Source organism: Sinohyriopsis cumingii, chromosome 5 (genome assembly GCF_028554795.1).
Source record: "Sinohyriopsis cumingii isolate HCF-2022 chromosome 5, ASM2855479v2, whole genome shotgun sequence".
Taxonomy (NCBI): Eukaryota; Metazoa; Mollusca; class Bivalvia; order Unionida; family Unionidae; genus Sinohyriopsis; species Sinohyriopsis cumingii.
Window position 1 is genome coordinate 7401090 of NC_142965.1, and position 110685 is coordinate 7511774.

General features: G+C 35.6%; 1 protein-coding gene across 4 annotated transcripts; it reads left to right on the plus strand.

The window, feature by feature from the left end:
• Window positions 1-15224: 15224 nt before the first annotated feature.
• LOC149798585 (monocarboxylate transporter 13-like) lies at window positions 15225-99599 on the plus strand. 4 transcript variants are annotated; one of them, XR_016420993.1, is made up of 7 exons: window positions 15361-15753; window positions 52162-52423; window positions 56870-57013; window positions 59294-59437; window positions 68205-69230; window positions 78341-90815; window positions 94690-99599. XR_016420993.1 is itself a non-coding variant. In XM_089957403.1 (6 exons), exons 2-6 carry the CDS (start codon window positions 52360-52362, stop codon window positions 78592-78594), a joined length of 1632 nt encoding a protein of 543 aa, XP_089813529.1. In that variant the 5' UTR covers window positions 15225-15335; window positions 52162-52359; the 3' UTR covers window positions 78595-99599. The 4 variants fall into 4 exon arrangements, 3 of the variants coding, with proteins under 3 accessions (XP_089813529.1, XP_089813528.1, XP_089813530.1); XM_089957403.1 differs by lacking the exon at window positions 15361-15753 and adding an exon at window positions 15225-15335 and having other exon boundaries at window positions 78341-99599; XM_089957402.1 differs by having other exon boundaries at window positions 78341-99599.
• The last annotated feature ends 11086 nt before the right edge of the window (window positions 99600-110685 follow it).

A 110685-nucleotide genomic window follows, 5' to 3' on the forward strand; every position in this document is an offset into this window, starting at 1 on the left:
GGCACGTTTCAAATTGATGAGTAAATAGGCATGTGTTATGTTCATGAGCATAATTTATCGGTAGCCAAGAGTTTCTTTACTGTTTCTAAAAATGTATGCAATGTAAATAATACCAGTATTACAATGATATCATTTTCATGAAACCTAAGTTTAATTTCCACTTTGTCATCTCCAAGTATGTCTTCGAACATGACAGGATATATTTGACTAACGTCAGACACAATCCCATCGACTTCACGAGAAATTCCTTCCCCAGATGAAATGGATTCTCTTTACGTTTCTTTGAGTAACCTGTAAGACGTCTGCCACTCTCTGTAACATTCCATGATACGTTGAAGAGGACGATTTAACAATATTGAGTTGTGATTGATCGCAGGTTTGACAAATTCGGTTTTACCTAAACCATTAGATCCAGCAATAAACACATGAAAGGGGTTGCGAAGACACAGTACCTCTCAACAGTGATGATTCAACTTTTTGTCAATCACTTAGAGAACGGAGGATGTAGCCATAACCTTAAAATTTTGTTCATAATTCTGAGATTCCATCAACAACACAATACATTTTATACATTCTATTCCTGTTTAGGTTAGTATGGTGTAACAAGAAAAGTTCACATTTCAAATGCACAAAGTTTAATTCATCGGTCCCACACGATCTCGTTTGCATAGTCAGCTACATTGTTTCCAAGTGTCGAATTCAAGTCCTTTCCAGTCACATTTATCCTTCCAGTCACAAATCTGTTGATGTATCCAAAGTGCTATATATAGGTAAGCATGAAGAGCTGACAAAGTAGGATGAATGTCTTCTTTACACGGGGTACACAAGTTGTATTCATCACTTTTTGCAACATTTCCAGCATACTGAGTTTTCTGTGCACGGATAACATTTTCGTGTTCATATCTTTGTATGTACTGCTCATATACTGGCCACAAAGAATCTACAGGTAAACGAAATCCAATAAATATGGCCCCTAAAACGTAACAGACGTCATCCAAATTTTTTTAAAAAATCGTCTTATCTTGTGAAATCCATTCTTGTAAATGTGCTCAGTAATGCAATAAATGTTGAACACTGCCAATTAATTCTTCCCACGGAATTTGGTTTCACATTGACGACAGAAATTTTATCAATGTAAGCGCTAAAATGCCTTTGCAATTATCAATGCCTGACCATATGACCATTTTCAAAATAATTAGTCTTCTTATAAGATTCAGATGCAAATGATTACAAAATCTATGTCATTTCAGATACGATTGTTCTTTACTTGAATCTGTACAGATTTTTAATGAGCTCTTCAATACTCTCCATTCATGGAAATGTCCTTTTTGAGGAAATATTCACGTGTTTGCCAAACGACATCTGGTAAAGGATATCGAACTAATTCAGTAATCATCAGAACACACTTCACAGGTCATGACGGACTTTAGTCTTGGGGTGTGTCACGGAATTGTATAAATCCTTTTATTTATTAAATACTTGTACTTGGGGGTTTCGTTTTTGTGTACAACGATACCCGAGGGTGATTTATGTATATTGTACAAATATTTCGAAATAGTGAGTATGGTTCATCCTATGCCACAAGTGCGAAGTGCTTTCGATGGGAAGAACCGAATACTTCCAGCACACAGACATGTATTGTGGCATCGTCTGTGTATAAATGCCTCGCCGTAAGAAAAACTCTTTACATTACGGAATGTCTTGTCAGTGAGCGGTCTACTCTAAGGACTTGCATATCTTCAGCTGTAGAGCTGACCAGAGTTATCGGAGTCGCAGCTGTATAGCTGATCAGAGTGGTCGGAGTGATCGGAGCTATCGTGGTACAAGCAGTAGAGCTAACCATAGAAATTGATCGGAGTAGCAGCTGTGAAGCTGAACCATAGCAGCCGTAGCGCTGAGTAAAGTGTTGCTGGTGAGTAGCAGGTGATCGGGCGTTGTTGACCGAGATTGATGGGTGCTGATTGCTTGATTGACCAAGCTGGAATTGTCTGCTTGATTGACCAGTGTGACTGGCTGCCAAGTGTACTGGTGATGGAGTGTGTAACTCCATACACGTAATCTTTTAGCCATGGGCTAATCTTTGGGGTTTGTAATACCGAGTGTGTTTTGGGGACTGTAAAGATATTTTTTACATCTGTCCTTTGTTTTCATCATTTTCACTATTTGAGTGCACACATTTTTACTATATGGATAAAATATGAGGTTTTACAATTTGAGTAAAACATTCTTTCATTGTGAAATCACTGTGAATTATTCATCCCTTGTGCTTGTACTGTGTAAAGTCATTTATTTGTATTTCCATTATTTAGTTCATGCGGATTATGTTAATTGGTCCAATATTTGGATATTATAATTAATCGTAATTCTTTTCTCATTCATCATTAAACATTGTATTTGTATCACCATCAAAAGTGTTCTGTTGTAAATCCGAAATCCCACCCGATTATCTTGTTACAGGGTGATACTTCTCTTAAAGTTTTTTGTGTTCCTTTATGGTGTAACCCAGTGCTGTCCAACCCATGGCCCGCGGGCTGATTTTAAACGGCCCGCTAGCGCTCGAGCAGCTATATAGTCGTTGCTTTTCAGTTTTATGCTGCGGCCCTCGGTTTCAAGAAAAACATTTTTCAGTGGCCCATGGTGTCAAAAAGGTTGGACAGCACTGGTGTAACCTTTTCCATCCCATCACATGCAGATTACAGACAGAGAACCTAAATACCTTAGCCGAAACTACCGGCCTGATAATAAATGCCAGCGAGTTAATGCAAACCAGGATTCACCTATTCTTGATGGAGAAGCCATTGAGAGTGTGGACAGGTTCACATACCTTGAAGCACTGTGAACAAGTCGGGAGGAACAAATAAAGACATCAGGGCCAAGATTGCCAAAGCACGCCAGGCCTTCACACTCCCAAACCTGTCTGGAGGAATGTTAACATGGACCTGAAAACAAAGCATAGATTGTTCAGCTCCAACGTCAAATCAGTGTAGTTTTATGGGACAGAGACCTGGAGACCAATCAGTGTTGTTTTATTGGACAGAGACCTGGAGACAAATCAGTGTTGTTTTATGGGACAGACCTGGAGACAAATCAGTGTTGTTTTATGGGACAGAGACCTGGAGACAAATCAGTGTTGTTTTATGGAACAGAGACCTGGAGACAACCAAAGAACTTGGAATATAAGCTGCAGGTCTTCGTCAATACTTGCCTATGACAGATCATGTGCATCAGTCACAAAAGAAACCCAAACATGACAGACTTGACACCATTAAGGAACGCAAGTGGAGATGGATTGGACATAATACGCTGAGAGACCAACCCAACAATGTTCGCCTTGTCCTAGATTAGGACCCTAAAGGCAAACGAAGAAAAGGACGACTAGCCATGACTTGGCGAAGAATCCTTGACAACAAACTTAAGACCATCAATATGTCCAGGGTGGAGGCAAAACAAATAGCTCAAGACCGTGACAAATGGAGAGCTGCAATTGCAATGAAGGCCCTATGCTCCAGATGTGTGTGTGTGTGTGTGTGTGTCCAGATGTGTGTGTGTGTGTGTGTGTGTGTGTGTGTTTGTGTGTGTGATTTAGATTTTTAACGTAGCTTTAACAATTCTCCAGTCTTATTGCTACGATGTCTGCATTGTGCAGTTTACAGTGATGTCTAGCACCGGGGCATGCCGCAGACATTCAGCATGACGTCCTACCCAGTCACATTATCCTGACACCAGGCCGACCAGTCCAAACACTAACCTCTTAATGCTGAGTGCCTTTACAGTTGTTATTAAGTTGTCCTTTTCGTCTCTAAACTATTACTTGTACTTTTAATGTCCACCACTGGTAAAACGTAAAAGAGTATCTTCGGGATGTTCATCAGTCTAAGGACCTAAATGTTCGCCTTGGATGTGTGTGTAACAATTTCCAGGGAGATTTATGAATATGCAGCTATCGGTGTCAAAGTAAAGGACTAGATCTCCTAAAGGTTCCAAGCCAGAATACAATTTCAGACGGGTATTGGCTGTCACGTAAACAGGCACCATGACATTGTCAAACTCGTCAAATAGTTGACCATCTGGACGCTAATGACTTTGGCAGTGGGAAATTTGTACATTGCCTCATTGAGATGAAACATTTCTCATGTACAAAGTAACGTTTCCACCGGTCAAGTCAAACTCGTCCTGTTGTTGTTAGACATGTCGAATTTTATCCACGAGTTTGAAAGGAATTAGTTTTGCAGATGTACTAAGCTCGATCCACACGAGCTTATGATAAAAATGTCATAAGTGATGGATAGTCTTAAACGATCGTGATCTAGAGATTGGCATTGTCTTTTCAGTTTCTAACAGCTGGAACTTGAACTCTTTAAATTTCACGGTGCAGGTGCAAGCCGTCGTTCAAAGGTTTCTGTGAGTAACTTTTTGGATAGGTTGAATGTGTCATTACTCTTTAGTGGCTACTTAATGACTTTCTTTCTTGTCTGATATTGACTCTCTAGGTCTTGTTGTGGAGGTAGATGTAGATTGTATTGGCTTAGGTTTACTAATGGCTTCTTCAAAAACGCTATCGTGAACTTTTGCCGACACTTCCTAGAGGCTGTTGAATGACCCTGGACGTCATCATCCCTTGGTTTCCATGTTTGTATGACTTCGTAAATCAGAAATCAAGTTTGTGATATGCTGTGATAATATGCAGTAATCTTATCGCGTGTTTCTTTGACAATTTGGTTTTGCTAATGTGAAATCCATGACAACCATCATCTTATATAATATTCTCTCTATTGCTCAGGTTGTAAAACATCTGTTGCAGGCGTTTCTGCTTCATGTTGTATTCATCCGATCATTGGTTGTCTGGATTAGGCCCAGATTGGGAAGATTTGAATGTGCGTGAATACGTATTCAGCATCTTTATCTTTGTATCATTTTCATTATGTTTTATCTCGGAAATGAAATACGGTTTCTAAATTATCAGCAGTGAACTTGGTTAGTGTGTTTTCAAGGTGTACTATTATGTTTATATCAGTGCTGGCTGACTGCTTGTCACTGCAGAACTTTTTAAGGCTCGTCCGATAGCTGTGGCTCCTTCGTGTGAGTTGCCGAAAGAAAGAAGAAGCATGGGATCATCCATTATTATGCCTTCTGTATCCGCCACACAGTTTTTATAGAGTTGTTTCTTGTCCCCAGTTTTGTCATAATTCGTCACAGCTTTCACATCAAAAGCCATGCTCTCATGTTTTTCTTTAAATAGCAGTGTTTTTTTTTTATTTATTTTTTTACTCGTGCACAATTTTTGCGAACCCTGTCATATTATATTCTTGTTTAAATAAGATCATCTAGTGTAATAATCTGAAAATGAATAAGACCGGGAATGATTGTCATCTCAGAAACGAATTATATTCTGTAGAGGTAATATTTTGTCGTGCCAGAGAGATGGCCCTAATGTAGATGTACTTGTATAAAGCGTGGTCCAGTTGGTGCTGTCCAGTAGTCGCTTCTAGATGCCAACTATTGATGTATTCATTTGCAACTTGTCTAAGATGAAAGCGCAGAACAGCAACGATCTATTCTGATCCAAATTTGTAGTCTTTAATCTCCTAGTATATTAAACCTAATACCCCAAACATAACTTTTTATGTTTTATGAATATCTAGTTTAATTGAATCAGGTAGTTAAATAATTTCATTCTTCAACACTTTTCCACTTACGTATTACAAATGTTGTGTCTACATATATTTTACCAAAAAAAAGAAGATATAATTTTTATAGTCATATACGATTTGTGTAAAGTTTCTTAAATCTAATCATTGGATTCATGACAAGAAAAAATAGTGAAGACAACAAATATTTTGCAAAATTACAGACACGTGATGCCGGGGATAATACAGACAAGCATGATCTGCAATCGTATTTTTTTTTTTTGTCATAAAATATTCCATGCAACGGTTTATTATTAATTTCTTTCGAAATCTATGACTAAGCACCACACACCCCACCACACACACACACACCTCTCCACAACCGCAATTGTTAATACGTTTGTAATGGAGTGTGGGATGCACATATTCAGAAGATTCAATTTTAACTTACATTTGCATAAAACATATTTAAAACATCAACGTCATGTTTCTTTTTAGTTTGTTAAAATGAAAGGGAACTATGAGAAAAGAAATGAGATTGCTGCGGCATTTGGATACATTTGATAGTTATTTAAAATCACATTTCATACTTATGGGATGTCCCCAATTTTCTTGTATTGTGCCTGACACTATGTACATATTTGTGATTCCCCGTTGTGGTGGTAAAACATTCTGATACATTGTTTCTTGGAATCACAGATACATTGCAAATGACATATATATACATTGCAAATGACATATATATATATATATATATATATATATATATATATATATATATATATATATATATATATATATATATGGCATTGTAAAACAGATCTTTATTGCCAACAAATTGTTAATATAATAATGTCCCTGTTTTATGGTAAAACTGTCCCTGTTTTGTAGTTTTTACAAGAATGTGTCTATATGCAATTAACTTAATTTGAGTGTGACTTGGGTTTCATTAAATAAGAAATTTACTGTTTATGTTAATTTGGACATCTCATATCATAAATAGGAAACCAATGTCACGTGTTTTTTTTTTAAATCTTCAGTTGTTTGTTAGTCTGCATTAGACGATAAAATATCTTTGGTATATAGGTATACCGTTAGAACAGGGGACGTCCATTAATTATGTCAACAATTTTTAGGCAATTTTTTTACCCCCCCCCCCTTGTCAACAACTGTCAAACTTTCAGTGACCCCCCTAATAAAATTTTACACCCCCCCCCCCACAAACTAACAATATTTTATACGGCTGACTTTTTTGCTAAAAATAGAATTATGGAAATTAAAAAGTCTACAAATAAATTTTAGTACATTTTTTTAAACTTGTTTAACAGATTTCAAATTGACTATAACACCTTGAATTCATGAAAAAATCGAGAGTTTATATTCTAGCTTCTATCATCTTCCCATGGGGAAGCCAAATGTTCCTCAATTGTTATAATGGGCATAGTGGCTGATTCATTAATTTCTTGTGGAACCGATACACCCGACAAGTCAACATCATCTTCATCTAACCATTCTGCGCTTAACATCTCTCCATGAGCAATAATTGCCATCAGCTCTCTCTGCCTTTTGGCAGCCACTCGTATTGCCGAATTCTTTGCGGTTGAGGAGCATGTGGTAATTGCCTAGGCCCAAGATCGCGTTGTCGGTGCCGTTGAACATGCTTCTTCAACATGACTTGTGAAGCAACATAGAGGTGACAGATTGTGCAGATCCGTTCAAGCAACGACAACTGAATGGAAGGACAATATAGATCATATGGAAGAATTTTGAATGCCTTTGCCGATCGAGGTAGCATGTGTTCAACTTTCAAAGACTGATTGAAGAAAAGAGATGGAAATCTGTGCAAGTCGCTCTCAGATGCATCTGGTGCTTTAAGGCTAATTTCCTATTTTTTGATTTATTAAATTTATTGTAAAAAAACAACATTGTTTGACGTCAATTTACCTTGAACTCCCCCTCCCCCATGTCAATAATTGTCAAACTTCTTCAAACCCCCTCCCCCCATTTTGTTGACATAATTAATGGACGATCCACAGTTGTTAAAATGATGGCATAGAAAACGGGTTTATTTCATAAGGTTTTGTGTCTACTATGTCAGAGTTTCTAAAACTGTCATCTATTCCTTTATTTAAATGCACATCCTTTGAAATTAAAAAATATAGGTACATCATTCGATGAGACCAACAAATTAGAAACTTGTAGGGATACCAACATTTTTAAAGACTGTTCATAAAGCCATTTAAAATGTTCATTTGTGGCTGGTAAATACATGAAGTAAGAAGGCCTTTTTTAGCAGCATTATATGCATAGCAACAATCATTATTACGTCACTGACGCATGCATCAAAATTGTGTAGCAAGGTCACAAAAATCTCAACCGAATGTTGAACATACTTCTCTAGATTATAAATGTGGGCGTGCTGACACCACACTCCATGGTTAACAGCGTCCCCTGTGTATGTTTGGATTTACACTAGCTGATTTGTAGTTTGGCCTTACAATGTCGTGCCGTTCCCAGTCAGAGCGTTTACTTTCAACACATTTCATTTAATACCGCGTCGTTTGGAATCGGAATCCATTATTCCATTCAGTTCTTCAGACCGTTTGATTCAATACCAAATCATTTGGACTCCAAACGCATCATTTCATATCTTGAATTAAACCATTTCCTGTTAGACTACATCATTTTATCTAATACCACCGTCATCTGGAAACAGATTTCATCATTCCATTTTCTTCTTTAAATCATTTTATTTAATATTACGGCATTTGGAATCTGAATTCATCATTTTATTTATATGTTTCAATCATTTGATTTTATGCTATGTAAATTTAGTTAATAAAACGTCATTTGCAATCAGAATTCAACATTTCGTTTTGTTGTTTAAATCATTTTATTTAATACCAGATCATTTGGAATTTAAATCCATGATTTGATTTGTTGAGTTAAGTCGTTTCATTTTAGACTACATCATTTTATTTAATACCATGTCATTTGGAATCTGAATTCATTATTTCACTTTTGGGTTTCAGTCATTTCATTTCATGTTACATCAAATTCATATCACACATCATTTGGAATCTGAATTCATCATTCCTTTTGTTGGTTTAAATCATTTCATTTCACACTACGTCATTTTATTTAATACCATGTCATTTAGAATCTGAATTCCTTATTTCATTTTTGGGCTCAGTCATTTCATTTCATGTTACATCATTTCATATCACACAACATCATTTGGAATCTGAATTCATCATTCCGTTTGTTGGGTTAAATCATTCAATTTCACACACTGCATCATTTAATTTAATACCACGTCGTTTGGAATATAAATTCATCATTCGGTTTTGTTCGTTAAAACATTACATGTGACACCACATCGTATGGAATCTGGATTTATCATTTCATTTGCTGGTTAAATCATTTGATTTAATACTGTATCATTCGATTAATGCAATTTTGGCGGTGACGGATGCTTATAAGGCTACAACATGCTGCAGGTTTTATATTTTAAAAAAATCCTATAAAAAATATGGGTCAAGGCCGCACAAGTCAAAGATGATATTAAAATAAATTGGAAATACGAAAAAAGGTGAGTGCGTAATGACTGCAGCAGCCAAAATCTATTATCGAAGCGATGCCAAGAAATTATAAATCAGCTTGACTAACATTACAGTCCTCATCATTGCCAAACGTTTCAAATATTATGATGGGCTCTGGTGATACAGCATCCGCAATTGGTTATGAAATCAGATTTGCAATGTCCAGCTGAAGCAAGATTAATTATAGTATCGGCTTTGCCAAGAGACGCGCTCTGGCTGATGGTCATAATAAAGTTTGCATGATGCTTTCTCTGAGTTCTGTATTGGAATTTTGTTATGATATCGATAATGTATTCCGTGGCGTTGAACATCTTGTGGTCATGGAACGAGCTGGTGCTATCACTTACACGCATATTCCTGCAGGCGTAGACGTCAGACAATATATTCTTACTAAGTTGTCTCTCTGGATACCAAATGCGACGCCTTCTATTTAGAATTGTACAACCTTATGCTAAGAGTAAGCAATAAACTTACTATTAAGCAAAGACGTACTTACAAAAGCATCATGTATCTGAATGCGCATTATTCTGTAAACTGGAGAATAGCCTCGTTGCCTGGCAGCGAATTGCCAAGACACATGTTGGTTGCATTTCAAGTTGCCGCCCGAGACGAAGGACAAGAGACAAGCAGTCGGGTATTTGACAACATGGATATGGCTCGAACTGAGTCAACATGGGTATTGCTCGAACTGAGTCAACATGGGTATGGCTCGAACTGAGTCAACAGCAGACAAAATCAGATCTTGAACTAGAGTGTAATTTTATGGCGCTAAATAACAATTATTCCCGAGAGTACTTTATGCTTCACGAGACTATGGAAAAATATGAGAACATCAACACAGGCACTCAAATATCATCGAAAGAACTTGCCAGCTTGTATTATATATTTCACTTTGATGTTTCTAAGCTCATGGGACGCAGAAAAGATTAAACGCCAGATATTGAAATGAAGTGGATTGCAGCACCTTTTGCCAGCAAATTATCATGCTTATGCCGTAGTCACGGCAGAAAGATTTTTTTTTTTGTACGCTTGATGCTATTTGTGAAAAATGACTCTCAATGTGTAACACAATCATTTCATACATTTTTCCATGGATATCATATAATGAACTATATCCCACTCAGCGTTATATTGACACCAGCACAGCAGCTATCGATTAAGAAGGCGCAACACATTCGGCATATCAATCAAACGTGGCAGCAGCCAACTGCGCCACAAACATATTCTAATGTTAACAAAAGAAAATCACACAACACAAAAACAGCCTAGCTTGGACTACTAGCAACGGTCTAACTTTGAATTAGTAGCAAAACAATTATCTGACTTTGGCAGCGTTTTACCAGATATTTTACCCCTGCAGGCCTTGAGTCCAAAAAATGTTGGTGTTTCCACTTACCCTTGTCACTCCAGTTTTGATATTTGGATATTTATGTTGGGGTGTAGGGTCAGAGTCCATTCCATATCGTAAAGTTGGAATTCACCGACACCATTTGGTGTCGACATGGGGTAGCCGCTTACTAGCCGGCTCAGCAAACTTGAGCGACCTTTCATCGAGATATACCTGCATGAAATCGATAGGAATTTGATTTATTTTCTCAAAAATCGTGAGCATAGCGTCCATGTCTTTAATCCGCTGACAGACGAGACGAAAGTACATCGTTGCTGAATTCGACCTGGATCTGGCCATTTGAATTCCGAGTCACATGACTATACAACGCTCGCAAGCTATATGTCAATGGCATTGGAGGCGCTCACCAGTTATTATGTACTTTTGAGAGAGTGACGTATGTAAGGTGAAGTTGTTTGCGTTTAAAACATGCACAATGGAGAGAATGTTGGCATACCTATATGCTACATTAATGTAATGTGGATGATATTTCTTTGGATATTGTACTTTTGGAAATTGCACATGCTCAAAGCACAAAATGACTGCTCCCTTGTGCTACAAAATCAGTCTGAATAAGTCTAAAGTACACTTTCCATAGCAGCTATTGAAATAGGGAAAATGAATTTTGCCAGACTAGACAATACCAGTTTCTAAAAGTGCAATGAATGAATTACCAAATATATAAAATGTAAAATAAGTTATTGGCTTTTTTTTAAATACAATTTTCCTTCGAAGTTCAGGAAGTGAAAATGACCAAGTGGAGCAAGCACTTTTTTTTAAAGGTGCACATCTGGAGTAAGGCCCAGCTGTATACCCTATAACCCATATTGCACCGACCAATCATACACCAAAATAAAGGGAATTAAAGGTTCTTTGAATTCTACCTAAGATATACAAGGTCTTTTTTAAATAGCCAGTACAACCAGTGAGGAAAGCCGGAGAAATTCCTTTTCTTTAAAATTCTAACCCTATGCAAATTGCGAAACTGTGAAGCGCCACCTTAAGAGTTCATATAGTCACGTGATATCAACAATAAGCAAATTTCCAAAGTTGTTGTACATATAACTTGGACATAGTATGTATTAGTCACTTAATGTTTGTAAATGAACATAATGAACACTTAATTCTCAACATATTTATTCCGAGAACAACGAACAGAAACCTGTCGATATCTCAGCAGGGTAGAGAAAACCATTTTCAAGATGTACCGAGCACGTGTCAGCGATGTGTTTGCTGGTGTCACGTGACTACCACATGGACATGTGCTCTCGGCGTAGTGAATCTGGTTTTGTTCAAATTGCTGCAACATTTACAGATTTTCGGTGTTTGCTTTCAAAATAAATTTTTTGAGAAGTTTATGTGGGTTTTTTCTTCATTTTTCTATAAGAATTAGGCAACTTTCATTTATATGTTCGATTTGTTTTCCTACAGGGACACAAACAAATGGTGTATTGCTGATATCACGTGACTATATGACGTCTGATGTCATTGACACGTAGGTTGCGAGAGTTGTGTTGTCACGTGACTAGGAATGCAACGATGTACTTTGATCTCGTCTGTCAGCGGATTAAATCCTTAACGAATATTATGATCGCAATTTACGAGAAAATAAATCATGTTCCTATCGATTTCATGCAGGTATATTTTGATGAAAGGTCGTTCAAGTTTCCTGGGCCGGCTAGTAAGCGGCAGCCCATTCCCGACACCAAATGGTGTCGGCGAATTCCAACTTTTCGATTTTAAATGGACTCTGACCCTACACCCCAACATAAATGTCAAAATATAAAAAATGGGGTGACAAGGGTAAGAGGAAACTCGGACTAGTGTTTTTCTAGAAATAGCAGCGGCCACAGGTGCCATATCAGACGCCACGCAAAAGGTAGCAAGTGACAGCAGACTTAGACGAACAAGAAAACAAAATATTTTTCCATATAGGTTTTCTTCTAAACAATCTAAACAGAGATGCTGTGTCAATAAGTTATTCTCTCTCTTTCTCTGTCTCGCTGTCTCTCTCTCTCTCTCTCTCTCTCTCCCTCAACTGCTCCGGTGGCCTAGTGTTTAGAGCGTCCGTCTCAGATTCGGGAGGTCGTGAGTTTGATCCATGACCGAGTCATACCAAAGACTTACAATAATGGTACTAACAGCTGCCTCGTTTGGTACTCAGCATTAAGAGGTTAGTGTTAGGACTGGTCGGCCTGGTGTCAGGATAATGTGACTGGGTGGGGACATCATGCTACATGTTTGCCGCATGATGCCCCAGTGCTAGACATCACTATAAACTGCCACACTGCAGACATCGTAGCGATATGACTAAAATATTGTTAAAGCTACGTTAAAAATCCAAATCACACACACGCTCTCTCTCTCTAAATAAACGTAAGAACATTACGCTATTAGCCTCTACAAAAATCCGTTATCAATAAAATTTGCAGCACAACAGCTGTCTTCTCTTATGTTGACAGAACCAGCATGATAAAGTGAGAAAACAAACTGCAGCGGGCAATGGCATTACATTTATTTTTATCTGTAGCGCAGCTTAAAAAACCAAGTGGCGTCTTGCCACTGCTGATGGTAGTGCAGGCGCGCTGTTGTCTGTGCTATTTGAGAAGCTTTTTGGCCATGACGTATGTAAACATAAAGCGAGCTCGAGGTCTAACATTGCCAGGAGCATAACGCCGATAGGTATCTATGATACTGAGAAAGCGCTCAAAGACCTAAACACATTTCGTAGTGTATTTTCAAAGGACACGCTGCAAAACAAAAATCAGGCGTGGTGATACCTGTGTAGTCAGGATATAAAATTATTTTGATGGTTATGGAACACATTGGGTCGTAATCGTTAAACAAGACGGATGCTAGCGACGCATAATTTTTTGATTCGTTTGGTCTGCCTCCCTCTGACACTATCAAAAATATACATCAGGCCACATGCGCTTGATTCGTGGGGAAACCAATGATGACACACTCCCAGTTCATTGGGAGTGTGTCATCATTGGGAGTGTGTCATCATTGCTTTCCCCATGAATCAAGTGCCTGTGTATCAGGCGACAAGAAAACTTGCACATATAGCGTATCACAAATTCAGCATGAAGAGCTATCTTTGATAGTTCACGTCAGAAATAGTGTGTGTGTGTGTGTGTGTGTGTGTGTGTGTACTTTCATAGCCCACATCTACTATACTACTCAGAGTATGTAAGCAAAAACGGAACACAAGAAAAAGGAGCGGTTAGGCCCCCTCAAAAAAAAATGCCAAAACAGAAGAGCTCATTCCAGTGAGAACATTGCAATCTCCGCTATGACAGTATTAAATTTTAGTATTAATTTTTGTTTCAGCCAAACGTTTTACATTTTTCCAGTTCTTTCTTTTTAATTCACCTCTCAAGTTCCGTGACAGTTTCCGAATTTTAGTGCTGCTTTTATCAACGCGATTATAATCTAATGCTCCGAATTTTTCTAGTCTCTGCTAAATTCTGCGACTGTTTGGGAATTTTAGCACCAATTTTTGTCCAGGCCAGAACTTTTAATTTTCCGAATTTTGTCAGTCTTTCCTAAATTCTGTGATAGTTTGTGAATTGTTGTACTGTGTTTTAGTGTTATTATGAGTTGGTTTCCTGGATTAAATCTATTTCCAGTATCAGCACAATACTGGCCAAATTACGGACACATATTTGCCAAATTAATTACACATCCAACATGATCTATGTATTGGTAATGCATATTATACAAATCTCGGATATATGCATATAGCAACTTGGCATGCTGGTGGCATAATGTGGGTGTTCCTTAGTAGATGATTGGGTGTTGGTTACTACGCATAGCGTGTTGATTGTATTGTGTGCGATGTTGGTCACTATACGCTTTGAGTTGGATAGTAAGTATGTCGTATTTGTCACAAAACACGGCTTGTTGACTGTATAACTTGAGGTGTTGAATAGTAGGGGATTGGGAGTTGGTCACTACATATATTGTTCGTCTATTATGTGAAATTGGTCACTACACACGTCATGTACCATAGTTCATGGTGTAATGTGGGGTGTTAGAGTATACGATTGGGTGTTGGTTTTTTCACACAACATGTTGATGGTATAATGTCGGGTACTAGTTAGTGGATGACTACAGTCTTCGTGTTGGATAGTATGTGTGGGGTTTTTGGCAACTACAAATATTACTATTGGGATCTCGACAATACCCCATTGTAAACCTACAGTATAACATTAATTCCCATTTGGGTCTCAAGTATTGAAGACAAATGCTGCTAACGATGTGAAGATATATACGATACTAACTTTATAGCCTCCTTGATAAATCATGTAAACCTACGCCTTAATATATATATATATATATATATATATATATATATATATATATATATATATATATATATATATATATATATATATATATATAACGAAGAACATTCTCCGATAAATATGTAAGTGTGGTGTATATGTGACGGAATCCTATGCCCTTAAGCCCCCAGAAACTTTTTAAGGCGTTACAAGCGCCCCAACTAATTCCAGTCGTTCCGCGTCAGGAAAGGAACAATATTATTCTTGTTAACTTTTTATTGCCGAATTTGAAAGCATAAGTGGCGCAGATTGATAACTTAAAACGAGACCGAGTCTGATGATATGTGCGTGCTATTGCTTTGTTTATTATCGTCTCTGCTGAGAATGTTAGTGCTTGGTTAACCTGTAATTCGTTTCCGGTTTCAGACAGGTAACTATGTATTATTTTCTTCTCGGTTGTGGTTGTTGTTGTTATTGCTTTGCAGCTTATCGTGTTGCAAGTCTGAACGTTTTAATCGGTCCGCAGATCAGTCAAAAAGTTTAGATTTTGTTTAATCCAGCCATCTTTCCGGATAATATTTGTTAACAGTATGTCGGCTGGCTACGAAGGCGGTAGCAGTGGTAATATTAGCACTACACCATGCCCTAAAAGCAAGACGGAACTTCATTGTAGACCGGGTATCTGTGGTGATGACCGAATTTGTGTGACTCTCACTGCTGTCATTTAACTAGGACAGAAGCCGATTTATAACGACCAGCCTTGGTAAACGTGTTGGGTCCTTAGTAAGATTGGCAGCGTGGTATCTCATGACCTTAAATGGACTGTTGTATTGGTGGGCCACATAAAGGTAAGTCAAGCATTCAGACACCACTTAGGCCATAGTTAATTGACCACGTGCCTTATTTTCGTCATAGTAGTGGGGGCCTGGAATTAGAGGGGATGGGGAATCGTGAGGAAAAAAATATATATTGCTTGCTAAAAAAGTTATTCTTTTTTAAATCACCCAATTTGGGATTATATATGAGGAATATATATTGCTTGCTAAAAAAGTTATTCTTTTTTAAATCACCCAGTTTGGGATTATGTCCTAATTTTATTGAATTTGTAAATAAATCAATAATAAAATGATTAAAAATGCAAAACGTAATCTCGTATGATAATGCAAAAAAAAAGTATGTGTGCTTCTGGTGTTCCAACCTATCGTATTTTAATGACATTTACCCTATAACATTTTATCTCATTTCAAAAAAAAAAAAAGTCAGTACAGACCATGTCCCCATTTTTCACCTAACTGAACTTTAAATTGGAAACTGCCTTGAACACAAGCTGGATAACAGCATTTTAATAACTTTGTACAAGCGTCTCTACACACATGTTGTTCTGGTAATGGTGTGAACAAAATACATTAGAGATGCTTGTACAAATTGGGTGATTTAAAAAAGAATAATTATTTTTATAAGGTCTGTAAGAAGAAACATTTGAATTGACCCATGTAGATCCTGAAATGTAATGTCTACTTGCTATTTACCTGCTATGGCAAATTACTTTAACTAAAATTGCTGATATTTAGATAAGTAAATCTCCTGAAAATTTATTATTATCTACCTGCAAGATGTAAGGATTTACTGTTAAATCTGGCCTAAACTTTTTAATCAGAAAACACTATTTTCCGTGCAGATTTTATAAAGATATTTGGAAATAACAGCAGAATGTTCTGATTCCAGACACACTACCTTTTAAGGAAAAAGTAGTAAAAACTTTCTCACAAACTGTCTGAACACAAAGAACATCCAGACATGACCCTCAATAACCTGACCAGGTCGCAACACACGTACTGACAAGTACTTACAAGGTGGGGTCCAGAGTGGCCGAGTTGTCTAAAGCACTCTCCATTATGGATCACTGCCATCTCACCTCTGTCTGCGTGGGTTCGAGTCTCAGATTCAGCCAATGTGGGTATGTGAGAAAGCTTGCCAGTAGCTTCTTGTGGGTCGGTGGTTCTTTCTGGGGTTTTCCCGGGTTCTTCCTCCACCATTAATACTGGCCGCCATGTATAGCCTATCGAGTGCTGAAAAATGGCGTTAAACCCTACAACAACAACAACAACAACAACTTACAAGGTATATAACCACCTAAGGTACTTGGCACCTTGCAGGGAAAATTATAGCATTCGCTGCATAACGGCCACATGGAACATTCTGAATCTGTATTGACAGGCATAACTTTCTACTGATATCAATGAAGCTACACCTTAATTAACAATTGTGATTGAAAACTTGATTACTAAGATTGTACATCTACATTGAATGCAGGTCTAAAAGGTTACAATTTGAGATCTCAGTAAAGTTTAGTATTGCTATAGTATATACCGTATGTGATCACTAAGTGGAATGACTACCAAAGCAAGGCAGTAATGATGAAAGGAGAAACATCATTGATTTGTGAAATAAAATAGTGAATTTCAGTTCAAGTTTAAAGAATTATCAGCATATATATTAACATGAAATATAATAGGAATCGTATCCACCATCGCTTGGCACAGAATAGCAGATGTCGGCCGATTTTGATGCATTCACACCATGCTTTAACACTGAACTTTGTGTGATTATCAAAGTTCATTCAGTGAAATTTTACATGGCTAAATTGCCTGTCCATTACAGTGCTTTTGTTTAATAAATTATATAGTCTATGTAGTTTGATTAAGATCGTATAGTTTCAATTAATAATCTTATAAGCAGTCCAGACTGTAGCTGTCCATGCATATGTGTATATATAGGGTTCAATGTTACATAACAATAATAATAATAATAATAATAATAATAATAAAAATAATGTCTTCATTTAAAAATGGTAACTCAGTTAGTAGTTAAATACAACTAATCTACCTTGAGGCACTCAAAAAAAGTATCTTCATGCAAGTGTCTCTCATGAAAATGACTATTTACAAGTAAGTACACACTATAATACATTATGAAAGTAGGAGAATTAAACTGCAAATGTTAATGTTTGTTTCTTCTCCAATAAACGTTTTGATAATGACTTTCAACATCTTCATGTGTACATAGTAGTTAATAAATGATGATAACTTCTGATTAGCTATACCTTGTTGTTCATCTGTCGAGTCAGTGAGGACAACTCTAGTCATCTGATGGTTGGAGGGGAAGGTTCTGTTCCGTGTGTGCGTAGGTGGTTGATGAGGTCAATCCTTGCACGGAATATTTGTTTGCATAAGGGACAACTTTGAGTCTTTGTTCATGCAGGAATGCCAAGTGACTCGATCGCTTGCTTGCAGGAATCAGGGTTTATGTTTTCAATGCAACTTTCATATTTTTAGCTATACCTATACCCACCATGTCAGCTAATTCTGCGTGTTGGCTAATTCTGCGCAACGATACATCATTTCTGTAAACATTGGATCATGTGTTCTTTTTGGACAAAAGTCCCTTTTGTATCAAGAAAGAACGATCATACTTTAGTAAAGAAAAGTGATATTCATAAAATGTACAAAAAATATCCAACATTTCGACTCAAAATGCATATGAAAATGTGATTTCCAAATGCCAACATGAAGACCTACTCCATTATCTTCTTGAACCTGTAACCCAGAAAATGCTATTTACTATGTATCTTTTAGAATTATACAAATAAATACATTATATAAAAGATTAAAATGTATACCTTAAAAAAATTCAGCATATTAATCCAAGTTTCCAATTTTGTCCCACACGTACAAAATCGTCTGCTACCCAAAGTGTCAACTTGCCGCTAGAACGTGATTCTCAAGAAATTCCCCGGTATATAGTCTGTTTCTAAATTCTTTAGTAGTTTTTCCCAATAAACAAGATGTTGTAAACACATTACATCCAATTCATTGTTGTTTCTCTTCCACATACTGGTAATAGCTTATTTTTTTTATAAAATGTTGAACTTCACTAATGAGGCAGCTGCTTGTTTTTATAAGTCTTTGGTATGGCCCCACCAGGGTTTGAACCCGTGACCTCCTGCATCTGAGGCAGATGCTCTAACCACTAGGCCATGGTCATGGTGGCAAAATAATGGCAAGCAAGAGTAAAAATCCATAAAGTACAAAGTGAAACTTTTGTTTAAGGCAAAATAAAATGTGTTTATGGTTGGCCGACCATCCTTTTTTATTGCCGACACTAGCACCTTTTTCCCCCCTCAGCTTAAAATAAAAATTAAAAAAAAATGCCCAGAATCAATTTATGCATCTAATTTAGTTGGTTTAGTCTTAGTACTTAAAGTTCGAAGTTAATTATTATTAATTATTTATTATTATGTTATATAAATTGAAAAAACAACACAAGTTCCCAAATTGATTTATGCATCTAACTCAGCTGGTTTAGCCCAGTACTTGAAGTGCTCAATACAGTATATATATATATATATATATATATATATATATATATAATATATATATATATATATATATATATATCTAAAAGGAATACAAAATCATACGTTGAATAACAATTCTTTCAAGTGCACTGGATCCAGCAAGGGATCACATGTGTCAGGGATTGATTGAAATAAATGCATTAAACTGAAACAAACAGTGCGAAACTAGTATCCAGCTTGCCTAGTGCTTTCGACTCTTTAACGAGTCTTTTTCAAAGGCAAATACAAAACATAGACAAGACAAACAAATAAAACAGAAAAATGGTTATGTTTGCGAAACATTTTATGGCTGTTTCTACAGGAATTCTACCTTCTAACTTTATTATGCTTCAACTAGTTTATTTCAGCTTGTTGCTGATACTGAAAAATATTTGTATTGACCTAGAAATTGATGAGCCATAACAACATCTGTTATTTTATGTAAATTTATGTAAGTGCAAATTATATCCCGGATATTTCATTGTTATAGTAGTCATAGGCTATTAAGCAAATTTAGAGAATTATTTAAAAGTAAATATGTCGGCTGCAAAAGATAAATTGTTGTGTATGGTTGTCTTTTTCTAGTCTTCTTGATTTAAACCGCTTGGTTTTAATCTTCTTCGGCAACGTATCCAGTAAGGTTCCTTTTCTTTCCTTATTTGGGAACTCCAGTTGGGGTTGTGAGCAATTGCAATAAGTGTTATATCACTGAAAGTGTGGCCAGGGGAGGAGAAGTGTTCTGCCACCGGGCTTCTGTACACCTTCTTTGTCATCTAATTAGATCTATGAAGGTTGAACCTTTTGTGTAGCTTTTCAGTTTCTCCAACATACTGAAGGCTACGGATCTTACATGTGATGAGATAAATGACATTCTCTGTTTTGTACGTTTTGTTTGGATCATGTATGTTTAATTTTTCTCTAGTCACTGTGCTAGAAAATGTCCTGGTCTCTATCATATGTTGACTGGTTTTGCACCTTTTATCGCCACAGGGGCCAGATTGACTAGGGTGGTCTTTGTTAGTGATTGGCATTAGCTTCGCTCTGACTAAGATGTCCTTGAGGTTTTTTGGTCTCTGGTAGGTGACTACAGGTTTGTTAGGGAGGACTAACTTTAGTGCATCCGACGATTCCACAATGGGCCAGTGTTTCCCGATGATTTTACCTACTTTGGGGTTGTCTGGATGGTAGGTCAGGATAAATGGTATACTATCAGCCTTTTCCTTCTTTCTATATTTTGGTAGGTCATCACGGTTTGTTTGTTTAGCCCTTTGGGTTGCCTCCGTAATCAGATCTTTGTCGTAGCCTTCGTAAATTAAATGTGTAGATAGCTCTTCAGACCTCTTTAGGAATGTTTCATCATCAGAGCAAATTCTGTGTATTCTCAGTTTAATATACATATTGTTTAAAAAACAAAAACAAAAATACTCTCTTCAGACCTTTTTAGAATGTATATATCATTAAGATATACATGGTGCTTAAACCCCCCCCCAAAAAAAAAAATACCCCCCCACCAACCCTAGTTTTAAAGCCAGTGCAGTAGAACACATTTATAAAAAAAAAACTCTACTCTTTTAAAAAGTCCAGTAGGATGTAAACAGGGGCATCATGATGTGATGCATCTTAGGGCAAATAGCTTTCCACCATTTGGTGTCCAAAGACTTCTCCCCTCTGCCCACATAGGTCTGAGCCATTTGCATGACCAATGTGAGTACATGAGAAGGCTTGCCTATAGCTTCCTGTAGGCTTGTGGTTCTTCCCAGGCTGCAACAATATATGGCCTATCATGGCCACCATATATGGCCTATTATGTACTGCAAATGGTATTAAAATACAAATCTCCATAACAAAATCACAAATCTCCATAACTTGGGATGCCCGTGTGTTGCTTAGGCAGTCCACGTAGATTGATACTTAAAAGTATAAGAACATTGTTACTTGTCTGCGGTATGATGCCTCATTGCTAGACATCACTATAAACTGCCACACTGCAGACATTGTAGCGATATGACTGAAAATTTGTTAAAGCTACGTTAAGAAATCCAAATCATGCACACATACAGAGACACACACATCATCACTATTAGTTGTGTTGCACACATCATGAAAGTGGTGTGGTTTTTTTCTATCTTTAAGGTCAAGGTCATTGCCTAGTATTTTCAGTTTCTGTTCTGCTGTATAACTTTGAAACAGTCCTCTTATTTAATGCTTATATTCTTACAAGTGTGGGCTTATTGTGGAAAATAAAATCTGACATCATTGTTCACTCTCCTTATTTTATGGAAATGCAGCAAAGTATACATTGTTACGACTCTGTGGTCTTAAACTAAGTTACAGAGAAGTGTGAAAACCAACAAGTTTTGTAAAATTCAATAAATAATTTTTTCCCTGTCCTAAAAAAGTGAAAATTTAAAAAGAACATACAGTATTGTGAATTAATCCCAAGTAGTCCTAAAAGTTCTTTCCAAGTCCAAACATAAGTTCCAATTGAATTCCACTGGTATTCCAAGTAAATTCCTATATTGAATGTGTTGATGTGCCTGTAGTCTTGAATGTGCTGATATGCCAATTGCCTGGAGTGTGGTGATGTGCTAACAGTCTTTTGATGTATTATAGTGTTATATACCAAATTCTTCTTTGCCTGAATATTATTGAGCACTTTGTAATTCCAGTGAATAATAATTCGAATACATAAATCCAACCAGAGAAAAAACTGAACACAGCAATAAAACCGATTCTGCTTCAAATGTTAAGGCAAGACTGAGTAATATTCCAAGTAAACAACAATATTTAAAAAGTTAAGACACAATAATAGAGCAAGGATGCAGATCAGTCTGTTCTATAAAATATTCCAAGTTATCAACAAGTTTAAGAATTTCTAAGTGGAAAACTGACACCCATGACTCAGATTCAAATAAAAATGTTGACCTCCATTGATATTTAATCCATAGTGATAGAGATATATTAGCTATATGTTATGTTGTTTTCAAAATAAATGTCACTGGTCATACACACCATTAACTTGACTTCGGACAAGATAAAGTACAAAATACATGTACATGGCATATAACCTGTAAGAAAAGCAAAAAAAAAACTAATGAAATTTACATAACATGCGTAATTCTAAAACATAAAGAAAACTTGATTTTATTATTTATCAATAAGGCTGCAATGTTTACTAAAATGATGCCGTTTAATTGAAATGATTAGAAGCTTGGCCTTTCCCCTGACTGTAATAAAAATATGCATGTAGTGCCTAGCTTATCTTGTGATTGTTTCATTGCTGTACACCTTTTACCTTGTATTATGACAGGACTGTGTGTAAGATACCTGACAATTTACCTTGTATTATGACAGGACTGTGTGTAAGATACCTGACAATTTACCGTGTATTATGACAGGACTGTGTGTAAGATACCTGACAATTTACCTTGTATTATGACAGGACTGTGTGTAAGATACCTGACAATTTACCTTTTATTATGACATGACTGTGTGTAAGATACCTGACAATTTACCTTGTATTATGACAGATACCTGACAATTTAGGATCATCATGATATTGCTTCCTAATGCTTCATACATGGACAGGAAGACAGATTGGAGAAACAAGTGCATCCAAATATGCACTGGGCTTTTTGAGTTTTTTTTTGTTTTGTTTCCGTGGTGCTAATCAAAGGTTATGTTAACAAACCAGCTTTTTCAAAGGTAAATAATAGAGTTTAAAAAAAACAGTATTTAAAAATGTATCAGTTTGATTTTACAAAGATTCAACAGTTATAATAATAACAGTTAATGTTCAAGTTTTCAGTGGTTATAGGTGAAAAAACAAAATTAAAAAAAGGTGTTACTATGTTTTCTGACATTCACTGGTTTGAAGGGCTTCAGGACAGTTAACAATTAATAGTTAATGTTCCAGTTTTCAGTAGTTACTGGTGAAAAAACTAAATTTTAAAAAAAAGTGTTACTATGTTTTCTGACATTCACTGGTTTGAAAGGCTTCAAAGATAGCTTTCTCAGTATTGACATCATGGTGCGAAGTCATATTTAAATGTAATGCATCTGGTTGTTTATAAACAGAGCTAAACGTTTTAATGCTAATTCTTACACATTTTAGGCCTAAAGTATGATATACATGTACCTTGCTGCATATTTTCTGACATGAGGGTTCCATTTGACATTACTAGTAAATAGAATGCCTAAATAATTTCTTTTTAGCCCTTCCGTTCATCCTTTCTATTGTCTATCTATCCACGCAGATTTCTTATTGCCACTCCTTCTAAACTATTTGTGGATTCAAGAAAAATATGATTCTGGTCGACCAGCCATCCATTTTTTTTATGCCAACCATATCACTTTTTTTCCCCCAAAATAAAAAAAACCAATTTAAATTTTATAGAAAAAAATTCCTGAAATTTATTTGTGCATCCAATTGAGCTGGGTTTGCCCAGTACTTGACGTGCTTAGCACATAATATAGATAATGTTACAAAAATAACCTACCTACTTAATTTTAATAACACTGCATAGGACAGACTTTTTTTGGCCTTGGCATGAAGGTTTCATCCCATGCTCTAGTTGGTCCTAAATGAAAATGGTGCCACTCAGATACCCGGTATGGCGGAATTGGCATTCATTTTGAAAATCTAGTTTTTGTTGCTTTTCCTGAACAGATGATCATAACCATCATGGGATTGTCAATTTCAGACTTTTTATGATGTCTAGTTGGTCCTAAATGAAAGTGGCAGTGATTCGTGTGTTCAGTATAGTGTGGTGGGAAGTCTTCTTCATAATATTGTTACCACCAGTTCTCCTCGATGGAAATTTATATCAACTTTTTATGATGTTAGTTGGTCCGATATAACTTGGTACCATTCTGAATCTTGAAAATCATGTTATTGCTACTGCTCATGTACTGTATATACTGGTTTATAAGTTGAGATCTTCATCCTATGTATATGCATGCAGGGATGTCATGTTATTGCTACCGCTCATGTACTGTATATACTGGTTTATAAGTTGAGATCTTGATCCTATGTATATGCATGCAGGGATGTCATGGGGGGGGGGGGCAGGGGGATTTGCCCCCCCCCCCCCAATTTGCATGTGCTGTAAAATTGCTGTAGCCTAAATATGAAAATTAACAAACCCGTCAAGGTTCCCCCCCCCATTGAAGTTTTGCTCCCCCCATTCAAGTTTTGCTCCCCCCACTGAAGTTTTGCTCCCCCCATTCAAGTTTTGCTCCCCCCATTCAAGTTTTGCCCCACAATCAAGTTTTGCTCCCCACAATCAAGTTTTTGCCACCAACCCCTTGAAAAAAAAGTTGAAAAGACGTCCCAGTATGTACGCATGCATGGAGTTGACATTGAAATGAGTATGTATGGTACCCGTGTACTGGAAAATTCAACAAAAGAGCCATGAGGTAGTTTCCCAGTTGATGCTGGTTTAGCTAGGTATGAATTTGCCCTTTCAGATGGTAGACTTTTTAAGGGGGGATTCTCCGCATAGAACACTATCCATACACAAAAAAGTATGCTGGTTGGATAGTGCCACGGATTTTTAAATATATCTCATTTAAATAAGATGATATTTCATTTAAACAAAATATCTTGTTTACACAAGATAATATTTTGTTTATCTTGTTTAAGCAAATATTTATATTTAATAAAATCATGGCATTATCCAGCTGCTGCAGATAAGGAATATTGCTCTGGTAGATTAATCTAGTCAACATACAACCAGAAGGATGTCTTTTGAGGATTTTGATTTCAGTAGAGACCAAATGGTGTGGTTCAGGAAAAAACAGATGGATATTTCAGTATAGGGTCAGTAATAAATTGCAGCATTTTCATCCCCCCACCTGCAGTGAAATCCTGGCTGCATTTCTGAACATTGTGTTTTAAGCGTAAGTTGTTCCTAAATGAAAATGGTGCAGATTTCACATGTGATACAGACACAGTGACAGCTATTGTTATCTAATCCTTTTAAATCAAAAGTCATATTAACGTGAACTATTCACCAGAAATATAATTAAGTCTGTTTGATCCTAGATGAAAATTGAGCCAGTCTGTCCTCCAGTATGGTGTGAGTTAGGTCATTAATATGTAAAAGAGAAACTTTGTACGAAACATGGACTGAAACAAAGTTTGTACATCTTTTCAGGAGAATCCAAGCTCATTTTTTGCAAAATATCCTTGCTTTTGTCTCCAGTTCAGGAATAAAATATGCATTTAATGGACAACTGTATAAATAGTACAGAATTTAGATTATCCATCACTTTAATGGTATTCTTTAATTTATTTCTCCTGCTAGAGACATTTTTAAGAAAAAAAATTCTGTGAATAAAATTTAGCATTAGTGTAGTTACTTTTCACCACATAAGTTGGCCATTTCGATAGGTATTCCCTTATTGAGAATGGGATCGTCCAATTAGGAATCGACTCGTCAAGTAACGTGATCGGTCACAAGATACCATTGACTTGTTAGCAAGATACCATTGACTCGTTAGCAAGATACCATTGACTCGTTAGCAATATCAGCTGCTGATACAAATCTCTGAGTGCAGAGTACGAACAGCAAGGGGGAGGTTCTTTACCAATGTTGTAAATATTTTCTATGCATGCCGCCTAACACATAACAACAGAATTTGAAAATTAAAAAAGAAATGGTTAGTTTTACAAAGTAGATTTTGATTGTAAATATTTGACTGTTCATAATTTTTGATCACAAACTCATTCATAGCTGTTATAAATAAAACAACAACAAAGATCCTGATCTGGCATAGCATAATGTGCCTGCAGATTTGGGTCTGTGTTGTTTGTTCTACTGATTACTCATAACAAACTACACAGACCCAGATCTTCCAGTGCATAATGCTAATTTATTGTTAATGGACCCCCCCCCCCCCCCATGCTGCTTGTTATATCTGAGCCTGCTTTACATTGGCACCACCTACACAATTTTAGTATAACTTGACAGACTTGGTGCAATTGGCATGGCTTTTTTAAAAATATTTATTTCTGGTTTTGTATCATAATCCTTTTTAGTGGTAGATATTAGGAACATAACTGTACTAATATATAATTAAAGACAAATGTTTAGTACATGTTTAAAATAATTTAAATGGATAAAATGTAAACGTTTTATCTACAATATTTTACCAGCACAGGTATCTTAACACATTGTGAATGAATTTGTCTTATACACTTGCAAAAGATAGCGCGTCAAATTTTGTGAGAAAAATGTGGACCATGCATTTTGCATGTGTAATTTGTACATTTATTATGTATTTACTGAAGAGAATAAAAACAATAATGAACAAGTACTTTAAGACAGATAGAAGTTGGGAGTTAGTGGCTATAATTACCTTAGACCAATTTATACATGAATTGCAAATGGCAAATGTCACTTGTCTTGTGCTGAATCACGGCATTATAAAAATGTCGTTTGTCCTTTTGAAAAGGATTTATCTGTATTTATTATAGCTCTTGTAATGACTGCTTGCACACAGCAGTTCAAACATGAGCCAGATTTTTTAATTTTGGATTGCTGCAGAATAAAAACATCGTTAAATGTCATCTCTGCTCAAGGAAATATCATAGCTTTAAAAAAGTAATGAAGCACGCTTTATCACATTTTTAAGTTTACAGCAGCAACAAGTAATTTTTCCAGTCAGTGTCAATTTCAACATTTGCCAACAGGATATTTAATGCTGTAATGGAAGATATTTTATTTTGGAATCCTATCTTTCAATATATTTAGTTAAAACCTGAATCAGAAATAACTAAATCTTAAAACTTCTGTAATCGGAATGCAAAGACAGAAAATGTATGTACAATTGTGTGCTGGAAAATGGGAGAGCTTCCAGGGGCTTCACCACCTGGGTCCTCACCAGGGGTTCATTTCCACACCACAAAATTACATTTTTGGACCCACCCCTGTGAAGTTTTGACTTTTGGCATGTTTCTGGAACACACTGAGGCCCCAGAGTCCTGCATCTTTGTATGTAGATGTATCTTCGTGAGTACAATACCATTTCTTATAAAGGAGGTCACTGTGATCATGCTTAAGTGACACAAGTTGTACATTTAGGTCATTATCTTTGGTGCCACTAGCCCCAGAGTTATCCAGCTTTGTAGATATGTCTTGTTTATTAGAAGTCCATTCCACCAAAAATAGGTCACTGTAATTAAACTGCAATTAATAACTGAATGAAAACATTAATAAGGAAGATAATTATCAATGATGGGCCACAGTTGGGTTTTAAAAAAATCAGTTTTTTGAGTGGATAAAATCACATGTCATTGCGCATGTAGTTTCTTGTTAGAAAAAAATGTATGCAGAATCTTTGCTAGCCAAAGCAAAAGTTTTTAAAATCACTTAATCTGGTGTTTACAGGAATTAAACACTATGTCATCGCTAATGCCTTAAATTCTGCACATTTGCTGTGACATTAAGGTCAGCATAAGCTTCTTAGAAGATTATTCCAGTCTGGCAAAAATTGCAAAGTGAACAATTTGTCCTAACCTATGTCACTTGTTCACATTGGTGAAAAATGTGTAATCTCGTATAATTCTGGTTTTCTCTTACATAGTTACCGATTTGTGTTTTTTCATGGAACTATTGATCTTCTTAAGTCTGTCAAATACAGACACTCTACAGTTTTACTGCAGTCGATTTTGTGCCAGCAAGGCACACAGTTCAGCAGCTTTCCGGAATACAAGGGCAAAGTGCGTACTTAAAGAAAGGTAGTGGTTTAGAAGGTAAGTACACATAGGGGTTTCTTTTTAGCTTGGTGTTTTATGACACAAATACAAGCAGGTTATTTAATGCCAAAGGTGTTTGAGTAAATTGCCTTTCACAAGGACAAACCACAGTAGCCAAACCAGGCTGGTCCAGTGGTATGTTTTTGAAACCTGCACTCTGGTTCGGAATTTGGCATTAACCACTGAGCCACTGTGGCTGCTGTCTCCATTAGAGACATGCAGGAGGTGTATCTGTATTACATGTATTTTGCACCCCCTAGAATTATGTAAACATGTCTGTTAAAAGAAAATTTAAATTACACTTTGGTTTCTGCATCATACAGGAAATTCAAGGAAATAAATTTTGATGTGTTCGTGGTAGAGTGACTTTTTTCATTGAGGTTGGGCAGGTGCATAAATGTAATTACTGCTGCACAGTTGACCTTACTTTAAAGTCCTACATCATTAACCTTTTCATTTTTAGCTGGACTCATTCTAGACCAGAAGACACCAGACCATTTTCATTTTTAGCTGGACTGGTCCTAGACCAGAAGACACCAGACCATTTTCATTTTTAGCTGGACTGGTCCTAGACCAGAAGAGACGAGACCATTTTCATTTTTAGCTGGACTCGTACTAGACCAGAAGACACCAGACCATTTTCATTTTTAGCTGGACTGGTCCTAGACCAGAAGACACCAGACCATTTTCATTTTTAGCTGGACTGGTCCTAGACCAGAAGACACCTGACCATTTTCATTTTTAGCTGGACTGGTCCTAGACCAGAAGACACCAGACCATTTTCATTTTTAGCTGGACTGGTCCTAGACCAGAAGACACCAGACCATTTTCATTTTTAGCTGGACTGGTCCTAGACCAGAAGAGCTTGTGGAATGCCGTTTTCTGCTGTCCATCCGTCTGTTAGTACATGTTTGTTATCACTGCTCCTTCTAAACTGCTTGGAGGATAGCCATGAAACGTTACACACTATCTAGTTAGTCCTAAATGAAAATGGTGCTGCTCAGACATCCAGTGTGGCTACTGTATCTGTCATCTTGAAAATCTTGAGATGCTAAACTTCCTAAATATATGGTTAATATCAGTGTGGGGTTTTCACTTAAAGACGTCATATGATTGCTACTTGTTCCTAAATGAAAATTTTGCCAGTCGGATGTCCAATATAGTTGTATTATCAGCCATCTTGAAAATCATGTTATTGCTACTCAATCCTGAATGGAAAGTCATATCAGCATGGAATTTTCTTCAGAAGATTTGTTATGAGGTCTGGTTGGTCCTAAATGAAAATGCTTTAACTTAAATATCCAATATGGCTGCCACAGTCTTCTGCCGTTTTTAAAATCTTGTTATTCCTACTTCTGGATGGATGTTTTTTTTTTTACTTAGAGCCTTCATGTGATGTCTTGTTGGGCTAAAAAAAATGGTGCTGATTTTATATTCATTATGGCCATCACGGCAGTGATCTTGAACATGGTGCCAATCTGGCCACAATGAACCAGTCGCTAATCTTGTCTGTAATTCTCCTGAATTGATGGCTATATCAGGATAAGGGTTTTCATCTGATGGTGTCTAGTTTGGCCCAAGAGAAAAGTGGTGTCGATCTTAAATCAATATGGCTGCCAATTTGGCTAATTTTACAATCGTATCACTCAGGAATTTCAGAGATGGCTTCAACTGTTGGCAATTAAAAATAAAAAAATTTATTGAATTGCTGTCTTTGCTAATATGAAAGTGCTATATATTTCATTGCAATTTTTATAGATAACTACAGTGCTTCCAGTTGTTTAAGTGTTTAAGGCTCTACAGCTACTTAAGTTTACAAAATCTGCAGAATTTAGTTTTAACTTTACCCTAGCGCCACTCCACCCACCTGACATTGCCAATACATATAAAAATATTTACAAAAGTCAAATTTATGCATAAAATGCCCATGCAAGTTATTCTTCTGTACCTGAATAATATCCTTCATCAAAGAGATGCAGTTAGTACGCCTGATTTAAGGTCTGTTAGAAGTAAAATGACATTATATAGTAGGACTCTCAAAATACAGGTCCGCTGGTATGGAACATTGCTCCTAGTGGCATAATGGCATTTCTCCTTGTATTTCTTCTTGTCATAAATCTGGTTTTATGGATAAAAGACCAACAGTTGCAAGTATGTGTACTGATTATAAGAAGGTGAATAGAGTGACAGAAACAGATTCATTCCCATTACCAAGAATCAATGACTGTATTGATAAGATCGGGAATGCCAAGTATGTCACCATGTTTGACCTTCTAAAAGGATTTTGGCAAATTCCACTAAGAGAAAGAGCAAAGGATATTTTAGCTTTCGTGACTCCAGATGGACTTTACTAATATAAAGTAATGCTGTTTGGGATGAAAGGGTCGCCAGGTACATTTAAACGTCTCATGAATATGATTACCTCTGGTCTAGACAATTGTGATGCTTACATCGATGATGTCATGATCTACAATGACACCAGGAAAGACCATTTAGCATCAATTTGGAAATTCTTTGACAGACTCGCTGATGCATGTTTGACAGTTTATCTAAAAGTGAGTTCTGCAATGCTAGAGTAACTTTTCTAGGACATATCGTGGGGCATGGACAAGTTAAACCAATAGATGCTAAGGTCAAGCTATCTCTGAATTTCCCGTGCCTGTTAATAAAAAGCAACTGATACGAGTTTTGGGTATGGCTGGATACTATCGAAAATTTTGTTCCAATTTTTCTATAATTGCTGAACCCCTGACAAATTTATTGAGTAAGAAAAACAAGTTCCTTTGGACTGAAAAATGTCAGGAGGCTTTTGACAAGTTAAAAGCCATACTTAAAAGGGTGCCAGTTCTTACAGCTCCAAATTTCAGCCAATCATTTAAACTGTCTGTTGATGCAAGTGATGCTGGTGTTGGAGGAGTTTTGATTCAAGAAGATGAAAATGGTCATCCAGTGTGCTATTTTTCTAAGAAATTAAATAAGCACCAAAGAAATTATTCAGTAATCGAGAAGGATTGTTTGGCTTTGATATTGGCATTACGGCATATTGAAGTTTACATTAGTTCAGCTCCTTCTTTGATTATTGTATTTAGTGACCACAACCCCTTTACTTTCATCGGCAAGATGAAAAATAAAATCAAATACTATTAAGGTGGAGTTTATTGTTACATGAATATAATCATGACATCAGGCTCATCAAGGGAAAAGATAATTTAATAGCAGATGCACTTTCCCATGTATAACGATGTATTGTTTCATGTACACTGTGTGTAATTTATATTAGTTCTTTTTAATCTCATGTATAATTAGTATGTGGTAAAATGAAAGCTTTATCATATAAATCTTTTTCTTTATGGGGGGCAGTGTTATGTATATGTGATTTAATTTATATCTGATTTAATTGTTTGTAAGTTTTAAAATCTTTTTCTTTTTTAATTTCATTATATGTCAAAATTATTGTAGTTTTGTTTACTAGGAACTTGATACTTTTCCAGAAAACAGTTTGACCTTGACTGTTCTTTTTGTAAACAGTTAAAGCTGTCCTAGTTCCTGACCTTAATTCAAAATTAGTAACAGTTATGTGAACAGTTTTTTAAAATTTATTTTTATTGTGGGAATAATAAGGCTGAGATCAAGGCTGTATTGAATACATGACCCTAGGCTTGTAAATAGTTTTATTGAAGTAAACAACTTTTTTCTATTTCATTCTTTGAGTAAAATGATTGGTTCTTGTCATTGCCATTCGGAGAGTACATGATGTAAACATGATCATATGATCCTTATCTGGGCATCAGTTTTGTGCAATATTCAAGTTTTAAACCATTGCCTAGAGAGAGAGAGATCAGAGTCGGGCTTCTAAACACTGGGATGTAAAGGTGTTTCTTTTGTTATGTTATTTTGGGAATAACATTTTAATGTTTTTTCGAATTATTTGGATTCTAAGGGACTAAGTTGTTTCTCTGGAAGTATTTTGAGTGCTTATTCAGAATTCTTGGATTATTTTTGGATTTGATTCTTAAGACCGTAAGTTTTTATTTTTTCATTTTTTTTTACACTATCTTTCCAGGGAAGTTAAATTATTTGTTAAATTTTTCAAAGCTTGTTGTTTTCACTTTTTCTTGTGTTGCTGTTTATTTGAGCATAAACACCTAACATAAGAGTATCAAAAGTCTACTAATGGTGTCTAGTTTGTGGTAAATGAAAATGGTACAGATCTTTCATCCAGTATTGCTGCCGCAGTTGGTAATTTAAAAATCATGCCACTTGAATATCGGAGATGGTTTCAATACTAAGCAGTAAAAAGAACATGATCTGATCAAGACTGTCTGGCAATTCTTCACAGTGAGTACAGTAAGGATTCTTTTTTCGGTATAGTACTCCAAATCTTTGTTATTTACTAGTTGCATACATTCTTCAACTGTTTTGAATTCACATAAATAAATTTGTCCACTTTTATGATATGCTTCTGCAATGGGAGACTAAATATTATGGTAGGCTTCTGCTATTGAAGACTAAATATTATGATAGGCTTCTGCTATTGAAGACTAAATATTATGATAGACTTCTGCTATGGAAGACTAAATAGTATGATAGGTTTCTGCTAGGCTTATTATTCTGCTATGGGAGGCACTACATATTAAGATAGGCTTCTGTAAATATTATGATAGGCTTCTGCTATGGGAGACTGTTGATATTAAGATAGGCTTCTGCTGTGGGAGACTAAATATTATGATTAGCTTCTGCTAGACTAAATATTCTGGCTATGGGAGACTACATATTATGATAGGCTTCTGCTGTGGGAGACTAAATATTACGATTGGCTTCTGCTAAATATTCTGCTTTGAGAGAGACAGTACATATTATGATAGGCTTCTGCTGTGGGAAACTAAATATTATGATAGGCTTCAGCTATGGGAGACTGTAAATATGATAGGCTTCTGCTATGGGAGACCATAATTTACAGTGAATTGTCAGATCTTGCATCCTGATTGGTCATTGAAAGATTGTTACATATATCTGATTTAATTTATATTTATTTTAATTTTATTGTTCGTTTGTCAGCTTTAATTTTTTTTAATTCTATTGCTTGCTATTATAATATAATCTTGATTACCTGATTTGGATTTTTTTTCAAGAAAATAGTTTGACCTTGACAGTTTATTTGGTAAACACTTAAAGCTGACCTAGTTCCTATCCTTAATTCAAAATTGGTAACAGCCACGTGAACAAGTTCTTTTTTGTATATGTTTTTATTGTGGGAATAATAAGAGGGAGATCAAGGCTGTGTTGGATATGTGACCCTCGACTTGTATAAAGTTTTTAGTGAAGTAAGCAACTTTTATTCTCGGAGTGAAATGATTGGTTTTTATCAAGGTCATACCGGGGCTACATAATTGTTTTTATGTAAACATGATCACGTGATCCTCTATTTTGCAATTAGGCATTTCCAGAATTGCGCATTACATAGTTTTAATAGTGATGCTTAGAGAGAAATCTCACAGTCTGGGCTTAAAAATGCTTGATGTCAAGTCATTTCCTTCTGTTAAAGCCGGTTTTCGAGTTATATGTTAATTGTTCTTCAGATTATTTGGATTTTAAAAGATTAATTCATTTCTCTGGAAATATTTTTGTGCTCATATAGAATTCCTGAACAAAGACATTTCTTAAACATTTTATTCAGATTTCCAACACCAGAGTGTTACCTCTTGTGTTTCTACAAGGAACTATAGACCACAACACAATACAATATACAGCATATGTCATCGCCTTCCATCTTGGATTCTTCATCAGGACTTTAACTTTATTTCATTTGAACATTTCAGTATTAGGACTTCTAAAATTTTATTTGTGGATTATTCTTGGATTATTTTTGGATTTGATTCTTAAAACTGTAAGTTCTTATTTTTTTTTCATTTTTACAGTATTTTTCTAGGGAAATAAATTATTTGTTATATTTTTCAAAGCTTGTTGCTTTCACACTTTCTTGTGTCGCTGTTTATTTGAGCCTAAACACGTAACATAAGAATATAGACATTCAATGCAGGGCTACAAGCACTAGCAAGATGGTAGTGCTGTATAAACATAGGACATTTAAGTAATTTAGCTTCAGGGGCCCCGAGTGTCCGAGTGGTCTAAAGCGCTCTCCGTTTCGGATCACTGCCATCTCACCTCTGTCTGCGTGGGTTCAAGTCTCGGATTTGGCTAATGTTGGTATGTGAGAAAGCTTGCCAGTAGCTTCTCGTGGGTCGGTGGTTCTTTCCGGGGTTTTTCCGGGTTCTTCCTCCACCATTAATACTGGCCGCCATGTATAGCCTATCGTGTGCTGAAAAATGGTGTTAAACCCTACAACAACAACAACAACATAATTTAGCTTCAAGAGGGTTCTGATACTTTTCCAGATCTTCCACCCAAGGAACATTTAAAATGTTTGAAATCTCTCTTAACCAAATGGTACAAGAAAGTTTGTATTTTCTTACTGCTTTGGCACATTCCTCCCATCTGATCCTGGTTCATTACTTGCCCATCTACACCTGTCCTGAATAATTATGGTTGTTATCCTGACTGGTTTGTGCAGTTTCCAACAAGTCAGCTTGTGCTCTCTCTCTCTTTCATGTCCATTCCAATGTAAGAACTCCAAGAACCTGAAAGCCATACTTAGTTGGCTTTCCTACCAGAGGTCAGGGATAAACTGGACTAGGTACATTCAGGTAATATATATACTCCATGTTTACATTTAGAATTTCCTTTTCCCTGCCATTTGCATGCAGTCTATTTTTCACATTCGGCACATCAGTGCCTCAATCTACCCTTAAAGGTTTTATAAACTTTTGCCAGTCAGTTCAGTGTATTTTCCAGTTCTGTCAGTTCCTTTTTTTGAATTGTTTTCAGAATAAGAAGCTGATCTCACCCCTGCAAATGAAAATGTTACACAGGAAACTCAAGTGTAGATCATTGACCTTGCACTTTGCACATAAAAAGCATGATTCTTCAAAATAACTGAAATTCTTGTTCAGAAATAAAATCACCAGCCTGTATTAAACCTTTATTAGCATTGCTAGGCTAGAATCTTCATTTATGCATCTAATAGCTTTAAGAATACAAATTATTCTATATCATTTTTTTTATTTAGAAAGGTTCTTTTGTGTATTTTTGATATGTCTCAAAAGAATTTTCATGTGCATTCTGTATAGATCTGGGTTTTTGTTTCTTTGCGCACATCATTGTCTGAAAAGTTTGCTACTGTGGAAAACAAAATCCCTTAATCTGCCACCATGTCTAATAAATATTCATCACTGCATTCTTTGAATGTTAGGTACTTTTCTCCCTTTGTATTACTGACAAGTTTTTCAAGATCGTTGACAAGTTTAGCAGTATTACTGTCAGTTTAGTGGTATCACTGACAAGTTTAGCTGTATCACTGACAATTTTATCACTATCGCTTATTTATGAAATTGTAGACATCCTAATTGGTCTGACAAAATTATCAGCATCACTGTCACTTAATTGTGCCCACATCTCATCCTTTGTCATTTGTTCAGCCTTCTCTTCAACAACATGCTAATTGATAGTGTTCTCCAGGAAATTTTACATGATTTCCAAAAGATCACTTTTTCAGTCAAGTAAATCAGTTAAATTATAGATTTTCAAGGTTTGTGATCAGGTAAAATCCATAAAAAGTTCAGTATCCTTCAAGATCCTTGCCTGTTTGAGATAATGTCATGTCTTCTTTGGTATGCCATATCCTGTTGCGCAATTCGATAACCTGTAAAATTTTAAATAGATTTATTTACAAATTGAAAAGATCGGTTGTACTGCATGATATCATTTTTTGTCACTGGATCGCCAAAGGTAATTCCTGTGTGAGGTCATAGTTTATTCAGGTCAGGTCAGCTGTAATATTTGAACTGTTGTATACGGTACTTAGTGTTCAACGAGGCTGTTTAGGCCAAACAAAGATGTGTTTCTTATTGCACTGGTTTTAAAATTAAGATAGGTAGGCAGATTTTTTTTAAAAACAAAAAAATCCCCATCACATATATATATATATATATATATATATATATATATATATATATATATATATATATATATATATATATATATATATATATATTATAATTATTAGTATATATGATTACTGAACGTTCCAAGTACTCGGCTATTTTTTTGTTATTATTTTTTTTATTTACACATATATATATATATATTATATATTATAATGATTAATATATATAATGTTTGCGTCACGTATTGGGCTAAACAAGCTCAGTTAGATGCAAAATCAATATCGGGAATTTTTATTTATATTTTTAAAATTTATTTTTTATATTTATATTTTTAAAATTTATTTTTTATTTACACATATATATTATAATGATTAGTATATATAATATACACATCAAGTATTGGACTAAACAAGCTTAATTAGGTAGATGCACTCATCATTATCAGGAATTTTTTTGTTTTCAGTTTTTTTAACCCAAGGCAAAAAGGTGCTAGGGTTGGCAGAGAAACCCAGAGACAGTTGGCCAACCAGAAATACACATGTACATGTATATATTTTTTCCGGCTTTACAATATTTCCACTGAAAAGTGTACAAATTCCACCGTGGACATTCACTACAGATGCAGTATTGGATACAGCTGCAGAAGAAATGGTTCATGGTAGTTTTTGTGGGTTTGATGTCATTTTTCAGCATATGATAGGCTATACATTATGGTCCATATATTTATTGGAGGAAAAACCCAGAAAACCCCAAAAAGGACCATCAACCCATGGGAAGATACTGGCAAGCTTTCTCACATACCCTTGTTGGCTGAGCTGGTACTCAAATCTGTATGGACCAGTGTTTCCCTTTACCCTCATTTGCGCTTCAGAGACCCCCAAATTTTTAATTTGACCCCAAGTTTTGATACCAAAGTTTGTTTTTAACTCAGTCTGACCCCCAGTTTGACACCAATGTGATTTTTGACTCTCAGGCTTGCACCCCTAGGGGATACACTGGTATGGACAGAGGTGAGGTGTCTGATCTGCAAAGGTGAGCACCTTAGACCACTTGACAAACTGATGCCCCAGAAGAAATTGCATTGGAGTTGTTGGATATTTGTCTGAAAAATATGACTATTGGGTGCAGAAATTGTATTAAAACTACTGTTGAGAGGTGAGTTTATTTGTTTTTATAGGTTGGCATTTCAACCATGCCTTACTGGAGATGGTTTGCAAGATCAATAACAGCAGTATATATGGTCTGCATTACAGTGTGCTGGCAGGCATTTATCTGCATTAGTGTGCTGGTAGGCATTTATCTGCATTACAGTGTGCAGGCAGGCATTTATCTGCATTACAGTGTGCTGGTATGCATTTATCTGCATTAGTGTGCTGGTAGACACTTATCTGCATTACAGTGTGCTGGCAGGTATTTATCTGCATTACAGTGTGCTGGCAGGCATTTATCTGCACAGACTCTGTGTTCCTTTTGGACAGTGTGCTGGATTGTTTTGGTCCTTCCACATCTTTGGTTTAACTAAGCAAAATGGGTTTACAGATGTTATAGTTTTAGTTTGGCATTTGGAGACTTCTGTATGGGAAAATTGGCCATATTCCGACATATGTAACCATTATTGTGCATTTTTTTAAATACTCACCCATTTTTGTCCTAATGTCCATTTGGCTACTGATTGGAAAGGTGGGTGCTATATTATTAATAGTTATAGTTAATTAAAATGGTTCCAGAAAGTGGGTTAAGGAAAATTCCCATTGTTGCACCCAATTTGTAATTTGAAAAATTGGCAAGGATTTCATGGGCTTATCTAACCAGTCAGAAAAGTGATGTTAATATGTTAACATATAAAAAAACGTAATAAATCACAAACACTGTATATAAAGTGTACAGATTACAGTATGTGACAAACTTGTTTGTATGCGATTGCTTCAATTAATACATGTGCTGCAGTGATGCCTACACTAATGGAGTTCAACAAAGTTGGAATCGTCCATTGTCCTTCATTAGAAGTAAGGAATGATTTACAATTCAAAATTATATTTATCTAGCATCACATAAAAATGCATTTTTAAAATTACATACACTAATGATTCAGATATTTCAGTCATAAGGGATCAAATATTTAGATTTCTGAGTTGTGAATGGGGTGGGGTTTTCTTTTGAACCAGTATATTTATTTTAATTTCGCATTGAGATTATTCATTTTTTTAAACTAATCATTAGGATATATAATTGGTTCTTTTTCCTATTAGTCCAAAGAAAAGTATTTTATAATGCCTGTTTTGTATACATTTAGCCATTCATATTCATTAATATTGTAGGAAAAACTAATGCACTGTCAGAACCATGTGTAAATGGGTTATGGATCAATGGTGAACACCTTTAGAGGCTGAGAAAATCTCAGGAGGTAAACAAATTGAATAATTTACCCACTCCAAGTAAACTTAAGAAACTTTGATAGTCTCTGTATTCGAATGATAATTAGCATCTCTGTATTGGAATGCTAATTAGCATGTCTCTGTTGGAATGTTAATTACTAATTAGCATCTCTGTATTGGAATGTTAATTAGCATCTCTTTATTGGAACGCTAATTACTAATTAGAATATCTGTATTGGAATGTTAATTAGCATATCTGTATTGGAATGCTAATTAGCATGTCTGTTGGAATGTTAATTACTAATCAGCATCTCTGTATTGGAATGTTAATTAGCATATCTTTGTTGGAATGCTAATTAGCATGTCTATTAGAATGGTAATTACTAATTAGCATCTCTATTGAAATGTTAATTAACATAACTGTATTGGAATGATAATTAGCATGTCTGTATTGGAATGTTGCTTACTAATTAGCATGTCTATTGAAATGCTAATTAGCATCTCTATTGGAATACTAATTAGCATCTATGTATTGGAATGTTAATTAGCATCTCTATTGGAATGTTAATTAACATAACTGTTGGAATGATAATTAGCATCTCTGTATTGGAATGCTATTTACTAATTAGCATCTCTGTATTGGAATGTTAAGTAGCATAACTTTTGGAATGCTAATTAGCATCTCTGTTGGAATGCTAATTACTAATTAGCATGTCTATTGAAATGCTAATTAGCATTTTTTTTAAAAATACTAAGTTGCATCTCTGTTTTGGAATACTAATTAGCATCTCTATATTGGAATGACAATTAGCATCTATTGGAATACTAATTAGCATCTCTGTATTGGAATACGAATTAACAGCTCTGTATTGGAATATTAATTAGCATCACTCTATTGGAATACTAATTAGCATCTCTGTATTGGAATACTAATTAGCATCTCTACTGGAATACCAATGAGCATCTCTGTATTGGAATGCGAAATAGCATCTCTCTATTGGAATACTAATTGGCATGTCTATTGGAATGCTAATTAGCATCTCTGTATTGGAATACTAATTAGCATCTCTATATTGGTATGCTAATTAGCATCTCTAGTGAGTGCTTATTAGCATCTCTAGTTGAGTGCTAATTAGCATCTCTATTGGAATGCTAATTAGCATCTCTATATTGGAATGCTAATTAGCATCTGTCAGAGGATTAGAAGTGAAGGAAACATTTTTTCAAGATGAGCTCTATCTGCTTTAAATATTATTTGCATGCAAAGTTCATGATGAACAAATGTAGATATTTCAAGTTGATAATTAGGCAGAATTTTTTATTTGGTTTGGTTCCAGTAAAAAGCTTAGAAACAGTGATATCAGTCTCTCATGGAGTCTCTTTTCATCAGAGAAAAGGAATTTCTTCTGAAAAATTTGATTGGAAAGGCATAGGTCCAACTGTTGTGTATGGTGAGACAGTTTTAAAGTTCAGGGGTGACTTGTAAAAACTCTTCATTGTAGTAATTCATTACTTTAATATCACCTCAGAATTTACATGTACCTCCTCCAATACCGCACCAGTGGCCTAAGTTGTTAGAGCTTCTGCTTTGGATGCAGGGGTTTGCAGGTTCAAACCCCAGCCAGCCTAGTCATATCAAAGACTTAGAAAAATGGTACTAGCAGCTGCTTGGCTTGCTGCTCAGCATTAAGAGGTTAGGACTGGTCATCCTGGTGTCAGGATAATGTGACTGGGTGGGATATGATGCTACATGCCTGCAGCATGATGCCACAGTGCTAGACATCCCTATAAACTGCCACATTGCAGACATAGTAGCAATATGACTGAAAAGTTGTTAAAGCTATGTTAAAAATCCAAATCATAAACCTTTCCTCTGACTGATGTTTTTTTGTTGTTGTGGGTTTTATTTGGTGGTTTTTGTTTTTTTTGGGGGGGGTTTAGGTCTTATTTAGGGTGTTGATATATCCCACAGTCCTCCACCTGTTTGTTTCAAGGTATTAGCAAGGGTATACTTTTGGCAATGTAGGGTTGAGAACGACATCTTGCTCTTTGGTTTCTGATTGGAATTCTCATGGGCACACTGTCCCAAGCACCAGTTTCTTCAGAACCCTTGTAAAACTAATTTTCTCTTGCTACAGTACAGTTAGTGTCATGTCATTTAATTTCAGAAACAAATCATCTCCAAAAAGTCACAGAGGAAACTGGAGAAAGTATGTTGTATAGAGTACAATATTGTTGTTGTTTTAAGTGTTTTCATATCATGTCACCATGTGCCTCCTTAGAGAAAAATTGCATTGCATCTTCCCCATTCATCATCAACACACAGATGTGGATCAGCTTTTGTGTGTATTGGGATTTCCTCATTTTTCATGAGCACACATAATAAGATAATACATCATCAACAGCACAATGTAATGATCTCCAAGTTGATTGACAAGTTACTTCATGGAAGAGAAATATCAGTTGGCTTATTCACCCAAGCTGAAAGGCCATGTTAGGTCACAATGGCAAGAAAGATTAACTCACTGGCAGTAATGGTAAATGGTTAAACAGGTGTATGTTTTTCCATATGAAACAAGGAAATCTATGCACAGGCAACCCTGGATGTTAAAGTGTTGTAGCAGATTGTTGACTTTAGCTTCTGATGATGCTGCCTATGAAAGTAATGATGTCTGAAATCAGACTTTTTGCCTCAGCTTTTGTTTTAGTTAGTAAGGCTGCTAATTTGACAATAGTTATACAATCTTTTTCATTATCATTTGCTGAAATCAGCTCAAAATAAATATAAAATTAAGTCAGAGAAACAATGTAACAAAAATGTAAAGTCTTGTAAAAAAAATAGATGGCTACAATGTTAACAGGTTTGGAGCATGCTGCTTCTTTCTAACAAGAAGGCATAACGTTGCACTCTTGTACTGTATAAATCCAGATTTCTAGATTAATAAGCTTGTCACAATTTATTTTTCAAAATTTATTTTAGGAATCTTGTTATTCTTTAGTCTCACGTGTTGCACACAGAGATTGTGCATGCAACATTTATCAACTCTGAGAAGAATTTCAAAATGGGCTGTCCATTTTGGGAAGCTTTCAATTTGGCAGCTGCTGCATACAGTTGCTTGTAAAATCTTTCTTATCTGATCCCAAACCATCAGTACTCCATTAAATGTAAGTGTTCTTTTTTTTTTGATCCTCCGCAGAGATGATGTTATTAGCAGATACATGCAGTTATGGCCCTTTAATTTCAACAAGTACATGTGATTCAGCTAGACTTGCCCCAAAATAGCTTTTAATTTCATTTTCATTTGTCATATTTGGAGGCATTTTATATAAGCTGAACTAGCCTTCAGAGTTTTTATGTCCGTTTTAGACAGGTTGTTAAGGTCTATGGGGAATGATGTCTTAGAGTTTTTGACAGTTGTAGCAGGCTTTCATTTTGAGAATTTTCAAACCTTAGTCACAGCAAATTTGTTCATTTCTTTTGTTTGCTTCTTAACTCCTCATCTTATGGAGGATGTTGCGGTCATCTGCTGCACATTTTTGGGGTTAAAACCCAGAGAACTATGAGTCAAACGCAGGATGAATAATTGAAACGCACTATGATGGATCGTTTTCTTATAAACTAGGTCAAATGTTAAAACGTTTAATGAAAAGTTAACAAAATAGGCACCGCTCTGGTGGCCTAGTGGTTAGAGCATTCGCCTTGGATGCGGGAGGTCATGGGTTTGATCCCTGGCCGAGTCATACCAAAGACTTACAAAAATGGTACTAACAGCTGCCTCGCTTTAAGAAGTTAGTGTTAGGACTGGTTGGCCTGGTGTCAGGATAATGTGACTGGGTGGGACATCATGCTGCATGTCTGTGGCATGATGCCCCAGTGCTAGACATCACTATAAACTGTCACACTGCAGACATCGTAGCAATATGACTGAATTTTTTTTAAAGCTACGTTAAAAATCCAAATCACACACACACACACACACACACAATATTGGCTAAAATTAAACTTGACAGTGACAGGAAATATGATGAAAAAAGTGAACGAGACTTCGGGACTTTAAAGGTTCTTAGCTGCAGGAATTTCTTTGGTGCAAGGCCAATGAAGCTCGAACAGTAGCAACTTGTAACATTATTATGTAAGAGATACCCTCAGCTGCAGACAAAACGGTGGATTGTTTGCAGGACAGATTATCACAAGGAAAGACATGCTGTTATTAGCTACATGTATGCTCAGGCAAGATGGGAATAATTATAATATGCTTTTGGAAATTAACTATAGACCCAGAGATAAAAACATGTCTTTTTTTCACCAAATCCTGTGATCAAGTGCTAATGTTTTGCAGTGACTTATGGTTGTGGCAGTGACTTATGGTTATGGCAATGACTTATGGCAAAGCAGATGCTCCAAAGCTTGTATATCTGGCCACATTATAATTTTAGTGCGTGTTTCAAGGTGAGTGAATGTGTGATGAAATCTTCAAATTACATTTGATCCTCTTAGTTGGCCAAATAAGTGGTCCACACATATTTTTAAAACAAGCAATATTTTAACCTTTAAAAAGAGCAATATTTTTTAAAAAAGTTTTAAGCAAATTATTGAACATTTTAACTGGAGCACCTTGATTGAAATTGAATTTTCAATTAAGTGTGTAGACTCTTATTCAGTGCACAAGAGGCAATGACAGAAAACATACTGAAAAGACTTGTAGTAGTTGAATATATTAGGGGATGCTCTACAGAAATTATGAACTTCTGAGAGAGTGGTGGATGTAATGTGAAGTTGTTTTAATTTGCAACATGCACATTGGAGAGAATGTTGGTATACCTCTATGTTACTTTCATGTACTGTGGCTGAAATGTCTTTGGATATTGTACTTATGGAAATTGCACATAATCTAAACACATGTGTAACTAAAATGACTGCTCCCTTGTGTGCATAAAATTAGAATGAATTAGTCTAAAAGTACACTATCTTTAACAGTTATTAAAATAGGGAAACAAATTTTGCCAGAACAAGATACTACCAGCATATGAAGGTTCATTGAATGAATTACCAAATATATCAAATGTACAAAAAGTTGTCAGCTCTTTTGTTTTTAAAAACAATTTAACTCTGAAGTCCAGGAAGTGAAAATGACCAAGTGGAGCTAGCAGTTTTTTGAGAGGTGCATATCTGAAGTAAGGCCAAGCTGTATACTCTATGATCCATATTACACACATCAATCAAATACTAAATTAAATGGAATTAGTTCTTTGCACAATACCTAAGATATACAAGGTCTTTTTTAAATAGCTTGTATAACCATTTGAGGAAAACCAGGGAAATTCTTTTTCTTTAAAAATCCAAGCAAAATATAAAACCATAGAGTGCCAAATTGATGATGCACAATCACTGTTAAGGACATTCCAAATATAGTGAAATTTGATGGATCATGTATGTAAATGGCAGTGAAGTCCATTTTTTAAAATTTATTTGAAACTTGCCAATGCCAAATGTTGACAAGAACAAGAAATGCCATGTCTGACCACGTGGTGTACCAAAGTAAGATTGCACCATGGACAGTTCCATTCCAGATCTGGCTTCGGTTCAAAACCAGTCATCAAACACTGCTTAAAATTGTTCTTGAAAAATTCATATGCTGCTCAGAAACTTGTATATCCAAAGGAAAAGACAATTACATGTATTGTTAAGTAATGAATTCCTCAGATTTCCAGCTGGTGATCATCATCTTACGGACTAAAATATAAGTTACACTTCAAAAGTACATCAACTTTTGGACCAAAATCGGCACAACATAACAACAATTTTGAAACTATTCAATCACCAGATAATGTAATTTTAAAGAACCACTCACCAGCTTAAGTGGTTTAAAGTTCAGGGCTGCTACTTGGTGGTTCTTAACACCAACCTAAAAAGTTATATATAGATACGATTTAACCTCTTCACCATCTTGATGAAGTCTCAATGCTTCATTTACTACACAGATTTTTTTTCTAAGATTTTAGGACCAAGGATGCGTGAAATTGAAATGGTGGACAGTAACACTCATTTTTGATTATTTTTTTGTTTGCCCAGATTGTACTTCTGTTTGGGAGTAAATCAAAGCTGTGTGAATTTTAATGCACAATCAGAGAAGATTTATCTCAAATTATCGTACATTGGATAATAATTTGATGTATGTTTTAAATGTCTTTTTCTTTTACATTTAAAACTTTATGAATACTTTAACATTTATTTACTTATAAGGTATTTTAAAAAATGTTTCTAGTTTTACATATTTGCCAAGTCCCCATTGTCGAGGAGAAAACTTGATCTCCAGAAAAGTCAGAAATTTTGGATGACAGGTTATTTTTATATTTGCGCTTTTGGTTAGCACCAGGCAAAATATTGTGGGGTTTACAAGGGAAAAAATATAAATACATGTATGTCATAACGAGACCATGATAAATCCAAAAGATAGTGGTACCCTATGAAAATATATTTTTCAAAATGCCTTGACGTTGGGGTGGGAAGAGCAAGACAGATGCATTAAATCAAGAACAATGATGTGAAAATATACTGCAGGTTTGGTATTATTTCATCATCATTATCATCATCATTATTATCATCATCATCATCAGCAGCATCATCATCATCATCATCATCATCATCAGTCCCGTAGTCTGGAAGACCGTTGGGGCACCACACAAGACCTAACAACCAGCTTCCTCCATTCCTCTCGATTTTCCGTCTTTCTCAGTGAGTCACTCAGTGTCAAGCCTGTCCACTCTCGAATGTTATCTTCCCACCTCTTTCTTTGCCTGCCTCTCTTTCTTCTTCCTTGTACATTGCCTTGTAGGATTGTCTTGGCAAGTCTTGATGATCGTGAGACATGCCCATACCACTGCAGTTACCGTTTTTCATTATGATCAGGAGGTCATCGTGGGGCCCAATGGCTTGTCTTATCCTTTGCCGTATTTCTTCATTGGTGATATGGTCTTTGTATGTGATGCTGAGGATTTTTCGGAAACATCTCATCTCTGTAGCCTGTATCCTTTTCTCCAAGCTTGCTTTTATGGTCCATGATTCGCAGGCATAGAGAAATATGGAGATCACCAGTGAATGCATCAGTCTGAATGCGATGTTCTTGTCGTTCCAGATGGGCTTCAGTTTTGTCAGCGCTGCTGTTGTCTGTGCAATCCTGGAGAGTATTTCATTATTTCATATAATGACTTTATCTTTGAACTTTTAGCATTCAACTTGAAAATCTTTTTATTGCTGAATTTATGGTCATATCAGCATTGGGTGTTCACTGAAAGACATCTTTTGATGCCTAGTTGGTACTTATTGCAAATGGTGCCAATCTTGAAAATCTTCCTAAATGGAGGGTACATAATATTGGCATAGGGTTTTTATCAGAAAACGTCTAATGAAGTCCAGTTTGCATTTGTTTGGTGCTTGTTGGTTATCCAGTATATGGCAGAAAAAGTGGCCAACTTTAAAATCTTGTTACTGTTACTACGGTACTCCTCAGTGGATGGTTATTCATAATCAGCATGAGGTTTTCACTAGCAGCTGTTTGATGACATTCATTTCAGTCAGTAGCGATCGTTGGAAGATGCAGCACGTACGTAAAAGCTATGATGCTAGCATTGATACGATCCCATCTTGTGCGTTAAGTGCATTGAAAGGTCTTGGCCTGACATTTGCTTCAGGCTGGAGAAGCTCAGGAAAAGACAACTCTTCTCCAGATATGGAAGAGAAAACCCTCTTAATGAGACAGTAGAAATGACGAGAAGCCCCATGTGAAGATGGTGGGGTTGTTGGTTGAAAACCTGTGTGGGTCAGTTGCCTCATTGTGTCAGTGAGAAAGGCACTTTGCTTGACATGATATAGCTAATAAGGTATTCTAAATGCCATTAAAACTACAAACCCCTGACCTACCCAACCCCAACACTTTTAGAAGTATGAAAGCTGTAATCTGATTTATGAATTAAGAGATAGAACATGACCTTGTACTGGTGACTGTTACAGCTACATATTTATAAGTAGATAACAATAATAACAAGAATAATGACTATATTTAAAGAGGATGACACAGTCACATGGAACTTGCTCTCCTTGTAGCCTGATACATATTTACATGCAGAGTTCATACATATATAGTTCCACGCAAGCAATAATAATAATAATAATAAAAAGCATTGATAATAAGCTACATTTATATATGGACATAATAAACAGATAATATCAATGCTCCAATTTTAGGTATATTGTGTATATAGAGTACAACTAGGTACATTGTATATATACAATACAACTAGGTACATTGTGTATATACAGTACAACAAGTTACATTGTGTATATACAGTATAATTAGGTACATTGTGTATATACAGTATAATTAGGTACATTGTGTATATACAGTACAACTAGGTACATTGTGTATATACAGTATAATTAGATACATTGTGTATATACAGTATAATTAGGTACATTGTGATATACAGTACAACTAGGTACATTGTGCATATACAGTGCAACTAGGTACATTCTGTATATACAGTACAACTAGGTACATTGTGCATATACAGTACAACTAGGTACATTGTGTATATACAGTACAATTAAGTACATTGTGTATATACAGTGCAACTAGGTACATTGTGCATATACAGTACAACTAGGTACATTGTGCATATACAGTACAACTAGGTACATTCTGTATATACAGTATAATTAGGTACATTGTGTATATACAGTACAACTAGGTACATTGTGTATATACAGTACAACTAGGTACATTGTGCATATACAGTACAACTAGGTACATTGTGCATATACAGTACAACTAGGTACATTCTGTATATACAGTACATCTAGGTACATTGTGTATATACAATACAACTAGGTACATTGTGTATGTACAGTATAATTAGGTACATTGTGTATATACAGTATAATTAGGTACATTGTGTATATACAGTACAACTAGGTATGTTGCCTATGTACAATACAAGAAAAGTGTGAGACAACAAAGTGGAAGGTTGGAGAATGTATACAGTCATGTACTTGAAGTAGCAATGTATTTGTCAAATCAAACAGGTTAGACTTTTCAACCCTAAGTCATACCAAAGACTTATAAGAATTGTATTAGCAACTGCTTTACTTGGCACTCAGCATTAAGTGGTTAGTGTTAGGACTGGCAGGCCCGGTGTCAGGATAATGTGACTGGGTGGGACATCTGTGGCAGGATACCTAGTGCTAGACATCACTATGAACTGCTGCACTGCAGACATTGTAGTGACAGAACTGAAAAGCTGTTAAAGCTATGTTAAAAATTCAAATCACACACACCCACACTAACATGAAATGCTTATAATCCATAGCCACTGAATGGATAATATTAAAAGTACTGTTGATGCCCAAGGCATTTTGCAAGGGAATAATTACTTAATTGTTTGGGAATCTTCTAAGTGATGCAGATTTCGTTTGTTTGATTTGGTGTTCATAATTCTATAAGGGAATTAAATGCCTTAGGATTCTTCAGTTTTTATGCCAGTTTTCTAAGGGAGAGAGTGTGTCTGGAGATGGTGATGATTTGTGAATGTCAGAAGATGGTGATGATTTGTGAGTGCCAGGAGATGGTGATGATTTGTGAGTGTCAGGAGATGGTGATGTTTTGTGAGTGTTAGGAGATGGTGATGATTTGTGATCTCCCTCACATCTTATTGGTTTTGTTATCTAGGAGATGATCGACTATGGTGTTATTCCCAGATCGGGTAAAGAATAAAATAAAATTTGTAATTAAGGGATGGAATTATATAGATCTGAGCAAATATATAGAATAACAAGAACTCCCGTATGTTAAATATAACAATTTAATCAGTTACATAAACAAAATTAAATCTAACATGATGTTTAATTGATTTGCTTTCTCCCAGAAATAGATTTACACAATTTATGTCAGGTATTTTCCTTGAAAACTCCAACCTAAATACATGTCAGGGTTTTTCTTCTCCTTGGATCAAGTAGTATTCTCACGGTACTGCATCAGATATAGTCTTATCAAAATTCAACAGAACTAGCTATGTTGATTCATAACTTGATACACATTCACAACCCTATTAACATGACTTCAGCTCCTTTCTAGCTCCACTTGCATTCCTACTGAGACCTTGACATAATCAGATATTATTACCACCCCTCTGTGGCTATAAATTAGTAGCTGAACTATTTAATCTAGCACATGTTCCCTGATTTATGGTTGAAAAAATTAACAACTTAAATGCACGAAAAACTAATGAACTTTGCTCCTTGTCCTAATTCTATTACTTTGCTAATTTGTGAATCACGACATACATTTCCATACATAAAAATATCAATTCTCAGCATAAAGGATACAAGTCATTCAAGACAGATAACTTACATAGTCACACAATTTGTATCAGAAGTAATGCATAAAATAATAGGAATCATGATAACTGTTACATACAAACAATTAAATTCTAATTCTTTCATATAATAATATATTGTATAACTTACTTACAATACATGAATCACATAACATGAGACAAAATGCATGCAAGCAATTAACTTCTGAACTCAATGAAATATTGAAGTATGAATTTAAAACTTACATCATTAAAATCATTGTATGTATTTAATACAATATATATTGTATTATGTTTATTGCTTACTGATCATCAAAGGATCCCATCTGTTTCTTCTCTGGATCCAGGCCTCTCAAATTTCCAAAGCCCCATGTCCCCTGCATAATTTATTTAATGAGAGGAGAACTTTATACTGATTTTGGTGCCAGCTTCCCCTTTTAGCAGGTAATCTACTTTAGCATAGCCAATCAGGATTACTTCTTTAACCACCAACAATTTGTATCACTCATCTAAGTTAGAATAATCCTCTCTAAGTTAGAATAATCCTCTCTAGTCTGCCTTTATTGATAACTATTCTGGAAAATATAATTTTGTGACACCAATTTCGGATGGCCCACAACATCCTAGAATTTTTCCTGATTTGTCTCAGCTCTTTGCCCCATATTGACCTTGCCTTAACAATGCATTCTTATCTGGCTCTATCCCTTGACTGACTCCTAATTAAAATCCACTCCTGCTTCCAAACAAAAGAGGCTTGTTATTACAAGTTGCCAAGCTATAGCTTGCCTAGCCAATACATCAATCTTTATGATTATATGTCACACTGACCAAGACAATGCACTGTGAAATTATTCGACAGAATTTTGCACCATTACATTGAGGAAATAGTGATTTATTTATAATTTTTTAGTTGGGCTAGCAAAGTGAAAAACATTTATTCTAAAACAGATAGTACCTTATGGATATGTGAATTAGTCTATGACTTGAATATTTAAAAAATTCTATTAGATTTTGTGAAACATTCAAGGACTTGAGTGGTATTCTACTTCAGTGGAATTTACTTTGATTATTAGAACTGCGATTCTGTAATGCACTATTGATAGCACCTATCAAAACAAATAAGCATATTAGAACCTTCATTTGAATACTTCTGGATAGTTTCCGAATTAAGGTGAAATTGATAGTACAATTTAGGATAATATTCTGGAATTCATACACTGCAAGTTATTTTGAATTTTTTCACTATTATTTTTTATTTTAGGGAAATAAATTTATAATTTGGAAAATTTAATGCTTGTTGGGTTTTACCTTGTCTTGTTACATAGTTGAAGCCCCTGTATGTCCCATCTGAAGGAGTTCTTTATTTGGTTGAGAAATGGAAAGGTGGTTAGCAGAAATTGATATTAAATTGAGAGTATTGCCTTGCTTTCTAGCATGAAATAGGTAATTGAGATATAATGGGGCCATATTTAAACTTTGTGCACAAATCTAGCCTTTCTCATCTAGGATGCATCTGTGAACTCTTTTTTGAAAGCAGAATAATTTACAAATATTCTTGTCAGAAGTGTTTCTCCAGATGACATTACTGCAGTCTAGGTATGGTTGTATATGGTTTTGGTAATAATAACCTCTTTTTCGTTGATACTTATGAAGTTATGACTTCATCTTCTTCAGTAACTACAGACATGAATTGACTTGACACACGACATGAAAATGTTAATTCCATTGCAGATTGTTGTCAACCATCCTGCCAAGGATTTTGGGATTGTTAACCATTTGTGAACAAATGTCAATCAGCTTAGGATTTAGAATGTTATTTTCCAAAATAGCTCTCTTAGAAATCATTAATACTTCAGTCTTATCTGTGTCTACTTTGATGCCATTTTCCTTACACCTGGTAGAAATCATTAATACTTCAGTCTTATCTATGTCTACTTTGATGCCATTTTCCTTACACCTGGTAGAAATCATTAATAGTTCAGTCTTATCTATGTCTGCTTTGATGCCATTTTCCTTACACCTGGTAGAAATCATTAATACTTCATTCTTATCTATGTCTACTTTGATGCCATTTTCCTTACACCTGGTAGAAATCATTAATACTTCATTCTTATCTATGTCTACTTTGATGCCATTTTCCTTATACCTGGTAGAAATCATTAATACTTCAGTCTTATCTATGTCTACTTTGATGCCATTTTCCTTAAAACTGTTAGAAATCCTTAATACTTCAGTCTTAAATATGTCTACTTCGATGCCATTTTCCTTACACCTGAATAGAAATCATTAATACTTCATTCTTATCTATGTCTACTTTGATGCCATTTTCCTTACACCTGGTAGAAATCATTAACACATTAGTCCTATCTATATCTACTTTGATGCAATTTCCTTACACCTGGTAAAAATCATTAAGACTTTAGTCTTATCTATGTCTACTTTAATGCCATTTTCCTTACATCTGGTAGTAATCACTTATTACTTCAGTCTTTTCTGTGTTTACTTGCATGTTATTTTCCTTATATCAGGAATCTTTTCTTAGTAAGGCTGTGTGAAGCGAGACCTTTCATTTGTTTCTGGTCAGCGTTTAAGACAATGTTACCTATTTTCCCATTAATACAAATCTAACTAGTTGTTTAAGGCTAATAAATTAGTTACCTGGACAGGTAAACATAACTTTCAATATACATGTATCTTCAAAATCTACAGTCATTGCACAGTGTTGAAAGTAATACATTATGTTCCAAATCAACATTTTTTGCATTGGAGTTGATAACAGTTGCGAAAAGAGATAATTTTCTTAAACGAAAAACTCGGTTAATAGCTGTGTGTCAGTTTCAACTCTTGGCAAAGAAAAATGGGATGTAGTTCAGTGCACTCTTGTTAAAACCAGGGCAGACTGATTCCAGTTTTAGTCTACAGCACTCATATGATCTTGAAGTTTGTTATTCTATTCGTACACTTGCCAATGCCCGATGAATGAGTTAAATTAACATGCCATTACACCCACTTGTAAGATAACCATAAAATGTAAACTGTGCAATGTGAGAAAATTAAACAGGTTTGCAAGATTTTTATCAGAACTGTTAATCCAAGTATTGCCTGCAAAAGCTTCAGCCTGGATGCCAGTGAATTTGAATTGCACTAATGTTTAATGGCTCTCATGTTGATAAAATGTACCGGTTGTTTAATGCTATTAGTACAGCATTTAGGACTTTATGTTTGCAGTGTCTGTTAATGATGAAATTGGAAAAAGAAGATGCATCATTAGTACCGTATTTAGCTTAGAGCATACTCACCTGTACAAGTTTAAACTATTTAGTACACTGTCATTGTATTTATTACTCCAGGTTACTGACCAGGTCAGTCCTTGAAGACATCACTGACCACCAGCCATCACTGACCACCAGCCATTAGTACCATGAACTTGGCTGTTCAGAATTCTCTTCAGTGACTACCACATATCATACTTGATCACCACCACTACACTGGACCACTGTACAGCAGCAACAACTGGACCCTGAAAGTCTGAAACGAAAGCAGGCAACATGAGTGACCCAGTCAGAGGTCAGGCTCCCATTGATAGGGGCTGGGCGTGGGTGATTGTGTTAGGTAAGTAAATGTCTTACACATTATGCCGATTATTTTTAATATTGTCTGTGAGAACTAGAATAAATCCTGTTTCATCAGATGAAAATGATCGATGCTTGTTTGCAGGTTTCAGTCAAGGTTGAAACCTGATGGGGCCGCTAGCACATCAAGACGTTTAAAAATTTCATATGGGCCATTAACCTTTCTTCGTGACTGCTAGTGATTACAGGAAGATGACACAGTAAATATGATCACAGCTTAAAATAATTATTATTTCACAGATAGTAGAATATAGTATTGTTTTGAACAGGAGTAAGAATAATCAAAACTTGCTTTATAATTCAAAGTGAAGAACTAAGAATTGATGACAGAATTATGCATTACAATTGATATTCTGAGGTTTTTCAAGAAAAATTAATTCAATTTCTTTCAGGAAAATGAAATATGGGTAAATTTGTAACACTTGTCAAATAGAGTATGAATTTGAACTCGTCACGTTAAATGTTTGTAATACATTCATCTTGAAATTTTATACTTTTCTAACGGATTTGACATTCTGCAGGTTCAGCTCAAACAGCGTTATATTCATTTTTAGAATTCTGTTCAGAATACCTTCAGAATGGGCTTGAGGATGTAGAATAGGGTCAGTACACTCTTCTGCATGTAGTTAGAATGACTAATAGAGATTTGAGCCATCGTGGCTGAGGGGTTGATGTACTAGACTCGCAGCTGAAAAGATACAGGTTAAAATCCTGTCATTAAGTCAGTCAGAATCAGCTGCTGTGGTGTTTCTTTAGGGCAACACACTTTACAGCATTGCTTTGGTACCAAAGATAGAAGATTGGCAGTTGTTGGTGTTGTTGTTGTTGTAGGGTTTAATGCCACTTTTCAGCACATTATAGGATATACATGGCGGCCAGTATTAATGGTGGAGGAAGAACCTGGGAAAACCCAGAAAGAACCACCGACCCACAAGAAGCTACTGGCAAGCTTTCTCGCATACTTACATAGCCCAAACTCAAGACTCGAACCCACACAGAGAGAGGTGAAATGGCAGTGATCCGTAATGGTGAGTACTTTAGACCACTCGGGGCCCTGGAAGATGGGCAGCTAACTAACTTTGAAAGTAAAGAAAAACAATGAGATACAATGTATTTTATGAAAACCAGTTAAAAGGTCTTTGAAAACTACTGTACTTTAAATGTTCAAGACACAATCATTAGAGTGTGAGAGAGAGAGAGAGAGAGGGAAGGAAATCACTTCTAAGGACTTTCATGCAGTGATTTAAGTTCTAAGACTAACAGATGATTGCAAAATATCAAAATTGTTGTAAGCGTATTTGAATGATTATGGTTTATGTAGTGCATCAAAATAGTATGGCAAATACTGAGATAGTTATAAATTATGGATATTTACTTTTTTTAAATCAAAAACATCATCTGATATGTAATTTGACTTCCTCGTACTAGCTCCATGAATGACATCTTAAAATTTAGTTTGGTACACCTCTTGCTCGATAACTCAAGCACAACAGCGTCCACAGATATAGATGACACTATAAGCAAGGGCATGAGTTACTGGGGGATCTCCAAAAATTCGCTAGACATCGAGAAAACCCACTGGGGGGTGGAATGTGCTGCTTAATGGCTGAATCCTCATCAGTAATGCCATTTTTCTAATGAAATTGTTATTCTGCATAAGTTACATTTATTTTCAAATTGTCCAACATGTGAAAGATTGTTAACATTCCAAATGGACCCAGAACACAATATTACTATTATATTCTCTACATTTGTTTTTCTCAGTAATGAACCACTGTCTGACAATCAATACAAATCATATATTAATCCCAAATACCTTCAGAGATGACTTCACAGTGAATTTCTTGTCATAGGTTCACTGGCATTTCGTTGAGAGGCTGGACTGTAAACAAACCAATGGAACAGAAATTTCACTTCCGGATCATCACCAAGACCATATTACTTACTGTACACTGTCCTCGAAACACACATAGACATCCACACCATAAACTCATATTCTGAACAATAAACAATTGCCTTTAAATCTATACCAAGAATGCCTAAATCTAACTCTTAAATCGCCACCATAAAGGATACAGAAAAAAATGCTCTTAAAAGAGACTGGGACTACATTTGTGGATAGGGTACTGATTGTTGTTGTTGTTATAGGGTTTAATGCCATTTTTTAGCACAAGAGAGGCTATACATGGCGGCCAGTATTAATGGTGGAGGAAGAACCCGGAAAAACCCTGGAAAGAACCACCGACCCACGAGAAGCTTTCTGACATATTCACATTGACCGAGCCCGAGACTCGAACCCATGCAGACCTAGGTGAGATGGCAGTGATCCGTGACGGAGAGCGCTTTAGACCATTCGGGGCCCCGGGTAGGGTACTGAACCGGAACTAACAATTGTGATCTGATTCCAACTGGTTTCAATAACCATCATGTGAATGTGAAAACATCAGTGTATTACGTCACTGCTTTTTTAGTTTGTTGATTAGACTGGTTCCTGGAGTGATAATTAATAGTATAGTGCCAAGTAGGGAGTCATTGAAGCAGGGAACTAGACTAACTGTTGATACACCACCGAACAATATTCCTTTTTTTCAAAAACTGGAGTCATTTATTTTGTGAGACAATCGTCCATGTAGAAACTCAATTTTTTTATTGTTCAGTTAGTACAGTATTGATGTCGTGGTTTCATTGGAAGTAATAGTGAAACTTCTTATCATCCTTTAGGATATCTCAAAGTACCAGTTCAGGAATTCTTTCAAACTTGTTTGCCCACAAGGTCCGTGTCTTGAAACTGAGCTCTTTATTTCATGAGGTATTCATTTCAGTTGGTTGCCTAGCTATCTTCGATCACAGTTGGATAATTTAAGGTACATGTAGTTTAAGTGTTTGAGGAATCAATTTAAGTGAGTTCGATTGACATGCGATGGGGCCGCTAGAGGATCTTTAAACATGTTTTATTCCACCACTTTTTTGGATACAAAGATGTAATTAATACAAAGTTTTTTTTTATTCAGTGCAACGATACAAGAAATGCTTATGCAAGTCAGTTATCAAACACGGTCGGCACTTAATTAGGTTCTCAGAGAAATGCTTGCTGACATATCTGTTACGGTAGATTGACACATTTTAAGTTTAAATACACATTACATTTATGATAATTGCACTTAAGAGGAACACAAAGATAGAACTAAAACACAAATTTCACTTAAAAAATTATTTATTTGGCAATTAAATATTAATCTACGGTCTACATTAGGTGCAAGTAATATTTTCATTGATCAAAATTTCCTTGAATATCTTTAATTGCGGTGTACTCTGAATGCCTTTGGAAAAAAATGTAACAAAATGCATGATTTCTTATTAAAAGCTGAAAATTTCATGTTGATGAAAATTTCCAGATCCTGTCTATAGTTTTTGACCATAAAACGAGTGATATATCACCATTTCAGTTACCAATTTTGATTGCGATTTTCTTCAAGTTCAACAAATAGGGAATCGTTTTTGGGGGTATTTACTGGTTTAAAAAATGTGATCTATGCCTGACCCTGCATTATATGCGGTTCGCGAGTTATCAGGGCACGAGTTATCAAGGGAATGGTGTATATATATGTATATAGTTTTAACAGTGATAGTAATTGACCATGTCATAACAAGAAAATGGTCTTAAAGCGAAGCTGCTCCAGTTTTAATGATACATGAATTTACCTGCTAGTTAATCTTTTGATTAATATTAAAAGTCTGTGCATCAATATATATAATTGTCTACTTCATAAAAGCTAAATATCCATAAACATTTAAATTCGTTAAATGAATGTTTGTGAAGGACAATGAAGATTATCATTCTCTTATTGCAACAGACATTGATAACACCCCATCCCACACCTTCATCCTATTGTTATCTAAAATATGAGTGTTCCTCTCGCTCACCTACCGTACATACTCACTTATAAGTACAGTCCAACTCCGGACTACACACACCCAGATCTGCCATCACGTTTTCCTTGACTTATAAGTGAGTACATATGGTATGCCATCACGTAATGCACCCGCAAATCTGGGAATGTGCAGTTTGTTCGGATCAATCAGTAGGGAAAAAACTACAGATCAAGATTGCAGTTTTCCCCGAGTTATAAACGAGTACATATGGTATGCCACCATTAAAGTTTATGGACCCTGTCACATGACAGTTATCAAAGATGTGTCAAGCATGCATGCATAATTGTAACCTGTTGGCATTGAGTATTGGGTGCTATTTGGGCACCTTGTAATAGCATGCATAATTGTAACCTGTTGGCATTGAATATTGGGGGGTATTTGGGCATCTTCTAATAGCATGCATAATTGTAACCTGTTGGCATTGAATATTGGGGGTTATTTTGGCTCTTGCTAATATTCTAGCCTATACCTTCATTCTGTTGATATATTGCAGGGTATTTTGTCAGCACCTTCTGTATGGTTGGTATTGCCAAGTCGTTTGGGATACTGATGCAGGAGTTTATCATACTGTTCAATGTTCCGGTGGCCTATGCTGCACTGGTAATGGGAGTCTCTGGTGCTGTGTACACACTGTCAGGTGAGATGATGATGGTCAGGGAATAAGTTAGACTTGAATTTTAGGGAGAATTATCTTCTCCTTTTGGACAGAACAGGGAGAAGTGAGAGCTGAACAGGAAGAAGTGGGAGCAAAGCAAGACACACACAATATATATATCTGTGTGTGTGTGTGTGTGTGTGTGTGTGTGTATGTATGTATGTATGTACAGTATGTATGTATGAGTGTGTGTGTTGTTTTTATTCTCTTATTTGAATTATGCCTTCTAAAGTTCTATTTTCCAGAATGCATATTTGCGTTTAACATTGGTTTTTAAAAATTTTTTAACATCAAGTAAAAAATTGTCTGAGTTCTATCTATATTATAAACCCATTTGGTGCATGTTTAAAAACTGTCATATTCATTTGCAGTGTATTTGGCAATATGACTTAATAAGAAAACAACAAAAGCTAAACATTGTAATGAATTTTAACTGAGTAACTGGATTAAAATATTGTAATTGCAAGTTAGTACAAATACTTAATCAACTACCCTTAATCAAGAATTTTTTCTTTTTGCTTTCTAAATGTTCACTATAAAATGGCAGTTGAAAAGATTTATAAACTTGATGGAAACAACCCGTGTACTATGTGCATGAGAGCAAGAACATACTGTTCCTCCTAATTTCTTTGTTGCCTATAAAACTTTATGGTAACTGTTCCTAGACAACACACTGAAGTATTAAAGCCAGTATATGAATGAACTAAACCCTTTGTTCTACCGAATCGATACAGCCAACATGCAAGTGCATCTGTTTTTAGAAAGAGCAGTTTTCTTAATGTAACCACTCACTTTAGAGCATCGTTAAAACAGTCCATTGATAGGATTGCAACTATAAAGTTTTGTTATTTGTCTGCGTACTTGGTGTAACATTAGGCATTGGTTAAAAATATCTGCGTTGCTGTTTTTTTTCTTTGTATTTCCACAAAAATGAGTGAACTCAGAATACAACCTGACCTTACACTACAGCGTCTCACAAATTCCACAACATAGCATTGTCCCGTATGTTTCTGACCTACATAATATCATTTAAAGCTAAATCTTTAATAACATAATATTTAGACTCTGCCTTCTATGAGTTGTATATTTTCCTGCAAATACTTGCCCAATAGTTTACGAAAAGATACAGTCCAATAAAGTGGTACTTCCCAGACTCAGCGATGTCCACCATTATTTCCCCATGATAGGTTCACTTACGGTTCCAAACTGTTTTTTTTTTATGAAGAAAATAACGTATATGCAGTAGTTAAAATATTCATATTACCAAATCTATTCTTGAAACACAAATTGCAATTTACATAAGTTTAAGTTTTGGAACACAAGTTTGTATGTTTTTATTATCAAAGGATAACTTGCAGAAATCGGGCAGTAATAGTTGCTAACTTACTCAGGAAAGGGTTAATGGTCAGTCAGCTATCAAAACACTGAATGTGAATGTGCATGAGTTTGTTGGCACAGCTATATAACATAACACTGGAACTAACCTAGCCAAGGTGAGGAAGCATCAAGAAAAGGATGTCTTTCGATGTTCCTCTAAACAATCACAGGGCGAAGCCGTTTTCGCTTTCCTGACAGAAGAAGGCTTAGTAGACATTTTTTAGGCACCTTAGTCGCCCACTACACCTGGTAGCGTGAACCCTGGATGGTTGGTGATAAAGACGATAATTGTGATAGTGTGATGTCATTGATTATGATAATGATGACAAATGGTGACTAATACAACAGTGATAATATTGGTAATGGTTGCAAAAATTATGATGACAACAATGATAACAGTGATATTGTTCATGATGGTGGAAATAGTCATAGTGCTTATTTGGTGATGAATATGTGATGATGATGAGTTACCTCAAGATATTTTCTTATGCCCCCAAATCTTTAGATTGTTTTTCTTCTTGAGCAAAAAAAAGATTGTCCGAAATGATCCCATGTACCATTCATTTACTAGGTTTGGTGGAAGACGGTGCTGAGGATGATGAATTAACCTTACATTTTGGCTTAGTAAAAATGTTATTAAGTGCATACTATGCACCATCTGCTCTTCCTTATTTCTTTATCTTTACAGCTTTTGCTTTGTTCGTGCATACTGTATGACCGTACTATCATTGTTTTAAAAAATATAAACAACATTTTCCAAATCATTTTCAGATATTTCATTGTTTAATAAAGAGCCATGAAAGTAAACAATTTACTTTACAATTATTTCTTTTTTTGCTGTGATTCTCAAGTTTTGATGGTCATTTGTCTTTTGTTTTATTGCAGCCCCCATCTGTATAGCATGTGGTGAGCTGTTTACACAGAGGAAGGTTGTGATGTTAGGAGGGCTTATAGGTGCAATAGGACTCGCACTGAGTGCCTTTCTTGTTAATATCGAGTTCCTTATCTTCACTTTTGGAGGTTTATATGGTAAGTTAGAAATAATTTTTTTCACATGTACAGACATATGCACACACATGGATATCTACACATGCATACAGACATGCATACACTTTGATATCTATACACGTATAGACATGCATACACATGTATATCTACACACATATACAGACATGTATACATGACTGCTCCAGTGGCCTAGTGGTTAGAGCGTCCGCCTCGGATGTGGGAGGTCGTGGGGTCGATCCCCGGCAGAGTCATACCAAAGACTTACAAAAATGGTACTAACAGCTTCCTCGCTTGGCGCTCAGCATCAAGAGGTTAGTGTTAGGACTGGTCAACCTGGTGTCAGGATAATGTGACTGGGTGGGACATCATGCTACATGTCTGCGGCATGATGCCCCAGTGCTAGACATCACTATAAACTGCCACATTGCAGACATCGTAGTGATATGACTGAAAAATTGTTAAAGCTACGTTAAAAATCCAAACAACAACAACAAGACATGTATACACATGTATACCTACATGCATAGACAGACATGCTTACACATGGATATCTACACATGTATACAGACATGCACACACATGGATATCTACACACATATACAGACATGCATACACATGGATATCTACACACACATACAGACATGCACACACATGTATATCTACACACATATACAAACATGCATACACATGTATATCTACATACATATACAGACATGCATACACATGTATATCTACACACATATACAAACATGCATACACATGTATATCTACATACATATACAGACATGCATGAACATATATATCTGCATGCATATACAGACATGCATACACGTATATCTACACACATATACAGACATGCATACACATGGGTATCTTAATACATATACAGACATGCATACACGTATATCTACACACATATACAGACATGCGTACACATGGGTATCTTAATACATATACAGACATGCATACACGTATATCTACACACATGTACAGACATGCATACACATGGATATCTCTACACACCAGGGCTTCTGATAAGACAAAAATTTGCATCCCTGATGGAGTAAAAATTAAAATGTTGCATTAAAACCTCATCTTAAAAGTCCTGTTGGATGAATTAAATAGGATGCCCTTAATATTGCTGGGTTAAGTCGATTTCCAGCTTATGGGAAAGGTCAAGGTTTCTCGAGAATGCAGCACCTCATGTCTATAAAATGTAGTATGGTTCCCATAAGACGCATCTTATACAAAATTTTACTTACCCCGCACCCAGGGTGCGTCTTATATTAATGGGCGTGTTATCTAAGTATTTTTTAACACGAATGGTACAGTGTGTGATATTGAAGGACGATTACTGCGGTCAATATTCACGTTTCACGATTTTCATTCCTAGTTGTAAAAACAATTGGGTAAGTGTTCAGTAATTACCACGTGTACCAATCCAATGCAGGCCACTTCAAATTTCAAATCCTTTCGTTTCAATGTTTTGTATAATTATTGCAGATCTAAGTTTAGTAGGAGTAAATGTTTTAAATTTAAATTCATCTTCTTATTCTCCTCTTCCTCCAACCTCCAATCACGTACATTCTTCTTGCTGCAGCTAAATTCTCTTCCAGCAGCTCTGTTGCCACGCTCCTTGGCAAACTTGATGACGTCTAATTTAAAGTCGGCCATATATGATTTTCGCTTTGGCATCGTGACAATTTTATAAATTTTAAAAATGCTAAGCAAATTGATCACTCATTTATATATACCGGTAATAAGAGACTGTTCCCACGTTTACCGGTATATATGCTAACCACATACATCGGGCATTTATTGGTCTATGTACGGTACTAATCCCACCTGCTGAAGACTTGGCCTAGCAGATCAATGAAGCCGCCTTTACATCTGGCATTTATTGTTCTAGAATCTAGATACCAGGTACTCAACCCATCCGCTATTGGCCCAGCGGGAGATAAGTAAAAAAGATAACCGTTGTGGTCCTGCCTCAGACAATTCTTTGATCTCAACTAAAAATGGTAATGAAGCCTTGTTTACATCCGACGGGTGATGAAACATTGGACAAATTTTCATTTATGATAAAGGAAAGGAAACCACTGGAGATAAATTGCTCAGTGCGGCAGATGGCTAGGCCGCGTGCGTCTTATATTTGTGGGCATCTTATGTAAAATATTTTTTACACAAATCGTCAAAACCCACGTCTTATAATTAAGTGCGTCTTAAATGCGCGAAAATACGGTATACATTATTCCTGCTTTGCACCCCACTATAGGTATACAGAGGTTTCTGAAATGCTTAATCACACATATATGGATGCAAATTTTTTATCTGGGACACAGAAAATCACTTACATGGGAGTCCTCCATACACACACTTTTTTTGAAACACTACATCAACATTTACATTTCAATACATGTGTTATGCACATGGCTTTCTCTGACTGTGCTAAAATTACAGATCAGCCAATCAGCACTTAGAACTGAGGTCATGCTCACTAATTATCCATTGTGTTCATCTCCAAGTGTAGCTGAATAAGTAGTGCATGTGACCTTGAAATCAAGGAATCTAATTAAATTGGAAAATTAACCCTACAAAAATAAATATTAGTACCATTTGTAGTCACATCCCACAAGACATATATGAAAAATGGTAGTCCTTGTTTTATCTTTATTCCATTGTTAGCAAACATGTGTCACTAAATAATTCACTACGATATTCATTGTCACCAGTAGCACATGGCTCTTTAATTGTCATTTACATGTCACATGTACTTAAATTGGCCTCGATTTTGGTCTGTGTGAGAAAATGAGGAAGAATTATGATCTGAAATAACCCCACATCCTGAGCCTAAAGATTTTTATTTTACTTAACCCACTCTGGCAGAAAGTTTGCAGTGATCACTTTTATGTCCATTTTTATGTCTTTGCATCCATCCATGCATCGGCCAAGCCAAGTGGTATAGTTTAGATGAAGCTCAATGTATTTTACTTTTTAGATCGATAAAAAGGTGGGCTTGACAAGAATGGAATGTCTTGTTTGAGGACACTACAAGTTAGGTGCATATTGGTGTAGCTGAGTGGAATGTTGGGCACTAATGTATCCTAACCTAACCCCCTCACATGCATTGGAGGTGTGTTTGAGGACTACCAGTTCGATGCATGTCAATGCAGCCAAGTGGAATGTCAAGCACTGATGTCTCTCACCCCCCCCATGTATAATAATCATTAAGATCTTGAATGGGCTTGATATTGAAAAAGGTCTGTGCGTATTAAAGAGATGCTTTTGCATCTTAATGACTGAGTGTTACAACTCTGGAAGTCATAATTTTTTATCTCATTTTTTTGTCAACCATCAATTATATGTTTATATGACCAAGATCTTGTATGAGATTGATATTGTACAAGATCAACACTTAATGGGGTGATCTCGTATGTCATTGACTGAGCTTGTTGCCAATTAGTGACTGTATTTCTGATCCAGATTTGATGAAACTTGGCAGGTGGTCTTAAATCAGCTAGGTCTTGGATTTGTTCATTTATATGCAAGATTATTTCAATTATGTGATTTTGCATCTGATTGCTTGAACTTGTCAGCACATTTGTGACCATTTATGATCAAACTTAGTAAATAGACTTATATTATCCGAATAAATGTGTTGTTTTACTGTGAGCAAGATTTATGCTATTTCATGAAGTGATCTTGGATATGATTGGCTGAGCTTCTTACTAACTGAGAGGCAGTAATTCTGACCAGATTTTATATATATATATATAAAACTGGACAAATATGCTAACATTATCAAGATACTGGATGATTTGTTACTTGTCATAGGTCAGAAGAGCTTATGGGGTGGGATGTTGTCCATTGTCTGACTTCTTCATCTGTCTGTCCCTTGTCTAACTTCTTCATCTGTCCATTGTCTAACTTCATCTGTCCATTGTCTAACTTCTTCATCTGTCTGTCCCTTGTCTAGCTTCTTCATCTGTACATTGTCTAACTTCATCTGTCTGTCCATTGTCTAACTTCTTCATCTGTCTGTCCATTGTCTAACTTCATCTGTCCATCATCTAACTTCATCTGTTCATTGTCTAACTTCTTCATCTGTCTATTGTCTAACTCCTTCATCTGTCTGACCATTGTCTAATGTCTTCATCTGTCCATTGTCCAACTTCTTCATCTGTCCATTGTCTAACTTCATCTGTCCATTGTCTAACTTCTTCATCTGTCATTATCTAACTTCATCTGTACATTATCTAACTTCTTCATCTGTCTGTCCATTGTCTAGCTTCTTCATCTGTCCATTGTCTAACTTCTTCATCTGTCTGTCCATTGTCTAACCTCTTCATCTGTCCATTGTCTAACTTCATCTGTCCATTGTCTAACTTCTTCATCTGTCTTTCCATTGTCTAGCTTCTTCATCTCTCCATTGTCTAACTCCTTTCATTTGTCTGTCCATTGCCTAACGTCTTCATGTGTCTGTCCATTAGCACAAAAGTGCTTGGAGGATTACCGTGAAAGTTGACACCTACATTTGTCCATTGGTCTAATTGATCATGTGATTAAGTGAAAATGGTACCACCTGGACATTCAATATTGCCACCACAGAATCCATCTTGAAAGTCTTGTTATTGCTACTTCTCCTGAGTGGTTGGTTATAACAGCATGGGATTTCACTGAAAGGTTCCTTCTGATGTCTAGTCCACAACAGTGACCATCTTGAAAATAATATTACTATCTTTCTGAATGGACAGTTAATATTGTCATTAAGTTTTCACCAGAAGACTTCTGATGATATTAGGTCAGTCATAATGGAAAATGGTACTGACCTGACATCCGATATTTCCACCACAGTGGGTATTTTTTTTTCTTCTGCTTCTCCTAATAGGTGACTAAAAGGTCTTAAATGAAAACTGTTCCGATCTGATGTCTAGTATAGTTGCAACTGCACCCATCTTGAAAATGTCATTATTTGCTACATCTAAATAAATTGTCATATCATAAAATGGAGTTTTTCACTAGAAGATATTTTATGCTGTCCAGTCGGTCCTATTGAAAATAGTGCTGATCTGATGTCCAATGCAGTTTTGTAAATCCTATTATCACTACTCCTAAAGACATATTGAAATGCACTTTTCACGAGAAGACTTCAAATGTCTTATTGGTCTTAAATGAAAATGGTGCCAATCAGATGTCCAATACAGTGGCCATCTAGAAATTCTTATTGCTGCTCCTCCTGAAGTAAAGTCACATTGAGAATGGGGCTTCACCAGAACACTTTCAGTAATGTCTTGCCGGTCCTAAATAAAAATGGTGCCAATCCATCACAGTTGCCATATTGAAAATCATGTTATTTTTATTCCAGAATGGGGTCCCTTTCCTTTCATTCCACTAACACATCTCTTCTCTCTCTGAGTTTGAGTCTCAGCTTGATCTCTATGAGCATGTGAGAAACCTTGCTGGTATCTTTCCATGGGTCATTGGTTCTTCCTGGGTCATACCTGCATGAATTTGTCACTAACTCTGTGTGTGTGTGTGTGTGTGTGTGTGTGTGTGTGATTTGGATTTTTAATGTAGCTTTATCAATTTTTCAGTCATATCGCTACGATGTCTGTATTGACAGTTTTATAGTGATGTCTAGCACTGGGGCATCATGTCACAGACATGTAGCATGATGTCCCACCCAGTCACATTATCCTGACACCAAGCTGATTAGTCCTAACACTAACCTGTTAATGCTGAGTGCCAAGCAAGGCAGCTGTTAGTACCATTTTTGTAAGTGTTTGGTATGATGCGGTCAAGGATTGAACCCACGACCTCCCGCATCCGAGGCGGACGCTCTGACCACTAGGAGCGGTCTGTCACTAACTGATTTCTTGTGCTGTTGAGTTGGTCCTGAATAGAAATGGTGTCGTTGTAGTGGCCAGTGGACACCATGGTTACCACAATGGAACATATTTACAGTCTTTTTATCACTACTCCACCTGAATGAAAAATAATGTAGGCTGTATTGCCATGGGGTTTTCACCATACATGCCAACTATTATGCTTTTGGCATAAATAATCATTATGCTTATTTTTACCAAATTAGTTTTTCCATGAGACTGCATGTGGATTACGCTTGTTTGCTACATTATAAAATAAAATTAAAATAAAGCTTTAAAACGTTGTTTTTGTCATTTTATTATCAACTCCTTAATTTCACTCATATAAATTTGAGAATATTTTTAAAAAGGTCACTGCTGCACAAGAGTACTTTCCTTATTTGCTATTTATAGCAACTGTATTTGACACATTTCCAAGAAAACAGACTGGTTTCTTCAAAAGAGAACTTTGCCTAACAGATTCATTTTATTGATAAGCTAGTCAGTTTATGTACCAGTCTGTAATTTTAAAGAAAATGGCACCATATTTTAAGTGAAACACTTTACGGTTTGGGTTGTGGATGTTATATGACAGAAAATGTTAAAGCAGATGGATCTTTTCAAACTTCAGAACATATCATATCAGAATAAGTGACAAGTCAACACAGCTTTACAAACTTTAAAAGAAGAGTATGAGAGTTATGTAATACCGCACACTGAGCACATGACCATGATCATTGCAGGATTCCAGTTCGTGATCATTGAGCAAAAGTTACACACATAGGCTAGTTGAAGTAAGTACTGAATATAAATAATTTTTCCGTATATTTTGTGTTTGTATTCTGGTTCTAATATATATAGATTTTGCCCTTTGTGACCCTAGTTGGTTCTTGCATGAAAATGGTGCTGATCCATCTTCCATTTATGGCTGTATACAGTGGCCATCTTGAAAATCTTGTAATCACTACTTCTTGATGGCTGGTCATATTGGAACTGTGCTTTCACCAAAAGACTAATTATGAACTCTAGTTGGTACTAAGTAGAAATGGTGCCAGTATGATATCAAATATGGCCACTATGGCACCATCTTGATACTTGATAAGGCACCATCTTGATACTCGATACTCCATAAAAAAAGAAAGTTATATCAACATGGGCTTTGCACCAGGAGACTTTTAGTGGCACCATATTTGTTATAAATGAAAGTTATGCCGAACAATATCCAATATGTTCACCACAGTAACTAATTCAAAAATCTTGTTAACACTGAATTATATTGAAATGGTTTCAATGCTTTGCAGTTCAGAGGAAGAAATGGCCTTGTCCTGAATTCCTGGAAATTCTTTTCAGCCAGTTGAGCACCTGTCCTTTCAAGGGACTCTTGTTATTATGAGCCTGCCCTCTATTTATTTAGTAGGTGATATTGATTAGCTTATAGGATGGCCTTTTGTCGATTGGCTGGCATTTTATGTCTCTCTGTCCATTAGTAGAAGCTTGGTATTGCTAATCATCCTAAACTACCATAAAACTTTACACACACATTCATTCCAAGGTCAAGTTGGTCCTAAATGAAAACGGTGCTACTCAGACATACATTATGGTCACCACATCAGCTAGCATTAAAATTGCATTATGGCTATTCTTCTGGAATGGATGGTCATGTGATGAGATTTTCACTAAAAGTCTTCTTATGTCTGGTTTGTCCTAAATGAAACTTGTGCCAACTTTCATGCAATATGGCTGACCTAATGGCTAATTTGAAAATTGTATTGCCCAAGAATATCAGATGGTTTCAATGCTAAGCAGTTATGAAGAACATAGGACATAGGGTCTTTTCTTGAATTTCTGGTAATTTTTGTTAGACAATAAAACTTCAGCCTTCAGAAGACTAAATTTTACCACTCAAGAGACTGATAGGAATTTGATCATACTTGGTAAATAGGTCTGTATCAACAAAGGCTTGGGTGAGATTGATTACGAGTGAAATTCATGCGTATGAATGATATAGCCTTTCATATTGGCTGAGCAGCTAGTTATCTCTAACAGCTATATTTCTGATCAAACTTGTTAAATAGTCTTATGTTATCAAGATGTTTGAGCTCAGATTCTGTAAGATCGACACATAATGCTATAGTACACTAATTACCCATATAATCATACCATTACATTTTCCGTGCACCATATTTTAAACTTTAATAATTTTAAGTACACTTTCCAGAAATGGTTGAAACGTAAACTAAGGAAACTGTACTGAATAATGCAAGTATCACATGGATAAACATCTCACAGTCAAGTAGTTCCCTGCATCTAATTTGCAGAGCTTGTTACCTTTTTGGATATAGACTGTTTCCCATCCAGTTTCTATCTAGCTTGGTAAATTGGTTTACATCATCAAAATTTTTAATGGCTTTGATGATTATGAGAGAATAATAATTATGGCTGTATCTTTAAAAAGAAATTTGATCAGGAAAATATAGTAAAATAGGTAAAAATCAACATGATATGCCAGGTGAATGATATCGGACCCACTTGGTCTCTTGTTTATTTAATACACTCTTGTAAGAACATTTTCAAACCAATTTTGTCAAATTTCTTTATGTATTAAAGATATATAGAGCACAATTAGCACTATGAGGAATGCATGCCATATATACTCACTTATAAGTTGAGTCAAACTGTAAACAATAAAGATTCTGGTATGCCATAGCATAATGCACCCACAGGTCAGGGTCTGCGTTTGTTTTATTGATCACTCCTAACAAACTGCACAGACCCCAATCTACCATCTCATTATGCGCCGGCAGAGCTAGCTAGATATGTGCTGTTTGCAGTTGGACTTTCATGCAAATAAATACTGTAATAACTTTTCCTTTTTAAAGTAATTTTAATTTCTATTTTTTTATTTTCTTCTTTCTTTTCCACAGGGTTTGGGAATGCTTGCATATTTGGTAATGGTCTCATAATGCTTGGGAACTACTTTAGCAAGTACAGAAGCATTGCTAATGGTATTGGATTGTCTGGAGCCAGTGTTGGGCAATTTGCTGTTCCACCCCTTCTTCAATTCTTCCTTGACACCTATGGCTTGAAGGGTACATTACTTTTACTGGGTGCAATATATTTCCATGTAGTTGCATGTGGTGCTGTGTACCGACCTTTGACATTCTATATGCAGAGAAGACGAAGCAGAAAGGAAAGAGGGAAAAAATCATCAGTGGAAAATAAGCAGATATCATTAACTGAAGTTGGCGAGAGGGGGGACACACCCCTGATTCAGAATGATGTTGATAAAAAGCAAGTAAAAAACATCATCGAGGACGGATCAGCTTTTAATCGGCATCATGTGGCAAGTACAGGTAGTGTTGTCTTTGGGTCTATGGACAGTCTCCATCAAACAGCTGTTGACATGGGACATCCCTCAAAAGATGAAGAAACTAAAGGAAGCAAGGGAAAGAAACCATTATGCCAACGCTTGCTATCTCATCTCGCAACATTTAAAGTGCTAAAAAATTACGTTGTTGTTTTCTTTACATTGGTCAGTTTCTTGCTGTTTTTTGGACACTTTAATTTCATATTGTTTTTGCCACTAAGTGCTGAATCCAATGGCATACATCGATACTGGAGAGCCTTGTTGATTTCCATTGCTGGAATCTGTGATTTGATTGGTCGTATTCTGGTAGGAATCCTTGGGGATTCAAACAAATTAGCCCGATATAAAATTCTTGCCATATGTACAGGTGTAAGTGGAATTAATATACTCATGTATGAAATTGCGACAGTTTATTGGTGGAAAGCAATGCATGTTGGCATATATGGATTTTTTGGAGGGGCCTATGTAGCTATTTTAACACCAGTCCTGATTGACTTCGTGGGTCTTATGCTCATGCCTCCAGTTCTTAGTGTGGTGCTGTTTATACAGGGATTTGGTGCTGCCATCGGACAACCCGTTCTAGGTAATCATCTTTCTGTTACCCTTCATATTAATTTACAAATACCTGTAAATGATACATAAATTACTCTTACAGTTTGTCAGTTTAGCGTAGGAACAATTTAAGCAGTTTTGTTGAATGATGATTTTCTGAATGGATACATTATTGCCCCAGATTCTTTACCTGTTTTTGTGGAAAATTATATTTTCCTGCTCAGTTATCATAATTTATAGTTGTGAACATTCTGTCATTGACAGTATCTTGAGCAAAGCTGTATCAGCGAGTGGTTTTCTCAGTAGAAGAGACTAAACTTTCAGGCTTTAGATGAATCTTGACTGATATCACCAAGAATTAATCTCAGGACCTTTTATGTGCTAATCTAGTGCTCTATCTACTAGCTGGCCATTATTTGTATTTTTTACAGTACACTGTGTGTACTGACCATGTTGTGTCAAGTCCTGATTACTTTTTCCCTTCCTTTGTTGTGCTTGAGATTATACCTTAATATCTCTTAAATTTCTTTCACATTTTGTACTGACCTACTGATAAACAATACAATTAGCTACATTCTAACCTCCCATTAAATCCCTTCAGACTCAGTTGCTCCTGCACTTTATACAGTTTCATGTGCTGACAACACCAGTCAGTCAGCCTGTTTTTCCCTTCTTTCAGGGAGCCATTGTGGCTTTATAGTTAGCATGAAAGACTAGATAGAGATCATTGGGTTGTGAGTTTAAATCCTGCTGAGACCACTCTGGTTCAGCCTCCATGTTGGTGCATCTGGTCAAGGCACTTTATTCCTGTTTCCTTGGTACTGTTGAGCCATTAATGTGCTGATGTGCCATTAAGCATGTACCAGATGATCAGTCTGTCTTAGTATCATCGGGCTGTTTTACCTCCCGACCATTTTACATGGCCTGGACAATTCTGTCTTTTAGCTGTCTGAGCAGTTACACTTTACTTGTAAAACATATAATTTACAGGATAAAATGTTTAGATTGGATAGCTTTTCTTCATTAAATTTTGGCATTAATGTTGGAAATAATTTTATTCTAGTTGATTATTGATCTTATTTGGATGATTTTCTTGCTCTAGACCAGAAGAACCTATGGGATGGTCTGTTGTCTGACATGTATCTCCATTAATAGCTCTAATGGTCATAAACCAGAAGAACCTATGGGATGGTCTGTTGTCTGACATGTATCTCCATTAATAGCTCTAATGGTCATAAACCAGAAGAACCTATGGGATGAGATTTTGTCTGTCGTCTGAACTGCATCAGTCCAAGTTTGTTATTGGTGCTACTCCTGAACAACTTTGAGTTTTCACTGAAAGACTTTTTACGGTGTCTTGTTGGTTCTAAATGAAAATGGTGTTGATCTGACTTCCACCATAGCAGTCATATTGAAAATAATGTTATTGCTAATCCTCCTCCTGAATGGATGGGCACATCAGCACAAAAGACTATAATGTTTAGTATGTCCTGAATCACAATGCAGCAGATCTGACATTCAGTATGGCCATCACAGTATGGCCACCACAGTATGGCCACCACAGAAGACAACTTCTGGATCTTGATATCACTATTTCTACTCAATGGATGGTCGTAACATCATGGGCTTTTCACTTCTTATAATGTCTTTGTTCTAACTGAAAATGGTTCTGATCTGAAATTCAATATGGCCACCATTAGCCATCTTGAAAATCTTGTTGTTATTACTCGTGAATGGATATCATATCAGCATAAAGTTTTCACCAGAAGACTTATTATGGTATCTTGCTGATTTTAAATAAAACTTAAGACAATCTGATGTCCGGTATGGCCATCTTGAAAATATTATTCTGCTTCTCTACATTGAAAGTCATGTCAACACTGGGTTTGCACTAGATTTTTTACGATACCTGGTTGCAATTGGTGCTGATCTGATGTTCATTATGGTAACAGTAGCAGTCATCTTGAAAATCTTTTTGTTAATCCTCCTAAAATTGAAAGTCAGATCAACATTGGGTTTTCCCCATGAGACTAATTATTGTATCTACTGTAGTTGGCCTTGATAAAAAAATTAGTGCCAATCTAACCTCAAATATGGCTGCCATATAGGAAATCTTGTCACAAATTCTATTGAATGCATGGTCAGATTATTGTGGGGTTTTCAACAAGTTCTACTGAATAAATGGTCAGATTATTATAGGGTTTTCAACAAATTCTACTGAATGCATGGACATTATTGTGGGGTTTTCAACAAATTCTACTGAATGCATGGTCAGATTATTATGGGATTTCCAGCAAATTCTACTGAATGCGTGGTCAGATTATTATGGGATTTCCAGCAAATTCTACTGAATGCATGGTCAGATTATTATGGGATTTCCAACAAATTCTACTGAATGCATGCTCAGATTATTATGGGATTTCCAGCAAATTCTACTGAATGCATGGTCATATTATTATGGGATTTCCAACAAATTCTACTGAATGCATGGTCAGATTATTATGGGATTTCCAACAAATTCTACTGAATGCATGGTCAGATTATTATGGGATTTCCAGCAAATTCAACTGAATGCATGGTCAGGTTATTATGGGATTTCCAGCAAATTCTGCTGAATGCATGGTCAGATTAGTATGGGATTTCCAACAAATTCTACTAAATTCATGGTCAGATTATTATGAGGTTTTCAACAAATTCTACAGAATGCATGGTCAAACTATTATGGGATTTCCAACAAATTCTACTGAATTCATGGTCAAATAATTATGGGGTTTTCAACAAATTCTACTGAATGCATGGACATTATTGTGGGGTTTTCAACAAATTCTACTGAATGCATGGTCAGATTATTATGGGATTTCCAGCAAATTCTACTGAATGTATGGTCAGATTATTATGGGATTTCCAGCAAATTCTGCTGAATGCATGGTCAGATTATTATGGGATTTCCAACAAATCCTACAGGATGCATATTCAGATTATAACAGCTCTGGTGGCCTAGTGGTTAGAGCATCCACCTCAGATGCGGTAGGTCATGTGTTCGATCCCCAGCCAAGTCATACCAAACACTAAAAATAATTATGCTAACAGCTGCCATGCTTGGTGCTTAGTATTAAGAGGTTAGTGTTAGGACTGGTCAGCCTAGTGTCAGGATAATGTGACTAGGTGGGACATCATGCTACATGTCTGCGGCATGATGTCCCAGTGCTAGACATCACTATAAACTATCACACTGCAGGCATCGTAGTGATATGACTGAAAAATTGTTAAAGTTACGTTAAAAATCTAGATCACACACACATGGTCAGAGTGTTATGGGATTTTCAACAAATTCTACTGAATGCATGGACAGATTATTTTGGGGTTTTCAACAAATTGTACTGAATGCATTGTCAGATTATTATGGGGTTTCCAACAAATTCTGCTGAATGCATGGTCAGATTATTGTGGGATTTCCAACAAATTCTACTGAATACATGGTCAGATTATTGAGATTTCCAACAAATTCTACTGAATACATGGTCAGACTATCATGGGGATTTCAACAAATTCTACTGAATGCATGGTCAATTATGGGATTTTCAATAAATTCTACTGATTGCATGGTCAGATTATTATGGGATTTTCAACAAATTCTACAAAATGCATGGACAGATTATTATGGGGTTTTCAGAAAATTCTACTGAATTCATGGTTAGATTATTATGGGATTTCCAACAAGTTTTACTGAATTCATGGTCATATTATGGGGTTTCCAACAAATTCTACTGAATGCATGGTCAGTTATGGGATTTTCAATAAATTCTACTGAATGCATGATCAGATTATTATGGGATTTCCAACAAACTCTGCGGAATGCATTGTCAGATTATTATGAAATTTTCAACAAATTCTAATGAATGCATCATCAAACTGGGATTTTCAACAAATTCTACTGAATGCATGGTCAGCTTATTGTGGGATTTCCAACAAATTTTACTGAATGCATTGTCAGATTATTATTGGATTTCCAATGAATTCTACTGAATGCATGGACAGGTTATTATGGGATTTCCAACAAATTCTACAGGATGCATATTCAGATTATAACAGCTCTGGTGGCCTAGTGGTTAGAGCATCCACCTCAGATGCGGTAGGTCATGTGTTCGATCCCCAGCCAAGTCATACCAAACACTAAAAATAATTATGCTAACAGCTGCCACGCTTGGTGCTTAGTATTAAGAATTCTACTGAATTCATGGTTAGATTATTATGGGATTTCCAACAAGTTTTACTGAATTCATGGTCATATTATGGGGTTTCCAACAAATTCTACTGAATGCATGGTCAGTTATGGGATTTTCAATAAATTCTACTGAATGCATGATCAGATTATTATGGGATTTCCAACAAACTCTGCGGAATGCATTGTCAGATTATTATGAAATTTTCAACAAATTCTAATGAATGCATCATCAAACTGGGATTTTCAACAAATTCTACTGAATGCATGGTCAGCTTATTGTGGGATTTCCAACAAATTTTACTGAATGCATTGTCAGATTATTATTGGATTTCCAATGAATTCTACTGAATGCATGGACAGGTTATTATGGGATTTCCAACAAATTCTACAGGATGCATATTCAGATTATAACAGCTCTGGTGGCCTAGTGGTTAGAGCATCCACCTCAGATGCGGTAGGTCATGTGTTCGATCCCCAGCCAAGTCATACCAAACACTAAAAATAATTATGCTAACAGCTGCCACGCTTGGTGCTTAGTATTAAGAGGTTAGTGTTAGGACTGGTCAGCCTAGTGTCAGGATAATGTGACTAGGGATTTTCAACAAATTCTACTGAATGCATGGTCAGCTTATTGTGGGATTTCCAACAAATTTTACTGAATGCATTGTCAGATTATTATTGGATTTCCAATGAATTCTACTGAATGCATGGACAGGTTATTATGGGATTTCCAACAAATTCTACAGGATGCATATTCAGATTATAACAGCTCTGGTGGCCTAGTGGTTAGAGCATCCACCTCAGATGCTGAATGCATGGACAGATTATTGTGGGGATTTCAACAAATTCTACTGAATGCATGGTCAGTTATGGGATTTCAACAAATTCTACTGAATGTATGGTCAGATTATTATGGGATTTCCAACAAATTCTACTGAATGCATGGTCAGATTATTATGGGATTTTCAACAAATTCTTCAGAATGCATGGTCAAACTGGGATTTTCAACATATTCTACTGAATGCATAGTCAGATTATTATGGGATTTCCAACAAATTCTACTGAATGCATGGTCATATTATTATGAGATTTCCAACAAATTCTACTGAATACATGGTCAGATTATTATGGGATTTTCAATCAGTTCTACTGAATGCATGGTCAAGTATGGGATTTTTAATAAATTCTACTGAATACATGGTCAATTATGGGATTTTCAATAAATTCTACTGAATGCATGATCAGATTATTATGGGATTTCCAACAAACTCTGCGGAATGCATTGTCAGATTATTATGAGATTTTCAACAAATTCTAATGAATGCATCATCAAACTGGGATTTTCAACAAATTCTACTGAATGCATGGTCAGCTTATTGTGGGATTTCCAACAAATTTTACTGAATGCATTGTCAGATTATTATGGGATTTCCAATGAATTCTACTGAATGCATGGACAGGTTATTATGGGATTTCCAGCAAATTCTGCTGAATGCATGGACAGATTATTGTGGGGATTTCAACAAATTCTACTGAATGCATGGTCAATTATGGGATTTTCAATAAATTCTACTGATTGCATGGTCAGATTATTATGGGATTTTCAACAAATTCTACAAAATGCATGGACAGATTATTATGGGGTTTTCAGAAAATTCTACTGAATTCATGGTTAGATTATTATGGGATTTCCAACAAGTTTTACTGAATTCATGGTCATATTATGGGGTTTCCAACAAATTCTACTGAATGCATGGTCAGTTATGGGATTTTCAATAAATTCTACTGAATGCATGATCAGATTATTATGGGATTTCCAACAAACTCTGCGGAATGCATTGTCAGATTATTATGAAATTTTCAACAAATTCTAATGAATGCATCATCAAACTGGGATTTTCAACAAATTCTACTGAATGCATGGTCAGCTTATTGTGGGATTTCCAACAAATTTTACTGAATGCATTGTCAGATTATTATTGGATTTCCAATGAATTCTACTGAATGCATGGACAGGTTATTATGGGATTTCCAACAAATTCTACAGGATGCATATTCAGATTATAACAGCTCTGGTGGCCTAGTGGTTAGAGCATCCACCTCAGATGCTGAATGCATGGACAGATTATTGTGGGGATTTCAACAAATTCTACTGAATGCATGGTCAGTTATGGGATTTCAACAAATTCTACTGAATGCATGGTCAGATTATTATGGGATTTCCAACAAATTCTACTGAATGCATGGTCAGATTATTATGGGATTTTCAACAAATTCTTCAGAATGCATGGTCAAACTGGGATTTTCAACATATTCTACTGAATGCATAGTCAGATTATTATGGGATTTCCAACAAATTCTACTGAATGCATGGTCATATTATTATGAGATTTCCAACAAATTCTACTGAATACATGGTCAGATTATTATGGGATTTTCAATCAGTTCTACTGAATGCATGGTCAAGTATGGGATTTTTAATAAATTCTACTGAATACATGGTCAATTATGGGATTTTCAATAAATTCTACTGAATGCATGATCAGATTATTATGGGATTTCCAACAAACTCTGCGGAATGCATTGTCAGATTATTATGAGATTTTCAACAAATTCTAATGAATGCATCATCAAACTGGGATTTTCAACAAATTCTACTGAATGCATGGTCAGCTTATTGTGGGATTTCCAACAAATTTTACTGAATGCATTGTCAGATTATTATGGGATTTCCAATGAATTCTACTGAATGCATGGACAGGTTATTATGGGATTTCCAGCAAATTCTGCTGAATGCATGGACAGATTATTGTGGGGATTTCAACAAATTCTACTGAATGCATGGTCAGTTATGGGATTTCAACAAATTCTACTGAATGCATGGTCAGATTATTATGGGATTTCCAACAAATTCTACTGAATGCATGGTCAGATTATTATGGGATTTTCAACAAATTCTTCAGAATGCATGGTCAAACTGGGATTTTCAACATATTCTACTGAATGCATAGTCAAATTATTATGGGATTTCCAACAAATTCTACTGAATACATGGTCAGATTATTATGGGATTTTCAATCAGTTCTACTGAATGCATGGTCAAGTATGCGAATTTTAATAAATTCTACTGAATGCATGGTCAGATTACGGGATTTTCAACAAATTCTACTGAATGCATGGTCAAACTATGATGGTTGTTGTTGTTGTTGTTGTGGGGTTTAACGCCATTTTTCAGCACGATAGGCTATACATGGCGGCCAGTATTAATGGTGGAGGAAGAACCCGGAAAACTATGATGGGATTTTCAATAAATTCTACTGAATACATATTCAGATTATTATGGGATTTTCAACAAATTCTACTGAATTCATGGTCAGATTATGGAATTTTCAACAAATTCTACTGATTGCATGGGCAGATTATTATGGAATTTTCAACAAATGTCTTCTAATGTTGCCAAATTTGTCCTAAATGAAAATTTTGCCACTCCTGTATACAATATGGCTGCCACATTAGCTGATATCAAAATCCTAGAGCTCAAAAATATGGTTTCAGCACTCTTAGTTATAAATAAGAAATGGTCTTGTTATTGATTCCTGGAAATTCTTTTCGAAACATTAGTGCCAATCTCTTCGAAGGACTCTTGTTTACGTCATGTTATAGTTCTGTTTGACACACACAGACACAAGTGCATGCAACATATGACTACATTTCTTTTGTGAAAGCATAACTGAGCACTTTTTTTCATAAAATCAATTCAGTATTGACCAATAAGAAAACGATAAGCATACTACCCAGGTCCACACGAGAAGATTCAAAAAGTGGCTAATTTTGAATTATACTGCTACTAAAAGACTGGTGATGTTTTAAATAGAATATACAAAGCATCAACGTTGGACTAATGCCATGCATCTACAGTTTTTTCTTAATATACATCAGTGTCATGTTAATAGGAAAGATGTATAGGAAGCACGTTTTAACAAATACCCACTTTATGTCTTTGAGAGTTGATGATGTCATGCAGTTTGAAATCAGCATTGCATGACAACTCTTGCAACAGTTTTTAAAGCCATGTATGGAAATATACGTTGTGCAAAGTATAATTATGATAAAAATTTTCAAAGAAAATTAAGAAGAAAGGAAATCGACTAAATATAAAAGTTAGGATCAAAGCAAGGTAGCAGAGTGTTGCAAGGCTTTATTGATCACTGACATCCCACCTCTGTCTGTATGCCTGGGTTTCCACTGCTTGATAATTTCCTCAAATTGGGAATGTATAGATTTGGTCTGTTTCTTGTAGAGTGTAATTGGTAATATATCATTCAGTGCTTTCAAGAATGTTGGGGGCCCTGAGTGGCCGAGTGGTCTAAAGCGCTCACCGTTATGGATCACTGCCATCTCACCTCTGTCTGCGTGGGTTCAAGTCTCTGGCTCGGCCAATGTGGATATGTGAGAAAGCTTGCTGGTAGCTTCTCGTGGGTCAGTGGTTCTTTCTGGGGTTTTCCTGGGTTCTTCCTCCACCATTAATATTTGCCGCCATGTTTAGCCTATCATGTGCCGAAAAATGGCGTTAAACCCTATAACAACAACAACAATCAACATTGTTACTGGTGCTACTGTTACTCATTGCTTTCAAGTCAATGGTGGTGTGAATGTGCCAGTAATGAAACGAGGACAGAAAGAAGCAATAACTTGGTCACCACTGAAGCAAATGAGAAGGAGAAAATAGAAAATGAGGTTAGGAGAGACAGGTATTTTAAGTGTAATTCAAAATAGATCTAATAGACACTGTAGGTAAGGGTCAGTTTTGATGACAACAATGAGAAACAAAGATGACAAGATTGTTGTAGAAACTTAAAAGTATTTGAATTAATAGATTAAAGAAACTTTATTTTGATTTAATTTCTATTCAACAGGAAAGATCCATGATGATGCACATTCTTACAGAGGGGTCAATTTTCTGGTAGCAGCATCCATGATGGTGGGTACGCTAGTTTTAGTACTTTATCCGTTTATCAAGAGGATACAAGAAAAACGTGAGACAGGAATAAAGCCAGCAAGAGAGTCACCAGGGAAAATCGTGGAGATCATGTCATATTCTGAAGGCAATGGGAATTTCAAGGGAAATGACACTGAGTCTCAACCACAGTCAGATGATGACAGGGTTTAGCTGATACAGTGCTAAAGCTTTTGCTTGGATGAGAAGTTTGAACTGTTGAAAATATTATTATGAACTCTGTTCTTCTGTCAGACAATAATTTTTGCTGGTCAGGGTCAGATCGCACTTTTACAACCTGCAGATGGAATGCCACCAAAGCGAGACAAATACCTAATTATAATTTGCCTGTCATAATGTTGTTGGTTTCTATATACCTACCTTTATCAGCTCGCCTCACAACTTGCCATGGTTCATGTTGGTTCTGGATAGATGAATTGTTTCCAGCTTGCAGTAGAGAATCGGTTAGATCTATATTCTAGAGTTTGGTTTGATTTTGAAACATATCAGTTATAGTTATAAAACTCACATGGCCACGTCTTGCTTTTCTTTGTATCGAGTAGGCTACATAATGAAGAACCTATTTGATATAACACAGAGTTGCAAATGTCATGTTGAGATTTAATTACTTACTTTCATCTTTTCTTTTTAAATTTGATATTCCCTTACAATTTCTCAGTGCTCATTTTTTGTGCTTATATCATTTATTAAATCTTTTCTTGAAGCAGCTATTTTTGTTTTCATCACACTTGTGTTGTTTTCTTTTGTTTGAATCTAAAAGCAGGTGTATTATTTTTACATTGTCTTAAACTGAAGTTTTGGTTTCTATTATGTTAGTCACCAGAAATATTGAAGACATGCTTATTATTAATGATCAGTCAATTCTCACCAAATAGTTGTAACATTAATTCTTCAAAGCTTGTGCAAAGATGGTATATCTATATGGGAGTCTACATGAACTCTTTATTTCCAGGGGATCCGTGTTAGCTTAGGTTGGAAGAGTGTGATGCTCATAATCCAGGGGTCCCAGTTTTGATACTTGTCCAGGATGGCTGCCTTGATATGCCTTTGGGGAAAAGTTTTTTCCTTTTCCTATGCATTTGTATCCAATAACATAACATGTTCAGCTACTGACAAAACCAGGAAATTAGACTTTCTTTCCATGGGTAAATGTCATGGCATTAAATGACAACCATAGTAGAATATTTTAATATTAATAATAAAATAAAAGTACTTGATTTACCAATCAGCGAAAAAAATTCACTTTTCAGGCACATTTGTGCATCATATCTACACATTTTATCTGAGAAAAGCCATAATTATGCTGTAGTATTCATAAATTATAAGGTATATATCACTTTTGTTGATCTTAATTCAATATATATCACTTTTATTGACCTTAATTCAATATATATCACTTGCATTGATCTTATTTCAATGTCAGACACTTGTAGTATAACTCTGGTGTCAGTAGAACAGCATTCACCAGCTAAGCGACTGCACTAAATTACACTCAGTAATACAGATGAGTGCACAAGGCTAAATTGCACTCAGTAATACAGATGAGTGCACAAGGCTAAATTACACTCAGTAATACAGATGAGTGTACAAGGCTAAATTACACTCAGTAATACAGATGAGTGCACAAGGCTAAATTACACTCAGTAATACAGATGAGTGCACATGGCTAAATTACACTCAGTAATACAGATGAGTGCACAAGGCTAAATTACACTCAACATTACAGACTTGCAGAATGGCTCTTATATTTAACTCAGTCTTTATCGGAACCTGACAGAAGTTACAGCTGACTGCTGTATCCCCAACAAAGAGAAGTACTGTTTAGTGCAACATCATTAACTTGTAATTCTCTTCATATTGCACATGATTGAAGCAGCTTAACAGCAATGGAAAATGTTGAGCACACACTGTTTTCCTGGAGTTTGGAATGTTGTTACCTAAATTTTGCCGAATAAGAAGGAAGGTTCAGATTTAAACTGAAGTGGATGGTAAATTGGTATAAATAACTTAAACCAGGGTAAGAAGAATATTTTTTACTTTATACGTTTCTGCACTAGTTTGTGAAATTATCATGGCATGTGAAGTTGTTATCTTGCAAGTGAAACAAAGGTGAAGCATGTGGATCACATTTTGTGCTGCTTGGCGTTGTTGTTATAGCATTAATGCGCTTGATACTTGCATGCCACAGTCAAGAAATTCATTTTGGAGGGTAACTGCTCGTTACGGACAGATGAAGGTCACATTGTCATACTATTTATACTTCATTGACCTTCTGCCTATTTGGAATATGCCTTATTATAGCAGTTGAGACATCATTCCTGTGAAATAAACTTTGAAATATTTATCTCTTCACATCTGGAATGTCTTCTTAATGCCAAATTTTAAAATCGTGTTGTGACTTGAATTATGTACAGATTTTAATTGTTTATTGTATTTATTGCATTTAAATAATTTTAACTGATTTCTCACCTGAAGAACCTTACAGATTTACTTGCTTTCTGAGAAGAAGAATTAAAATTGGTTGAATATGGCTACTTCTACTTCATACCAATAAGATCCAAGGGAGGTAACACTCAAGAATTTTTGTTGTTGTTGTTGCAGGGTTTAACGCCATTTTTCAGTACACAATAGGCTATACATGGCAGCCAGTATTAATGGTGGAGGAAGAACCTGGGAAAACCTGGGAAAGAACTAACGACCCACGAGAAGCTACTGGCAAGCTTTCTCACATTGGCCGTAACTCTCAAGAAATCAATGGTGCTGCCATTGCTTCAAGCATTTGGTATTATTTGTTGTGTTGCAACGGCTGCATTAAATTTTTTTTATCCAATTAAAACCATGACAATCTATTAAAGAAAAGCAATAGCCAGACATTTAATTGGCAACCACTTGTTATCTAGGTTGACAAAGTTGGCAATAAATATTGGCAGATATATACATTCTTGGTCACAACATTTTGTTTTATTTATTTTCTCTGTGCTACTGTTTTCTTATAAAATACATAAAGAATCTCAATTAGATTTAAGTGATCATTTTAAAAATATTTAGGAGGCACCAACATTTTTTCCTTATTGATGATTTAAATCAGCATGATTTTTATGATGTGTTCATATTAGACAGTAGTATATCTGTATGGCTTTTTTGTGTTTGATGGTTTACATTATATACATGTACGTATCTATTTATAGCATGTCATGAGTAGCATATACAATACATACACTATTTATAGAATAAATATATATGTATACCTCAAGCAAAATGTTTTGACAACACATGAGTGCATTATTAATATAATTGGTTGAAAGTCGTTCAAATCACATGTATAAGTCATGGGATATACCACAAAAAAATTTTAAAATTTTCTTCATGTTGTTAAATGGTAAAATTTAATATTTCCGCTCAGTTATTTATTAATCTGTGTAATCTTGCCTTTGATGTATTGAATATTGTATGATAGTCCAGAGTGTCACTAAACATATTTTCATGTACTGTATATAAATTGAACATCTTTGTTGATATTGTTAGAAGTCTTGAAAAGATGTCTTCCTTAGCCTGGCTGCCATGTGGTGCATATGTAACGTAGGACATGGATAGATTGTGAATATTGTCTTGTAGTGTCTTTTAGTATTATGCTGTTGATTGTAATTCAGTTTAAATGATCACTTTTTAAATTGGGGTTGAAATTGTATTATGCATACATTCTTTGTGTGTGTGTGTGTGTGTATATATATATATATATATATATATATATTATGTTTTTAAAAATGTCTCAATATGGACATTACAGCTCACGAATTGATGATACAAATATTCAGTACCTTTTTGATTTATTAATGTTTTGTGTGGGAAGAAATATACAGTGCCTTCATTGATCAAGTCTGACCATCAGGTTTCTTTTTATATCGATCTTAATGCATAAGTGTATGTTAGATTTATGTGGTGTATGGAAGGACTTCTTCAGTCCTACTTTCTGTTTCCAAAAAAAAAAGATCTAATTCTGTATGATCAGATTTACTTTATTACATAATGTAGTGACCTGTATTGAGAGATTACCTGCCTAAAGAGATATTTTTGTTAACATAAGGGATGGTGTATCAAGAGATGATTAACAATCAGTTTTAATCGAAAATATATGTAATGTTCATATAGACGTTGTACATTTACTGTCCATGCAAAATTTGCATTGCCTTCATTAAATTTTAACATGCTATATATATCATAGGGTTGGCACTGACTTTGAAAAAGGTTGTCACCCCCAGAATTGCCAACCTCAATATTTTGTCTCCAGTTTTAAAAAACATGTTGCATTTTCATAATACAGTATACATTTGGGACCAAGGTAATATTGTCAACATAATGTTTTGACAAGCCTTGTGGGGTGGGAGTGGCTGAAAAAACAATGAAACTTTGCATACAAGGAACATTTTTAAGAGGTGACCTATCATTAGTGACTGGGATTTACACTGAGAGAAAATAACGAATGAAAATTTTGATTATATGAAGTGAAAACTAGTCGGAAATATATTTGTATATTGACAGTATACATTTTTTCAGAACACACATGAATGTGTTAAGTAATGTACCTGAAAATCGATGAATTTGAGTATTAAATCATATGTTAGAAAATTCACATATCAGTCATATCCCATTAGAAAAAACAACATGTATATTAAAATAACATTATTCCTTGTTTATTCTATATCCCATTGTCAACAAAAACATTGGACAGAATTTTGAATTTCTTTTGCTTAGTATTTATACAGAATGATTGGTGCTTCAGATATAATCAGTTTTCTTTTAAGTTTCAGAAAAACTTTTTTAATGTACATTTTTCAACAAAAAAAGAAATAGCCTTTGTTTGGTTGATTGTGGTCTTTCCTGTTCCTGTTCTATAGCATGACCATTTGAGTTCTATCACAGCATACAGTACTAAGATCAGACATCATTGTAAGTGGATAATGACATAAGCAAACACTAAAGTCAATATGAACAAAAGATTTGTTTATTTAACAGATTCCAGTGCATTTTATATCCAAGTTTGCAGCTTCCTTCATTGTGCCTTTGAATGTCTCCATCCAGACCTATGACTGTATGTACAAGTTTTAAAAGCCAAATTTTTTCACCAAAAAAATCATCAGATGGTATATTGTGTCACCAATAAGGGGAAAAAAATTGCAATTTGTGACATTGGCAAAGCCCAGCGTGATCACTTGTCCAGATGAATTTAATTGGGTTGTTGATTGCTAATTATTATATATTAATTTTTTAAAATGAGGGTACCAGTTTTCATTGATTATTTGTTTTACCCTTCAAACAGTAATCTGCGGAAATGATGCAATTCCTTCCATAATCTAAAAATTTAAGTACCAACTAATTTGTCTTACTGTGCAAAACCACACAAATTGATACCTACAAAAAAATTAATTCATAGCATCACAATGTTGCACATTGAGCTTGGGTGTTTCATGCAGTTTTGAGTTATTTCTTCCCCGGTTCTTGAGCATGGGCACATTATTTTGTCTGAAAAAAAATTAGGCCTAGAGTTTTTATTAGTACATGTCAACCCATGTATCTGTTGGTGCCATCAATAGTCAGAGCCACAAAAAGTGATAAAACTGTAAGATGGCAAGGACTATCTATTTTAAACTGATTTATCTGGCAATTAAAACATTCAGAGTTTGTTTTTGTCAGCTGAGCTGCAGTGTAAGGTGTCAGACAGCACTTGACATATTTTTAAGGCTAAAGCCAACCTTTCAGAAAGGAAGATTTAAATTATTTTGAGGTTGAAATAATGACAGAGGAGGTTAAATAAATGCAAATACGCAATTTGTCATTTAATATATGATTTGTTTGGAAAGAAAGTTAATTCAGAAAACATGGGTATTTATTATAATACTGGTAGATAATGAATGGGGGCCCCGAGTGGCAGAGTGGTCAAAAGCGCGCTTCGTTACGGATCACTGCCATCTCACCTCTGTCTGCGGTGGTTCGAGTCTAAGATTCAGCCAATGTGGGCATGTGAGAAAGCTTGCCAGTAGCTTCTTGTGGGTCAGTGGTTCTTTCCGGGGTTTTCCGGGTTCTTCCTCCACCATTAATACTGGCCGCCATGTATAGCCTATCGTGCTGAAAAATGGCGTTAAACCCAACAACAACAACAACAACAAGATAATGAATGTACACTAAAGTTAAATGCAAGCAAGATCTGGAGCTGTAAATTCCATGGTGTAGATCATTTCAGGTTAACCAGATATTCGGACATGAATCTTTTCGCGAGACATTTGAGCACATGATATAACTTCTATTGCAATAATTTAAGTGTTCAAGGAATATATGGTAGTATATTGCAGACCACAAATTTAAGTTGCCAAAACTGTCAAAACAAACAAGATTATCTATTAATGCTTTATGTATTATTTTTAGGGAGGGAGGGGGAGATGGTACCCCTGTCAATGGGATTTTATGTGCAACACTGACATTATACTACTAAGTAAGAAATGAAATAATTTTCACTCTTGTATTCTAATAAACACTTACTGAACATGAAATTTAAAACATAATTCCATCTCAAAATGTTGCATATAGTGGAATAATCACCTTAGTTCTCTTATCCTTTTAGATGGTATCAAAGAATTATATCCAGTCCTATCAAATAATTTTGATACTAAGTGCCTTGGTTAAGTTTTTTTCCCATTGCTAACAATTTAAAGTACAATTTTGTAATCAAAATTTGGATTACATTTATTTTCACAGTCATCATTTGAGATACACTTATTTAACATTACTACATACATTTTTGAATATATTTATTTATATTTGGATTTGAATATATTTATTAGATTCATGAATTTTATAAACTGGGTCAGCATGACTTTTGTTTATCAAATACTAGTTTGTTTGAAATAAAAATGCCAGGTTTAAGAGTTTCAGTTGTTTCAATTTGGAAAGTGATTTCCATGCAGATGAAAACTTGGATGCTAAAATATTAAACTATTTGACATGTTTAATTGAAATTGAAATTGATTTGAGTTTTGAGATCATATCATTTGATAAATTATTTAGATGAGAACTTTCAACATATGTAAAAAAAATTAGTAAAATTATGGTTGTGATTTATCAGAACATTGCAGTTTTTCATATCTCTGATGTAAAAGTAACATTTTGGAACATATTTTTTCAGTTCCTGTTTTATTTTATAATCATCAGGTCCAACAGTATCCACCACAATAACCAAAATAATAATACCCACAGTAATAATGAGCCATGGAGGGCATCGAGGTCTTATCGGGCTTAGGGTATCATAGCTTGAATGAAAATGTGATGTTGACATTATTTCTGAATAGATTTTTCTTGAGTGATGAAAAAAAAAGTGAAAACAAAGTGGAATAATGATGTGAATGCTAAATGATTCAAGTTATTATTATTTTTATTATTATTATTATTATTATTATTTTATCCACAGAAAATATTATCATAGTGGCAGTAAGATTCTGTTGGTAGAGAAATGATGACTTAAGAAGCAGCGCTTGCTGGACTGGGTTTTCTGGTGGCGCCACCAATCAGATTTAGGGGAAGTAACTGCGATCAGTCTCCCACCCGCCAATCAATTGAAATCTATTAAAAAATTTGAACTTTATTGCATTGTTGTAAATGATGGATGCTGTGTTTTTAGCAAAGTATGATGGTTCTTGGTTTCCCGATTTTATTTTATATTCAATACACTTTATAAGAGAGGTTTTTGAAGTGGTCCGTAAGATAAATTCATCAATACTTCTAATGTTAAGAATTGTTTTAAACATTATTTGACAATAGCAGATGTTCCAGGGACTTTATTTTAGGAATACATGATATAAACTTGCAGTTGTTTTTATATGTTTTTGCATTAATATGTTGACTAAATTACATAATAAATAGTTGTGCATGTTTTATTGTTTGTGTCATGTGCGTGTGTGTGTGATTTGGATTTTTAACATAGCTTTAACAATTTTTCAGTCATATTGCTATGATGTCTGCAGTGTGGCAGTTTATAGTGATGTCTAGCACTGGGGCATCATGCCGCAGACATGTAGCATGATGTCCCACCCAGTCACATTATCCTGACACCAGTCCGACTAGTCCTGACACTAACCTCTTAATGCAGAGCACCAGGCGAGGCAGCTGTTAGTACCATTTTTGTAAGTCTTTGGTATGACTCTGTCGGGGATCGAACTCACGACCTCCCGCATCCGAGGTGGACACACTGACCACTAGGCCACCGGAGCAGTCTGTTCGTGTCATTATAACTTGGTAACATGAAGCTTCTTTTCCTACCTCACTACAGGTTTGCTGTCTTGGCTATGTATAAAGCAAAATAAAGCATATGTAATGATTTTTTTTATAGTTTGTTTATAAAATTAGTAATTATAGATCCACAGGAATAAAATTATGTAAAATGTAAACAGAAAAAGGTTGTCTTGAATAGAATTTTGTAAGCTTGTGTCTTCGAGAAAACAAGGTGATATACAATTAACTCTGGTTTGAATCTCAGCTGAGGTTATGTTTTAATGCTTAAGTGTTTTTTGTTCTGTCTAAATCAGGATTTTTTCAGTAAATAAACCTTTGCTCCCTTCCTTTTTTTTTTTCTGGTTTTTGTTTTTGTTTTTAAGGTCATGTAATATTTTTTTTTCCATAGTTGTATCCTTTTTAGCTCGTTTTGATGTAAACAGAACAGGAGTATATAAGTCATTGAGTCTTTTGTCGTTGAAAAACACAACATTGACAGGATTTTTTAATCGACCACGATGTATATGTGTTGTATAAAGTTACTTTGTCAGTTATGTTATATTTACACAACACCTATTCAATACCTATTTTATCCAACTTTGACATTGTTTTATATTTACCACAAATTCTTTGTCAAGTTCACTGGAGTTTCATAACGTTCATGCCTCCCAGAAACTTTTCACCATGTCATTTTTTTTCTGAGGCATTTTTCACTGTCAGCATCAAGATTTTCTCCCAGCTATATCAATGTCTGTGTAGTCCTAAATTCAGAGATTCCGTCATGTTTTTCTTTGTGTATGCGCCTCATCAGGTGACCCAGGAACATTTTTGTATTGCACACAGGTGGTACCGTACAACTGTCATCCTTGTCAAAATGTTATGACATATAGAGGAAAGTAGTTCAGAATCTCTGCTTTCTTGGGGGTAGACATTGATTAATGGTCTTTTAGAAAGCTATGTGTGGAATTTTCCATCAGTGGAATCAAATTGAGCTTCAGGTGTGATGTAAGTCAGGTGTGATATAAGTTTCTTTGTGACCCATTTGCAGAAATTACCAAAACTTTGCACAACTACTTTATTTAACTTTTGTAGTTTTCCATGGTTGAGTGAGCTTTCAAAATGAGTTTCACATATCTAATGAAACATTTTTCATTGTTACATAATCATCCTTTTGCTTTAGTTGGAAGGGATGTGAAATCGTAGTCCTTGTGGCCTCCACTTTTGTACATTGTGGCTGACATTCATGTTTCATCAATGTAGACAATGGAAGTGTTGATTGTAGTATTTATATTTTGTTCAAAGATAAACTGCACAACAATATCTGGCCTTTCCATCAGCAATTTTCTCATCTTCAAAGAAAACTGATTTTCTTTAAAATCATTTCTCTCAGCTGTCTCGGAATTTATACTTTTTATGTTATGATGATCATCCTTCAGTCTGTTTGTTACTATTTTTAGTTTCCACATAAACAGGCAAGTTCTCCACTATCTTCATTTACCAGATTCACGGAAGTCACGCACTTAGGTTAAGGAAGAATCTGATCAGTGTCAAGGTCAAAGGTCAGGGCCACTGGAAATGAAGAAAAAAGGTTTATTCTTAATAACATTTGATCTACATCACGTACCAGGACCAAAACATGTGGAAGGAATGCACTTGGGGTAAGGAAGAAATCTATGGATTGTAGGGTCCAAAGTCAATATCTGTGACCATGATGGGATCTTTTTTTCCTCACTGTAACAATAATTTTCACCACAAACCTGCACCAAAAACTGTGGATGGCTTGCATTGGTATCAGGAAAATGTCTATCAATTTCAGATTCTAAAAGCCAAAGGTCAAAGTCAATGACTCTGATGAAAAATAGCTTTTGCATAATAACTTTAGTTCTAGACTGTCTACTGTGACCAAAGAGCTTGCATTTAAGGTATGGTTTTGGGATCCAGAGTTAAAGGTCATTGTGATTTAGTGAAAAATAATCTTTTTTGCAGATGAGTGCTTGTTTTAAAGTAATTTCTTTATGAATCTTTGTTGATGGTTTGCACTTTTAATAAAGACACCAATAGATTTTGGAGTTTGAGGTTTTGCTGTTTTGGCTGTATAAAGTCTAATAAAAAATATAGTTCATTCTGCACAGTAGGTTTAGTTCAAGACGTCATACTTTGACCATGCTCTGATCATCAAGACCTTTTGGTCAATAATCACCAGAATCTGTCTGCTGTGCTACATGGAGGATTATGAAATGTGATTCCATGTTCATTTATAAAGTTCAAATTTGTTATCTTTCTGTGGTAAACATGAATTCTTTAACCATTGTTGTGGTCCTCTTGAGAAGTTTTGTCTGAATTATGAAAAGCCAGTTTCTTTCTTTTTCTGCTGTTCACAACTTCAAAACATTTTTATTTCTAGTTATTTCTACCTGTACCCAAATGCCATTGCAACTTTGAGATTGACTTGAAGCCACGCCATTAAGCATAACCGTCAATATTGCTGCCTCTAATAGTGTCAGCAATATGGTGTGTTTACTATATTGTGTGCTGTTTACGAACGTCATATTACTCTTGTTGATCTGTAACAGCTGACTTACAATGAACTTAATTTTAATCCTTGTCAAATGTAACTTAATTAGTCATGATCATTTTTTACTTTAGATCTTTTCAAGCCATCCATAATTGCAGGAGTGCATAATAGATCTAAAACAGTTTAATAATTTGATCTGTTGATTGTACAGAATAATGCAACAAACTGAATATAATTGCTGCAAATGAAGTTTAAGTTATCAAAGCTATTACTAGCACATAAGTATAAGCTACAATTATTTCTATGGCTTGATAGCCTTGAATATGCATTTCATTTTCTGAGTATGTATGTGTTACATACCTTTTAGAAAAAATGTACATACCTGATGCACATTGATGCAACTCAACTTGGACTAGTCTTGCGTTTTTTATATCAAACTTTTAAAAAGGAATGTAATCTCAAAAGTACAAACATTGCTCAGTTGAATTAGAGGTATACTCATGTTCAGTAATGCTTCATTATATATGGGGCATGTGTTAACATCATATATATTACATGGGACATGTTAACATTATATGATACATGGGACATGAGTTAATGGTGTGTGTTACATGGGATCTGTGTTAATGTTACATGATACACTGAAATGCATTAAATGTTATATGATACATGGGTCATGTGTTAATGTTATGTGTTGCATGGGACATGTCTTAAATCTCGTATGAAGCGTGGGACATATATTAATGTTATATGTTACATTGGACATGTGTTAATGTTATATCTTACATTGGACATGTGTTATTGTTATATGATACATGGGACATTGTTAGTGCTGTGTGCTACATTGGATATGTGTCAGACATTTTGCTGTCTCAAGATCTTTATTTGCTTTGTACAGTCATCACTTAGGTGCATATTTTTAATTATGATACTTAAATGTGTCCCACTTTTACTGAGACATATAATTGTCTTTTTTAATGGGACATTTCATCTCATTTTGATAGTTACTTAAATACTGTTGTATTCATTATTAGTCTTCAGTTTACATGTAAACATTTGGTAGTTGCACTGAATGGGGTTTATTGTTGTATCTGTTGCATAGGTTTTATTTCATACATATATTTCTCTCCTTTACAGGACAGTACTATGTTGATGTACGTATGTAATAGGTTTCGCTGAATATTTGGCAGTAAGCTTAACAAATGTATGTTATTGCTATTTTGTTATTATCTATGTATGTTATTGCTATTTGTTATTATCTAAAACTACTTCTTGATGTTCTAATTAGAATTATGACACAAATACAGTTCTCCTACAAGGTCCATTCTAAAGGGAGGCCACTCTCACAGAAAAAAGCCATTTCATTCAACAAAAAGGTGAAATGTATCAATGATTGTATTACTCACTGAGGATTGTTGGACCACTTAGTTATTTGTATTTAAAAATAAAACAGCGACATGTTCATTTCAGTTTTCTTTGTATAATTATATGTTTTTTTGTAATATATTGCTGCAGTTGTTGTGTTTTTGTTATAGGATTGTACTCTCTGTCAGTCTGACTCCATTTTATCTCACCTGGACATGGACCAAGTGATCCTATGGTATGGCCCTTTGTCTGTCTTGCATGGTGTCATTCATTGTCTATCTTGCATGGTTTTATCCATTGTCTTGCATGGTGTCATTCATTGCGTGTCTTGCATGGTGTCGTCCATTGTCTTGCATGGTGTCATCCATTGTCTGTATTGCATGGTGTCGTCCATTGTCTGCCTTGCATGGTGTCATCCATTGACTGTCTTGCATCGTGTCATTCTTTGTCTGTCTTGCATGATGTCATTCATTTTCTGTCTTGTGTGGTGTCATTCATTGTCTGTCTTGCATGGTGTCATCCATTTTCTGTCTTGCATGATCCCATCCATTGTCTGTCTTGCATGGTGTCATTCATTGTCTATCTTGCATGGTGACATCCATTGTCTGTATTGCATGGTGTCATCCATTGTCCGTCTTGCATGGTGTCATTCATTGTCTTGTGTGATGTCATTCATTGTCTGTCTTGCATGGTGTCATTCAGTATCTATCTTGTATGATTTTATCCAGTCTTGCATGGTGTCATTCATTGTCTTGCATGGTGTCATTTATTTTCTGTATTGCATGGTGTCATCCATTGTCTGTCTTGCATGGTGTTGTCCACTGTCTGTCTTGCATCGTGTTGTCCATTGTCTGTCTTGCATGGTGTCGTCCATTGTCTGTCTTGCATGGTGTCATTCATTATCTGTCTTGCATCGTGTTGTCCATTGTCTGTCTTGCATGGTGTCATCCATTGTCTGTATTGCATGGTGTCAGCCATTGTCTGTCTTGCATAGTGTCGTCCATTGTCTGTCTTGCATGGTGTCATTCATTATCTGTCTTGCATCGTGTTGTCCATTGTCTGTCTTGCATGGTGTCATCCATTGTCTGTCTTGCATGGTGTCATCCATTGTCTGTCTGGTATCATTAATTATCTGTCTTGCATGGTGTAGTCCATTGTTCTGCTGTTTCGCTGTTGTTGCTCGTTGCAACTCCGGAGTCCATATTTTTTATCCAGTTTTTATCCAGTTTCAATCAGAATTGGAATGTGGTTTTATATCATCAAGATCTTGGATGAAATCAGTAATTGGGGTGAGAAATGCATATTAATTATGAAATCTAATCATCTTGCATCTAACTGGCTACATTTGTTACCCAGTCTTGATGCTATATGTCTCTGATTTGATTTTCATCAAAATTAGAATATTTATGTCAATAAGATTTTGGACAAGTTAGTTGATTAGTAAGTAAGTGCATGGTGACGAGGTGATCATGCACCTGATTGACTGAGCATGCTCCCACTCTGACTGTTATGATCTGACTTGATGGGAACAAAATCCATAATGTCAATGAGATGAACTTGCATCTGATTGTCTGACCTTTCCAGTCTGGAGGTCAGAGATCAGATCCAGGTTAGATCAGACTTGATGGGGTTTATTGAGAGCAAAATCCACACTAACAATGAGATGAACTTGCATCTGATTGTCCGACCTTTCAGTCTGGAGGTCAGAGTTCAGATCCAGATTTGATCAGACTTGATGGGGTTTATTGAGAGCAAAATCCAATGAGATGAACTTACACCTGATTGGTTGAGCATGTTGCCACTGTGGCAGTTATGATCAGCCTTGATGGGGTCCATTGAGAGGAAAATCAATAATATCAATGAGATAATTTTGCATCTGATTCTCAGACCATTCCACTCTGGAGGCCAGAGTTCAGATCCAATTTTTATAGACTTTGAATATACTGTTATATCAAGATCTTTTACAGTTTGATAATGAAGCGACAGCCATGCTTATAATTTAGGTAATTGTGCATCTCGTTGGTTACGGCCATTCTGGACGCCATAACTGAGATCTAGTTTTGATCAAAATTGGAATAAGGGCTTGTGTCATCAGGATTTTGGACCAATGCATATTAATAGAAAACTTGCATCTGTTTGGCCGAGTTGGTTACCATTCTTAAAGCCATAAAATATAGGGATATATGATAAAATTCACGCATGAATTCTTTTGTGCTGGATCACTGTATGCGATTGAAATTGTTATCAATCTAGAGTTTGTATTCCTGACCCAAATTTGGTAAAGTTCGTGAAGAGGCTGAAATCGTTAAGGTCTTGGATGACTTGCCTTTTAAGCAAGATCTATGCATATTTATGAGGTGAATTTGCATTTGAGAGACAATTTTGTTACCACTTTTTTTTTAATGCATTTTTATAAAACGGGGTAATTAGGTCATGGTCATTAGTCTATTTAGTAGCCCAAGTTTGGCCTCCTTTTTGTCTACTTTATTAGACCCCTATTATCCCTTTTTTTCCAAAATATGGCCACTTTATTCCCACTCTTGTAAAAACAAGACAACATATGCAATGTTTTTATGTGCATGCTAACGGTGCAACATCATTAAAAGCAGCTGCATAATATATGAAAGATATGCCGTGTAGCAACACTGAATATTAATTCTATATTACATATATGTATTGTTGCTAACCTTCAAAGCTTTACAATTTATAGTAGTCATATTGCTTGATGTGTATACAAATGGTTAAATTTTATGATCTTTCTGTTATTAAAGAGCAAATCAGATTCATTTATTTAATTGGGGGCCGGTAATTATGATACATCCAGTAGATGTAGTTTGACATATCTTTAGATCAATCGAACAAGTAAAGAAATTAAGAGGTACACGATTAAGTGATATGCTTTCAAGTAACTCAGAGTGCAACACGATATCAATGGACATGAACTTCAGTCATGGTGTAAGAAACGCTCCTCTTCAGAAGATGCAGGTGGTTGTTTTGTTGAAGCAAATCAGTTCAGTACGGAATCACTGAACTTGAGTAGCAAATGTGTCACGATGAAGGACAGAAGCATAACAATATTGCAAAAGTGGGATTCGGCAACTTTCAGACATTTTTCATACCATCAGGTATAGAGAGTAGAAAATCTAGTGGAGATTCTCGACCGGTACCCAAGTCTCAGCCAATGGCTCTGTAATCATAAACCCATCAGGAGGAAATCATGTTAGCAGATGTTTAGTGGGCAATGATAGTAGCTGCTTCTGGTTATTTTTACATTTCCTATGACGGAACCTGAGAACTTCCTCAAAACAATGTTTTCTGGCTCTGTTTTTGTAAGATTTTACAATGAGCAAAAGTTAACTTTCTTACATGATTACTAATGGACTTGGCCATACTTCAGGAAGGAGATCTCTGAGAAATTCAACAACAGTAAAATGTCATTTAACATTCAGTTGTACTGAACAGAGATTCTCTGGAAAGAAAACAGTTTGATGTTCTGATCTGATTCTGCTCAGTTGAGATGGGAGAATTTGTGTTCTCTTCTGATTCTGCTCAGTTGAGATGAGAGAATTTGTGACATGGTTCTTAAAAGTTTTTTACATTTGGTCATGCGAAAGGAAATGATATCGGGCAGGTACTGGGTGATATACTGACAGGAGGAGTACTAGCTGCCTCCATCTCTGCTCTTGTAATTAGGTAGTGAAAACCTAATGTTAATGAGAGAATGTGGTTCTTTTGTAAGACCAATTTGGAAGGCTTAGGTTTACCTGGTCTAGTATTTTTTTTCCCCGTGTGCACCGCATATTCACAATGCGTTCATATAAGGTCTTGGTATTTTGTGAGAATAGGCAGAGTACTTAGATTTATATAGGCAGAGTACTTAGATTTATATCTGTTTCAATGGTAATCGGACTTGAAGATGATCTGTCCATGAGAGCCCCTCTCCTATTACCACTGACATCGACCTTGAACTTAAATCCGATTCTTCATAGAATACATCAATAAAAGATTAGTTGTTTTTTTTTGTTTTGTTTTTAAAAAGGCCAAAATGTTTCAAACTGACCACCCACTGATCATCAGAACATCTGATTATGGGTTTGCACATTGTTCAGTTTTCAGATTCTTTTGAGGAGGATTGCAGAAAGCTTACCTAATATCAGCAAATATGATTTGCCCCTTGTAATGGGTGAGTGAAGATGGTTCCAGAAGAATGGATACAAGATGGTAATGGAGAGCTCCAGAGGGTTGACGATTATTTAAAGTGAGTGATGCAGATCAGAAGTTTGACAGGAATGCTAAAGTGTTCTCATTGTATTTACAAATAGAAAGGCACTAACAGAAGACCAAACACTCGTTGTACAAGAGACCATAAATGGACCAAGACTTGACCCGTGATGCTGTCGTGGTGTTCTTGAAAATGTTAATGAAATTCTATTCCCACTGAACTTAATCCTGTGAAGAAATCACGCAGAACACACACAATCTTGTTGAAGAAAAAAAAGCAGAGTCAGAAATTCTGAAGAAACCAATGCAAAATCAAATAGAGCAGCTTGATGGAATACATTATAAGAATGAAATACAAACGAGAAGGCTATCAGATAAAGATTCAGAATTGGAAAGAAATGTCAAGAAGAGCTTCAGAAGGCTAAGACCTGTGAAATCATGGCTGACTTCATTTTTGGAGGTAGCAAAATCAAATCTGCAGAATTCAGCAGAAGCATTAAAACAAAGTGCTAACAATAAACAAACGAACTTGATAAGAAGAAAGGAAGCCTGATGGATGATTATTCGCAGTTCCATTGGGATTAGCACTCACATTCAAAAATATTTTTGTTCTTCAAAATGAAAGATATCTTCCTGACTATTTAAGGCGGTGTATATATTTTATCAAGACTATGTGGGCCTAGTAAATAATACCTATATTAGGTTTTCACTCCTTAGTTTTCGAGTGTTGTTTGGGTGGTTTGTCACTTCATACCACGGTAGCTCTAACTGTATTTGCATACAGATTGTGCCAGTGAAGTAACAGTAAGCTATTTTAAACTGTATTTTTTTGTATAACTAATGCTTTTGTTTATCAATCATGACCTTAGATCGTAATTGTCAGATCTACAAATTTATCACATTTAAGAATGTTTGATTATCAGTGAGCGTTCTTAAATTACTTGTCTATTTTGCATAATGTTATTTATCATCAAGACAATAACATAATCAGAGTACGTCCAATAAATTATCCTGTATTTTTTGTACGAGCAATTGTAACTGATTTATTAGCGTGCTGCCTATTACCATAGTAACAGCTTACTACTAATACATTGTGCAGTGTTCACGGAAGAGGTTCAAAGTTGGATGATTTCTCTTCTTTTTCTAAGAAATGCACCAGTGCTAACTTTCATACTGTGTTACTATTTCTGTTTGCTACACAAATGAAGATAATATGCTTTGTCTGATACACAAGTACAAGAGTTTTGTATTTTTCTTCATTTTGTCTCAGTATAAACTTATTGTTAATTCCCAAAATTGCAAATCATTCGGATCATAATAGAAGCTATTTTATGTTTGGACCAATGTACTCCCAAAGCTGCGTTGAAAGGCTGTTATATTAACAATTTCATGTTAATGAACCAATAAGAATAGGTTAAAAGGGTAGCTTTTTTCTTTTTTTTTTTTTGTTTGATATTCATCTAATTGGACTGATAGTGATTTTGTTATATAAAAATTAAATCAGATAAGGCCTCTGTCATATGGACCTAGATGTTTAAGAAAATTAAGGTAGACTTGACTAAGGACACAACTATTATATGAGTAAGTCTTGATTTTGTTTAAGTTCACGAAGCTAAGTAAAGGTTTTATTTTTCAATAATTGACGTAAATTGCATACCTAAATTTCCTCAATAAATATCCCTATTTTTCCTGTTTTTTTTCCCCCTACATTTGTCCTATTTTACTAAAGTAGCCGTACTTTATCCATACCGTTGCTGGAGAGGCTGCCATCAATGCCTTGGTTGAGAACGATTTTTAGTGAAGCAATTGCATATTAATGAACTGCCGTTGCATCGGATATTGGATTAATTTGACTATGGATAAGATCTATGCATATAAATGAGCTTATCTTGGATTGGCTGAGCTTCTTACCATTCCTGAGATCGAATTCGGTTGGTTGTTGTTCACATTAAGCTTCTATAATCATTGTCGTAAACTGGTTCTATAATGAGTGAGAGGGATACCTTTCTGCATCTGGTGTTGTCGGAACCATTCTATTCAACTTGGTGCATATTGGATATCATAGATGACTTTGATTAGGACCGAGAGTCTGTATATATTAATTATGTCATTATTTTGAGAAAGAATATTTGTCAGAATATAGCTAAAGCGTAAAATCAGGACGGTACTAGGACAAAATGGTAGCGGACAAAATGGTACGGACACAATGGTACGGACAAAATGGTATGGACAAAATATTAAGTGGTGATAATGGTATTGGACAAATTGGTATGGATATAATGGTGCAGACAAAATGGTATGGGACAAAATAGTACTAGGATTAAATGGTATAGACAAAATGGTACGACTACAATTTTATTAATACGAAATGTAAAAACAAAACAGACAACTTTATTTTTGAAAGCAAGGAAGAGCATGGAAGCGTGACGCAAACACTAGATCAAGTTATTCCTAGGCTTCATGGTAAATGCTTAATTTCAATGCCAGGAAGCCAGTTTGATGAAGGTCATCATAAAGTTAATTGTATTTGTCTGATTTAAAAATGAGACCAACATTAAACTCTATCTCAGATTATATGAATAACCATTGTCCATTAGTTTATGTATGGGTTGAATGCACAGGTATATTGACATAAATTGCTCTTAGGCAATGGAAGACTGATTTTGTTGAACCAAAATTGTTGCGAATTTTTTCAGTCATTAAAATTGTACTGAATTACTATTTGGTATCGTTGCATTTTGTAGATTCGGTATAAGTTATTTGCAGTTTCACTTGAGTTTTTTAAAAATAAAATACAATTAACATTTCCGAAGTTACACGACTTTAATAAAATTCATTTGTATTGGTTTCTTTTTCAGTTAGTTTATGGATGCGTGAGCATTTTAATATAATAATAAAATTTAAATTTTATTATGATTTTATGTAATTATTATTTTCATTAAACAAGCGAAATTCTGATATATGTACCATTTGTCCCATACCACTTTGTATGCAACATTTTATCCATACCATTTTGTCTATACCATTTAATCCTAGTACAATTTGTCCCATACCATTTTGTCCTTACTATTTTGTCTGCACCATTTTATCCATACTTCTTTGTCCAATACCATTATGTCCACTTAACATTTTGTCCATACCATTTTGTCCGTACCATTTTGTCCGCTACCATTTTGTCCGGCCACCATCAGGACACAATATTTGGGAGTTTACCTGAGTTGTGTTCCTAAAATGCTCAGTAAGACAGTGAAATGAGCTACTGTAAGTTATGTAAGCCAGGCGAGGATATCAGGCCAACTTGTGTCCCTTGCTATTTGTATCATATGCATTGTGTGCAGATCATAGTGTAGTTTCACAGTTTGATGTGTACTTGAACATAAATTACTCATTTAGCTCACTCGACCGTAAGACCAAGTGAGCTCGTGGTATTACCCTCCTTCTTGCATACATCATCCATCCAGCTATCATTCATTAACATTTGCTATTTTCAACTCACTCTGAAATCACTGGACCAACTTCAGACAAATTTAGCAGAAAGCATACTGACATAATGGGTTTTTAAACCTGGCATGAAACTATTGGAAGCCTTACAGATGACGCTATTTTGCCATCAAGTATGGCCACCATTGTTGAAAATAGAAAAACAAATTTAACGAATTCTGTTAAAAATGCTGAACAAAACTGGACTAAATTTGACAAAGGTTGAATGTCTTCTGCACCATGATGTTAATGCATCATCATCTGTGGCCAATTTTGTTAAAAATATAGAGATCATAACTTCATCACAAATATTGTGCACCTGAGTTTAACAAAAAGCAAGAGAGTTTAAAGCATTACAAATTCATACAAATAATGCCAGTCTGCCTTTAAATAAGGGTACTTTCTTAACAACGTAATGAAGGAAAATATTCAAGCAACTTTTGACAAAAAACTCTTTAACATTATTTGGCCAACGATGATAAAACATTTTGCCATAACGGTCTTTCATTGTTGGCCAAATGTTGGCGATGTGCCATCACATATGTTTGAACAAACAATAGGAGAATCTTGTTTTCATAGCATAAACTATCGAGAGCACTAGAAGCAGTTTGAATGGAAAGTACCAACTGACCCGGATTTCTTGGCCTCCATGTAACTAGTAGGCAAACGTCGCCAGATGAGCAGTTTGGGACCCATATGGGTTTCTTGTTATTGTATACATTTTGAGTGGATTTGTTATCTGAGCAGTTTTCAGTAATCTTTTGGGTTGACGATGGCAGGAAATTACACCAACTCTTTAATTCCGTAACTCAATGGCTTCAAGTATTGTAAAAACTTTTCATCTTGAGCTTCACAGGAGAAATGAAATGCTTGCATTTGTAATCAGGACTATCGTTTATACCCCTATTTTATGTAAAAGTAATATAACCTTCTCAGGATGAAAATGTTTATATATAATCTTTATTTTCATAAAATACTCATAATGATATGAATATTTTTGTCAGCAATGATTTCATATACTGAAGAGAGATAGTTTATCTTGAAAAGGTTATCTTCTGGGAAAATATATGTTTAGGAAATATTGTATATATGTTTGCAGAACTGCCTGTAATCAACTGGTTTTTATTTACATGATTTGTTCTCATTAGTGTAACCAATAACCATGGAACAACAAAATTCATTTTTCATTTATCTTTGATGTTGCAAATGCAGATTGAAGTCTTATGCCTTATGTACAAGTGTATGGGTTAAAGGAAACATCAGTCTCACCTACTCTTGTACAAAATCAATATAAATTATAAAAGTAAACTGTATGGCGGATTCACGTGTTCTCTTTTCTTTATCCTCTCTGTCTGTCCGTCTGTCTGTCTGTAGCATAAGATTCCTATCATTTAATGAAGACCGAAAACATTTTGTTCTGCTTGATAAATAAACATATGTTATGTAGTGTCACCTTTTAATCACATCAATCTGCTTGATAAATAAACACATGTTATGTAGTGTCACCTTTTAATCACATCCTTCTGCTTGATAAATAAACCTGTTATGTAGTGTCACCTTTTAATCACATCCTTCTGCTTGATAAATAAACATGTTATGTAGTGTCACCTTTTAATCACATCCTTCTGCTTGATAAATAAACACATGTTATGTAGTGTCACCTTTTAATCACAACCTTCTGCTTGATAAATAAACACATGTTATGTAGTGTCACCTTTTAATCACATCCTTCTGCTTGATAAATAAACACGTTATGTAGTGTCACCTTTTAATCACATCCTTCTGCTTGATAAATAAACATATGTTATGTAGTGTCACCTTTTAATCACATCCTTCTGCTTGATAAATAAACATGTTATGTAATGTCACATTTTAATCACATCCTTAATTTCTTTAACAGTTTTGTTCTGGTGAATTTATCATATTATTGGAGTCAGAGATATCTCCAATTTACATCGGAGAAAATTCAGCATCGACATCGACAGCCTTTGAATAATGTGATCAGTTAATTTTATTATTCTGGCACATGGATGTGCAGTCTTGAATTTCAAGATTTTTGCCATGAAAACTCGTTGAATTTTGAAAAATTTAGTTTTATTCTTCCGAGTCGATTCGTTTGCTTGAAAATCGCTGTAAAACATTTTTTTCCCCAGTACTCTTTAAATTCAGACTGAGGGTATACAAAACTTTAAATATAAATAAGGTATATACCTTGTTAACTACAGAATCGTGTTGTTGAATTTTGACTAAATAAATAAAGTAATGATATAGCACTGAATGGGTCAAATGAAACATTAAACATACTGTTTCCAGATTGAGTAGTGTCCCTTTGTAGTGGTGCACACATTTTTTTTCCTATCACTTTTTGTACCCATTTATGCACTTATATTCACAGTAACGTTACATTTCCATGAGAAAAATTACAGCTAAAAATCTCATTGAAATACAGTTCTCAGAGGCTGAAAAAGTACACCTGAAAAGCTCAGTGAAGTACAGTTTTCAGAGGCTGAAAATTTACCCATCAAAAGGTCATTGAAATACAGTTCTCAGAGGCTGAACATGTACACCTCAAAAGGTCATTGAAATAGTTCTCAGCGGCTGAAAAAGTACACCTGAAAAGCTCAGTGAAATACAGTTTTCAGAGGCTGAAAATTTACCCATCGAAAGGTCATTGAAATACAGTCTAAGAGGCTGACAAATTACACCTCGAAAGCTCATTGAAATAGTTCTCAGAGGCTGAAAAATTACACATCAAAAGCTCACTGAAATCTCAGAGGCTGGAATATTGCACCTCAAGAGCTCATTGAAATACAGTTCTCAGAGGCGGACAAATTACACCTCAAAAGCTCACTGAAATCTCAGAGGCTGAAAACTTTCACCACAAAAGCTGATTGAAATACGGTTCTCAGAGGCTAAAAAATTACACCTCTAAAGCTCATTTAAATCTCAGAGGCTGTAAAACCCATGATGTAGAAAAGATATAGTATTAAAGTGTTGGTTTTTTGTATCAACATTAGTTAAAATAAAATTCAGGGTTTGACAATGCTGTTGTATACCTCAGTTAGTTACCTATAATGTGGGCAGTATTAAAACATCGTAAATTTCCTGCTGAAGAGCGTGAAGTTGAATGATCATGTAGTTTCCACTCAGCGAGTGATCCTGGCAGTGTCCAGGGATACAATAAGGTGATATGCAATGTCTGGGTCTCCAGAAGCTTCATACTCCTTAAAAAGAGCCTGACATTCTTCATCCAAACAGGGTGTATAGACTGGACGACGGCCACGAGGGAGTGGCTGCCTTGAATATGGCTCTTGGGAAGCGGTGGTAGGATTCCTTGATTGGGATGCAGCGAGATGGTCTAGTGACTATGCTGTGAAGAGCTGTGTATAGCCGGCAGCTGAAGTCAAATATGGATAGGTATTGGTCTGTGCTGACTGTGTGGGAATTCGTCTAGAACAATTTGGCTTACCAACAGATGTCTGGTGAGTAATCCTTTTGCCATCTTGCAGAATGAAAGGTCCCACGTTGCTTGGAGTCGTGTATCTGAAGGATGCCATTGTCCATTGCCCACTTTACCAAATGTTCCCCGTCTTCAATGGGGTTTGAGTAGCCCCAGTCAGAGTGATGACTGTTAAAGTCGCCAATATAGAGACGGCTGGGTGTTCGAGAGTTGGAAGCATGTTGTTGTCTCAGTGGGCAATGGGCGGTTCTGACATTAACACTCTTGTACCCTCCAACCTGGACCACATCGCATATTCTTGTAGATAAAACTGGAGAGGCATCATTAATGTCACAACGTGCATACGTAGCATGGCCGAATTTGGAGTCTGGTGTTGTTGAAATGAGGTTGAAATAAACCAATGGTGTAACGCGAGTCTCCTGCAGACAGATTATGTCAACATTATGACGGTGGGCTACATTGCTGATGATGGCTGCTGAAAGACCCTCGACGTTAAGTTGTAAAACTCGTAGGGCCGGTCTAATCGCTTAAAAATTGGCGGACACTGGCACGTCGTGGGTCGCTCTTGGTAGTGGCACGTAACCGGGATTCATTGCAACATTTGGTTTGCAAGTTGGATCCTTTGTTTCGACAACCTCTGGCGGTGCCTTGGCTGAGTACTGACGGGGAGCGCGACGGACAAAACCAGGTCAAGGGGCACATCTGACCAATGAACCCTATATAAAAGCGTCTCATCCAGAGCGAAATCCCCATATAATCCAGAACGAAAACGTCTGATATAGAGTGAAATCCCACGGAATCCAGTGTCAAATCGTCTCATCCGGAGGGTTGATCCCATAGAGTCCTATGTAAAAACATCTTATCTAGAGCGAAATTTCCAGGATATCCCATAAATTCCATTATAAAAGGGTCTCATCTAGCGCGAAAATCCCACGGAATCATATGTAAAAATGTCTCATCCAGAGCGAAAACCCAATGGAATCCAGGATAAAATCGTCTGATACAGAGTGAAAACCAGTGTAATACAGTGTAAAGCCATCTCATACAGAGCGAAAATCCCATGCTATCCTATGTAAAAACAAACCGACTTATCCAGAGCGAAATTCCCATGGATTAAATCGTCTGGTACTGAGTGAAAACCCGTGCAATCCAGTGTAAATGCATCTCATCCAGAGCGAAATTCCAACAGAATACAGTACTAAATAACATCGGATACAGAGCGAACACCTATTGAACCCTATATAAAAACCTTTCATCCAGAGCGAAATTCCATAGATTCCAGTACAAAAACGTCTGGTACAGAGCGAAAACACGTGAAATCCAATACATAAAAGTCTACTACAAAGTGAAAATCTGACGGAATCCTGTATATAACATCTCATCCAAAGGGAAAACTCCATGGAAATTCGATGTGAAAACGTCTCATCCATGATGAAAAGCCCATGGAATCCTGTGTAAGGACGTCTCATCCAAAACGAAATTCCCATGGAATCCAGGATATAAACGTCTGATACAGAGTAAAAACCCATGGAGTCAGTGTCAATGCGTCTCATTTAGATCGCACTTACTATGGAATCCGTATAATAACATCTGATAATATGTGATAATCCCACGTACTGTTATATAAAATCCAATCAAGACGATCATATTACCATGACGACAATCATGATAAAAACTAATTGAGTGACCTCTTAATTTTCCAGTTTTACATACTTAGTATATATATTTTTAACTTATTTCAGTATGAATAATTTTTGAACGCAAACAATCTGAGCATACCGTCACCTTAATATATGACATGCCGCAAGCCTGATTTAGGCCTTCACATGCGACGTTGAGAAGCAAGCTGGCCCATTAGTCCGGTGTTGTATGGGTCGGAATTTATTAAACGATTAACAACTACAACAGGATTAAGCGACATATTTGGTCGAATAGGATTGTACGATGTAAAATATTAATTTTCGCCCAGTTAGTAGTAGAACTCTTTACAACGGCATTTGTCAGTGTCAAGACATTTTTCTTCACACTATGTAATGATTAAGAGTTGAAGGTGGTTAGAGTGAACTTTAGTCCGTATTTAAACGTTAGCTGTCCTCTACTTAGTGCTCTTGAGAAACAATTTATTTTTTCCGTATTTTTTAACAATGTCTAACATACGTGTCATTCATATGTTTGAAAAGGCCGTACAAGATATTTTTCTGCAACCCTTTTCAGTTAGTCTTTATTTGTAAATTAATCTTACGTTTGTTTGTTCACCTGCTGGTATATCTGTTTTCACAATAATTAATGTTAGATATTTATAGTTTCGATACGTAGTTGAACCGGGCTGCGTGGTCACAATAACGAGAGTACGTTGTCTGAACACGAGCACAATGACCGAGATACGTTGTCTGAACATGATCACAATAACTGGTGTTCTTTGTGTGACCATGACCACAATAAATTAGTTTTTCATTCGTACTCTACGGAGATTCGAACCCAGGTCCGCCAGTAAACGGCACCCATCGCCTTGCCTGCACACACGAGCCCATATTCCTTCACGACGAAGCACACATCACCAAAAAACGATGTTACTCAATTGGTGTTATATGCAAACGTGTGTAGTAGACACACTCGCATGACGACCTATTAATTAACTCTCATTTATCTACACAGTCATTCCGGATTCCTATGAAAGAAATCAAGGTATATATAATTATTTATAGAGAAGTATCAATATGCACCAGACAGAACGGAAAGTGCTATCCCTGGATTCCTATAGAATAATACTTGATAAGAGTAGGCAGAATAATATTTTAATACGAATGTTATTATCATACCGGTTAGAGAATTTTTAGTTCGTACTCTACGGAGATTCGAACCCAGGTCCGCGGATAAATGGCTCCCATCGCCTTGCCTGCACACACTAGCTTATATATGTATGTATGTATGTTTGCATATATGTATGTATGTATGTATGTATGTATGTATGTATGTATGTATGTATGTATGTATGTATGTATGTATGTATGCATGCGTGTGTGTGTGTGTGTGTATGTGAATTAGGTTATAACTCCAACATCAAACTCGACAGACCCATATATGCCGTCACGTGATGCACCAGCAGATCTGTGTCTATAGTTTTGAGAAGCAATCAGTACAACATTGGTTACTTGCAATTTGACTCGACTTATAAATGATCATGTGTGCTACTGTACTGTTTATACTCAAGTTGCTGACCTGGCATTTCAAAATTAAATGGATCATGTGTGGTACTGTACTGTTTATACTCAAGTTGCTGACCTGGCATTTCAAAATTAAATGGATCATGTGTGGTACTGTACTGTTTATACTCAAGTTGCTGACCTGGCATTTCAAAATTAAATGGATCATGTGTGGTACTGTACTGTTTATACTCAAGTTGCTGACCTGGCATTTCAAAATTAAATGGATCGTTATCAAACTATACGAACTCAAACTTTCTGTGAAAGGTGGATAAAGATATAACTTTATACAATTTTCATACTTTGTGATGTACATACAGCGTGAACGCCCCCTCCCCACCCCCCCCCCCGCTGGAATGACATATTGAAGCCTCTGAACAGAAAACTTTATCATTATCTCCATAAACAATATGTCCAGATCTTATTCGATATATATATATATATATATATATATATATATATATATATATATATATATATATATATATATATATATATATATATATATATATATATATATATATATATATATATATATATATATATATATATATATATATATATATATATATATATATGTGTGTGTGTGTGTGTGTGTGTGTGTGTATGTATGTGCGTGTGTGTGTGTGTGTGTGTGCGGAAATGGATGTACCTATGTATAGAATATTGCTCAAATATATATATTTCCAAGTATAATCACAGCTATCCATTCATGTTAAATATGTATAGATGAGGGTGCTACGATACCTGAGTGTGTGCATGATTTTGTGTTTTTTTACATTTCTTTTAACATAACCATTTACAAAGTTGAGGACCACGTGGCATATGGGTCAGTCATAACCAAATGTGTTATCCTTGTTAAAGAAAGTTGTTTGTTGTTGTTGTTGTTGTTGTTATTATTATTATTATTATTATTCAGTGGGATACACTCGGAGGCATTCGGTTCTAAATGATATTGTCTGTTCAGATAGAGGTTTGGCACTTTGTACCCCCTTATACGTACTACTACTGTCCGTTAAAATGTGTGTGTGTGTGTGTGTGTGTGTGTGTGCGAGAGAGAGAGAGAGAGAGAGAGAGAGAGAAAGAGAGAATAATGTATTTTTTCTGTGAATTAGGAAAACAAATAACGAGAGAATCAATCTGGTGTGACTTTTGTGGTTTTGTTTTAATTGACTCCAAACGTAATTTTTTTGCGGAAATCGTACTCAAATAATTTTCAGTTACTGGTATGGTTGACAAAAATGTGTAAGTAGGATGTTACATTGTCATCGTTTATCTTACACGTTGTTGTAATCTAACGAATCTCCTGTTGTTATTTTGATACTTCAGACGCACGAGACAGATTCCACTTTTAACGACATTATTACAAGTGGACCAAAAAGTGGCAATTATCTGATTTATAGGATAGATTAAAAACGTTAATGGAGTAAAAGCATTTAAATAAAAATTTATGTTAAGGTGGCATTTAACGTCGATAATAAATGTACTTTAATGCTGAGAGATTAAATGCTTACAAATACGTTACAGGATCCTGATAAAGCAATACTGTCTAATTAAGAAGGACACAAACGTTTATACAACTCTTTCATCTCGTTTTATTGAGAGCACAAAGCATTCCACATAGTAACTATGAGATCAGACTGAGACAAAAGCTGTATACTAAAGACGGAAGAAAGTGTATGTATTGTAAATACAACCTAAACTATATCGAAAAACGGCTTATTCTAACATTGTAACAAGGTCGTGTATTGTAAATTATCCTAAACTCTACCTCAAGACGAATCATTCCAACATTGTAATGAAGTCACGTATTTTAAAAAACAAACCTAAACTTTATCTCAAGGCGACTTACTCTAGCATTGTAAGGAATTCGTGTATTGTAAAACACCCTAACCTTTACCTTAAGGCGACTCATTCTAAAATTGTAAGGAATTCATGTATTGCACAACACCCTAAACTTTATCTCCAATCGACTCATTTAAAAATTCTAAGGAATTCATGTATTTGCAAAAAAACTTTATCTCAAGGACACTCATTTTAACACTGTAAGGAATTCATGTATCATAAAAACAACCTAAACGTTATCTTAACTCGTGTTAACTTTGTAAGGAATTCTACAGCTGATACCCGCAATTCATTTCTGGGACAATATTCTCTTGAGTTTCCATTTAAACAAACACCGGTCCGGCTTTAATACAACTTCTCGACTTGAAATGTACTTAAGTCACAATGTAGATATTGTAATTGACAAACATGCAGCTCTTACGACCATATGGTCCTAAACGAAGTAAACTAAACTAAGAAATAGAAAAGACAGAAAACCAACAAGTTTTGTAAAATTCAACAAATAATTTATTTATCTAGACCATAAAGGGAACAATTAAAAAGAACCTAAAGCGTTGTCAATTAAATCCAAAATAGTCCTAAACGTTCTATCAAAAGTCCAAATTTATGAAATTCCTATTTAATTCCAGTGGTATTCCAAATAAATTCCATATTGTTGTCTCGAAGGTGCTAATGTGCTAACGGCCTGAAATGTGGTGATGTGTTAACAGTCTTTTAATGTAGCCAAAACATCTAATCCAGAATGTTCTTGTCTGAATTCACTATAGATCCAAATTAATGTTTGAGTCCAAGAATTTGTTGTTCCAGTGAATAATAGTCTGAATAAATAATTCCTCCAAAACTGAACACAACAGTAAGACTGGTTCTACTTCAGATGTTAAGGCAAGAATGTGTAATTATTAGCTAAATAATGTTATGTACCCGTCTACTTGACCTAGGTCGCAATTACTATTTTCTGAAATTTTTGTCAACTAAAAAGGAAATTTTCATTCTGGAAATGTATGATATTAGAATCAGAACTGTAGCTTTAACTTAAGCCGAAATAAACATATTTAAAATTAATAATGATCTGAATATTTAATCCACAATCATAGAGAGATATTAGCTCTATTATTGGACACCATGTAATGCTCATAGCGTTAACACAAGCCCGTTTCCTAGGTTATAATTCTGCAAAACATTGTGTAATAAACAGGTTGATGCGATTCAAAATAGTTGTAATCCAAGCCGATTTTTTAGATATTCTATTTGCCCTGATCCCACATATATACTCCTATCGATGGCTAGTTCTTCTTCTTAGCCGAATATTGGCATTTCACTATCTACATACTCTAGAGTAACTATGGGAGGTGTACATGCCTCACATAAATTTCACGAACAACAGAAGCCCGGAACATCTAATTCACAAATATATCCATATCTTTATGTAGTAAATAATCACAGCTGGAAAAAAGTCATACCAAAGTCTTAAGTTAAGAAATTTGACAGGGGCCAACATACAAATCTGTCCCCTGCCAACTAAGCGTTTACCCTGGCAGTGGAAACAGAAGATATGTACGTGTATCGAGTGAAAACCCACTCGATGAAATATATCCAATATGCGCTTGGAACGTGAAAACTATGCTTTATTTTGTGTTGACTAGCTAAAGTGGATAACAAATTGAAATAGGAGATGTACTACGGTGTCAGCTGTTTACCGTTTAGGTGGCACGGTCCAGTTTCGTAAATTGGCCCCTGGCAAATTTCTTAACTTAAGGCTATAGTGTGACTTTTTCAGCTATTGTTGTTTACTATTTGAAGATATGGATATATTTGTGAACTAGATGTTTCGAACTTGTGTTGTTCTTGAAATTGAAATCAGGCATGTACACCTTCCGTAGTTACTCTGCAGTATGTTGATAGTGAAATACCAAAAGTCGGCTAGGAAGAAGAGCTAGCCTCCCATAGCAGTAAACACATGTGTTTGGGGCAAGTAGAATATCTCAAAAACGGCTTGGATGACAACTATTTTCAACTGCATCAGCCTGTTTGGTATACACTATTTTGCAGAAATGTCATCTAGGAAAAGGGCTTTTGTTTGCACTGTAAGCATCACATGGTGTCAAAAATGACCTTCGGACATGAAAATTGTAGGTAGAAATTTGAGGTTGGGGTGCATAAACGTCTTCTGCTATGAACTACCATTGACTTCTTTGGTCAAGTGGATAATATTCTTATGCTTTGTTGTAATATAGGTATCCAAAAATATGGACCTTTTTGACCTCACTTGTGTATTTGATTTTTTATGATTTTTTTTATACTAGGTCGCTGATTGCGGCATTAAATTTGTACATAAAAACTGGCCCCTGCCCCCTTTATACTCCGGAAGCTTTTATGTACAGTTGCACAAAAAATGAGTAGTAACATATTTCTCTTTTCCAGTTCAAGGTAGGTAAACAAATACATGGAGACAAAATATTGAAAATAGGTGATTTAATACTGACGCAACTGGAGTAAATTGCATTAAACAAGGACAGATCAAAACAGCCGAACAGGGCTCATTGAATATTCGGATTCGATAGAGTACCATTTTAGTACCGTACAGCACTTGGCCACCGTGATTTTTCTGGGAATACGGGTCCAAACGTAAACAATTCACAAGCATCTTCGCTAGCCAAGGTTCCGATAACCCTACCTACACCTTGGCGGATCGAATAGCTATGTTGGTGAGTTGTCCATGCGACATCTATTGGATTTCATGTGTTAACTCCCTTAGTATGTAATGCCAACTAACCAATAGCGTGGTGCGTTGTTCATCCACCGAAAACGGTGACTGCAATTGACCTAAAAAGGATACCTTGGATGTTTTACATCGAAAGGATGACTATGTACCAGAGGGAAGCCATTACAGGTGTAACTGAGTGAAAGGTATTTGTGCAAACACTGACCGACACTGTAAAATTGCTTATTTATCAGTCCATTCAATGTGTGTGCTCGCCTTGTCTCGATCACGTAGGAAATTTGAACAAGTTAATTTTTATTGGATGCGGTGGCTTGCCACCGCATCCAATGAAATTCACAGACTCGAAGCTCAGAAATATCTGCTCGACATGCCAAGGTATAGATATGATTATCGAAACCTTGGTATGCGAAGATGAATCACAAGAGGCAAATATATTTCAGAGGAGAATCTGATACCAACGTTACGGCGTAACAAAGCATGTGCGTCACTATGACCAGCGTTACTGCAAAACAAAACATGTACGTTACACCAAAGTTACTGCACAATAAAGCGTGCGCGTTATCGAAACGCTTCCAATATATTATTTGTTTTCTTAACCTTTTATTCCCTGTCATGTTTTCTTGCCATAGATAGAAGAATGCCTCGTGGAGTTTCCTTTGAAATATTTTGTTAATATTCCTTCACATTTATGAGAAAATAAAAGATGCTGAAACTATTTGATAACTTGAAGTATTACAATTGAAACAAGCTACATGCATATCTCGTAAACAGTAAAAGTAAAATAATTTTTACAAAAATAATAATAAGAAGAAACATTTGAAAACGCACTTCAAGAGACAAAATCGTGCGTATATAAGACTTTGTATTTTTAAAACTATAAAATACTTGCATTTTGTGAACTGTGTTGAAATTGTATCAGCATTACCAAAAATGTTGTTGACATGTATGACTATTGCAGAATGCCGTTTTAAACGTTCCAGTAAATATGCTTAGCACAGACTGTGTTGCCAAAAGTAATGATATTCTACTGTGTAAAGAACAATGAACAATATACCATTACAGTTCAAACAAAGTTGTACAAAAGACATCCTGATAAAAATCAAGGTCTCCGACATCATTGAGTCATCTGAATAAGTAGTACTTGATTTATATCGTGTAGGAGAAAAACTGTATT

Excerpts from the sequence above, each read along its gene's own strand:
- LOC149798585 (XM_089957403.1), top strand. The coding sequence starts at position 52,360 with ATGAGTGACCCAGTCAGAGGTCAGGCTCCCATTGATAGGGGCTGGGCG. Across the intron at positions 57,014-59,293 it reads TGCTGTGTACACACTGTCAG|CCCCCATCTGTATAGCATGT; the intron begins GTGAGATGATGA and ends GTTTTATTGCAG. Across the intron at positions 69,231-78,340 it reads CATCGGACAACCCGTTCTAG|GAAAGATCCATGATGATGCA; the intron begins GTAATCATCTTT and ends TCTATTCAACAG.